General features: G+C 43.3%; 6 protein-coding genes and 1 long non-coding RNA gene across 11 annotated transcripts; 4 read left to right on the forward strand and 3 right to left on the reverse strand.

Moving 5' to 3' along the window:
* Nucleotides 1-2,477: 2,477 nt before the first annotated feature.
* On the reverse strand, nt 2,478-23,278 carry NAA50 (N-alpha-acetyltransferase 50, NatE catalytic subunit). Of its 3 annotated transcripts, none has more exons than XM_053935411.1 (5): nt 23,126-23,278; nt 10,516-10,649; nt 9,939-10,058; nt 8,913-8,979; nt 2,478-6,436 (listed from the first exon to the last, which is right to left on the reverse strand). In XM_053935411.1, exons 1-5 carry the CDS (start codon nt 23,131-23,133, stop codon nt 6,256-6,258), a joined length of 510 nt encoding a protein of 169 aa, XP_053791386.1. In that variant the 5' UTR covers nt 23,134-23,278; the 3' UTR covers nt 2,478-6,255. The 3 variants fall into 3 exon arrangements, with proteins under 3 accessions (XP_053791386.1, XP_053791385.1, XP_053791384.1); XM_053935410.1 differs by having other exon boundaries at nt 10,516-10,652; XM_053935409.1 differs by lacking the exon at nt 23,126-23,278 and having other exon boundaries at nt 10,516-10,687.
* Nucleotides 23,279-23,571: 293 nt separating this feature from the next.
* On the forward strand, nt 23,572-53,937 carry ATP6V1A (ATPase H+ transporting V1 subunit A). 2 transcript variants are annotated; one of them, XM_053934524.1, is made up of 15 exons: nt 23,572-23,718; nt 36,119-36,213; nt 37,897-38,025; nt 39,480-39,694; nt 40,409-40,546; nt 41,040-41,191; nt 42,008-42,170; nt 43,348-43,456; nt 44,274-44,396; nt 44,486-44,600; nt 45,744-45,807; nt 46,539-46,742; nt 48,646-48,740; nt 49,897-50,068; nt 51,681-53,937. In XM_053934524.1, exons 2-15 carry the CDS (start codon nt 36,132-36,134, stop codon nt 51,771-51,773), a joined length of 1,854 nt encoding a protein of 617 aa, XP_053790499.1. In that variant the 5' UTR covers nt 23,572-23,718; nt 36,119-36,131; the 3' UTR covers nt 51,774-53,937. The 2 variants fall into 2 exon arrangements, with proteins under 2 accessions (XP_053790499.1, XP_053790501.1); XM_053934526.1 differs by lacking the exon at nt 23,572-23,718 and adding an exon at nt 32,581-32,717.
* DUSP12 (dual specificity phosphatase 12) lies at nt 53,642-57,727 on the reverse strand. Its single transcript, XM_053934527.1, has 6 exons — nt 57,315-57,727; nt 57,125-57,238; nt 56,929-57,047; nt 55,916-56,012; nt 55,342-55,528; nt 53,642-54,778 (listed from the first exon to the last, which is right to left on the reverse strand). Exons 1-6 carry the CDS (start codon nt 57,581-57,583, stop codon nt 54,617-54,619), a joined length of 948 nt encoding a protein of 315 aa, XP_053790502.1. The 5' UTR covers nt 57,584-57,727; the 3' UTR covers nt 53,642-54,616.
* An 8,169-nt stretch (nt 57,728-65,896) lies between these two features.
* Nucleotides 65,897-74,149, forward strand: TENT5C (terminal nucleotidyltransferase 5C). The gene is made up of 2 exons (XM_053936335.1): nt 65,897-65,959; nt 68,215-74,149. Exons 1-2 carry the CDS (start codon nt 65,899-65,901, stop codon nt 69,414-69,416), a joined length of 1,263 nt encoding a protein of 420 aa, XP_053792310.1. The 5' UTR covers nt 65,897-65,898; the 3' UTR covers nt 69,417-74,149.
* Nucleotides 74,150-85,080: 10,931 nt separating this feature from the next.
* On the forward strand, nt 85,081-85,957 carry LOC128784544 (uncharacterized). The gene is made up of 3 exons (XR_008429523.1): nt 85,081-85,274; nt 85,384-85,589; nt 85,788-85,957. It is a non-coding gene; the product is annotated as an uncharacterized LOC128784544 (long non-coding RNA).
* Nucleotides 85,958-95,914: 9,957 nt separating this feature from the next.
* Nucleotides 95,915-119,828, reverse strand: GDAP2 (ganglioside induced differentiation associated protein 2). Of its 2 annotated transcripts, none has more exons than XM_053934462.1 (14): nt 119,674-119,828; nt 117,878-118,127; nt 116,176-116,315; nt 112,182-112,335; nt 110,549-110,637; nt 108,575-108,651; nt 107,375-107,534; nt 105,752-105,902; nt 104,757-104,833; nt 104,038-104,114; nt 103,342-103,481; nt 102,676-102,730; nt 98,058-98,201; nt 95,915-97,235 (listed from the first exon to the last, which is right to left on the reverse strand). In XM_053934462.1, exons 2-14 carry the CDS (start codon nt 118,051-118,053, stop codon nt 97,188-97,190), a joined length of 1,488 nt encoding a protein of 495 aa, XP_053790437.1. In that variant the 5' UTR covers nt 118,054-118,127; nt 119,674-119,828; the 3' UTR covers nt 95,915-97,187. The 2 variants fall into 2 exon arrangements, with proteins under 2 accessions (XP_053790437.1, XP_053790438.1); XM_053934463.1 differs by lacking the exon at nt 119,674-119,828 and adding an exon at nt 119,525-119,610.
* Nucleotides 119,829-119,920: 92 nt separating this feature from the next.
* On the forward strand, nt 119,921-138,729 carry WDR3 (WD repeat domain 3). Its single transcript, XM_053934461.1, has 26 exons — nt 119,921-120,091; nt 121,458-121,667; nt 122,066-122,184; nt 123,091-123,169; nt 123,496-123,591; nt 124,043-124,156; nt 125,113-125,214; nt 125,337-125,434; nt 126,371-126,466; nt 126,767-126,997; nt 127,732-127,825; nt 128,167-128,268; nt 128,946-129,031; nt 129,446-129,581; nt 130,285-130,341; nt 131,027-131,127; nt 131,273-131,384; nt 131,499-131,633; nt 132,940-132,990; nt 133,209-133,274; nt 134,040-134,132; nt 134,691-134,738; nt 136,104-136,147; nt 136,656-136,784; nt 137,284-137,377; nt 138,018-138,729. Exons 1-26 carry the CDS (start codon nt 119,921-119,923, stop codon nt 138,171-138,173), a joined length of 2,820 nt encoding a protein of 939 aa, XP_053790436.1. The 3' UTR covers nt 138,174-138,729.
* The last annotated feature ends 2,364 nt before the right edge of the window (nt 138,730-141,093 follow it).

A 141,093-nucleotide genomic window follows, 5' to 3' on the forward strand; every position in this document is an offset into this window, starting at 1 on the left:
TTTGGTTCTGATATGATACAACCAAACTGGAAGACAAGTGAAATCTGAAATGCCACTGCTCCATCAACTTATTCCAATATAAACTGAGGGGGGAGGTTTCTCTTCTAAAGGGTAGCATGTTTTTTTTTTTTTGGTGAAGATTTTCACTAAATAGGCACCCCCATCCAAAGAAACAAACCAAGTTTACCTTCTGACACTCTTGTTGTGATCTATAGTGTTTAAGTTTGTAAGTGGTCAATACCAGTACAAGGTTAAATATCTGAAATACTGTGGCAAAAATCCAGGATCAGGCAAAAATCCACAGGTGAAATCACATATAGCTGGAACCTACCTGTTTCTCTTGGAGAATATAAATTTACAATTATATGACAAGATGGTTAGAAAAAAAGATTAGAGCTTTTGTAGAAATACTTGCAAAGAAAGCTTTACATTGGATATATAATTTGCTATTCTTTTGACAAGTCAAGAAGTTTTGCAGCTTTATTTCAGAGAATCTTAATCAAGAACTTGAGTGCGATTTTTCTTAAGCTTTTTTTTTTTTTTTTTCAAATTTAAATTCTTGGCTGTAGTGCAGGTTTGGGTTCAATAATTCAGTGAGCAGTACTGGCCTAAGTCTGTATGATGTGATACAGCAGCTGACAGGCAATCAGAACACAGGTCAGTGCATCTTTCCCAGTGCAGGAGTTTCTTGGACTATGGGTCATGTACATTCAAGGGAGTGAAAGAAAGCTGGCAACTCAGCAGTTTAGAGAGCTTCAGCTGGTGCTGCCACAATGCCTTCAGGCAGAATGGTAGCAAAGCTGAATGCTTTTACAATGTTAAAGCACTGAGGAGGAGGGAAGAAGGCAGAATGAAAAGAGAGGGATAGAGTAACCATTCCATTATCTGTTTGAATTGATGCCTCTTTAGGGGCAAGAGAAAAGAACATAAGGCAGGTCATTTGTCCCTTACAAAGCATCTAGATTAGATGGTCTGAATATTTAGAGAATCCCTATGGAAAGGGAAGTAATACTGCCAGAAACAGATGACAATGCTCACCTGACAAGATTGGTTTGGTAGATTCTCAAAAGGACTTAATGTAAGAGCTTTTGGACAGGGATTTTTTAAAGTAATCTAAGATACTGCAGGATCAGAGGATAATGTCCTCACAGGGACAGAGAACTGATTAGAAGACAGAACAATCCCAGTGTTGCACATGAAGTGAATGACTGACCACTCACTCACTCACTCGATCCTGGTGTGGTAACTGTTTTTGAAGCAGTTGTACCAAATCAGTAACAAATCAGAGATAACAGCACATCTTGAGTGACTACAGAGGTGCCATAAATACCCAAGTTTTGAATGCAGTGAGAGGAATGAGAGTGCCTGTAGAACCAGCACAGCTTTGGGAAAGCACAACATAAATGATCAGGAATACCTGATAGTTTCCCTGTAAAGGACATCTCAGTTGTCTAGTGTTGTACAGGTTGTTCTAAGAGGCAACTGGAATGAGGAAGAAGGAAAGAAACACAAAACAATAAAAACTGAACAGTTTGGAGAACAGCTGCAGCTGTAAGTACAGCAAAGGTTTTTTCAGCCTCTACAGCTGCTGGTGAGGCTGGAGTGATGAAGGTTGCACTTGTGGTAGCAGTTCACTTCCAGCTGTGCCTTCCAAGCCCTCCAGCAGAGGTCAGGGAAGACAGCTGGAAGCAGCCACTCAAGACTACAGACAAGTTTCAGAGCCTGAGCTTTGCTTTTCCACCCTTATTCTAATCAATGCAGCAACTCCATCTGTTGATAAAGCAGTTTCCAGAGGAACTTAAATAAGTGAATAGGATACACTATAGAATATTTAGGGAAACACTTATTTTCCTCCAGAACCTGGGCCAGAGTGCAAGTTCATCACTTCATAAATGGCACTTCAAAGCAGAAGAGAAGCACAGTGAAATTAAAGACAAAAAATGGCTTTAACAGAAGAGACTGGAATTGTTAAGAAGAGAGATGAGTTTTACTTAAATACCTTTCTGAGAAAAGTCAGTATGGAAGAGTATGTGCTGTATATTAAGACCAGTCACTTTTACAAATACAGACCAAAGTTTTTCAAAGGCTGTGGTCAAGATTTGCAATAACTAGCAGCTAATTTGAATACTTTAAACTTTTTAACCTATAAATCCCAAACCAGAGTTCTTGACACCTGGTCTGTTTCCAAACTGCTCACTAATCAATCAAAAATATTCCAGAACAGTTCCTCTTCCTCTCCTCCCTCCTACCCCACAAGACAGGATTTCTGAGGAAAGGCTTCTAACTTCAGGGAAAATAAACAAAGAGACCTCACTCTGCACAGTTGTCAGACACCCTTGGCATTCATCCCAGCAGCCCAACACACAGTTCATGTTAGAAATCTTCTGAGTTACACAATTTATGAAACATCTGAGGAATAGTCTATATCTTGATTTCCAAAGGAAACAGCTGGACAGCAAAAAAATGCACATGACAAGTTGTAAATGACATAACTCAAATAGTGCACGTTTATTCTGAACGGTATTTCTAAAGAGTTTGAGAAAAACAAAAACATGCTCCTGATGAACAACAAGGGCAATGATATAGATCAAAAATGGACCATCTTATTGTGAAGAATTTGCTCCCCCTGCAACTTAACTTGTAACATTGAGAATGCATCTGTAAACTGCATACAGCATACCTTTCACTAAATCTTAACTCAAGAGACCAGAGTTGGTCTTAACCAAATTAATCAGGAAGCAGTTGCAGATTCAAAAGAAACATCCAAGTCAGCAAACACTTTACAAAACACAGACATTGTGCATAGCAGCTGACCCTGGATTACAACACGGGGGAGAATAAAACAATTTGGGGGATCAAATTTTTACTAGACACAGGGCACCATCAAGATTTAACTAAATATCACGTAAGTTTGTTTCAATTGTAACAGTATGTCATATTTAGTTGGCAGGTTTAACCATTAGCTGCATCATGTAAACTTAGCCAGTTTCTGTATACACTAAAAACATTCTCCCCCTTACCCCTCCCAAAAATGAGGGATCTCTCTTCTGGATGATTCTTCTCCTGTACCATGGTTTCCTCAAGTAGGAGTCTTTTTGTAGGTAATATCTTCATACTTCAACCGATGTGTGACAAAGTCAGTTGCAGAGATTCAGGAGTAACTTGGATATACGCAATTTACACTCTAAAGCTGTTAGTTGCATACATTTTTCTTGCTAGATCTTCATCCAGAACAGGTGCTGGTGGTTTTTTTTCCCCCACTGAAACTCTCAACTTTGAAAAAATTTAGTTGTTCACAAGCTGTTATTTTCAAGCTAGAAGGATGTCCTCCTGCAGCAACAATCAAAGTAACTGAAGTTCTCTGTGGTAAGCCCATACTTCACACAATTTCAGTGTCTCTAGGTAACAGCACTAAGATACAGCACTCTCCTCCTTCACTCAACACAACTGGTAGACTAATAAAATACAACTGTTTGTCAACCAGAACTACTGACCTTCACTTGCCCTTACCCATGTACAGGGAACACAGTTTTCTTAAGATTCATATTAAACCTTGTATTCAAGATTCAACAACTGTTTTCCAGGATTAATAGCCTGGGAAAAAGAGTCTTGGATTTATTCTCTCTTCCACCTCCTATAAAACATTTTGTTAGAAGTTACAATGAGGCAGGTCTGCTGTGGAATAGGAGCTTTTAAGAATTGTTCTCATGGATACATTCATAGAATGATGGCAGCCCAAAGCAAAAAGAGACAGAAACAAAGGTTAATCCAAGTAAGTTCAGACATCAGACTTGTACTTTTAAACCTGAAGAATAACTGTCTGTGAAACACACTGATTTGTGGAAGCCTACGACAACAGCAAATCCTAAGAGTTCATATCCCCACACCCATCTACCCAACCCAAACACTTACCACTTAGTTCTAGAAGAATGAAGAGCACTTTGCTTGGCACCAGAGGCAGCTATGGTCTGAGTTACAGCTGTGCTGCACAAACATCCTCAAATACAATACTATCTCTCTCTCCCTCCACATACTTCCCTTGGTTTGGTCTACAGATGGCATGGGAGACTCTGTTGGCATATGACAAGCTAATTGTGCTTCGATACATCCCCTTCTAGAAAGATGCTGGGCTGCCAACATAACCACCATGAGCAGGTCCTAGCTGTACTGAGAATAAGCTTTTGTCAAAACTAGGCTGCCTCTGGCCAAGGGAACCGTTTGCATCTTTCTAGCCAGAGTCTGCCACCACATGTTGCAAACACAGGTGCTTGGGCCATGCAGATGGGCTGGTGTTGGTCACCTGCCCATCTTCAAGACTCCAATAGTGCAAACTCAGCAAATTAAGCAGCCATTTTCCAGCACAGGTCTGTCAAGATGCACTCCAACAAATGCTACACACCTCTGTCAAAGAAGGAGTAACTGTGTAGCAGCTGGTATAGTCATCCCTGGGGTATCAAAGACCACCTAATGTGCAGTGAGGGGTGCCATCTCTTGCCTCACCACAATTCCTGTTTTGGAATTCTTGGTTCCCAAGTCACCCTGTAATGACTGGACAGCACCTACTAACCAGATGTATGCTGCAATGCACACTACAGGTTGGAGGCTTTCAGAGCGGAAGAATTCAAGATGCAGATCTAAACTTTAAAAAACAAACAGGAAAAGAATACAGTTCAGCATCTACATGGGGGATGGGGCAGGTTGGTGTTGTCTCAGCTCAGTGCACTTTCCCAGATGCTTGGAGAAGAGTCCAAGCTCAAGTTGGTATTTATATTGGCATACATAAAATTGCTGGCAACAGTGCCTAGAAAGGAGCACTGGTATTCACGCAAATAAAGCATGAAAGGATGCAAAGCAGAGCTTAGTACAGTTTACTGCAGCCTCAAAGTTACAGTACTAGGAAGAAGCCAGCCAGCCTATTTTCCAAACCCATAAAATGCTCTAATATACGCTGCTTTCTCCGGTGCTCCACGAACACCCTCTCACCAGAGGAGAACTGCATTATTACTACTGAACGGGGAAGGGGAAAATAATCTTCAAAGGAGCAAAACCACACAGTTCTTCACCACCTCCTCCCAAAGGAGCTCATAAACACAGCAAGTCAAGCCAATCCCAAGCAAATCCAGGAGACCCTGCAAAGCTATGTGACTAGAGTCAGATTCATGTCTGCCTTCTTAGCCTTGCTGCCTGGTTTCCTCAACCCTTACATCTGTCACCACAGATTCAGTAGCTGAAACAAAGTTATCTGGAGACAGGTGCTTGCCTTATGTCAAAGCTGGTAAGGTGGTCAGAGTCACTTTTTCCATCCCAACAACAGAGATAAAACTAACTCTCAATGAGCCCTGCAGAATTTCACCCATTTTTAAAGCAAGGGTTTTGCCTCAGGATTCATATTTATACAAGGTTATTCTTGCCAGTACCAGATCTAGCTCTTACTCTGGCAAAAGTCTACTGGGAGTTGGGTAAATGAAAATAAGAAAAAATAAAGACCACTCTAAATCCTCCTCTCAGTCATTTAAGAAGTGTAGCACCAGCTTGGGTGAGGAGTATTTTAAAAAAGCATCCAAAAAGGTCAGCCCAGGCAGAGTGAAAAGGTATGGTAAAGTAGCCCACCCTTCTCAGCAAAAGATGGAAGAAAAAGCCATACTCAAAAATATTGGGAAGAACTAAATATACTTTTTTGAGGTGGGGGAATTAGAAGGAAGAGTGGGAAGTACTGAAGTAACATTCAAAGGTTGGGGGAAGAGTAAAGTACCCTGTAGGTTATAAAAAACACAAGGAGTGAAAGGACAAGATATTGCTTTGCCTTTTCCCCCTGTATTGGGTTTACATTCTGCTTACTGAAAGAATAATTCTGAAGGAAACTTGTCATCAGGATAACCTGCTCAAGCCCTCCACACCTCAAACTTAAAAGAGATCTGCACACCTTTTCCCACCCCAACAAAAAACAAAACCAAAAAATCAGACCCCCTGCCCTCAAAAAGCAAAAAACACCAGAAAGGAGAGCTCAAAAAGAAAAAAATCCAAAACCAACCAAAACCCAACCCCAAACATGATTGGACAATCCTTGGAAGAAGCATTACATTTTGTTGGAGAGAGGTCAAGAAAAAAAAATAAGATGAAGGGGTGGAGTAAAAAAAAAAAAAACAACATAACAAAAAACCAACTAACCAATTAAAAAAAAAAAAAAAAAAGAGAGGCCTCTCTTTCCTTATTTGGCGACAAGCAAGTGCAAGAAAGTGTCCGCTGGGGTTTTGTTCAGTTGTCGGTCTTTTGCACATCTGCGTTCTGGCCAAGACAAGGGGCTTTGAGGTTTTTCTGCAGCACGTGAGCATCTGCAGGCTCTATCCTCTTGTAGTAGTTCTTCTTCGTCTCAATGATCTCAAAGCCAAACTTTCTGTAGAAGTCAATTGCAGATTCGTTGCTGATCTGGACATGCCTGGGACAGAAAAGGGCACAGAGAGACAGGGGTCAGTACTCTGCCTCCATACTCAGAATGGTCAAAGACAAGAAAAGCAGCTATCTAGATAGAGAAGGAACAACGGTGTAACTCTAAGAACTCTGGAAATGTTGGTCTTCCCAATTCAGTTCTGGGCTAACACTCAGCTCCTGGATGGCCCATGGCTGTCAATAGAAGTAAATGTTTCCCCTCAGTAAAACTCTTGCACAAAACACAAGATAACAGAAAGACTCTGAAGCATTACTACCTCAGTAATTTAAAATTTTCTCCATATTAATAAAGCAATATGGCAGATATTTAGTGGAAATATGTAACAGAGTTTCACTGCAAAGAAAACTTTAACCTCCTGTAGTAACACTTTGCAGATGAGCAGAGGAGTTGTCTCAGCGATGATCCCAACACACTGTAACATAGAACTGGCAATGCTGTTTGATATGATTTTAACACCTTGCTCTACTCCAACCACTCCTCTCTCCTCACAAAAAGCTGTAATACAAAAAAGTCTTATGGATTTACGAAGTCCTTTTCCCTCGTATTTACTTCCCCTAGAGTTTTACAGATTTTGCTAGCACATTTCAAAGTCTCCAAAACAAACAGCCATTAGTTCTTTATCCTATGTGACTAGGACATTTATGTGCACAAGTTTCGTTTATTAAAAAAAAAAAAGAAAAAATAAGAAAGAGAAAAAAGAAATAAAAATGTTTGGATCAGCAAAAGATATTAATTAAACACTCCCAAAATTCAGCAGACACTGCACAACTTCGTGAACCACTTTGTCATGACAACACACTCCATAATCACAGAACCAAAGTAACTGTGAAAGCAACAGCAGAACAAAAGATCTTAGTGTTAAGCCAAATAAGCACCAAAAAGCTAAAAGCTAAACTTTATTGTAATGACAAATTTAGGCAGTGCTATAAAATTTGGTGCTAAACTGCATAATATGTTCAAATAGAAGTTGCACAAGCAATAGACATAGTAATAAAATCAATGGGCCACTAAAAGAACTTTAGCCCAATTTTGGGGGCTATTTATTGTCATGCCAGAATCCTTGGTCTAGGAACTATAAAGAAGGATTATGAAGGATTTGGGGCAGGTTTGTATTACAATCAGCAAACAGTTCCTTCACTATGCACACAGTAACGTGCAAAAGTAAAAAGGAAAACCCCTGTCCCATTATGCAGGCATGTCAGAGAGAGTTCATTACCACTGGTCCTGAGGCAGGAGAGCAGGAAAGAATACAAGCCAAAAGTAACTTTAATCAGACACCTCTTTAAAACATGCTCCTCTTACAGAGATGGCACAAAGCAACAATAGCAGAGGAGGTGGAAGAGTCTGCACCTCCATGGCAGAAGCGGAAGAGTTTGAGGAGAAAGTCACTCCATTTACAGTGATATCAGCGTATGAAACACTTCTCACAAAGCATCTTCCACAGGCCTGGCAAGTATTCAGGGTGTAGTTCTGTGGCACTGTAAGTCCATCCAAGCTGTACCTGCTGTGGGCCTATCTCTAGCAGTGCATTGTGCTGGCACGGTGTGATGGCCAAGCAGTGACGGACAAGGAGGAGCTGGCTCAGAGAAGCGATCAAGCCAAAAACTGCCATCAGCTCATTTGGTAACCACACAGACACCAATGCACAGCAAAAAGCACAATTGTGAAACCAGCAGCAAAGGAAAAGCATAGTTCTGACATTTATGGATTTCAGACTCTCCAGAGGGACTACTGCTACTGCCCTCTACCCCAGTGCTTGTTCTCTTGCCTGCATTATGCTAAGTGCTTTCACAGACATGCAGTCGATTTTAAAAATAACCAAACAAAGCACAAGAAAACCACCCCCAAACCCCCAAAACACACTAAAATGAAAAATAACACCCAGAAACAAAACTGAAAACAGCTTCCCCAGCTGGGTCAGCACACTGATCTAGTTTATTGTGTGGCTGAACAAATAGCTGACTTGGCAATGTGCAAGAATGAGAATAGCAGTTGGGCCTTATTACTGAATGTAGTAAATTTTCAGTGCTTGCAAACACCTCTAATATTCTAACCCACAGAGTGCTGTCATAAAAGACAGAAAGCAAATGCATCAAAACTGCATCCAAGGCTTGCAGTATTTTCCATTCTGAAGATGACCTTGTATGATAAAAATAAAATCCTTTCTAAAAAGTTTTTTTTGGTCTTACAGTATAATTTTGCTCTAGAACATAATTTTGTAACTAAATTGCTTTCAAATTCAGCAAATTTGCAGAACCCTTTCTAAATCAAGCAGCTTTTGGTTTTCACAGCATCAAACAACAAGCCCAGAATATGACCCCTGTCTTTCCCGCTAGTACTTACAAGATGTTCCATGACCCCACTAAAATATATACTAAACCCACACTTGGATCTCCATCCCTTTGCTCCCATATCTACCTTTATCATTTCTCAAAAAATGCGTGAGTGTAACGCATTTACTTACAGATAGATGTTGTCAAAAGTGCCATCTTTTTCACAGATGTTTAAGACATGATTCAACATTTTAGTTCCTGCCAAAAGATAAAGAGATACTTAAGAAAACTAGGACACAATTTAGTCTGTACTTAGCTAGGTGCTTCCTTGAGGAGAGGCAGGTTAACTGTAGGTAAACTAAAATGATAGAGTGTGAAAACTAGGAAAGGCAAATAAAACATGATGTGTAAGTATTTAATTCTGTCCCTGATTGCTCATAAACCTTACTTCATTGTTTCTTTGAAGAAGAAATAAAAATCATAACAGACCAGAAGCAAACTTATAAATCAGCTGATTTTAATACTATTTTAATAGTTTCAAGGTCTCAAACTCAGCTCAAAATACAGACAAAATACTGCATAAAGCAGTGAGGGAACTGGTAAGCTTTTCTACTAAAGACCTAGTAAAATAATTTAAAATAAAATTATCTTTTCAATCCAATTTGTCAAGGCAAGCAGTTTACTATAGGTCTTGATTAATCTGTCCTATGGCTTTGCAGTGTGGAGCAAAGAACTAAATGCAATATAGTCAAAAAGCAGGTGCTACCCCTGAGCAGCAATAATCAGTAGTGATAAAGACAAAATAAATATAAAGCTCCTACATTTAGAGGAGTGAAGAGGGAAGCCAATGAAGGAGTGTTGTGTTCTACTTACGTATGACTTGCATACTGGCTACGTATCTCTGACAAATTATTTCATCTCTCTCTGCAACGATTTTCACATCCATAGAAGCAGAGTATTTATATAACACTATGATAATATGATTAAGATTAAAGTAACCTGAAATCCTGAAGTAAAAATTTCTACAAAAGGTTCATTTCTGAAAGGCAGGGAAGAATGAGCACAAGATAAATCATACTCTTTCCCCCAGGTCCCTTCCAAAGAAATCAGTAGTCTAAAGTTAAAAATCTGGTTAAAAATCCGAAAGAGCATTTAGAAAGCTGGACAGCAACCTGGTTTTTTTGATGCCTCAGACCAAAAAAAAAGACCCTCCTTACCTATTCCTAGCCTTCGGTAAGGTGCCAGGCATCCAAGTGTCATGATGTACAGTCTCTTCTGGTTCTGGGAGTGATCCACCCTACAGCACACTGCTCCCACTGCAATATCATTGAAATAGGCTACCAGGGAGAGAAACAAAGGTTTATCAGTAACAAGTCTCAAACTACACATACAGCTCTTTCATTTACACCCTGTATCTTCCTCCCTCCCCTCTCATTAATTCTCCCATCTAGATACAATAACATACATTGTGGATTCACACTTGGAATGAAGTAACTAGTGCTGCTTTGACACAGTGGTTGCTCACCACTGTTCACACCAACCAGCAATGACATCACAAGGTAAGCTCGCAATGCACAACTGTTTTCTTCTGGAACAGAAAACATGCCTATTCCCAGTGGGACATAATCTATCTAGAATGCAGACCCTCTGTGGCTTCTTTGAGGTTCTTAAACAGTTATTTTTCATTATGTAAAACAACTAAATAGAAGGAGCTACTATTCAAAACCATTATGGATAGCAATGATGACCACTTCTGCCACCACAGCCCACAATTACTGGCAAGAACATTTGTACCTAGTTTGGCAAGTTCGCCAACCTCCAGTACATCCTTGTAGAACTTGTCATTGTAGCTGACAGGAAAAATGACCTGGTTTAGCCTCTTCAGCTGCTTAATGTTGTGTGGCGTCACATCTCCCAGCTCGATCCGGCTACTGGAACAAATCAAAACATGCTTAACATCTGACATACTGCAACACTTTTAAGGACACCCAAGATCGATTATTTTGTTTATCCTTAGAGAACTGTCCCACCTAGTAGTCAGCTCAATACATATTTGAACTGCCACATCCAACCCATAGAATCAAGTCTTATGCTGGTGGCTGATTTAAGTCCCAAATCTAGTTTCAGTCAGTTCTATACAGTCAGAAGCTTCTCAGGCCACACTAAACACTAATGTGCCATAGTATATGTAGTATATATGTGGGTATATATATATGTGGGTATATATATATATGTGGGTGGGAGACAGGAGAACATGGATCTCTACAGAAATATTAGCTTTAACATTACCCCACTCATTTCCCCTCTGATCATCAAGATCACAAGAAAAAAAATTTAAAACCCCAATGAAAATATGGGAGTAACAAGAAGCTAGAACAGACCAAGGAAATTAATTCCTTATCCATGCTTCAAAGACAGCTGCAATTTTACCACCTTTCAATATAAAGCCTATGTTTAGACAAAGTCCTTACTAAACATCTGTCTCTAAAAACTAACAGTACTGCATGTAACAAATATATTAAGCCTGTTAATATGCAAGTGTGCCCTTCTCAAAGTGATATCTGCATCTACTTTGATCATCACTGAAGTCTTTCTTCCTGCAGGAGCAGAACCACAACCTTAAAATACAATGAATTATACTAAGAAGAAACAGACCAAGCTTCTCTCTTTTCTAAGACTAACTTCCTGACAGAAATACTATACACACAGAAGAAAATTTAAAAAAAAATTAAAAAGAAAGATTAGTTACCCTTGGGTGAGGGCAAGCAGTTTTAACAACTACAAGAATGAAAAATAAAAAGATCAAGATAATCAAAATCTTTTCCCAAATGATAACCAAAATATGTAGAAAGCCAGTGCACATGGAATTAGAAAAGCACACAATTCTAGGTTTATATCAGCCCTGTCTTACTGAATTTATATGGGCAACCAGATTGTTTTCTGCCCAAACATCAATAAAGACACCATTTGCTCTCAAGATTCCTTTCTTCATGTATGGCTATTTGCACAAGTCCCTTTGAGAATTATATTCCAACACAATATAAGTCCCGAGCTAATAAGGATGATGTTCTCACACAACAGAAGTACTCCCAGTGTAAATAAGCATGCAATCAAAGTCATGAGATGGTGGAGAAACTGTAGTACTTGTTTTATGCCCAGCATGGCACAACTGCTCAGCCTAGCACAGCAGGGCTTCTCCAGGCTCACAGAAGGCAAGTTCTGATCCCGGCCAGCAGTGCTGCTGCCTTCTCCTCACAAAGGGCAGGAGTAAAGCTGTGGCATGTGGGTTCCTGGGTATATTGAAAGAGTTTTGCTGGAGTAGGGCACCTCAGTAATCTCATACTAGGAGGGCTAAGATACCTGAAGAGTCCCTTTTGCTGCAGTCTGCATGAGAGTAGAAACCAAAGGGAGCAGGTCTCAACTGCCCAGCTAGGTCAGATGAGCTGCAGTGCAGGAGGTCAGTAAGGGAGGAGACAAACCTTTAGTTCATACTCAGTTACTGAAAGCCTAGACCACTTCTTCAAATAACACATATTAACCTTGGTGATACAAAAAAGTATCAGTAGTTCCAAGCTTCAGTAGATCAGCAATGCTAGCATGATGAACTCATAACAAAGTTGCTATACACCACATCTCCTTTTGAGCAAAAATCCCTGACACAGGGATCACTAGATAGTGTTTTCTAATATTATTTAAAGATTAATTAGTTACTAATCAAACAAACCAGGCCTTAGAAGACAGTCACTATGAAATATTTATGACGACAGTGCAACAGGACAAAAATATATTACCACAGGCAGCCAGGACAAGATGGCTAAGAAAGGGAACATGGCCAGAAAATGGATCTTCACCAAGAAGATTTCAGAGAGAGAACAAATAAATAAATAAATACAGAAGCAGAATCTAAGGCTGGGAGCTGCTGAGCCAAGACATCACCTCTGAGGCTGGCATCAGGCCACAGAAATGAGCTCTGTTAGTAGATGGCTAAAAGGCACTTGCACTTGCTGACACATTTCCTCAAGTCCCTGGACTTCCCCCCTCTATCTCTCACCACTGTTCACTGCTGCCTCCTGCCATCTCCTGCTGCTTGTCTCCTATACTCTGTCACTATCTGGTTTGTCAGCACATGAATTGAACCAGGGACAGTATCTTCCCCTGGAGAATAATATGAAAGAGGTTTGAGAAACACTGCAGGAAGCATAAATCAATACCCTAAACATATCTGTTTAAATAGCCTGTACTCAAACCATGAATTACTTTAATGTATAGCACTAGCTGATTAAATCAGCACCACATCTATTATGCACAAAACCATTTAATACGTAAATTAAGTAATAACATGGAAAGGAAGACCCACATTATGAAAATTCATGATTTTGCCTGAGGACAGCATGGCAAAAGTGCCACTGAGGCCTTGAGTAAAATAATGGGAAAGCTGGCACTGCTGCCAAAAGCAGCAGTCCTGCTGTCCCTGAGCCACTCATTTCCATCCTCTTGCTGGCACAAACATTTGTGCAAAAATGTGGTGAACCTACACCAATTAAAACTAACCTGGACAAAAAAGGGAAACTTTAGTTTTAATCCATATCAGTCCCCTGACTGGCTTCACCACACAAGTCCTCTGCCAGAATGAAGAAGAGAAAAGAAGTTGCCATAGGCAGAACTAATTGGTTCTTGAGCAGAAGTGCCAGCTCACCCTGGTTTAAACTGGAAGTACTGTGCAAGAGGAGCACAGGGACGTAGATTATCCAGTACATCTGTGAACACAGTCTACAGATATTGTGCTACACTTTATCATTCATAGAACAACATGAACTTTGATCCTAAGGACTGAAAAAACTACTCCAAATAGCCAAGACAAAGCACCTGTAATAAAGGACTCAAAATTATCACTCTCCTATTTTCACCAAAATAAAGCAAGCAGCTTTGTGGGGTCTTTTTTGTTGTTGTTAGTTTGTTTTTAATAGCAGTTTACAACTAGACCTGCTTCTTCAAGTGAAGTTTCAGCCTAATCAATAACTTAAGCAAGTTTACTATGACAGCTAAGGTCTGACTAGGCCAGTCCTGTGCATTCCAGCTTAGTAGAAGGTGTACCAGAAACACTTGTCCTCTGCTGTTGCAAAGAAAAAAATTAAATTATGGGCCCAAATTATCATACGAGAGAACATAAAGATGTATAAAGAACCTGAAATGCCCAGAAGGAACATACCGTCCCATAACAAATTCTTCAACTCTATGATGCCACTAATATTCCTAAGCAGATCCACACTTACTATTGGCACCCCACAGCTCAAATGGCACTCCATGGAAGATGCAATAGTCAACTGTACTCCATCTCAGATGTCAAAGCTTCTGGGACAAGCCAGTCACCCCATCCCAAGCAATTGTTTTTACCACAGAGGAATGAGGGACTCCTGGCTTATCAGGTCAGGCCTCTTACTACTACAGTGTTCTAGAAATCCATACACTCTCCTCAATGGAACACCAGCATTCTGAAGCCACTTAAACATTTTCCATTGTAAGGCTGTTCCCAAGCTACCATTATTCTCAGTAATTCCAGTGTACTCCAATGTACTTCTATGCTGCCTGGAGATGATGGGCACCATTGCACAGGCCTTTTCAGAGGGTTATCATGATCTCTTCATACCTTTCTTCTAACTAAAGCCAAGCTCCTGTCCTTTCCCTGTAAGACTGGCTCTTAATTCCCACTATTGTCATACTAGCTCTTCCTTACATTCCTTCTGATTAAAGTTGATTTTCCTTAAACATGGCTAACCAAAACCAATTATAGCAGCCCGAACACTGTTGTCTTGTCCAATGGCACTAAGTTTTTCCTGTCACTACTGGAAGCATTTTCCTGACATATCTTAGGACTACATTTTCACAAGAAACATTCAGCATTTTTCACGACTGCTATATTCCACGACTTGGTCACTGGGGAAAAAAACAATTGGAGAATTCACTAGTAAAGGGAATCAGTTGCTGGTGCATAGGCTGCTATCTGTTAAAAGTGCACAGCAACACTGCCCAGCAATGTAAGAGTGGAAGTGAAGACTGATCCACCAAATCTGAACAGAAGTGTGACTTCAGTGAGGTGACAGGCACCACTTCCTGAAACTGGATGCGTGCCCAGAACATTGGCATTAACACTCCTGCTCTTGCATGCCAGTGTCCTAAGATCCTCCAGGTACTGGCTAGAAAAAGCTTCACACGTTTCGTAGGACCAAATGCAATCTAGTTAGTCCTGCTGCAGTTGCATTGCTCTGTCTGCAGTTTACAGTGCCATGATTTGAACAGTCTATTTTTCCTACAATGCCTTACATTGATACTGGTGGAAGTAACACAGGCTACTTATGTTAAGACTGACTTTTGCTTGTCAACATATATCTAAAGAGAACTGCTATACAGAATGACAGCTCAAGAGGCAGCCAATTTCCAGCTACAGTTCAGCAGGAAACACAAATTCACTCCCTGGGAATAACAAGCGTACAACACTAGTTTAGAACCAACATCAGGGAGAAAAAGAGCGAATTTCGAGTTTCTTAATGCTGTAAGAATCTCAGTCCCATTCAACTTAAAATAGTGCAAGTCTCTCCCCAGAGGGCTGTGCCTGACTGAAACAGATCTCCCTGTAACTGATAGCTGGGCTCAGGCTTATTGAAGGCATCTGGCAGGCTAAATTTAGCAGAGCGGTATCTGAAACTTGCAAAACTTACTGAGGAGTAAGTCAGGAGAGGCAGCACTGAGAAATGGGCCCTAACAAATTAAGGGAACTTCAGAGAAGGTTTGTCACCTGCTAAGCGGCCAGCTAGCTTTATTGCTTCTATTTTGGCATTCAAGTCAAAGCAGGAGTCTAGACAGGATAATCCGCTCATAAAATAAAACCAAACCAGAACTATGAAGGCTATAGACCTGAAGAGTGTGGCTCTGCTTAGATTCTACTCCAAGGCCAAAAGAGCCTCTTCTAGCGTTTTGGGGTCGTTGGAATTCTTATGGGATTTTTTTTGTTTGGTTTGTTTGTGTTTAGGATTTTTTTTTAATGGATGAGCTGTCTTGCTACACACACACAAGTTAGTCTAGTTCTTGTGGGCAGACCAGTATGTTTTCAATTACCTCAAGATCTGTGGGCTGCATATCTACTCTGCTTCCCTTGTCAGAAAACCAGAAGGATAAGTACAAACCTAGCATGCAAAAAGTGTTAACAATTTGCTCTGAGACCCCTGATCTTCTTTAGTCCTGCTTACTACTGAAAACATGTATTGCATGAAACCTGATATCCTGCTGGATGTTACCCCCAGTTCTGGCGTGCAGAAGAGCACAATGATGTACAGAAGAAAACAAAGCAATTTTAGAATCAGAATTAACAGAAGACTTAATTCAAGACTTGCAAGACAACTGGATCTCACTGTGAAAAGGTTTCATGCATCACAATTTCCCAAGACATACATTAGACCCTAGCTGCCTTTCCCTTTAGCATTAAAAAAGGAAAAAAAATACACAGCACATTACAGCCAAATTTCTTCATTATATCTGGCTATCATATAATTTACTGTGCTTCAACCTAGAAAACCTGACCACATACAAAAGACTGGCCAGTCTTCACATGCAAGAAGCAAAGTTATACTATAATAGCCTCACAGTTTTTCCAGCTGAAACATGTCCTACCTAGGTCTCAAATCTTCAAGTGAAAAATAAACTTTCACAAGAAAATTATAAGCTATCCTATTCTGTAGATGGATACAAAGAGCATGAATCACTATGCCCAGCCAACAGAATTTTCAAACTCTAAAATAGCAAAAAAAAGTAGCTGTTCTAGAACAGAAAAGCAGACACACATGCATCGTTTAGTTGTCCATAAAATTCTGCCGCTCCAGAGCACCTGACAAGCTTAAGGCCTAAATATTTATTCAGCCTATCCCAGGTACATCAATATCAGGTGAAAGAGGAAACAACTTGCCTACAATCATACAGCAGATAAAGGGCTGCCAGAAACCCCAACTCTTCATTTCTACTCTAAAGTAAGCTCACAAGAACATTGATTTCTATCCATGATTGCTAAACAGAAGTACTTTACTATTTTGAAATGGCTTCCCTCAAAATTACTTTTGTGCCTCCACTATCTATATCCTGAGACACCTTATAGATTACTTCCCCTTTCCACACCCTAAATGTCCCCAGATCTAACAATTATAAGCCTTACTTGCTTCCCAGAAGATCAGTACCCTTTGCTAATTAATGTTAATGAAGTACCTGTTGATCATCAAGTAAGAACAGAGGCTTGCCTTCAAATTCAAAATAGAAGTGATGCTTACCAAGTACCTTATTTACATAAATACATTGTGAGGGCACTTGTATGTACACAGGTAAGAAACTACGGAATTGACATACTAGGAGAAAATAATTTTTCTGCTTCACACAAACTATTTCCGTAAGTCACTGAAAATGCATTTTTTTTTTACAAATGCCTTTGTCCATTAGAATAGTGGGGGGAAAATGTCACTTCATTACAGGTTTCCTACCTATACTTTAGATTTCAGTCCCAGAGTTGGGTTTTGCAAGGTGTTCAAATCACACATTATATTAATAACATACTATGAAAAATAACTGAATGTGCCATCAGTTGCATATGCCTATCTTAAAAACACTTCTAAGACAACAATAATTTCCCCCCTGTCCTTTTCCTAATTTTCACTAAGAATGAATTGTTCTGAAATAAAAATTTGTGCCAAAGATCTAAAAACAAGTAAATCTCCTTTAAGTGCAATTTTCAACTTAATTTGTGATCTTTGCCAACAGTTCCAAGTGCCAGGTAGAGAAAACTTTCACGAGCCTTCCTTGGCTGTCTGGGTCTCATCCCATACTCAAGAGAACATAAATACAATGCTCAGAAATCAGAATTTTTTTCTGGGTTAGAGATTCTAGTCTGCCAAGGGCCAAAAATCACATGGAGCCTAGAAAAGAGCAGGGAGAGGGAGAAGGAAGGCCAAGTAAAGCTCAGGAAGTACTTCATGCCTTAAGATCCTACTGTGAAGCACAGTATTTTCAATTAATTAAAGAAAGAAAGACTCTGCCCCCAGGAAAATTCAAATATCTTAGTCGCCTAGTGACACTGTTGTGGAAATTATTTTGGCTCTATTTTCAATAAAGCCTAATGTATAATTTCCTTCTTATAATGAATTCATTCAATACACTTTGACACAAATATGCAGTTACCCCACTTCAGTGCTGTGCTTTGCTGCTCTCAGGTCTTCAAGGCCAAGAGTCTCCAAATAACCAGGTATTCTTCTGTGCACAGACTCTCTCTTACCCTGGCTTCCCTGCCTCAAACTCCTTCCTGACAAACTTCTGCTTCACAACTAACTCCCACAGGGGTCACTTCTTCCCTTTCTCTCTTCCAGATAGGAGTAGAAAGTAATCCTGACATTGCCTGCCTCACATAGAGCAGGAGTGATGCAAGGAAGTACCGCACTTCTCTCTTATCAATTCTCAAACAAATATAAAGCTCCAACTTTTCATGTTCTTTCCTCTTCTGGATAAAAATATCTAGTGCCTTCTCAGATTATTGGTCTGAACACTTCTAATGCTTGCCAAATGGGCACACTCTTCAAGTTCTGAATGATTTCCACTTGGATTAAAGTATTTTTCTGGCTCAACCATCACCCATTATTCCCCATTTTAAAAGAGATTTAGTGTGGCAAAAAAGGATGCATCATTTCTTGTCCTCGGGAGATGGCAGCAGAGTCTGTGGCATTTGGTGATTAACTATTACTACATTTTTCACAGAAATGTCCCAAACTACCAAGCTACATCTACATGCAGAAAGAACCAAATGGTCAAACAGTACTCAAAACACAACACTAGGTTCTAAAATGCTTCAGTAAAATGGCTACAGCTCCTCTGCTACCTTCCTACCCTCCCAGTCCTTCCTTCTTTGTGGAATGTCTTAATCTGGTTATGGAATTAAACTCAAAGTGGTCAGAGTTATAAATCAGGTTAAAGTACCTATAATAAACTGCACTGAGTTTTTTATAAACTCATTTAGAAGCTGTTAAGCCATTTGTAAGCTTGCATATAGGCAAGGTCTAAATTTACCATCCATGAAAATAAATGCAGACTTTAGCTCCCACTTGGACATTTCTAGGTTCAGAAAAAGCCTAAAAATAAAGTGATTTTCAAGCTCAATTACCTTTTTTGTCCTGACTCCAGTGCATATGACCATTCAGCAGTTTTCTCATAAACTTGGAACTTCCTCCCATATATGTTAAGCTTAGCACTGTGCCGAGCAAATGGAAACAATTCAGCAGCTCTGCACAAACTCTGTCATTCTAACTCAGGAGAGAAAAAACCCTCCTTGTTCTCCTCAGAAACATGATCATCTTCAGGACCTTGAAAAGTTTACTCCTTGAATCCAGGCAAAACAAGCAGAGGTATCAGAGCTTACCATAACGACTCCCCACACTTTCAGAAACAATATAGTTATTTCTGTTATTCTGTTAGTTAGTTCTGTTCAGTACTCCCCAGCTGTGATGTCTCCCCTGCAAGGCAGCCAGAGCAGCACAAGCCTGCAAAGTCTCAGGGTTAGGAAGTTCTCTGAGGCAGCAGGTACCTGTTGTGCAGGATGTAGCCTGTAGGACTCTTCCACAGCAAGTCAGGAGGACCCTTAGGAACTATAAAACCTGAGACTTAGCTGCAAACACGACAAAGTTGAGAGGCAATCTCCTAGGAGAGTCTTACCCAAAAGTAGTTAGTGCATACTTCTTTCTAAGGCTGGTTTAACACACAGCACTCTACTTACTCCCTGTTTCAATCAGTTTTGCACCACATGGCTCAAGATGTGCTGCTGCATGACAATCTCCCAGGTGTTTCCAATCAAAACTGGAGAGGTTAATGTGACAAAATAACACATGCACAGGATTCTAGGCACTGGGCCCTGGTTGTAACATGCCCTACTGGCTCCATGTGTGTGACAATCCTGGTCACACAGCAGGTACATGCACGCAATGGAGCACGCAGGTCCTGCAATAGCCTCATGTAATGTGATTTTTAGGGAAGGCCATCAGGGAAAGGCTGGATGCCTTACTTTCATAGGTTTCATCTAAACTGAAACAAGTCAGAAATGCACCCCTACTTTAAGACATCAAATGTCATGAACAGCAATCAGCAAATGCTCAAGACCTTCAGTTTTCTCTCCTGAAAACCAGCAGCATAACAACTGGTAATGAAAACACAAAACCACTGAGCAACAAGTGAATCAACATCATGAAAACAGCAAAGTGCAGGGAGTATTATTTACATCTGCTCTATAAAAACAGCCAGATTACTACAGGACCTGAGTCTCTTCCACTGGTATTTTTCCTCATGCAAACACAGTTCTAAAAGATTTTCAAATTCAAGAGCTAACAATAACAACATATAATAAATGAAAAAATAAATTAATTTCTAGAGAATCACAAGGTTCACTAACAGAACAGTGAATTACCTCAGTTTTTCAAGTCACATTTAAGAAAAAAAGGGAAACATAATGATTCTCTATTAAAATTATTCAGAAGGTGAGACATATGAGTGAACATAAAGACAAGTCTCACAAAACCAGGTGAAAGTGAACAGCAGTTCCCAGTTGAGAAGATGGTGTTTAACTCATCAAATAAAGAGAAAAATCCACAAAATTGTAAGCAGCTGAGAAAGCACAAAAATCTTCTGCTATTTCTGAAACCAGAGGGCTAGGGTAGAAGAGGTCACCTAACCTCAAACCCCCTGATGACACAGACACTACAACCTGCTATGCATTATTAACACACATCCATGTGATATTTCAAATTCAGAGAGCTAAGAAAGAAGGCTGCAAGACACATACATTGACTACACAGTCTTTCAGATCTGAAATTTCATGCCAATGAACCGGATCGTTTCTTTTTAAATTCTTTCTCTGCCAAAGTAGACTCTTCATAATGACAGCTGATAAAACATCAGCTGCTCTAAGTGCTTCCAAAATCATCTCTGCATTTTGTGGTGTGGGTAACAATGCAGTGCATACATTCCCACAAAAAACAGTCAGATGGAATCAGTTTGTTCAGAAGGATTTGTCCACAATTTTGGATTCAAAACTGAAGACAGACCAGATCCCTTCAAGCCCATCAGTTTCTATATGCTGGGAACTGAAGCTTTAGATCTATTTTTGGACCCATCTTTTGACAGTACTTGTACTTTAGGGATCTTCACCGATCTTTGTAACTTTAAAAACTATTTGGATTTTTTCCAGAGTACCCCTGTGTAATTTATACATTTCTTTTGAACTATTCTCTAGTCCTTTGAATCTCATTGTATTTAAATGGGGTTATTTTTCAATTTGAGCTCTGTTGGCATATTTGCCTCCATCTGAATTTTTAGAGAACACCTGGATTCAATATGAGAATCTGCACAGGAATATGAATTTATTCTGCTCCAGAACTTGCTGTGTGGTGCTAACAGTGTTTTGGCAAGACAGGAATATGCTGTTCTTCAAAGAGATGAAAGAGTACCATAAGAGCAGAAATACCAAGTACAGAACCCAAAGCAGTAAGCTCTGAAGTTGAACCAGAAATAAAACTGCCTGTAAGTAAAAGTAAAGTGACAGAAATAAAGTTTGGTGCTCTGGAAGCAGAAGAGTGGTATGCAGATTTTTTCTCCATAGCCTTTATTCTAAAAAAAATGTTACAAGAAGTAAAAAAGCCCAGGAAATGAGAACTCCTCATCAGTGCAAGCAAAGCCAGGCTCAGTTCCTTGGAGAGCACTGAACACTGCAGACAGTTCCGGCCATGCCCTGCCAGGACATCCCCACAGCATCAGCCAGGCACGCCCGGGCCACTTTCCCACTCACACATGCAGGTCCCAGTAACCCCATCCCACGACTGACACACAACCAGAGCAAGGCTAAGCTGTAGCAAACAGCAGAACGGTCAACAAAGGATAAAAGGAAACCCAGTTCTGTCAGGAGCGCTGCTGAACGATCGCATCAACTGCCACCTCATCCTGGCTGATCCGTGCTGCTGTTCCTCCCACAAATTCCAGCGTCCTCATTACAAGGGGACTGAGAGTGGGGGTGTCCCATTTTATGTAGGGTGGTGCAGGTGGATAAAGGATTGTCCAATATCCCGAACACACCTGTCTTATAGGTGTGTTAGGTCAGCTGAGAGTTTATTTATTTGCAATCATCCCTGAACCTCCCTACAGACACCTGCCAGCCCCTCGGGATGCCTGAAGCTGCTTACACGCTGTAAGAACCAGCCAAGAGGCTGTTATCAAGCAGTCTTGAATGACCTCACCCCTACTGCTAATAAGCTAAACACCTTACCATTTCTTAGTAAAAGCTTAAGTGATTCAGCTTCCATTCACCCTGCCTTAAGCTGCCAAACTGGAAAAATAATACCCATCATTGCATAACACCGGTTCCAAGGGGACTGGTTCAATGCTCTTTTGAGAATCAGCTGGGGATAGCTTCCTTTGTGCCTATGAAGAAACTGAGGCACGGAACTGGAACAAGCACATTTTGTGGAGCACAGGTGATGCTGAAATTAATAAACATTAGGTGGTTTAGCCAACATTGAAAAACCTGTCCCAAAGTGACCTGGACAAGGTCAGGCAGGTCACCTGACACCAAAGCACAACTGTGAGTGTAAAGGCCTCCAGTGTCCTGTACAAAAACGGCACCTCACTGACCCCACTGAGAAGGAAATCAGTGTTTTCAGCCAAGGAGATTTGAAATCTCTCGTTTTCGGGAGACAGAGAGAAGCGATGCCAGGCCCAAAGCAGCGGGTGTGCTACAGAAACATGACACAGAACACAGCTCGTTTGTCATCCATCCACGCTCTACAGCCTCCACGTAGCAATTAAAGACTTAAAAAACCAACAAAAGTGCTAAGAGGATGTTACACACAATAGCACTGCAAAACCACACGCATCCGACGCTGGCAGCTTTTTCGCACACAGTGAGCGACGCTTCTTTGCTACTACCAGACAAGGACCAGACAGGGACGACAGCCCGGCCAGCATCCCCGCCCGCTCTGCAGATCGCCAGACCCCGCAGGGCGGGATCCCCCCGGGCACAAGGAGCCGCCGCGTCCCGCCCGCTCCAGCACGGGGCTCAGTGCGGAGAATCCTCGCTCCAGCGGCGGCACGATGGTGACGGGGAGGTCCTGCTCAGCCCAAAGGGCGCCAGCGGCGGCACCGCCGGTTTTTCTCGCCCAGAGGAACTCCGCGCCACGGGCCCTGTCCAAGAGGGCGGGAGGGACGCAGCAACACCCCCTGAGCTCAGAGGCGGCGGCACCGCTCGGCCCTCTCCGCCTCCCGCCCGCCGCGCCGCCCGGGCCCGCCCCGCTCCCAGCTCCCCACCCGGGCGGGCCCGGGCCGGGCCGAGCCCCGCACTCACCCCTTCATGGTGCGTCCGCGGCCTGCCCGGCGTCCGTACTGGCTGCGTCCAGGGCCCGGCGGTGCGGGTGTGGCTCCGACCTCCCCGTGCTCAGCGCGGGCAGCTCAGTCTCCTCCCGATCCCGATCCTGATCTCACTCCCGCTCCACATGGGCCTCCGCCCGCCCCGCCCCGCCCCGTGACCCCTCACCTCACGCCGCGCGCGCGCGCGCGCGCCCCCGCCCCGCCCGCCATGACCCGCGCGCCATGACCCGCGCGCCCCGCCCCTCCCGCGCGCCCCCGCCGCGCACGCGCCGCGCCCCGCGGGGAGGATGGGGAGGCCCCGTTCGTCTCGGGGACGGGGCGTGGGTGTCATCACGTGATGCAGAACGACCAATCGGCGCGCCCCCCCGCGCCCGGTGCACTCCTGCGCGGAAGCGGCCCGGGCTGGGCGGGCGAAGCTCCGCCCGGAGTCGGGCACGGCTCGCGCCCGCCGCTTCCGGTGTGCGGCGAGGCGCGGCGCATGCGCGCGGGGCCCGGCGTCAGCTGATCCAGAGGCTCCTTTGCCGCCGGCGGAGGGACTCGGGCGGATTCGGGCGCGCCGGGCCGGCCCAGGTGAGACGCTCGGCCCCCTCTCCCCCTGCCTTCGCCTCTCCCGAGCTGCGCCCGGTGTTGCCCTCCTCTGCGGTAAAGGAGGGGAGGGGGTCGGCTCTTGCCGCTCCCCGCCCCGCTCGGACCCTGCCCGGGAAGGACGCGGTCTCCCCGTGGAGCCGCTCGCAGAGGGAGCGCGGCCCCCGGCTCTGCGGAGCGGGTGTCGCCGGGGCCCTGGGCAGCCGACCTTCAGGGAGCCGTGTCCCGGCAGGACAGCCCGCTGGAGGCGGCCATGCGCTTCCCCGCCCCGCTTCGCAGGGAGCAGAGACCTGGAAAGCGAAGCAGCCCCCTGAATGAAAAATCTACCGAGCGCTCGTCGAAGACGCCCAATGAGATGCTTTAGGTTTAGGGTTATGCCAGAATTCCTTTCCGAAAAGAGGCAGGGTGATAGCGGCTGGGTTCCAGTGCCAGGTCATCCCACCATCTTGAGTGGGTGGATCTGAATCTTTCGGTGCCTTGACCGCAGCCCGGCAGAGAGCGAGCAGCACGGTGATGGAAGAGGAATGCTGCTGCCGGCTTCTCGCTGCAGCCCGTCCGTGGCACAAGAGCCCCCCTGTTGTTTTGCAGTTGAATATCCTGGTAGCACATTTAAATGTGTCTCCTGTTCCTGTAGCCAGTGACAAAATTCTGCCGTAGATGAGGTGTTTCAAACATCACCCTTGGCATTCACTTAAAGGCAAGAGAGAAATCTTGCACGACTGGATTCTGGATGATATTGTTCATGTTACAGGTAGCTGTGACACTGGAGTATGTGACACATATGTGTCAAGATCCATCCATTCCATGCAGCTGCCCAAAGCGATTTACTTTCTTAGGAAGAAAGTAAAGTCTTTCTTCCTGATATTTTGCTGTCTTCCCTCAGAGAATTTGCACTCCTGCTGGGCATAAAAACAATTTGGTGATCGTTTCATTCATTGTAATGCAATACTTCAGCAAAGTACATTGGCTATTTGATCTAGCATAGTATTTCAAATGCTAATTCTGCTTGCTGAAGTGGAGAGGGGGTAGAAAAGTAGGAAAACCTGGTGATAGACTGCTAGAAGTGATTTATTAGCAAGAACATGTGAAATACAAACTGGCATTTGCAAGTGGAAGTTGGAGTAACTGAGGCAGATCTTCAGTGTGTTGTAAATTGTGCTGTATTTGTGCTGACTTCTGCACTGTGCAGATCTGCAGCATTTGAATGTTTGGCTTCTCTGTGCTTTCAAGGCCTTTTCAATGACGAGCAAATATAAACATGTATATATATACCTACATTTTATTATTTTCTATAGAATATGTGAAGTAAGATCAGAATCTACAGGTCTTTGAATTACCAAAAATACTGCAGATTATTTTTGCTGTGCCTGTCAGTCTGTAATGCAAAATCCTCTGGGAAAGCTTTATTCTTGTATGCGGGGAAAAAATTAGTCTTAATTTTGTGATCAGGTGGCAAAGTCTGACATTCAGAAATACTAAATCACCATGGACATCAACTTGAGAGAACAGGGAAGGACAAATTAAGGCAACAGTGGAAAATAGCTGCTGGCATCAGCTGACTGTTCAAAGGGGGGTTGCAGTCTTGTGTTGCAATAGTAACACAAGATCTCTGTTTCCTGTAAATGCTGCCTTGTCATTTTCCAAATCAAGAATTATTTTCTACAGGTAGTGCTAATAGGGTTGAGCCATGAGTGATTAGTGTTGCTTCATTTTTATAAAGCATTAGCTTAAATTTAGCTTTTGTTTTGGTCTAAGTGTATATTAACAGTTTTATGCCTCATTGGCCCTCATTTATGAAGGCTGTGGGCCTTAAGTGTCCTTCTGTTGTCTAAATTTTTTTCCCAGGATGACTTCATGCATTTATCTTCCAGACTTGCACGCGTGCTGGTGTTACACATTGTCATCCAAAGCTGCTATAGACCAGCAGGTTACCAGATGATTCCCCTGAAGATCCTTTTAGAGGCACTGTGCATTCCCCCTTGTGATTTCATGCCATAATGGTGTGTCTTTGGGTTCTCAAGCCCTGAAAGTTCCTACTGATGGGTTTCCCTCTTGCTTTGAAATTGCATGTTTATGAACTATGGCTGCATTCCAAATTACTCTTTTAGAAAAGAGTAAAAGGATTACAGGATAACCTAGCTGGAGTCTTTGGTTACTTTGACGTTGACCATAAAATGTTGAATGCTACTGTTGACCAAGTAGTAATCCCTCTTTTTTTTTTTCTCTGTCTTTTTAAGAAAGCCCTACAAAACACAAACCATGCAGTAACTCAATGCTACATTGCCTGAAATATATTCTTTTCTCCATACTTGCTTCATAGGTTAAAAAATGGGGGATTTCAGACTTGGAAATATTGAGGCATTGTTGAACAATGGTATCCATGTGATTTTTTTTTTTTAGGCTGGAATTTTGCCAATGAAAACAGACCATGTAGTCAACAGGAATATCATGCTCATTCATTCTTACTTGACATCTTAAAATGTGTGACTTCTTTAGCCTTCCAGCTGGGCAGAGAGAAAGAGGGTCCTGCTCCAGCAGAAGAAGCAGAATGAATTTAAACTTTTCAGCCTTTTTTTTTCCTGTACAGAATAAGCCAATAATCACCTAAATGACCAACATGCGAAACCGGTTTTGACTGGATCTTCTGTTTGTCATTGTTGTATCTTCTTTTATGGTATAAAAAGCTTTTTTGCTTGTCTTTGATGTGCTCGCTCCATTCTTCCCTTTGGGAGTGGACAGCTAAGCTTATACCAAATTCTTGGCTTTGGTCATCTCTCATGGCATTAAGTTCTGCACTGATAAATATTTTTTGTTTGGTTACTTTATTTCATCCAAGCATTTATTTCTTCTGTGTTTGTCAAGCTCTCAAGTTCAACACTCCCATGTCTCAGAAACATTGACCATTTGCTGCCAGCTTTTTATATGTCCGTACATGATTTGGCTGTTCTGACAGACTTTGCCTTCCAAGGCCTGGCTTTACTGAAATGATACACTTCCTGTGAAAGCCAGTAAGATGTATATGGATAAATCCTGAAAGTCTAACAGACCTTGTTACTACCATTTAACCAAATGGCAGATAAAGACCAGTTTTAGCTGCTGAATTTATTTGCTTGTTTCATCAGCTTGACTACTCCTCTGAGCTTGTGTAATGGTAAAATTCAGTGTCGCTGCTCACTCTGTTCAGAAATAATTTGTCTGACAGTGGCCCCTCTTTTGTCATAATTTACAACGTTTTGGGGAGTCTGTTATGTTCAAATCAAAAGAAATCAGCAGGGACCAAAACTAGTATGGGAAGCTGCCCCAGTTAATTGAGACTCATTGTGCTGAAGAGATAAATGAGCTAAAAAGCCTGCTGGAAATAGACCCATTGCAGATACAAATGCTTGAGAGAAGTGGTGTTCTAGAGGGTCTCTTTAATATAAAAGCCTTATCTTTGTCCTTCCTAATCAATTGAAAAGTGCTCGCGTTGTAAGGATTCTCATAACCAAGTTGAAATTTTGGTGCTCTGGTGAGTTTCAGCTGACCAGTCTGCCCAGCTGTGTTTCTGCCAGACAGAATGTGTGCTGTGAAGATGCTGTGTCCCATCTTTTGGCTGCTGTAAGCTGTGCTTGCTTACTGAAGTGGTTTGTGGTGGTTCATTTAGAAGAGAGGTGGTTTGGATGTCTGTGATGCAGGTCTGTGTTCTGTGCCCTAAGCATGAAGAGCAGTCCTCTTGTGGTTGGGATGGTTGGGCATGAGGAGATAGATACAGAAAGGATGTGGGAAAAGCCACAGGCTTCATAGAGAGACAGCTGTGCCTTTATGGAAATAACTTATTATAGCTGGACAAAAACTTTCAGGTATTCAAGTTTTGTCTAAGAGCCTAAAGAATGACTTGACAGTTTTTTAATACCCAGGCAAAGAAACTGCATCTTCCAAGAATTTCAGTTAGTGGGGCAAATATTTGGCCCTTGTTCTTGTTACACTGTATCCTTTTTTATTTCCCACTCTGAAAGTAAGACCTTAAAAATCAGCTCTTCAGAAAAACCCTAAGATGGTATTTCAGACTAACTGCAGACTCTTGGTAAAGATGGCTAAATAAGCAATTCTATTATGTGAATTGCCTATAGATCCTTAAGTTTTTAAGGGTTTTGTTATCCTGGGATAAATTTGCATGAGCTGGTAGATATTTAGACAGCCACCACAATATGTAGTTTATACAAAATCTAATATGTTGGAAGGCCTCTTGCTGTTCTGAAGAAGCTGTAAATAGTTCAGGTATTATTTTATTTGAACATAAAATTTACAAATGTAGCTTAACTTGCTTTAAAACATAAAGATCCAGTTTTTCATTACAGGAAAAGTCAACTTCAACTTAATTTCCTTTTACTGGAATCCAGTGCCAATAGGTATGCTGTGATTCCAACCAGGTGTTTCATTATACCAAAGGTGCTATAAAAGAGTACTTCTATCTGCTAGGGATGTTGGATCTTTCTCAAAGACTTTCATGCAGACTCACTCCTGGGTTCAGCTCTTCAAACTAGCATCAAATACGTTGCATAACAAACTGAAGAATCCATAATATCCTAACTTTAAAGGTGACCTGAAGCTTTAAAGGTGTAATGATGAAATGCTTATTCCAAACTCATGCTCAGTATTTTAGCCATTGCACCTGAGGAGAAGAGGTTAGGCAGTAGTGAGGATTATAGAGGAGACACTGTTTTAATGAGCCCAAACAACTTGTGTGATTCTGTGTGTAAAACTGAGCCTGACTTAAAAATCTAGCAACAGTTGTTTTGTCAAATTGTACACCTTTTGTCTGTTGAGGTAAGATCTTCAATTCTTCAGAAGTCCCTCTGCTGAACTGTAGTAAACTTTGCTATTATAGTTGCTTACAGCTACATATTCATTTCATTTTAGTGTTTGTCATCTTAAAGGTTAGAGCAACAAAAAGTATTTCCAGTACCAGTACCAAATACACCTGAAAATTAAGTGACTTAATAAAAGCTAGGGTAGATTTTAGTTTAGCAGTAATGTTAGTGAGCTTAATGAAAACTGTTCATCTAGAGGAGATGACTGAGCATTGCACTGAGCAGATGGCTGCAGAACTTTTCAGCCCTAGCAGTTAGATGACTGGATCAGGATAAAAAAAGGTCACTGTAGAACACAGAAATGAATTTTGTATTAGTGTTCTGTAGTATGGTTTGGATTTCAGTTGTGTTAGATCTTTCTTTTGTGTGAACGTCTACCAAGCCAAAGGGCGGAATGTCAAGGGCAGGCTGAAAGGAATGTCAAATTTTTCACAGTAATAAAATTGTGAAGCAATGTAGCAAGAACTAAGGAGAGGCTCATCAATTTCCTCCTCTGGAGAAGCCTCAGCTGAGAGGAAAGAATTGGTATAGAAAAGCCTATTATGGAAAACTGTAACATATGAGTCAGTTGATGAACATTTTTTCACATGGACAATGTGGTTTTTCTCTAGTAATAGGAGTATTTTAATGGATTTGGCTAGGATCTTTATCACTTCTAGATATAGCATGGTAGCTGCATTTGATATTTGAAGGCCGCTTATCTACTGAGCTGATCAGATCTTCAGTGGGTCAAAGTAGTTATGCAATGAACACCTTGCCAGCCTTTCTATCTAGTTTTATTTTAGCTGCTGACTTTAGTCATGTTCAAACAGCTTTGTTCTAGTATTGTTCTGGGCTAACTGAAGGAATTTCCCAAGCTGCTGAATAAAAGCTTGGGTGCTTGAGTAACAACTATGTAGTGGTGGTACATCTTGCATGGACAGACTTTACACCCTTGCTGTAGGAATGTATACTTTATGTTGTATATATGTATCAAATATAAATATATTGTTACATCTTTAGCTTGTATGCAAGGCATGATGTTTATTTGAAGTATCAAACTTGTATGTATTGGCATGCCCACAGCTAAGTCGCCATCTGTTTTTAGGAAGAGGACAGTAGGAGCTTGTGGTGGACTTCATGAATTCAGTGTTGCATGGTCTCACTTTGTAGCCATCATGTGCTGCAATGACAGTGGCAGCATAATTCTCTTTCCTTGAATACACATGGATATATGTGTACATGTGCTGAGCAAAGCAAGCTTCATGTGAGAGGAGGGGGCTTATAAGACCCCAAGAAACAAGTTATGTGAAAGATAAATAGTCTTGTAGGGTTGCAGATGGGTCCACAGTATGCAGCTGAGCATCACTCATGCAGGTTCTGGATTTATCTAGAGCAGAGATGGCCTCAAATTGCCCTGTGACAACTGAAACTGTATGAATAACTAAGTGGAAAAATGTCCATATTGTTGAGTTTAAGAAATTCTTTCTGGCTTGGAGCTTGTGGCAGGAAGGTTGATGCTGTTCACTTCACAATGTCTGTGTCATGAGAAGACTGAGCCACATGGTTGTGTTGAGCACAGGATGTGACTCCTGCCTGGTTTTATTAGAGTGTAGATGACATGGTTGGAAGGTGTTTGATATAGCAGAGGGTTGTGCTGCCATACAGAGGGACCTGGACTGGAAAAATTGGCTGACAAGGAATCCCATGAATTTTGACAAAGGGACGTGCCAAGTCCTGCACCTGAGGCAAAATAACCACATATCCTGCTACAGGCTGAGAACTGACTGAGTGCTGAAAAGAACTGGGGGTCCCCAAGCTGGACATCAGCTGGCAATGTGCCCTTGTGGCAAAGACAGCCAGCACTATCCTCAGCTGTGTTTGGAAGAATCCTGCTAACAGGTTCAGGGAGGTGGTTTTTCACCTTGGTTAAACTTGATAGAAACCACATCTAGAGTGCTGTGTCTGGTTCTGTGTTCTCCAGTAGAAGAAAGGTGTGGCTTAGTGGTGTGCATCCAGAAAATGGCCACAAGGACTGTTAAGCATGTGGAGGTAGGAAAAGCAGATGAGAGAGCTGAGATTATGTAGCCTCAGGAAGAGAAGGCTCTGAGAATCTTACTGTAAAGTATATAAACACCTGATGGGAGGGAACAAAGAGGATGGAGCCGTACTCTTCTCAGTGGTACCTGCTGAAGTAACATGACACAATGGGCACAAACTAAAATACAGGGAATTCCCCTTAAACATAGGAAAACACTTTTTACTGCAGGGGTGTCTAAACACTGGAACAGGTTACCCAGAGAGTTGTGGTGGCTTCATCCTTGGAGGTAATCAAAACATTTGGATATGGCCCTGAGCAGCCAACATTAGCTTGCTTGGAGCTGGGGGTTGGAAGTAGATGATTGCCAGAAGTGCCCCCCCCAACCTCAGTAATTCAGTTGTTTGGTGACTGAGAAATCTGGAGTAATTTCTCCTGCTGTCTTATAGTAAAATTACAACTCTGCATACTGTAAAGGAGCAGGTTTCCTGAGAGTACTGTTGGGCTTCCTTTCCCAGTGACCTGTGTTAGATTTCTGGGCATGTTGCTTTTTGTAGGACAGATTCTAGATATGAAAATGCTGCCAAACTTCTGCATTTGTCTAGTAATTCAGGCACTGTATTTTTTTTTTCTTAATACTTCTTCCTAAAGATATAATCTGTTAGAAGGGGAAGTTTAAACGGTCCTAGTTACAGGAAATCTGTGACAGTGATTATCCGGTTACTTATGAGGCCCTTGCAACAGATCTTCATGCAACTGGACACTGGGATTTATGCACTGTGCCATAGTCTGTTCAGGTGAACACAGTGAATGTCAGCAGCCTTGAATCTGAAGCATCACTCCAATGTGACACTAAGCTAATTGTCCAGTGTAGGTGGTGATCTTTACTATCCTGTACTGTCTAGGTTTTTACTAAGAAGAGGAGGAGGTATTATTTTCTTTGGAAAACTCTTTGGCTACACTTTACTGTTTATGCCTGTTAAGCTTTCCTGGATATCAAATGTAAGGGCTTATATTCTGACTCTTATTTTTCTACCCTTGGAAATCAAACCACATTAGTCTGTTTCAGATATACTAAAATCTATGACCTTCAAGTTCAAAGTTATTCCAGCAGAATGATTCCTACCATTGATGACGTTACATTGATGTAACGTTGCTGCTTCCAAATAACTGATATTGTGCTCTTCACTACAGCTGTGGTTAGTGTCTAGGCTTTTGTGGCAGTTTGGAGTGTTGGTAATCCTAGAACTTGCAAAGATAGACTTGAGAAGTTGTGAAGACTGCAGGGAACTCTTCAGCTTCATGCAGGTTCTTAGGGAGGGATCACACTGCCCGTGTTCTGTTCAGCATATGGGGCAGTGCCTGTCAATCGCTGAAAACAGATTCCAGCAGCTGTCACTCAGGGTGGCACAGCTCTCTGCTTTGTTGAGGTGCTGGATGTTGTGCAATTGCCTTAGTGCTTCTGCTGGCCAGGGGAAAGGCTTCTGAGTGCAAGGAAGACCCACAAGAGTCCTGGAAGCAATCAATACTGTTCAACATACTCAAGCAATTAGTATTGCAGTGTGCTCAGCGCCTCCCTGCGCAGTCTGTTGTTAAACAGTTGTTCTGTTAAGCTCTTCCAGAGCACAGTGCACACTGACATGGCTGTATTACACTGGAGGGCTGGCAGGTGAGTGGATCCCAGCAGAAAACATGCACCTCTTTCAAGGATTTTTGTGTAGTTGTATGGACCACTCAGGATATTGGAATTCCTGGCTTTGTAGGAGGCACTTAATGCAAATGCCGAAGCCTTTTAATTTCTTCTGCTTGGTCCTGTGCGGTAGGGAGAGCACAGATGGGACTTCAGCTGGGCTCGAGGTGGCTGGAATTGCTATTGCGGCATTCCTCGGTGCTGGTGGGAGAGAGAGGGAGAGAGAGACTGATGACTCATCAAGTCAGGTGGTTGTGCCTCTGCTGTGTGTCAGAAATTTCGTTCCCCTCTGCAGCAGCTTTCTCATCCCTCTATGTAGGAGCATTAGAAGGACAATTATTTTGCAAGTGGTGATGCTTCACTGCTGAATTCTAGCTTTTGAATTGGGCCTGTGGGTTTTTGGTACTCCCTGCTTCTGCAAAATAAGGTAAGGAACTGTGTTTATGTGATACAATTGTAGTAGATTTTCTTCCTTGCTGCAAGAAAGCTCCTTCTAAAAATCTCACTGGAGTCTGAATTTTGAAAAAAATCTTTGTGTTAAGACAATTTGTCGTGTAAATTCTGCGTCTGATGAAATGTTAGGTGCAAAACCCAGGAACAGTGAAGCAAAACGGGTTTCTCCAACATTGAGAGCAGGGCAGTTACATTTTTGGGGCTAATGTGTAACCAGATTACTGTGCTGGGGAGAAACCAAGATAGAAAGCTCAGGTTATGGGCTCTTTCATGTTTAATTAGGACTTGAAAATCAGTGTAATAAATCACCTTTTAGTCAGAGAAGGTTCTGCTGCAAGCAATACTTTGATTTCTGGCACTATTAATCAGGATATGACTGCTTGAGCTTAAGAACATGTTTGAAATCAATTGATGAACTGTTTTAGATAAGGAAGATATAAATTGCAAAGGATACAAGATGCATCTTTACTCATAAGGTAATTAAAAATAAGCTAATATCCTGTGTAGGTGTGCTAGTGGACTTCTGTAGGAGGGAATTGCATATAGTGCCTAATATCTTGTGTTGGCAAGAGGCCTTTCAAAGGCCTCAGGGGCTCTGTAGATTTCTGAAATGGTCAGCTACGGTGGCTTCTGGGGTACATATATGCTTTAAGGAATTTCATTTTCTTTGAGTACTGGCAATGAAAACATCTAACAAGGTAGGAAGGTAAGGCAGCATTTTGACCCTCAAGGACTTTTCCATGTAAATTGAAAATCTGTAGTGCTAGTACACAAGCACAAGAAAATGATGCAGAGATAAATAACAGCTTTTTTTTTTTTTTTTTTTTTTTTTTTTAATCTGTATTCAGTGTTAAGAGATGTGTAGCCCCTTAAGGCTGGGTGGGCACTGGCTTTGTGTAGACTGTACTTTGGAGGAATAGGAGGTAAAACAAAGGTGAGAACAAATCCATCTTTTACACTTGAAATAGTTAATAGGTATGTGTTTAAAAGCTGTTGTTGCAGATGCTAGAGATCATGGTAAAGACAGAGATAATGATTGTGTTGCTAGGTGTTCTAGTGGAGGAATCCCCTGCTCTTTTACTTGGCTTGGCCAGTAACTTGGAAAGGTGGCTGGAGGAAGAGAGAGGGAGCAGAGCAGCCACAGGAACTAGAGAGGCAGGTGCTGGCTGTCAGGATGTTGCCATTTAACTGCAGAATGGCTGTTCTGAGGTTCTTACTTGCCTCCCTAAAAGGTAAACAGTCGCTTCAAGCAGGTTTTGATTATGAAGAAAAGCTAATTTAAATTGAAACTGGCCCGGTGTTCCTGCTTTTCCTTGCCTTTGTAATTTGACTCTTTCATATGGGACCTTGTCTAATTGCCAAGCTGTGTCACTAATTCAGTTATGAAAATGTGGTTTAACTCTCTGCTGTGCTTTTAGAGGTGTTGATAGTAGGACACTGGATGTTGTTCTGTATGGTATATTGAAGTACATGTTTAATTTGAATTTATAAGAACAGCTGCTTCTTTTGGTATGAACAGCAATTGTGATTGCTTGAGTTTTAGTTGTTAAAAGCAAAAAAGATGAGATAGTTGTGTTAGTCAGATCAGAACCAGCTCATACCAGCTGCTCTGGAACTGCAGATTGCTTTATGAGGACTTCCCCTCTGCCATTTGTCAGAGGAGGCATTTGAGAAAAAAAAACAGTAAAATTAAAATTGTCTCCTGGGTCTAAACACCTGGAAGTGTGAAGGATAACCTATGGGTATAGAGGGTAGAGGGATCTAATGGATATCTGGCTTAGCCTTTGGGCTCAAGACCCATTAGCAAGTCTGCTCCAAGCTGGTGGTGACTGAGCCATGGTCAGCTGTTGTGGTGGCTGCTGTGGAATAAATCAGTGGCAGCCATGATAGACAGTACACTGCACAGAGACATGGAACCTGAAAGAAGCCATTCTTTCAGGATGAGCAGTAGTTTGGAATTATGGGAGATCTTTTTCTTAAGGAGCAGTGTCACCAATTTGAAATTTATAGATCAGTAAAGAGGCTGAGGGGCAGAGGACTTGTATTGTTGTATTAAACAGCTGGAAAACAGTTGTAGGATTTCAAGAATAGCAGAAGTCAGCTACTGCTCCCAAAGAATAGGCAAAAATGTATCCTTTAGTTGTACTGAAAAGGGTGGCCATGGAGTTGTTGTCTTGCTTATTGTACATGGGGCAGGTTTTTGAGCCTGACTACGCCTTTGTATTTGCTGCCTTGTGGAAGAGGCTGGGTTAGATTGGGCTGCTCTCAAAGACTTGAGTGTGAGTGTCAACAGATGCCTCCCAGTTCATGTCATCAACCAGGGGCCTTACTGCTGATTAGCACAGGAGCGTTCTGTGCTGGGGCTGCCATAGCACACCTTTCACCAATGCTGTGTCCTAAGGGTGTCTGTACTCCTAGGATTGTCTTCCTAAGACGGAAGAATGTGGCCTTACAGTTCTGTAACACCCATCAGTTTCCAAGGTAACACACAGCATGATAAGGGCTCACGAAGCAAAACCATTAAATCCTTGATCCGCACTGCACCGGAAGCAGGACAGCCCAACTGTCAGCCACAGGACAAACAGGGATGGAGGAAGTCTGCTGATAAAACAGCTTTTCCAGTGCCAGTTGTTTAGATTTGCTAAACAGTTACTGGCAAGAGATGACAGCCGGTTGTTTAACTGTTGCAAGTTGAGGCTTTTGCCCATTATTCAGCACAATTCTTCTGTACTGCTCTGTGGGTTTTACTGAGAGAGCAAAGACTGTGTAGTATGTAGCTGTGAGACACACAGAAAGGATTCACATGTTTATGTGCTGGTGCTTCTGAAAATATATATTTCTTCCTCTAAATACTGTGATTCAGCACCTTAGGATAGCAAAAATTGAATTTTCACAATTAATATTTGTAGTATTGCATTTTAGAGATTGGTGGCAGTAAAGCAGACCCAGAACATTCTCTTGCTCACTCAGAATCATGGAAGACTCCATATTTTGAAGGAGGGCAATGAGATGTGGAATACAAAAGAGATTTTCTCTTATTTAAATATCCTATTACCAGGCTTAAAATCAGTGCAACAGTGTTAGGGCATTGTTGCACTGCATCTTTTTCATTCAGTAGCAATCTGTGGAGCCTGTTATGGAGTGATGTTCTACCCTGTGTTCCTCAATAAGAATCTCAGATCTTTTGTTTGTTTAAATCAGTTACTTTTTCACTTTTTACAGCTTTAAAATCAGTTAAGAGTGCTTAAGGCTAAGGTGCTTCATGCTATGAGTTCAGAGTTCTTTTTAACTGAAAATAAGAAGAGAGCAGAGGGAAGAGGAAGAACTTACTATGTGTGTGTGTTCTTCAGGACTGACTTTTTTTCTTTTGTTCAGTTGAACAGGCAAAATGGACTTCTCCAAACTCCCCAAAATTCGTGATGAAGACAGAGAGGCTTTTGTTGGCTATGTTTATGGAGTCTCAGGACCTGGTAAGTATTATTTGGTAAAGGAAGTCCATAAATTTTGTTTTATCGAGTATCTTGTTAATCTTCACTTGAAAGCAGAGAAGTGTAAAAGAGCTCTGGGTGGTATTTTTCATCTTTTTTTTTTTTTGGGTGGGGGACTTCAAGAAGGTTGAAGGTTTACTGATTTATAGTCTGACAAACTATTAAAAAAACTGCTAACAAGGTGTTACTACTAATTAATCCTTTTTAAAAATGTAATGAGTGGAAGCAGGCAGTTGAATAAAAACAACAACAATAACAAAAGGTAAGCTTTCTGTGTGAGAAAAAGCACCTTGGTTGGAAATCTGCAGGGCCCAGTGTGCTAAAGCTTCTCTAAAAGGATATGAATAAATAGTCCATTCGCACTGAAAGTTTGTCCCTGTGCTTTCTGACATCTTCAGTCCCTGTCAGTGTCAAGCTGTTCTGTTTACTGCACCATGGGCCGGGGGAGCTCAGCAAGGAGCCACAAGAGTCAGGCAAGGTGATAGAATGTGGCAATAGTGCAGGTAGGAGAAGGAGGACTCTTCCTTCATCTTTATCAGCTGAAATAGTTTAGGCTCTGATAGGAGCAGCTTTTGAATACATGCAGACTCTACTGGCTTTTCTGTTCCCTCCTGCATTCTCTTCAAGAGCAGAAGGAAAGGATGGGAATATGAGAACAGAAGATTAACAAGTATTTTTGTTAATGCAATGTGTTTGATGAATAAGAAATTCCCTACCTAAATAGGCACAAGTTTTTTGACTGCAAATTCTGTAACTGCAGAGGTGGTACTTAGAATCAATTTTAAACTGACACAGCTTTCTTTCCAAAGAAGTGGAAAATGTATTTTTCTGTAAATATGTGAATCTTATGTGCATTACTGTGATCATAATATGCAAGACATAATAAATTTTGTTCTAAAGCAGCCAGGACTCCACATATGACCTGCTGAAATCTAACTCAAAGCAGCGTGAAGTCTCAGGCCCAAAACATGCTGCACAACAATCTTCATTTGTTGAAAGTTATTTTAAGTGCCCTAAGGTAGACACTGCTTTTCTACAAAATAAAGCAAAAAATAGTGTTTTCTTTAAAGCTTTCTAGGCATCACTTTAGATGCAAGGGTATTTAGCAGGTGCCTTGGCTTGATCTATCCATGTTTATGCCAGCATCCAGATGCTACCAAGGTAAACAGAAGTTTAAGTGACTTGAAAATGCTGGCCCCCAACCACAGGTTTATGTAACTACCAGGCATTGGGTGAGTTTTGCTATTTTCTTGTGTGTTTTAATTTAGTCAGATGAGAATGTGGCCCAGCTCACTGCAAGGGAGAAGTGCCTATAGAACTTGTTTGTCAAAGTTTATAGCATCTCACACCCTCAACGTTTGCAATCTGTCAAGATAGATAAGAGAAATGATGGCCTGAATTTTCCTGTGAATTGCTACATTCTCATAGTGTCCTCTTATTCTGAGTAAAGGACAGAATGAAAACTGTAGGAAAACTTATTCTTTTAACTTTTAAACTGGAAATATCAGGAGTTGTGGCATCCTTTTGTGAAGTCAAGAATATGTCTGATATGGGTGAATAGCAGGTTTATGCTGTGCAGTTCTTACCCTTCTTACCCTTCTTACAGATGGGTAAATTTCCTGAGCTGCAGGAAAAATAACTCACCTATGTGCCCATCTTTTGCAGTGGTCACGGCCTGCAACATGGCAGGTGCTGCCATGTATGAGCTGGTACGAGTGGGACACAGTGAACTGGTGGGGGAGATCATCCGGCTGGAAGGTGATCTGGCAACTGTCCAGGTGTATGAGGAAACTTGTATCCTTTCCACTGCTCCCTCTATGCTGCCAGATACTTTGGGTTCTGGCAGGACATCTGTTCTGCATGTGTTTTGTAAGTTTTGATGGTTTGGGGGTGAATCTTACCTTGTGTGGTTGTCTAGCGAGGAGACTTTTTTTGACTGGAAATCAAAGTGTACCTAAGAATTCAAGTGCATTTTAATGCCTCTTTGTTAAGGCAGTTGAAAAGTGTCAACTATAAATGGCAAAACTAAGCAATATTTGTTGCATCTTTTTCTTTGCTTTTGATAACTGTGCTTGTATAATCCTTAAATAAGAAATGTGAAGTGGGCAGGATGCCTTTTTCTGGACAGAGTATTTTGCCAAGCATAATAGATTACACTTTTTCTTCTGCAGTAGGCTTACAGTATCTTGGTCCAGCTATGATGCAGCATATATTCTAAAAGCTAGGCAATGTAAAATGTATTTTTTATTACATATACATATATATATATGTATATGATAGAATGTCAGAAAAGAAATCATAAAACTTGAAGCCAGGCCTCTTTCCTCATCCCAAGGGGGCTGTATGTATTTGCAGAGCCTAGGAGAAAGGCTGTGCTGGCTCCCTAACCTTGGTTCTGAGGAGCTTGCTGGCAAACTGCTGACTAGGTCCTGTCTCTGCCTAATAATTTATCATTTTAGATGGCATCATTGTTGCAGTATCAAGTAGCTTTCCATCAGTACATGGAGCAAGTTTGAGTATAGTTTACTTTTAATGCCCTCTTGAGAGGAAACTTGGTCATAGGCCTCTCTGAAGTCAACTGGTATTAAATCTATTGAATTTGTCTAAGTTTTGGGGGTTTTCTTTTGTATTCTAGCAGGCCCTTCTGCCAAGGTGCTGGCCCTTTGCAGACAAAAGTCCATTGTGCATCTTTGGAGCTTAGGTAGAGCACAGACCTGACAACTTGATGCAAGACAGGAGGGCAATAGTGCTGGTCTTAGACAAAGTCCTTTTAAAATTAGGCTGCTATTGAAAAAAGCTGTGCAAGGCTCAAGATCAAAACTGTTGTGCTCTCTAAACAAATTCTGAAGTGAAAAATTCCATATTTCATAACATTATCTGACTTAAACAGCCTAATCTGTTTTCTCAGTTTGAAGATGTAAGAAATGTGTGATGTTTTGTCATCTCACTGCCTGGCACACCAGTGAACTCATCCATATTAGTTGACATTAGTTGCCAACAACAGTTGAATTGAATAAATGATCGTAAAGTAGAATATTTGTCACTACTTTGCCTCTCTAGAAGATAGTGAACTTTGCTGTTTGAGCAAAGTCAGAATTTAGTATAAAGCCTACATGCTTCTCAAATGGTGTAACATAGGAATAGTATTACCTTAAAGTCAGAAAGTTGAGAGTATGATGTGAACCTCATGACTTCTGCCTGGTTTCTTTCCCTTGTTCTGGATTAACTTTTCCTCAGCAAATCTTTAGCTGGTGTCTCTGTAGGAGATCCTGTGCTCCGTACTGGGAAGCCCCTATCAGTGGAACTGGGACCTGGCATTATGGGAGCTATTTTTGATGGTATCCAGAGACCTCTCTCAGACATCAGTACTCTGACCAAAAGTATCTATATCCCTAGAGGTGTCAACGTGTCAGCTTTGAGCCGAGATGTCAAATGGGACTTCACACCTTCCAAAAATCTGCGGGTAGGTTCTGACAATCCTGTGTTTCCCTCTTGCTCCTCTACCCCCAGGGCTTAGGCCTGGAACAGTGTGCTAAGGCTGTGACTGCTGGGACCTGTGGTTAATACTACATTTATTGAAATTTGCAAGAAGGAGTGCTAAGAGGTGGTAGTGATGTATGAGACTGGATGGGGAGCACCAAAACTTACTTGATACAACTTACAGTTGCTGCTGCGTATGAGAAATTTACAGAGTTTTGATGTATTTACCAAACCATAGAGAAACTCATGCAATTGCAGTAAGCATTAGCAGGAGCAGGTGTTACCTGAGCAAAAAGAATGACTGCAGCACACATTTTGCAAATGGTGAAGGTAGCCTTAGAGCTGGAAAATGTCATGGCTTTAGCCCTTTGCAGCATCTTTTTTCCAACCCTGCAGGTAAGCATATGCTATCCTTTCTTTTCTTATCACATTAGGTTGAGAGGTGGAAAAGAAACAAGGAAAATTTCTTTTGTCTGTTAGTAATTGCTCCTGTCTGAGCCTTGAAAGGCACTTGAGCATAGGTAGTGTTGCTAGCAATGCTGTTGGAGTAATGAGTTATGTAAATCAGCTACTGTGCTGTAACAAGGAATTTTAAAAGGGGTAATCACAGTGCTAGACTTAATAGCTGTAGTATTTTTTACAGTTTGTCAAGGTTCTTTTTTAAAAGCTATGACTAATAGACCTGTTCTGATTTTAGGTTGGCAGCCACATCACTGGTGGAGATATTTATGGTGTGGTGAATGAAAACTCCCTGATCAAACACAAAATCATGCTGCCCCCACGGAATAGGGGTACAGTTACATACATTGCTCCTCCAGGAAACTATGACACTTCAGTAAGTCTCCCAAGCAGCAGTTGCTGGTATATTTCATGTCTCTTTTATAAGTTTGATGTACTCTTTCTGTTCTGCATGAGGCCAGCTAAAGTGTTTCATGCAACAAGGTATCTGAGTTAATGATCACTTCTGCTACCCTGCCTGCAGGGGTTGCATTATTATTTTGTGCAGCTATTTTCTATGTATATGGCTTCCCAATGGCACTTCATTGTGCCATGTTTGACCTCTCTGGGGATCTACAATATCTTATGAATATGTAAAATTCACTTGCTCTTCAAAAGCGTATTTTTAATGTATGCTGTATCTTGCGCTGTTTTCCCCCAGTGGCCTTGTAAACGTGGGAAAGAGCCTTCCCTCGGGAGGTGATGATTGCATGTTGAGGTTCTAAGAGCTCTGTGGTGTTATGAAAGGCCTGTGCAGAGTAGTTAAAATGAGAATTTATGTGCTGGTCCAGCATGCAGCTGTTTGCTTACTTCACATGTCTTTCTGTTAGGATGTTGTGTTAGAGCTGGAGTTTGAAGGTGTAAAGGAGAAGTTCACCATGGTGCAGGTGTGGCCCGTACGCCAAGTCCGTCCTGTTACCGAGAAGTTACCAGCCAATCATCCTTTATTAACTGGCCAACGAGTCCTGGATGCCCTCTTCCCGTAAGTACTTCCTTTTATTTTCTACTGTGCAAGAAATCTCTCTCTTAGGGGGAAGCAGAGGCAGGAGGCCTTAGAGCATTAGGTTTTTTTAAGGGTGAGGTTTCACCATGTGTCACAGCATAATCTTAAAAAATATTTAGCTGAACTTCTCGTATTTATTTGGCAGGTGAACCCACTGGTGGAAAAAGGAAGTTTAACAAAACTGTTCTAGTGCATTAATCTAGAAAAAACTGGACATGCATAAACTTAACATAACCATGTCACATTTGCAGAAAGGCTAGAACTTTCAAGCTTGCTATCTTCATTTGAATGCATGAGTAGGATATCTTTCCATGGTCTTGAGGATGTGTAGTTTCCAATGATTTTGAGATTGCCACTTAGGAAAACTGTTGCACTTCACTGTAACACAAACTGCTCATTTAAGCAGCTAACTTCTAAGACGCTGAATTCAGTTATTTTGGTCCTGAAATATTGTGCTGCTTAGTCTATAACGCACAGCTAAGTACAGTTGTTCTTTTCTTAGCATTTCCATTCCATTGCTGCTTCCAGCTGTGAAAACTGCTATGTCTCAAGCCCAAAAGTCATGCTGTTGTATCAGCATAAGTCACATACTTCAAGGACAGGAGAAGAAAAGGATGGTTTAATCCCTCGATTTTTTGGTCTAGTGAAATACCTCTGTGTTTCTCACCCAGAACATTGACTGTGACTCCTGTCATTCTGCTTTTGATGAGGGAGTTCTAGTGGAAAATGTATTCTAAGATGGGAAAGAGCTGTTTTTTAGTTCCTTGCAAATCAGAGTCCTTTTTCTTTACTCAGGTGTGTACAAGGGGGTACAACAGCGATTCCTGGGGCATTTGGTTGTGGAAAGACTGTGATCTCGCAGTCTCTTTCAAAGTACTCCAACAGTGATGTCATCATTTATGTAGGCTGTGGAGAACGAGGAAATGAAATGTCTGAAGTACTGAGAGATTTCCCTGAGGTTAGTATGGAGATTTCATGAAAAATAAACCTTCCTGGGAAGACTTGCTATCATACCGGTACTGTAACCAAGTAAAATATCATGTTGGTAGAGTGACTTGAAAAGATCATCTTGCCTGCCACGAAGCTCTGGCAAAAATCCCTTTTGGCTTGTTGAAGAATTATTTCAGTGGCCCTTCAATAAATATCTGGACTAGTTTTTGGGTGTACCTTCTAAGTTGTTTAAAATAAAGCCAGAATGCATGTCAGAGAAGAATTTAGCACAGTTGTAAGCATCTCGCCTGTTGCTGGTCATGTCTCTTAACTGGACCATGAACAGAATATGCAACATCCATTTACAAGTTGCAGGGTGGTGATACAGTTACCAGATACTAGTTTGACATGTTAAGCTTTGGAATACCTTTTGAATGAAGTAGAAAATACCTTGTTAATAAAAAAAAAAAAACCAACCATCAACAACCAAGCAACAGATACCAATCCTTGTACCTGTTACTATGTTTTAGTGAAGTTGTTGTGCCAGGGTCAGCTAGTATGAACTGTCAGGTAGAAACTTCACTGTCAGAAATAAGGTCTAAAAGGTTTGGGTGTGTTGATTGGTGACAAAGTGGGAAAGTCAAGCTGAGGCAGTCTTGAATATGGTAAATCCCAGGGTATTCATGAATGGAATTCTACCGAAATGTCAGGGTGTGCATTCTGTTGTTCAGGTGCTTGTAAGGCTTCACTGAAGTTAAAAATGTAGTTTTATGTCCAGTTGTCAAATACTAATTTGGCTTCTTGTAGATGGAGGAAAAAAGCTCTCTAATTCCTAATGGACTTATGACAGCAGGCTAAGAATTTTTAGCTCTTTCAGCCTGAACATCTGAGAGAGGACAGTGTACTTCCTTGTGCAGTGGGTTTGTCATTACTTATTTGAATGGGATCAACAGGGATTTGGCAGTTGCAGAAAATGAGGTGAGGCTGAAGCATGTACATTAAAAAATTAAGCTGTTTGCAGTCTGAAATACAAACCAACATATCCTAAAATTTTGAATCTCGTCTCTGCTCTTGGTAGAATAGCTGTGAGGAGAGTATCCTGACACAAGGCAAGTAAAACAGTAAAAAAACCCAAGCAGCAAAAAATTAACAAAAAAACTTGCTATTCTTACAGTTTGGTTGTTTTTCCCTTTCTTACATTTTAGTTAACAATGGAAGTTGATGGCAAGGTAGAAAGCATCATGAAGAGAACAGCTCTGGTAGCAAATACTTCCAACATGCCCGTGGCTGCCAGAGAGGCCTCCATCTATACTGGTAAGATTTACAAGAGGATAGAGAAAGCTGTGTGTATAAAGCAAGCCATCGTGCTCTAGCATTTTCAGTTTCTGAGATGACCATATCAAGAAGCCTGTCTAGTTTCAGAAGTAAACCCTTTCAGACCTTGCCTGGACCAAGTCTTAGTATCTTAATTGAATCTGACTTGCTTGCATATAATTGCCATTTCTGAATATTGAGTAATTTTTTTTATAAGGTGAATTTACTGTGCCAGGACTTGTGTAGGTTTTCTGCATGTGTTAATTCTGTAAGCTTTAGGTTTTGACTAGCTTTCTGCTGACAAGTACAGCCACTTAATGGACACAAATGGTATTCTCCGAGTTGGCAGACTAACCTTTCCTTTGCAGCCTCTTAAAGGCTTTTTTAAAGTTCTTTTTTAGAAACAGTTGTCAGATAATTCAAATAAAACACGACTTTTTCTCATTCTTGTGTTCTGGTGGTTTGAAAGGGAAGGAGACATTTTACAGTAAGAGGAGTCTTTGTTCATGATTTCAGTGAGAGAGAGAGAGTAGCATCAGTGACATTGCAGTGTCTCTTCAAAGAAATATATGTGAATGTAAGATGAATCTGAGTGGTTCATAACCAAAAATGAAATGAGTAAGAAGAAGTAAACAGCAACAGCAAAAAAAAAAAAAAGAGTGGAGACATAAGCGGGAAGAAAGAGTTACTTCTGTTGTCTGTTTCCATCAAAATGTAAACTCAAATAATTTGGTTTATTTACATATTTATGATGATATATAAGCATAGAATTCCTTTCTACATTGTATCCTGCAGCACCCTGTTGTCTTTGTTACAGGAATCACCCTGTCCGAGTATTTCCGGGATATGGGCTACCATGTCAGTATGATGGCAGACTCTACTTCCCGATGGGCTGAGGCCCTCAGGGAAATCTCAGGGCGACTGGCTGAAATGCCAGCTGGTGAGTAGTCTTTCCTCAGTCTAGTTTTGTAAATGCAGCCCTTCAAACTCTGAGCCTTTGACTGAATCTCTGTGTGTTGGTGTTTGCAGACAGTGGTTATCCAGCCTACCTCGGTGCCCGTCTGGCCTCTTTCTATGAGCGAGCCGGGAGAGTGAAGTGTCTGGGAAATCCTGAGAGGGAAGGCAGTGTCAGCATTGTTGGAGCGTGAGTGCTGCACTGCTTTGCCTCTGCACCAGCTGCACTTCTTCCTCACTGTTTTGTATGGCACTTGTTTCCTTTTGTCAGGAAAAAAGGTCGCATTGCTCTGTCTGTTGCTCTGCAGAACTAAAAAATATGGGAGTGAGTAGGTAGATACTTAGTCTCTGTTCACCCAGAACTGCTGCTAAATTGTGCGTGGGGGCAGAAGGAATCAATGTGGACAGGTAGCTCTGTGGAATCCCAGGCACAGCAATTGGATCAAGTGGCTCAGGCAAGAATGTCTTTAGAGCTCTCTGAAAAGTATGTCAAACCATGCTCAGAGCAGGAAAGAAGGGGCAGTTAGAGCAGCAATGTGTGCAATTGGGGGCATAATGAATCATGACTCTCATGCTCAAATAGAGTAGAATTCCACGGAGCAGTGTGTCTAAGGTTGTGTTGTGTTGTGAGAAGCATGTCATCCACAAGCATTCTCCTAGGTGATACTGGTTTGTGTATCATACCCTGGGCAAAATGGATTCCCTGTGTTTTCAGTACATCTGCCTGTGTTTTCAGTTTCCCTGCCATCTGCAAAAACACCCAGAGCTGATTTTTTGCTCTGCTTAGTTCTACTGTTCACAACATACATACATACATAAGGGTTTTCTGCTTTTGAGATTGGAAGACTATTTTTTTATCTCTGGGAAGGCATGTATTGGAGTGTCAAGCACAAATGAAGTAGTTACTCTATAGGTGAATATCAAAAATAATTTCAAATTGGCATATTGTTTTCTGTAAAATCACCGCACTGTGTATTCATGATGTTCTATCAGCACTCTTGCTGAATCTATTCCAGTTGAGACCGGTTTGATGATTCCAATTGAGACAGGTGTGAAGCTGGAGTTACTACCTGGTGCTAATGTGACTGAAATTACACCTTAATACTGTCAGTCAGTCACTGATGTAACTATTTCATGGTATGCTTGATATTACCCCTGTGTGGGTATGCATCAAGCACTTTGTGCAAACATATTGCCATCTGTTATTTACTTGAAATCATGTTGATTTTTCTGGTTTCTCTGCACTGAGCTGTGCAGTCAGTCATATGTTCAGTACTTCAGTTTGAACTGTGAAAGCAACTCTGATAATCTTTCCCTATCTCTTCCTGCTCAGTGTCTCTCCCCCGGGTGGTGACTTCTCTGATCCTGTCACATCTGCTACCCTGGGCATTGTTCAGGTACGTCCCACAGTGTTGCAGCTCTTCTGTCCACTTTGTTTTACTCCAAATGGTTGTACTTGAGCACATTTGTGCCAATGGTTGGGGTGAGAGAGCTTTGATTTGACACAGGCAGCATTGTAGAGAGTTTTGGAAAATGTTCTAACACCATGAAAGGCGACCTTGTGAGATGGTCTCAAACTGATATGTTTGAGATCCTTTTGGAAGAGGGAGTGAAGGCAGCAATTCCTTCCAACACTGGATATCAGGGATATCTGTGTGCTTTCTAAGTGCTATTGAGCTGCCCTGCAAATGTATCTGTTCCAGCTGAGATGGAAAGCAGACCACTCTTAATATATGTGCATTGAAACCACAAAAAGTCCTCAGAGAAGCTGACTGGGAATGTCTTGCAACTGTTTGCAGTTTTGGGGAAATCAGTTACATCTATTCAGTCTCCACTTTACATAGACTCCAATATTGACATTGCTATGGCTAACTGCTCCCTCATGAGCAGTCTCAAGCGGAATAAATTGAACTCAGCTTAGAATTTGTATCATTTTTTTTGAGAAGTGTTATTTGAATGTCACTGCTACAGTTAACAGGCTCCCAGGCTTCCATTTGTGAAGCCTTTGCCATGCTGCATTAACTCCAACTTGCTCGACTTGCTCTCTCTATTTTTTTTTTAATTGCCTTCAATTGTTTTAGTTTACTTTTGATTTGGAGAGCTGATTGACCTTTCTGGCTCCTGGCAGGTTTTCTGGGGCCTGGATAAGAAGCTGGCCCAGCGCAAGCACTTCCCATCTGTGAACTGGCTGATCAGCTACAGCAAATACACACGAGCCCTGGATGAGTACTATGACAAGCATTTCACAGAATTTGTCCCTCTCAGGACAAAGGCCAAAGAGATCCTACAGGAGGAAGAGGACCTTGCAGAGATTGTGCAGCTTGTTGGGAAGGTGAGTGACCAGATGTGGTGTCATTGAGCCATCCTCCATTTCCTTATGGTTAGTGCAGGGTTTTGACCATGTCTTAGAGCAGACCTGATGGATACTGCATTGTACACAAAAGATCACTGGGAGATGTCAGATTCTCTCACCTCAAACTGTTTTATTCCAACTTTCCTATATGTTGTTTGACTTCTAATGACAAATAATTTTTCAGATTTGCTGAACCTTGGATTGGTGCTGCTTTTCTCATGTAAATGATATTGGGACATCTACTGCTTGCTTTAAAGTTCACTTGCTTCAGTGTTCTAGTATTGCTGAATTGTCCTTTGCTGTAACTTAAAGTACTTTTCCATTGTAAGCAGTCTTTGTAGAGAAATTATGTAAACCCATCTTTACTGTTGAAGTCATCTGAAGGGTTACAGTTTATTAGAAACTATGTTGCCAGCTGCAGGACAGAGGTGTTGGCATTTACAAGTTGGCCTGTAGAAACAATGTGAAGTTTGCTTTTTAAAGAACTTGTGATTATATGTTTTTTTCTTGGAAACCTGTGACATACGGCTCCATTTTGCAGGCGTTCTTTAATTTCCTTTCTTCACTTCAATGTTTTGAAGAGAAAGCTAAACTTGGACAGGAAAATTTCCATTGAAAGCTCTCAGAAAGGACCCAGTGAAAAATGTGTTTCAGCTTATCACTGTAAATATGATAATTGGCAGGTTCCTGGCACATACTTGACAGTAGCTTAATTCTGTGATGTTCAGATGAGCTATTATGATTTACAGAGCTATAGTGTGTGTAGTAACATGTGTTAAATACAGTTACATGAAGAAAGCTTGCTCATAGTGCTCTGTCTCTTCACTGATGTTCTAGTCCAACCAAGATGAGACCTTTCATCAGATCTTGCCTAGTAGAGTCTCTTCTCTTGATGTGTCTTTGAAGAAAAGGAAATGGGGTCATAGGACTTTCTGCAGTTCTCTATTTACAAAACCATCTTCTAAAAGAGTGGTTTGCAAAGCAGGGTAGGAGTGGGTCCTTGGTATGGAAGGGATATTCATAAGCCAGTACTTGTGACTAGGCATTGTTCTCATGATAGAATTACTGGAACTGGTGATTTTTTTTTTCTCAGAGATGTTATCTTTGACAGCTGCTTTCTTTCTGGGCTTGGCTAACAACTGCAACAAACCTTTAGAAAGGGAGAATTGTGAAAGTACAGTCAGTGTATTTTTTTCTTTTTAGCTCTGAATTCTGTTAGTCTCCTCATGAAAGAAGGTCCAACCTTCCTGTCTAGAAAGCAAGTTGTGCTACTTAAAGCTCAATCAGGCCCTTTTAGCAAAAGGATGATGGAGGTGAGAAGAGCAACCTGTGGTGCTAAGAGCAGCAGTGTGCAGCAGTTGTGGCTGTCCTGTGGCGTATGAGAGGCATTTTCATCAACTCCTTTTCTTTTCTTGAATGCCAGGTGGGAAAACGACATTGGTAATGATGCAGACTAGTACCAAATCCTTTAGCTTGCTTCTTGGTCTAGCATGGTGAGATCTAGTCTTTCTTCCATAAGGGTTGAGGAAGGTAATAATGAATTTCTCTTTATGTAGAAGGGTGATGTTTCAGTGTATCTCATAGCAAAGCCATGTGCATTTTCAATGTCTGGTGGCTTTTCCATTGTCTTAAACAGTGGGCAGGAAGTTCCCTTTATCATCAGATAGACCTAAAGCAGACTTACTGACTGTTTGGCCCATCTTAATCTGGCAATCAGTTAAATTGGCTGTTCTATAGTAGGGAGTGAGAAATACCCAAAAGACAGAGTTCTGCTTAATCCTGTCTTAGGAGGGTGGGAAGACAGGTACTGAAAGACAGGTCAGGACATACTGTGTCTTCATGGACTTGGGTACTAAACTAACTGTTTACCTTACTTTTCTAGGCTTCCTTGGCAGAAACAGATAAAATTACCTTGGAGGTTGCCAAGCTGATAAAAGATGACTTCTTGCAGCAGAATGGTTACACGCCTTATGACAGGTGAGATCTGACTGGCCACTGCCCTCTTAGTCCTGTCCAGTCTGGATTGATACAGTTATTTTACATGGAAGCTGACCAGTGCAGAAATTAATGTTACTGTCTGTAAAGAAGTGAAAGAACTGTGCTTAGGTAGCCCATTCAACTGTGCATTCACATTGTCTTACCCAAGGCATGCAGACCCCTCCTGAAGGCAGAACACTTCGGGGTTCCCAGGTCTTCCTGTATGGTTCTGTTAGCCAATGTTTCTGCACTAACATGTCTGAGGAGGAGGACAGGACTGCTTTATTTTCACAGACAACATCCAAAGTCTTCCTGTTTATTCCATCAATACACAGGGGACTGCAAGAATCTGCTTTCAGTTACTATTGCATAATTCTTGAGTAAGTTTGATCCATCAAAAAAACTCTTACTCTCTCTTTCTCCCTAGCGAGCTCTTCTTATCTTCTTTCCAAGCTATCCTTGTGTTTTAACAGCCTGACAAGGGGCCTTTTTGTACTTCATCTCACTCCCCAGCCCAGGTAGATCAGGAAGTCTCAAGTACTTCATCACTAGAAATGTAGACATCCATCATTTTGTAACACTGTGTGCCTTTGATCAGATTACTAGGACAGATATGTGTGTATGCTATAGGAAGCACAGGAAGTAGCACATAAATAATAATGAGGTACCTTTTATGGCACTCACCTACCCATTAAAAATGGAACTACATGAAGTGTTCTTGGCATAGAGAAACTCCTTTTCCTTTGAGCAAAGAGACTTGCAGAGCTGTCAACCCAGCCTGTTAGGAAGAAGCCTGCTCCCTTGATGGACAAAACAGGAAGGAGGACTTCTGTTGGCTACTCATTGTTTTCCTTTACTTGTTAGCATTGGCACAGATTGAAATGTGAGACTTGTAGAGCAGCAGTTCCTGTTCACTTCTGTTTTGCCTGAATGTTTGGGTACCGCTTCAGAAACCTCAACTTTAATCAGCTTCAGGATGATTGTCTTGGCCTGCAATTTGACTATTTAAAAATGTGGGACCTATTTGAGGCAGCCTCTCTGCTTTGGCAGTATACATTAAATTCCCTGGAGTAAAGCAGGCTGGCACTCCTTCTGTCAGGGGAGAATGCTGTTAACTGTTCCAAGATGCCTGACAGGTCCTCTTCTATCCCATCAGGTTCTGCCCTTTCTATAAAACAGTGGGAATGCTTTCCAACATGATTGCATTTTATGACATGGCACGCCGTGCTGTAGAAACCACAGCTCAGAGTGACAATAAGATCACGTGGTCCATCATCCGAGAGAACATGAGTGAAATCCTCTACAGACTTACCTCCATGAAGTTCAAGGTATGTTTGTAAGGAAGTGGGTTGTCCAGTTTCTTGTGAGCTTCCAGGGCCTCTGAAAGATTGACTCAATGGTGTTTACCAGAGACTTTTGATAAAGGTCTGTGAACAGAGACCTTTTGCCATCATTTTGAAGGCAGTAAAGAATTGGTTTGTGAGCACAGGAATGGTCAGTGCTGAAATCCAGTCAAGTGATGCTGACTGCACAGCCTTGGCAACCCACCTTCAGCAGTCTCTTTTGTGTTACGTATAGTCATGGTAACAGCACAAGCATCTTTTCCAGTTTGCTTTGGCGGTTTTGTGATAAAATTCTGTAAAAATATTATGACATGTTCTGAGGAGACTATTATCAGAGAGAAGCAGCCTGAAGCCAAACATGGGACATGTCATATGTTACTGCAGGAGCGTTTCTTTCCTTAAGTTACATTAACATTTCTATTATTCAGTTTCTCCTGGATTTCAGCTTCAGGCTGCTTATACCTGTCTCTAATATAAAAGAGAGTGCTGGAAGTGGGGAGAGGAAGGGAGGAATAACTTTAGCATGGGCTTAAGACAAAACAGGTGGATGTTGTGCCATGCCAATGTATTCTGTTCCTACAGCATACTGGCTTGTTTCTGCAGTAAGTGGGTTCCTGGTATATATTCTCAAAGCATCAAGAACACAACAAGATGTCCTTGGGGACATGAGCTTCTTTGAGAGCTGCTTATGTAGATAGAATAATTAAAACACTCCCTACAAACCCTGGCCCACCAGCAGGCACTGGCAGCACAGCAGAGCAGTGGACAGCATGGCTGAGAAAGGGAATCCAGAGAGTGAATATATGTTAAGTGGAGCTGTACCTGTAATAGTTATGATAGGAAAATTGTATTCCCCAGGTAACAGACTGACAGGTGTGAGGATTCAGATGTCCTGCATCCTGTGGTTTGGGTACTTTGGAGAGACAATGTAAGAAGTAGTGCATCCACACATGTGAGGCCGCAGTGTTTACCAAGAGTTGCACTGACCCAGAGGATCTTAGCACTCAGAGGAGCATGGTGAAGATGTTGAACAGATTTCATAGCCTGACAGTTAATGCTTCTTGCAGGCTGCTCCTTGCAGCCTCAGAGCAAACCTGATAGATTTTTTGCCTTTATCTTTCATGTCTTTCACTGGAGATTTTTATGATTACACAATACATTTTAATTTGAACCAAACAACCTCTAAGTAATTGCAGAGTAACTCTTCCACTTACTGGGGATGCACTGCATTTGGTGTGGGTATAGGAGTTTGTATTAATCACTGCAGGTCTTAAATCTCACAACATTAACCAAGACCCTCAGTATTTTGACTGCTTTCCAATCAGTTGCTTTACAGTGCAGTAACCACTGCTCATGAAAAAAAAATCTCTTTCCGGTACCCATTCTGCCTGCTCACTAATGTGGGAAGAGAATGAGATTTAAACCCTGTGGCTGTCAGTGAGACAGACAGGATGCAAAGACAGAGCTACAATGCCTGTTCTGCATTTGGCCAAGTGTTAATCCTGAGGTCAAGAGGTTACAGCAGTGGCAAACCAGGGCTGACTTAAATACTATGGGCTTTTCCTGATGGATCTGTTTCCTTGCTGTGTTCTTTCAGGACCCTGTCAAAGATGGTGAAACAAAAATCAAGGCGGACTATGCTCAGCTGTTTGAGGATATGCAGAATGCATTTCGCAGTCTGGAAGACTAGGCTCGACCTCTGTGACCACTCCAGTTTGTCCTCTCAGTTCCTCATCTCAGCTCCTCTGCTTCCCTACCTTACAAGAATGATGCAACAGTACTTGAGTTGATAAATAACCCTGTTTCCCCTGTTCATACTCAGAGAGTGTCTTTACAAAAAACATTCCTCTTAGTTTGTATTTGGCATTGCTTTGTGTGTCTGAAGTGGTGCGTGATGTGTGAATGGGCCTGGCTGAGTGAGGAAATGCTGTTGTACACTTCTAGGGTGGGAAAAATTTCACCTTTCCTCTCCCAGCTCTTCTGGTAACCAGTCTTTCCCCTCGGGCTGCAACCAGTTGAGCTGCACTGGCAGAGGAGGTGTAGGTCTTCATGCAGTCATGCAGTACATTGCGAGCTGGCAGTGGGAAGGGCATTTACACCTGCCTCTTTGCTAAGTGACTATCAGACATAGAACTCCCTGTTCTCAAACAGAATTTTTGACCATTTTCTGATGACATGTTGATACAACCAAAAATTCTTCACTACTCTGTAATTTCTGAGTCTCTCAGCTGAGTCTTTTGGTACTGAAATGTGGTAGTTTTGGTCCTTTTCAAGAAGGGACTAACTAGAAGATGAGCATATACAAGCGACTGGTATAATTTTGTACACTGGAGAAACGCAATTTTATCTTCCTTCTTACTGCAGATAGGACTGTTGGACTCAGCATAAGCTAAATTCAAAGCCACAGGTGCTCAGCTTCCAGTAGAATTTTACCTTCTTGGCTCCCATTCATCCTGTAAGATTTTCTGACACTCAGCTGCTTTACTTTGTGAAGCTTGTGATGCTGCCATGTACTGCAGGGCATGGTTGGCAAGGTACAGCGATGCCACACGTGCTTACCACAGTGTGATCCTTCCTTGGTGGTGCTCTGCCAGTGCAGTTGCCCCCAGTGCAATGCCCAGGTTATGCCAAGGAAAGGAAAGCACGTGCTTAGCCTTCTTCCTCCACCTGTGCTCACCTGGTCTGTTGGGTGGTGGCACAGAAGGTCCCCAGTTCTTGTGTAAGAGGAATGTATGATGCTCAGCTGGGGGCAGGGGATGAATGGGGGAAGAATGATGAGTACAAAATGTATTTACTCCTGCCTTGTTGATTACGATGCAAGAGAAACCAATGGCTCTGGTCTTCTGCTCTGTGCTCTGTCAAGCAGCAGAAACTGCTGTCTCTTGGGCTTTTTTTATTGGTAAAACTAGACTGAGATGAGGAATGAGCAGACTGCAGCCTTTCTGTCATACTCCCTGAGCCCAGCACTCATCCCATTGCTCCAGAGTGCAAGAGAGAGAGATGCTGGCATCCTCTCCAGTCTCTCCCTCTCAATTGTGTCAGGTGGCATCCTGTGCCCAGCTGGGTTCCAGCTGCCACCTACTGCTTTGTTAGTCCTGAGACAGCACCTGTTGTTGGTGACACCGTGCCTGCGTGAGTGGTTAATTCTGCACTGAAGTATTTCCAGTGGTGCCAGCTTTGAACAGTAGTGATGCAAAGGGATCTTGTGCTACGGACCAAATGCTGCCACTTCCATTATGGTATCAACCCACTGTCTGTCAGGGGAGAGCCCAGCTGAAACTTTAAAGGGATTGACTATTTTTGGTTCTCCCAAAAAGAAACTGCTCCTCCAGCTGATATTCTGGTAGTGAATGCTTAAGTTTACAGCTCACTAAACTTTTGCTGTATGCTGCTTATTTTATCAATGAGCATGTGTGAATGAGTAGTCACCATCCAAGCCCTTGCTGGGCTCATCGTTTGTACCCTTCACCACTGTACAATGTAGCATTTCATGCTAGAAACCAGATGTTCTTATCTCTTTAAATAGAGGATGTTATAAACTTTACAGAAGATGTCTAAGATAATGCAGTTCTAATATTTATTGTGCTGTACCTGGCCCTGAAGTGTGACCAGTTCAAAGTTTCATATATATTTTTGTCCTTTTTGTTTTGTGTCTGTTTTCAGTGTTGAGATTCTGATGTTCTCTGTGTCCTGCAAGTCTTCCTTCCACAGCTGTGGGAGGAATTACAACATGGGCAGAACCCCACCACCTACTTTATCTTGTATATTTCATAATGTACGTTGCTGGAAATTGTGTAAAAAAATAAATTAAAAAAAATTGTTCAAGTCAATGAAAATAAAATTGATTTAAATTAGGTTTTATCTGTCCTATTTTCTTATGTCAAACCAAACCTGTACCACAGTGGTGTACACAGCAGCCCATCACAAAAGGTGACAGCTTGCTTAGAAAAAATTACTTCATCACTTTAAGGATTTCTTCAAAACTGCAAGCAGTAATTTGGCATGGACTCTTTATTTCAGTTCTCCCATTCATTAGAGCTTGCACAATCTCCTCACACATTACATGAAAGAGTTACAAAGTAAATACTCTTGGGGCAGCTATTTTTAGGATTACTTTTAATACAATAAAAGTGTAATTATGAGTTTGCCTTTTGCTGCCACACATGCAAAACAACTGTAATTGTACCATATGAGGGCACTTGGCACTTTGGATCAGAAGCTGAGCAGCACTACTGGCCACAGCAACTCCTTCTGAATAAGGAGTTGAGACCTTCTGTGAACAGCAACACATAAGTGAAGAACACACTAAAAACACCACATTTGGCCCATTTTGTAGATTTGACTACTCTGTAACACCTCTTTGAAGAAAGTGTTTTGATATTTCATAGACTATATTAAGAGATATAGCAAGCTGAAGGTGTTCAAGTAATTCCACCACCTCACAAAGGGGTGGAAGTCAAGCTCATTTCCTGGCAACCATGGACTAGTAGTTCTTGGTAGATGTTAAGAAATCCATCAAGTGAAGCGATGAGTTCAGGTTTTGGCAGTTTGGAAGTTACCAACAGGCAGTGTCCTCACTTCATCCACTCGACTTTTGTGGATCTGGAAGGCTGGCGTCACCCAGCGGCCACAGGAACACTGGTCCCCCCTCCAGCTGAAGGAGCCCAGCTTCGACATGCATTTGGGACACAGAAGCTGCAAGAAAAACCCAGGACTCAGTCTAAGACATGTGTTGATGTGGATCTAGTTAGAAACAGGCCAAAAGGCCAAACTGGAAGGGCTCTTTAGCCCTAGGGTATAGCAGGCAGCTGTGCTGGTAGAAGGGAGGGTGTAGAGATGCAGCTACTAGGACCTGGTGGGACCCTGGGACAGTTTTACCAGGGTCCAAAAGACTCAGTCAGCCTGGGACCACAAGAGGCTTCTGAAGTCCCAAAATCTTTCTCATAATAGAAACAAACAGCAGATAAACCCTCTCCAATATCATGGCTGGTGTTGTCAGCTCAAGCAGAGCATCAGCTCATTTCCTTGTGAAAGAGTATTATTTTACATTTAGGCATCTGCCCATAAGCTGCAAAATTCACATCAGAAAGGCTGGGAGGCCTAGGACTTTGTGTGGGGGTTTTCCTTTCAGGGAAGAAACACAATTCTGCCTTTGCAAAAAAAAAAACAAAACAACACCAAACAAACAAACAAAAAAAAAAAAAAAACAACCCAAAAAACCCGCAAACAAACAGAATAAAGCGCATGTTGCAGTTCACCTGTCCTTCCATTACTCCGAGCAATGCCGGTTCCATCCACTGCACAGGCTCGATGAAGTACGAGGTGCACTTTTCCTGGCCATTCCCAGAAAGCCGTGCAGACTCTGTTATCCTCTTGTGGGCAAAAGCTGTCGGTCCCATTCCTTCCGTGTGGGACAAAATGCTGGAGCTACGGAACAGAGCGCGTCTGTCCTCCAGGACAAGGGAAAGAAGAAGTAAAACAAATAGGTTTTTTACTGTACACATCTACAGACAATAGAAAATAAGGATATGGGCCTCCTGACTCTGAATAATTAAACAGGAGTACAAATTCTACATTTTTGTGATTAGTCTAGAAGGTTCACAAACACCACTCCAGAGAACAAAAGGTTTTGTATTTTGTAGTTTTGTTTTTTTTTTCCCCCGCAAACACAGTGTGGAACCTTAGGCAACAGCTCATTCCTGACCTGACAACGACATGCCCATTGATTCACACGGTTATTCCACTCTTGAGTAGATTTCACAATGACATTTTAAGGAGAAATATAAAGTATTTTATAAATATATAAAAATACATTTTTAATATATAAAGTACCTGCATTTCCTGCATCTGTAGAGAACCTCTGTGTTCAAAGTTTGACATACAGTGGTAGGATCAACTGCAAAGACTTCTTGGGGCAAGTCTTGAGGTTCTGCAGAGGGGTCAGGACCATGTTGTAAATCAGATCAGCTCAGCCATGCTGCATTCCTGGGAATGAGACAGGACTGTGCCTCTGCCCCAGTCACAGCCCCCTGGAGCCACCTTCTTTCCTTTCATTTGTTCTCTCACCAATTCCACTAGATTAAGCTAAAAAAAAAAGGAGCCGCATCCTGCCATGCCTAAGACTGGGATTTGTTTAATGCAAGGAACTGAGAACTAGACTATGGCCTCAACCATGGTAAAATAATGATATTTTACTTTATGTTCTTACTTTAGCAGAAAGTAAAGGCAGAGGAGGTTTCTGAGCAGTTATGCCAATGTTTGAGTGCCCAAAATACAGAAAGCTTGCAAATGAGAACTGCTTAGGACAATGGTACATGACGGGCAACAGCACTGTGATGCAACACTGAGATCTTGCAAGAAAAGCTACAGATTATTAATATTATAAAATTACACCAATGTACATGTATATTTTGCAAATTAAAGTATGAAAATGTACTTTATTACCTGCATTTCAACTTTATCCCAAGTTTTGCATGTTTTTTTTTTTCATCACTTTGACATATTTTCTGAGGATGCTGTTCGCTTTGCCAGGGATGTAAAAATTACGAAAAACATCAAATTGACCTTTACCATTTTTTGCACTTTACTAAAGAGTGCAGCTCCTCACAGATCTTATTTCCCACGCATGTCCCAAAGGTACATTTTCTTCCCCCCCACTGATGAGCTGGGACTCTCGAGGGCTGGTATAACGTGAATGCTTGCCCTGGCCAAGTGCAGGCTCGGCTCCTTTGAGGGCAACACTCGAAGCCAAGCCCCTTTGACAGAATGCCTTCTGCGTTCATTCCGGGACAGCCAGTTCCCCTCCCTGGGAGACTGCTCCGCGCACCCGCGATGCTCCCACTCACCGGAGAACCTCTCGCTGAGCATCTCCAGCCGGTACCGCTTGTAGAGGACGCTGCTGGTGTCCACGGCGCACCCCATCGCCTCGTAGAGCTTCAGCTGCCCCTGGAAGCCCGGGTTCACCCTGCGGCGGGGCCGAGAGCAGAGCGGGGTGAGGGGGGCGCCGGGCCGGTGGGCGCGGGGCGCGGGCGGGGCACTCACTGCGCGTCCGGCTTGGCGGCCCTGACGGCGGCCAGCGCCTCCTCCCAGCCGAGCCCCTGCGTCTTCATCAGGTAGGCGGCGACCACGGCCACGCTGCGGCTCACCCCGGCGTGGCTGCAAGGCAAGGGCGGCCCGTCAGCGGCAGCACCGCCGCGGGCAGCGCTCGGCCCCGCCGCGGCCCCGGGCTCACCAGCGGACGAGCGCGGCGCCGCCGCCCGCCCGGGCCGCGCCCAGGAACGCGGCGCACTCGTCCAGGCGGCTCAGCAGGTCCGCGCCGGGCTCGTCCCGCGCCCGGACGTGCATGGCCCGCACCCCCGGCACGGCCGGCGGCTCCTCCGCGTCCACCGTCAGCACCGCCACCACCCCCGCCGCCGCCAGCGCCTCCGGGGACGAGCACGACTCGGCGCCGCCCACGTAGAGCCCCGCCAGCACCGGCACCATCCCGCCGGCAGCCGCCATGGCTGCGGGAGGCCGGAGGGAAGCGCCGCCCCCTCCCGGCACGGCGGGAGGGGCACGGCGCTACTTTCCGTTTCCCTTGCCAGGAGGGAGGGAGTGATTTCCGTAGTAATCGTCACGCAGCCGTGCCTGCCGGGGCGATTCTCTCCTCACCGCGCCTACGTTCTTTTTTTCCCCACCCCTCCGTCTCCTTACAAATGCTCAGAAAACAAATATGTATCAGAGGGGCGGTCAGGTTGCAAGGGACCACAGTGGGTCATTTGGTCCAACCTGTCTACTCAAGCAGGATCGTCCAAGAGCACATGGTACAGTGTGAAAAATGCATGTTAAATGATTGGCTCTTCGCAAATATTGAATACTTATATGTGTTATGTTGGAAAGTTATTTTGTTGTACTGTATTAATCCTTTTTGAGTAGTGTATTAAATATAGTTTTAGGTTATATCATAATGTTAAAATAGAAACTATGTGATGTAAGATATTTTTCTAACTAGCTCAATAAAGGGATGAGATAATCATGAAATTCTTCACACAGAGATAACAGCAACAAGACATCCAAAGAGTTACTGCCTCCTTATCGGAAAGGACAAACATTCTTCCACCTCCTCTCCGTCTTTAAGGAGCCACCAGGATTAAGGGGAAGAAGTTGACAATAACCAGAGACAATAACCCTTTGTTTGAAAAGAATTTATGCATCATGTATGAATATATGAATATGCAACAGGCTACTGCTTTTAAGGGTTAATCCTTTGTTAGTGTGTGTGCTTTCAGGGCTGAATTGCCCTAGGACTGGACTGTCCATATTTCTTTTTTTTTTAATTGTCCTTTACTGTCCTAACTCTGATTGTCCAAATTCTTATTACTCTATAACCATTTTATTACTATTAAACTTTTAAAAATTTAAAACAGGTGATTGGCGTTTTTCACATACAGGATTGTGTCCAGACGGTCTGGAGTATCTCCAGTGAAGGAGACTCCTGACAGACAACACAGAGAATAGAAATTTTCAGTTCCCGTTGAAGCTGCTAAATAGAACTTGTATACTAAATAGCAAAATAGATAAAAGAGTATGAAAGTAGACACATGGGATGCTAATTATAGCTGGAACCAGTAGATAAACAGATAATGAGGAATATAGTGGTTTTTGTGGCAAAGCCATGTAACAAGAAGCAACAGCACATGCCCTAAAAGAAGCTCAAGCCAAAGTCATCTGCATCATTGGGGGTGTCAGGAAAATCCACAAAAGCCAGAGGTTTATGTCCAAAAAGGAGACAGAGGTGTCCTGCAACTTTATTAAAATGAAGGGAGAGTTCACTGGAGCACACACCTGCAAGGTTTTCTCTCTCGGGGTTTTGGAAGGCACAGCCACCTTTTATCCTAAACTCCCAGCTGCATGTTGCCCTCTTCCCTTCCCCATTGCTGAGGTACTCAGAAGGTACGGCCTTCCTGAACTGCCTGCCACATATTCCCCCCTTGAACCTACTATTTTACCCCAAAATTCAGAAGTTCAGGCTTGTGCAGACCCTTGTCTATTTCAGGAACCAAGCTCTCTGGGCTCTGCAACAAACCTGCTGCCCAAAGTTGGCAGAGACATTAAGACCCATTTCAAAGACTTTAACACCCATACCTTCACCCATCAAATTGTTTGTAAAGACATTAGCTTTTTTTTAGGCGCACTCAGTGAGTATGACCAACAGAGACCCCTTTAGATAACCCTCTAGGACCATAAAGGACTTCTGAGGTGGATGCATGCAAATTAGTTCTAGGAAAAGTGATGTTTCTGTATAGAAAGAACACTGCAATGAATATGTATGGTCATGATGGAATTTTACTCTGGACACAGCTATATTAGAGAAGGTACATTCTGGGAATCCAGCACACTCATAATAAAGAATCCCTGCTTTCTAGTACTTTAAATTGTGTTAGAAAGTTTGTTTGCCAGCTGTTTTCTGTCTCACTCCACACCTCTCTGGACAACTTATTCCAGTGCATGATCACACACAGAGTAAAGTTCTTCCTCATAGTCAGGAGGAAAAACTGTGCATCAGTCTGGCTTCATCCACTTTTTATCATGGCAAAATGCCAGATTTTGTTATAAAGACCTGTGCTATGCTCTTTACATGGCTGGGACACAGAACCTAACCCTATCTCCACTATATGGGATAGAAGAGCCTAAAGTCCCTAATTACCGTCACTGGGGGATTGTTCTAGTGCGTCTCTGTGCGAGACAGCTGTCGGCAAAACTGTTGCAAAAACATCTGCAAGAGCTTCTGGGATCCTTGCAGGATGCTGACTAGCCATGGAGGAGGTGAGACTGGCAGTCACCTCAGACCTGATAAGGTGAGAGTGAAACTGGCTGCGAAGGGAGATTGTTATCCCTTTCCTGCAGGAGAGGCGGATGGAGCTGCGGTGCCGCGGAGCAGCTGTCGTGCTGCAGGAGGGATGGGCCACCACAGACATGCTACTGAGGATGCTACCCACGAGACTCTTCCTCACCAGAGCCAGCAGACAGCACGCACCAGTTGCCAGTCTTGCTGGGAGATGGGTAGTGGGATGGCAGCTTCCAGAGCTGTGGAGTTTCCATGTTTTGCTAGCGGCCCACTGAGCAGACTGAGACGACTCTTTGTAGTTGAGATTGGCCCTAAGGTTTCCAAGGGTGCAAGGGCACTGCTTAAAGTTTGCTGCCATCCTGCCTCACCTCCCATGCTTGCCCTAGTTCCTGTGTGATTGTGGGATTGTGCAGCAGTCCAGCTGGCAAGCTGCTTCAGGGAAAGGCAGATCCTCTCTTTGGGTTGATCAGTTCTAAATCGCATAAACATGATGCAGAGGGTGTGCCTATGTATCTGAGTGAGGGGAGTGTCTTGACAGCTCTCATTTAGATTATTTTAAGCTACATAAATGTGCAAAATGTCCTCTTCCAGTTGCCATTGCCACTAGTGAGAAACAAAAGTTTTACTGAAAAAGCTTTTAAAAATGCAGGCAACTTTCCAGTAGCCGCAGGGGAAAAAAACCATACATACTGAAAAGAAAGACAGGTGGAAATTAAAAACAGATAAAACTGTGTATGGACCTTTACTTGTAAAAGTAGATAACAATTGTAGCAAACTAGCATGGGGAAAAAACAGATTATTCATTTCTTGAGTGATCTGAAAAAAGTTGCAGACAACTGCAAGTTACTGAAGGGGCTATGAGTTTTACAGCAGGGTTATATTATCCAGGTATTATGTGAATACTAAGAGATGGTTAATAATCTCTCCTAACCTTCAAATCTGTGAATATGCAGGGGCAAACAGTACTGTCTGCAAATAAAACCAGGCAGGGTTTGATGCAGGATCCCCATAGGTTGGTCCAGTGGTAGTGATAGCACTGCAGTCTTCCATGCTGCTTTCTAAAGCCATGGATAATGAGGGAATGTGAAAAAGATGTGATTTCAAACTGAAGAGCTGTAGTGGGGGTAAGTACAAAGTCCTTGGGGCAGAACTCACAGACAGCTTGGTACCTAATGGCTTCACACGACCGAAACTGCACTCCCTAAACCTCACTGTTTCTCTGCACACTCCCTTCGCTGTGTTTGCCACCTGCAGCCTGAGGCAATGTGTCCTGAATTTGCTCATGACTCCCAAATTAGAGTAAATATTTCTTTTCAGTATGATTTGCAAACGCTTGTTCTCCCCCCACCTCCGCCTCTCCCCATCATCTTCTCCTCTACTACTGAAAATTGTGATGTTCTCCCCCAGGTTCCAGGAAACCATGTGACTAATTAAGCAGTTGGGGTGAGCTCAGGTGCAAAGAAAAAGCCAGTCAGATGATGGGCTGCTGCCCACTCACTCCAGCAAGTGCATTCCATCTCTGCGTGTGTCTGCCCTGCTGCTTCCTAAGGGAAAGGAAAATGCCAGCCTTCTCTGGGCTGCCCACTCTGGATCCTCACACCACAACAAGGATCCAGCAAAACTGATTTTCCTACTGCGGGCACAAAAGTGCCGCATCCTGGGCAGAGGCATAACACCCTCTTCCCTCCTAGAAGAATTTGTCTGCATCTTTCATCGCACAGCAGGGTGGCTCAGTTCCTTCTGGCTTTTGGGTAGTTTGGGGTCTGTACATCAGAGGATTTGTGAGAAGAGTCTGCAGCCCACAGACTGGGTTGCCAGGGGTGGCACACAGCAAAGTAGTGGGGACATCTTCAAAAAGCCATATGTGAGAGACAGCAGCTCTGGATTTCTGTGTCTTCCTGACATCTAAATGCAGCAGGAACTTACTTTGCACGGGTCCTGCTGGTGAAGGGGCCTGGTACCATTTCTTGCCTCTTGGAGAAAGGGTGTTTTGCCGAGCTCAGAACTCTGTGGGAGCTGGGAAGTCCTCCATGGCAGCATTGCATCCCTTACAGCAGGGACTTTACAGCAGTCACAATACTTCTAGCAGCAAATCGAACTTCTGATTTTTGAAAGGCTGCTGTTCCCTGCATAACTACACTCTATGTGTCTATATTCACGTGTTTGCCTTTATCCATGTATGAGGATGAAGAATTGCTTCATCTCCCAGCAGGAAACCTCAGACTTGCAGAGGCAGCTACAGAAACAACAGAGAAAGAGGCTCACTCTTGATGCTCTGCAGGAGGATTTCATCATAGCCCTACGTGGGTGGGATGTTCCTACCTGTGTCCACTCTCGGCATCTGCAGACATGCAGTTACTCCACATGTCAGACAAAAAAAGAAGAGTTTTCCAACTGCAGATCTGATGCTCAATTACAGAATGGAGCCTGACAGCTACTACTACTGGGTATTAATAACTCTGGTTCACTTTATGGCTTGAACAGCTGTAGCAACCAAGATTTATGATGACACATTACGTTCAGCAATGCATCACATAAGGAAACTAATCTGACAGTGCCAGGTCACTGAGCTCACTTACAGGCTTTTAAGTGAGTTTCTTCTGCCAGATTTGCTGCCCTATTTACTGGATAAAAATGAACAACTTGCACTGTTTTAATATAACTCCGTACTTGCCTCTGTTTTGGCAGCTCATAGACTCTTTTCCCTTTGTCACTCTGCCTTCCCAGGAGCCAGCTGATCCTTCTTCATTACCCATCCTCTGTTTAAAAATCTTTGAAACACATCCAGTGCTTTGTATCCTGAAGAAGGGTACACCCCAGGAGAGGGGAGGAGGGAGGAAGCTGGGAGGAAACACTGGAGCAACAGGCAGAGGCGAGGGATGGAGCAGCTGTGGGAGAAGGGGGAGATGACAATTGTCCAAGAGCAGAGGGGCATGGTGGCTGCCAGCACTCGCTGTCTTGTGGCAGGATTTTATCTGTATCCCAGCCACTCTTGGAGAAAGTGTCTTGCAAAGATTGGGATCACCCATTACTTCTCCCTAGACTTAGAATTAGAGCTGGCAGCGGGAAAGTCCTAAATAACTGCTAAACATTAAGATGGTACCCTGGAGCTGTGTCTGGGCCTGTGTCACCCACCTCAGCAGCCACAGCACCTGAGCAGTAGCCCACGATTTTTAATCTCTTTAATCTCAGTCTCAGCAGTGGGCTGTATATTTCCACGCTTTCTATCCTCATGTCACCATAATCCACTGCACAGACACAGGTGTATGGGTGGCAGAAGGCAGCTTCTCCACAGAGGTAAATGGGTTCATTCCTCAAAGATGCATGCCTCATTATTCCTGCAATTTACTTAGGAGCCTGCTCCATCTGGCTTTAATGGCATGTCCAATTCCCATCCCAAGGACCCTTTGTGTGGCACCTGTGAAAGGCAATTTAAAAGAACAAGTTTATTGTCAGGAGGTCTAAGTTCACTGCAGACAGTACTGTGCAGTGTACTGTTCCCCTGACAAACACTCAAGGTCTGCTAGTCAGAGGATAAAGAAAACACCCTGAAATAGAGTTGAGAAACCTCTTTGTGTTTATTTATGTTTTTGTGAAACAAGAACTTTTAAACAAATAATGTAAAGCATGAACTTTAAAGTATGGAGTTCACATTTCTTCCTTTGATTAATACTTTAACATCCATAATATCAGTATCTGCTGCAGTTTATCTTTGTCTATATTGGTATCTAATAAATATTTCCAATAGAAAATATTTCTTAATAAGTACTTTAATTGCTCCCCATGTGCCAACAGAAAATATGCTGCCCAAAGTCATCAGTTATTGTCAAAAGGCAATATAATTTGAGGCAGAAATCTTGCTGAAGAAATATGCTTAAGAGGTGAGATCATTCACTGTTTTAATCTCCAAGTGAGATATTTCCTTACAAGTGGTTGTGCTTCTCTCATTTGTGCTACTACTTCTCTTTGAGTTCCCTACTTCTCTTTCTAATTTTAGAAACATAGGGGAAAAAGTGTTGAGAGACATCTGGATCCTCATGTCCAGCTCCATACCACCACAGGCAATCATATTACATATTTTCTTTTCTAGCTGCATCTTAAACCTAGTTTTATTCCCTTCCCTCCTGCAAGGCTCTGAAATCTCATGATTTATCTCATTGGACAACAAGATAGTAACTTGCCTTAAATCTGATTCTTGTGCCAATGTTATCCTTTAATTTAAATAGGTAATTTTGTTTCCTGTTATTTATCCCAGTGAGGCAATATTGGAGCAAAATAAATAATTATCTAACCCATCCCTATTCCTGCTCAGCTTTGGCTTTGTTGGGTGAAACAAGGCAGATCTATTGTGTTTGCTAGACAAAAAGGAGCTTTCCAGTTTTCTCATTCAAGGCCAGCTCTTCTCCATATGTGTGCAGGTTTTAATTCATCTTTCTTGACTGTGTATGGCCAAACAGTATAACAGATGTAGTGGTGATTTTTATTTTCCAATGCTTTGTAAGTACTTTTTTTACTTCTACTAGGATTATGTCAGCTGGCCTGTCCTAGGTTGTGTTGATTTCCGCCCCCCCCTGCTTCTATTGAGTCCTGATTATCCTAACAAAAGGCAGATACCCCTGTATTCGATGAAACATTATGTTCTCAGCAGAAATTGTAACTTTTGCCCCTAGAACACATGATCTCTCCCCCTGCACTATTAACTACCAGCTGATTTTTATGACACTGCATCTCCAAGTTGATTCCTGTCCAGTCATTCCATCATCCTTGTTTGTGTGCGCAGAGCCTCCCACAACCCATCAGCCACAGTTTCCAGTAGCACACTGTTTCAGCATTGCCCTAACATCCTTGTGAGCCCATCCTTGCAGGTTCTGGATGAGCACCTGGTTTGGCTGTTTCCAATGGAGCACCACAGAGAACTCTTTGGCAGAACTGGACGTCTGGGATCTCTGCTGACAGCTCTTCTGTCTGGGATAAGGTGCCTTCAGGAAAGCCCTGTTGTATTTCAGTCAGCCCACAGATTCACAGAAACACAGAACCAATTATGTTGGAAAAGACCTCTGAGGTCATCAAGTTCAACCTATGACCAAACACTACCATGTCAACTAGATAATGACACTGAGTCCCACACCCAGTCTTCCTTTAAACAACTCCAGAAATCGTGACTCCATCATCTCCCTGGGCAATCCATTCCAATGTCTAATCTCCATTTCAGTGAAGAATTTCTTCCTAATGTCCAACCTGAACTTGCCACAGCTTAAGACTGTGTCATCTCCTGTCACTTGTTGCCTGGAAGAAGAGACTGATCACCACCCAACTATATCCTCCTTTTCTCCAGACTAAACAACCCCAGCTCCTCCACCAACTTCGTTGCTCTTTGTAGGCGCTCCAGCCCCACAATGTCCTTCCTGAACCGAGGGGCCCTTGAAAAGTTTGTATTTATATACAAACTTTATATATAAGTACATATTTATGTGGGACTGGGGAGCTGGCGCTGTGCGTGGAGTTCGCGAGGCGAGCCCCCGAGGTGGCGGGCGAGGACTCCAGGCCTCGAGCGGCCGCCCCCGTCCGCTCCCCGGCCCGAGCGCCGCGGGGCTCCCCGGGCGGAGCGCCCGGCGGCCGGACCGGCGGCCAGAGCCGCCCCCGCTGCGGCGGGAGGGCCGGGCCGGGGCGGGCCGGGGCGGGGCGGCGATGGAGGGCCATAAAGGGCGGTCGCGGGCAGTGGCGGGGCTGGCGTGGTTGCTCGGGGTGAGCGGCGGGGCCGAGGTGAGCGGCGGGGCCGGGGCTCCTCTCCTCTCCTCTCCCCTCGCCGGAGCGGGGCGGGCAGGCGGGCGGGCTCGCTCTCCTGGGAGCAGGAGCTCGGCAGCGCTTCTGTCGTGGCTGTGGGTGTTGGAGGCGGTGTAAGGCGGAGGGAGCCGGACCTCCTGTCCCCAGCGCCGCTGGGCTCTGCGGGACAGGCCCGTGGACTTTTTTGGGTGTTGTGTCAAATTATATGTCTTACAGGAGAAAGTTGCTGCTGCAGGGTAACGCACCTCGTCGTGACCAAGGTGAAGGTGTGTAGTCCTCACTCTTTTTTTACTTCTGCTTTGAGTGTTGTATTCAATACTCTTTACACTCGGTATTAAAGATAGTTAGTGTCTCCTGCCTCTGTAGTGGTTTTCTTCCCAAGGAGTGAGTATCTTCAGGTGTCAGATCTTGTGAAGGGAGTGGCTGGCAGTGAACCAAGAGTCATGGGAGCTGTTAGCATCCCAAATACACTGGAGTCGCTAGGAATCTGTTGTCACTAACATAAACCTTGCCGAGTAGGCAAACACTAGTGATTTGAGGGTGGGAGGCTTTGGAAGTTGATAGCCTGAGAATTAAACCCTCCACTGAACTAAAAATGAAATACTTTGTCTTCTGCCCGCCAAGGGCAGCAATGTGCATTATTCTCCTAGGTGAGGGTCACCAAGCAGAACCAAGTGTGTGTGGTGGGGTTGGAAGCACTGGTCCAAGTCCTTTCTGGTCTCGGGGTTAGTGAGATGCATGTGTTGTCTTGGCTGCAGAGAGGGCTACAAATGGGAAGAAGGAGAGGGAATAGTTTTGGAGGCAGTAGCTGAAAGCACTTGCAGCTTCAGTTAGAAGTTGTGGCAAGACTCATGTGTTCTTTAGTGATGTGAAGGATTTAATAGAAATACAGTCAGTTTACTAAGGAAATATATTTTAATATGCTTGAACTGCCTGAGAGCAACTGCTGGCAGGCTTGATGCTTTTGTGTTTATGCTGTGTTGGAGCATTAAAGATCAAGCTTGAAGAACCTCTTGATTTGTCCTAGATTAATCATCTTGCAAATCAGAGGTTTGTTTCATGCCTGCTGGTGCTGATGTGATCCATGGCAGCACAGTTTGTAATGCAGCAGCTCCTGCTCAAGGACAGAAGCTACTTCCCCAGAAGCATTTTAACCTCACTGTGTACTTGCTCTAGGATTTGACTCTCTTCATCCAAAGAGGAGGCAGGTCGAATGAGTTGCTCAAAAATGAAAAGCTAAAGAAAGGGGAGGTCTGAGGTGACAATAGCTGTTCTTTGAAACTTGCTTTAAAATGTTCCATGCACTGTGCTATTGCACGCTTGGAAACCATAGGGCTTGATTTTTCCTTCTTGGTAAGCAAGAGTTAATTTTCTTAAGTTTGACTAGTCTGACCTTGGCAGCTGCAGTCTTCAGGAGTACTTGGGGCAGAAGAAGGTGAGGCCTCAATTAGTCTGTGGCTGTCAGGAAGCACCTGGCTACACAGAAACCTGGAACACTTAAAAAAAGAAAAGGGTATTAGCACCAGTTTGAGTTGCATGACTGTAGGACATCTGTAAGTATCTCCATGCTACAAAAGGCAAGTGACTTAAGGAATCTTGTCACAGCTAATCAGATCAGTCTCTTGTGCTTAAAATGTTCAGACAAGGCTGTGACCAAATCTGGTTAGTGAGGTTCTGGATGTTAAAAGAGTAACATAAACTTGATATGCATCATCTGAATTTATCCCAAATTTTACAAGCTTGTTTGCCCTTCACAAATGAGCAGAACTTTGGGCAAGTATGAACATTTCCAGAATGGTAGTTTGGTTAGGCAGTGTCTCTGAAGAAGGGTAAAGAGTTGCTTACAAAAACTGGAGTGCCCACTGAATGCTGTTACCTGAGTTTGCACCTGAAATTCTGTCCAGGCTGTTGAAGAGCTGCAGCTTTTTGCAGGAGCAAGATGTACTTGGCCTTTATCCTCTGAGTGATAGATGCTGGATCATTTAGAAAGGAAAGTGTTCTATGTAAAGGAAGAAATCTTGTATCTCTGACATAACTTGAGAGTTATCAGTGGACTGGATGTCTAAGCCCTGAAACTAACACCTGAGAGTGTTCTACAGTTGTGTTAGTTGGAGACAGCGGTTTGAGATTTATGTGCATCATGAAACAACTTCAGAGCTTAACTCTCAGAAGTGCTTTGCAGCTCATCTCACTTCTGCTGGTGCTGCTGATGACTTTAGCCTTAGTTTGTGTCATCTTTGGTAATTTCCATTTGACACAAACTACTTTCTTGAAGTAACTCTACCTCCCCCCAAAAAAAATACCAATGGCAACTAATTTTTTATTTTTTGCCTGCACCAATAGGAAAGCTGTTTCTCATTTCAGGTAAAAGGATTGCTGAGAATCATTAATACATAGAGTTATTTCTGTCTAGTTTGTGTCTGTGTGAATGGACAGAAAAACAGATCCTGGGAGTAGACCTAGGAAGCACAAACAGAAGCTCTGACTTGTCTTTTTCTTTTTATATTCTACCTCCGTACAGTTTCTTTGGAGAAGAAAAGCCCAAAGATGGCATGCAAAGGAAGCAGCAGAGCAGACTCCATGTCCTGCAGTGTACTGAACTGGGAGCAGGTCAGCCGTCTGCACGAGGTTCTTACAGAGGTGGTTCCCATCCATGGCCGGGGGAACTTCCCGACGCTGAAGATAACTCTGAAGGACATTGTTCAGACGGTTCGGAGCCGGCTGAGTGAAGCAGGCATTGTGGTCCACGATGTCCGTCTGAATGGTTCTGCAGCTGGTCATGTCCTGGTCAAGGATAATGGGCTGGGATGCAAAGACCTGGATCTCATTTTTCAAGTTTCTCTTCCAAGTGAGGCAGAGTTTCAGTTAGTTCGAGATGTGGTCTTGCGATCCCTCTTGAATTTCCTGCCGGAAGGAGTAAGCAAGCTGAAGATCAGTCCTGTAACACTGAAGGAAGCCTACATCCAGAAGCTGGTCAAAGTGTACACAGAGACTGACCGTTGGAGCTTGATATCGCTTTCCAACAAGCATGGCAAAAATGTGGAGCTTAAGTTTGTAGACTGCATACGGCGTCAGTTTGAGTTCAGTGTGGACTCGTTCCAGATCATTCTGGACTCCCTGCTCTTTTACTATGACTACTCAGAAACCCCCATGTCGGAGCACTTCCATCCAACTGTGATTGGGGAGAGCATGTATGGAGACTTTGAAGCAGCTTTTGATCACCTCCAGAACAAGCTAATAGCTACCAAAAATCCTGAAGAGATCAGAGGTGGTGGGCTACTGAAGTATAGTAACCTCTTAGTACGAGACTTCAGGCCTATGGATAAGCAGGAGATCAAAACACTGGAGCGCTACATGTGCTCCCGGTTCTTCATAGACTTCCCAGACATCCTGGATCAACAGCGCAAGCTGGAGACCTACCTGCAGAACCACTTCTCCAAAGAAGAGAGGAGCAAGTACGACTACCTCATGATTCTGCGCAGGGTGGTGAATGAGAGCACCGTCTGCCTCATGGGTCATGAGCGAAGGCAGACTCTCAATTTGATTTCTCTGCTGGCACTCAAGGTGCTGGCAGAACAGAATGTCATCCCTAATGCCACTAATGTGACCTGTTACTACCAGCCAGCACCTTATGTCAGCGATGCAAACTTCAGCAACTACTACCTTGCAAGTGCCCCTGTCCTGTACAGCCAGTCCTACCCCACTTGGTTGCCTTGCAATTGATTGCTTCCCTCGAGTGCTCCTGGCTGGAGGCTACTGAAAGCCATGAGTGTAAATATAGACAAGTAATAAGTGTCAGTTTGATGTTCTCTAATGGAAACATGACTGTATCAGACTGTCCATTTCCTGGTGTGCAGTGGGATTATGCAGCCAGGTGACCTGCTATAAATCTTTAAGTGTATCTCTACAAATGCCAAAAAGCCTTATTACCTCTTCATCGGGAGAAGAGAACCAGCAGCCAAATGTTAAGAAGAGTGGTTAAGAAACTTTGTACTAGCTCTGGAAGTGGCTGTTAACATGGGATCTAAGTGGAGTATTCAGTAAACTGGGTTGGTTAATCGACTGTAAAATGCCTTAAGCAGAAGCTGCTCCTGGAGTAGCGGCAAAACTCTGCTTTCTATTTCCTAACCTCATTATTCTTCCTCAGTCCAAGTTCTGGCCAAATTTCTCTTGAACCTATTGTGCCAAGACTGGGTTCATGTTATGCTTGGGTCACTTTCACTGTGTCGTTGTAGAGCTGGTAACAGTATGGATACTGTCTGTCTTGTAGAGGACATAAATGTTGTTTCCTAGTGCCTATAGTGCCTATGGCTATGTGGTCCTGCCTTGAGTTCAAGATTAATTTCTTGGGCATTGAAGATAGTTTAGTAAGTCTATTCACATAGCATAAGCTGGTTAAACTTTTCTTGACTACAAAAACTTGGAAGGTGGCATTTCTAAAAAAACACCAAAACATAATCTAAAACTTGGTAATGTAAAAAGTCCTTGAAATGAGGAATTGAAACTTTAAATAGAATTGGATCCACAGTTTGAACAGTTAAGTTGGAAAAATATTCTTGAGTCCAGCATGAAGCTAAAGCTTTTCTGACCATCTTTCAAAACAATTTTGGCACAGTTGGAAAATAGCACAGCTCTTACCTTGGGGTTTGACCAGATTTCTTCCTCACAGGTCTGCAGCAAAACCTACAAAACCCCTAAACAAAAATCCCAGGTCACTATAAATTGCAGGATTATGTACACTCCTGCCACAGTACAAATTCTGAAAGTGCCTCCTAAAATTTCTTGTTGTGCAGCTTCAGGCTGGTCCTGAAGGTTTGCCTTTCTGTCACCACTGAGTTTATGGGTTATCATTATCACCTGGTCACTGTATGAGACAGCATTTTGAGTGGTCAGGGTAAAATTCTTCCTTTTTATTGCTCTTAACCCTCACTTGAAGAGGTGTACAAACCCTAAACAGAGCCCTCCACAGAAGCTGTATGTGTTGAAAGTCTGGGCCTGAGTTCAGAATAGTCTCTGGAAGAGTATGCACTCCCTTGGAGGTACAGAGGGCTGATCTTCCTGAAGGATGTGTGCTGAACTTGCTGCTTTGACACTCCTGGGCTTTATAAGGAAGGTTAAAAATTCCTCAGTTATTTATGTAGTAATGTTATTAACCGGATGATTTTCACTGAATTATAATATTAAAATACATATAGCAATGATTCTTGAGTTTCTTTTGTATAGCCAGAGATGTAGACTAGAAAGGCAAATCTTAGAGCTATTTATTATATGCTGGTGCAATATTCAAGAATGCTTATTCACTGAATCTTTTTTATTACTTCTATAACTATTTATTACTGTTTCTGCAAGCTTGTAAGACCAAAGTGCTTGATCCGGCAAATGATTAAGGCTTAGAAGGTAAAGCAGAAAGCAGGTGGAACACCAATATTTGGTTGCTATTCAAGGTGGAAAACAGCAGCAGTCCTGTGTTTAAATGATGGTGAAAATTGCCTGCTCCTCATAAGACCAAGAAGTTCTTTCTAATTTTCATAACTACTTCATAAAGACTGTCTCAACAGAGCAGAGGCTACTTCTCTGTTCAGGCTTCATTTAGCTTAGGAAAGCAGGGAGGGATGCAACCTACCAAGTGGACTGTATGTAGCCAAGCAGGCTTTAGCTTAATTTCCTGAACAGTTTTGATAGCAACTTTGGTAGCAAAAAGCCAAATAATTTGGTGGATCATATTGTGGGTTTTTTTCATTAAAGGCTTCTTGATTAGTTAACCAAAGTAGCTAAACTTGAAAGCAAACCTGGCCTTTTTCATTAACTGTGGCTTGGACTTGGTGTGGTTTACAGACAAGACATCTGTCATCCAAGACTTTGACTTTTTAAAAACTAACGTGATGCCAGTGTTGTCATATGTGTTAAACTTAGTGCAAGCTTACTGCTGGAATGCAGTCCTAGGCAAGAATAACTCCTGCATGGAAAGCAATACTTGGCCTAGTATAGAGTGTCACTATAAAGAAGACTTAAGAGTTTGTCATTGCTGTCATCTCTTGCATAGATGTTTTTGAAGCCAGCCTATGCTATAGCCATTGCAGAAGTGAACAGTTGCCTAGAGGGGCTCAGACTGAGGTACTTGCCTTCTGTGATGTCGTGGCTGATCTTTAGGAGCTGTTCTTGTGCATTGGCTCACGTAGACTAAGTGGTGAGATGCTTGGGAGGAGTCCTCACAAGCTGGAAACAGAGACTTGTTTTATTAGTCTTTAATGCCTTGGCTGCTGAACATCAGGCCAGGTGCATCTCCTGGAAAAGAAAAGGCTGGAGAAGGAAAAAAGGCTGAATTGGATTCCTAGTGAGACAGAGCTATGGAGAAGTTAAGTTTCCTGCCATAAGTATTGTGCTTTTGCTGATGTAACTTGATGCTGAGGCCTCCGAGGAAGCTCCACATTGAATTGCTGCTCTCTGAAGAACTGAGTGTGTGGGTTTGAGTTTTGCAGGATTTTTGAGTTCCCTGTCTGGTTCTTAAGATGCTCAGACGCATGGGAAATGCTGATGCTTTATAACCTGGCTCTTAGATACTAAACCCTCAAATGGTTAAATTGTATCCTGAAGCTGCACACTACCTGCTGCATTGACTCTGGAGTGCCAGGGATAGCTGGGACATTGCTTGTCCCATTGCTTTCAAAATAATCCAGGCTTGGCAGGTAAAGCTGATGTACTTGGTAGCTTTTCATTGCTGTGCTGTAAACAGCCTTTCTGTTCTGGGTTGTCCTGGCAGCTTGATGGTAGTGGCAAGTGGCAGTGGCTTAGTTTGCTGTGAGTTAGCTGGTTTGAGTTCGGGTTTATGGTGACCCCTATTGCAAGGGGTAATTTGAGAATGAGCACTAGGTAAAAATGATGACCCTAGGCCAAGTCTAGGATGCCTGCTTGGTTCAGTCACCCCTCTGCACTAATAATGCCTCTGCAAGCCTCTTGGGTGTCATGTGGAGGTTAGAGACTACTGTACTTCAGACTGTTACCTGATACATTCCCTCTGGGCAGTGGCATTAAAACAAAGCTGCAGTAACACTCAGTGCATCATTCCTCAGGATCAAGCTTCTACTAACTAGGCTGTGGTGTAAAATAGCTGTTTTCTTCATGTAGCTTATAAGCACTGCTGGGCAAAACCAGTCTGAGGTTAAGCACCTGTTGACAGCATTTATTGCCAAGTTCCTCTGGACTTGCAATTTATTGTTCTGACTTCCTCACTGTAAGATAGACTTTTTTTTATTTGATAGAGATGCTACCAAAGAGACCTGGTAGAAGACTGTTTTAGTCACTTTGGTAAAATCCCTGTGCTGATCCATGGTGACTGTGACAGGTTGTAAGCTAAAGCATAGATTGTGCTTACCTGCTAAAGATTTAATTATTGCTGTGTTTGTCCTCAGCTCAGTCAGTCAATCACTAAGTTGGGGGTTTAAGACTACTGCTTGCTTCTGAATAACCATTTTTCAAAAGATCCTCATGCTTTCACTTAATCACATCCTCTACAAAGCAGTAGGTAGTATTTAAATCTAGTCCAAATACCTAAAGCTTTTTATTGAAACTTAAAGATCCATATTTTGGACTTGAGTTCTGGGGTTAAGCATTTGGTATGTGCCTAGGCTTTGTGGGTTCCTGATTCCTAGAATAACCACTGATGTTAGTAGTGATCTCTGCTTGTCACTATATGAGTAGTTGGGAAAAGTCCTCTTAGAAGAGAGCCTGGACAAATTGCCTTAGTTCTAAACTGTCAGTGTACTGATGGTATTTGTTTCCCATTCCTCTCACTCAACTCAGTCAGGATTCTGTAATTGTTAGGCACAGGAATGAGCAGTAAGTTGACCACCAGCAGCTTGGTCTGATTTGGGAATCGGGATAGGCAAATGAATAATAAAACTTCTAGCCCTTACATCTGAGTATTACTCAATTGTTTCTTGAATACAGTTGTGTATTTCATAAGTGTTCTTTGTTTTCAAAGAAGCTAGATATAGAGTGGGACATTATAAGCTAGATATACAGTGGGTCTGTAGTAGAAACTTTGGGGGGAATGGTTGGAGCACTCTGGATTTTCTCACTTAAATGTCTGAATTGGGCTTGTCTCTCTGAATAAAACTGCACTTCCCATTGAAATTTATAAGGCCTTCATTCCTATGTTTCTTATTATTTTCTACTATTAAAAGAAGTCAGCTCTTGTAAAGCCTGTCTCTCATCTCTTTGGAAGAAGTGAGTTGTTTTAGGTTTTTTTTTCTTTCTTTCTTTCCCTCCCTCTTCTTTTAGCTGGCAAAACAGGGTACTAGAAATATTTGGATTTGTGATAAGCCCAAATGTGAGACTGGTCACAGTAACTTTGTCTACTGTTCTGCACTTTGGTGTTCACTTATCACCCTTGGAAACTGGGGGTTGGACCTTAATGATGCTGAAATTCTTGTGCAAATAAACGCATGTTGAACAACCCTTGCCTCAAGCTATTTTTGCATCTAAATAATACTGACAAAGTATCTGTAGAGCTTATTGACCAATGAGTGTGCAGGTGCACTTGTGAGGTGAGTAATAGTGTGGGGTACACAGTAATGCTTGCTTTAGATGCTATTTGAGGTACATTTTTAATATGTGCCTCAACTTATTGAAGATTCGTCAGTTAAGTGAGATGTGATCAATCTTTCACTTTCATTATAGAGACAGCTTCTAGAGAACCATTTTCACCCTGTCTGACCATCATCTGGTCTCAACTTTAAGATGTGGTGAACTAGACCTGTTAGGTAGGGTCTGGTCTGAACTAGAGCCTGACATCTGTTCTGTGACACACTCCATTTTATATGCTACTGCAAACTTCAACTCACGACCCAAGGGGGTGAGAAACAAAGTCAGCAATTGTTCTTCAGGTTATTTACAGGTTGAAAGCCTTTGCTTTCATGCTGCCCTAAACACTGATGCTACTATTAATGGTCAGTGGGAGCCGAGCAGGTCAAAGCTAAGTACAGACTAGGGTTGTGTGGCAGTCCTGCTGCTCTTGCTCTCGAATAAAGAATAAATGCTCTTAAAAAGTGTGCTTGCTTCTAATCCCCTCCAGAGCTCAGACAAACTCCAGCCTCAGTTAAGTATTGCTGGAGAAATTCCAGTCTCCAGGACCTTGTAACACCTGCAGTGGAAAGGTCTGTGGAATTTAGAGGTGGTGTGATCCCATGGAAGCAATCATGAACCTTGTGTAGTCCATTTTGCAGATCTAATTGCTTCCCTATGAACTTAAATTGAGAACTGATAATGCAGCTGGGCAACACAAACCATTTGCTGTCGCCTAAAACTCTCTTACCTTAGCTCCTGCTTGTCACACCACAAAAGCTTTGGAGTTATTTTGGGTACCACCCTTATGTTTCTGGAAAACCAAGCTCAACTTTGCAGGGTCAGATAGTGAAACAGCAAAATAGCTGTGCTTAGGCAAGTGCTGCCAGAGTACTCTGTATGTTCCATATAGAGCTTATATAATGGTAAACATTCAGAGGAACTAAAGAAAGATGTTTTTGCTCTATTGCAGTTGTATTGTTAGTGGAAATAAGTATCCTGTTCTGGTGTGTCTGCTAGAACTCTGCCTTCTCTGTGCTGTGCAAGATGAGCTCAGTCTTGTCATGGGCTGTGAGGCATTAGACACATGGTAATCTATATTATTGTCATTATTCTGTCAGGTGTACTTATTCTCTCCTTCCCTCTGTGATGGAATACTTAATATTTTTGAAATCAGAATATTCAAAATGCCCTTACAGAGACAGAATAGTTGGTCCTATGAAAGAGAGAGAAAAAATATGTGCATTCCTGCTTATTTAATATTATTATTACGTATTAGTATATTTAGTTCATCAGTACATTAAATACCTGCAGTTGCTATTTTCAACAGTAAAATGACATTTTTATTTATCCAGCACATACCACTTCAATATGGCTATAAAGCATGGAAGTTGTGTTTTGCTGCGGTAGCAATGCTATGATCTGTTCTGCTTCATCTCAACGAGTTCCACATCCTATAGGCAAAACTGCCCAGCCAAGGGAGTATTTAGCCTGCCAAACCTTAGTGATTTTCCTCTTAGGAAAGGGTTGAGTCATCATGCTCGAAAAGAAGTGAGTCTTGACAAAAACTGTGTTCAAAGCAGCTGCTAGAGCCTAAGCTGGTAGTTTGTGTATAGGATTAAGGAATCCTATACATTTGTTAGTGTTATCCCTTTGGCCCTTGGCTAAATGGTTTAATTAACAAGCAGGAATGAGTTGCCTAGGCTGTGCTGCAAAATGCTGGGCTGTTTTTGTCACTGGTAAGTAGATTAGAGGACAATCCATATCACCCCACTGCTTGGGGAATGGAGTAGTGCTAACTCTGGGACAAGTCTGGCCAAGAGAGAGGACTGGCTGGTCTAGTCTGTGTCAATAACCTTTTGTCACTGAGAAACCTCTGTAGAAACTCCTTCATACTTAAGAGACTCCCAAGGCTTGATTGCACCTCAAGCGAAGGGAAAATTGTCCCCACTTGCAAGAGTAGGGTTGAAGTGTGAGAATTCTAATTTAGTCACTGCCCCCATGCAGCAAGGAAAATCTGAGTGTGCCAGATATGTGGAATATCAATTATACCCACAGACTGGTCCCTTTGTGGGTGCCCTTCTTGCTTCAGAACTGACTGTCCACCTGCAACAATTCCCTTCCCCTCCCCCTCGCTTATCTGAAAAACTTGTTCTGAAAGCTATATCTAAATGTTCCTCCCTGAAAGTTAGTGCCCTGAGCTGGCCCTAAAGATAGTGGCAATGCATCGTGTACTGGGAGAACCTGTTCTAATATTTGATTGTGGTCATTACTGAGAATTTCAATTGCATTTTCACACTGGGCTTTGGACTTCATCTTCAGCCTGTGGAGTGCTGCATCCTTATCAATAAGGCTGAGAAGTCCCAGACAGTCTCCTGCTATCCACTAACCTCTTCAGTTCTTGGATGAGCTGCAGAAAGTGGGCACTTGAAGCTTTATGTTATATACATTTGATTCAGAAGCTGGAAATGTTTTCTTCTGTAACTTCCTTGTTCCTGTTTCGTGTGACCCAGCACCAGTTGTTAGCTCAGTGCTCTACATATTCCCAAAAAATGGTGCTCAGGTTTTGAGCATCAAGTTCTTGATGTTTGTGTCCACAAACTGCCTGCCATTGTTACCATGGCATTATGGCATGCCAAGTGCTTGTGCCGAGTCAGTTACCCACAGTGATTTCAAATTCCATCTGCTGCTTTCTGAGGCAGCCTCTACCATCTGCTATCAACAGCATCTGTGCTCCTGGTTTCCAGATGTGGTATTTTGCACTTGGGGGTATTAGAAAAACATTTTGTCTGAATTCTATGGGCAAATACAAACTGGATGGACAGAGTAACTCATCTTCATTGTTTTTCTACCATGCTGTCTTCAGTGTTGCATAGATCTCAGAGTTTTGCATTGTTCCTGCATACTGAAGGGTATGTGACTTGATTGTGGGCACTTTGAAACCTGCAGGTGGTTTAAAACCAGTGTCAGCACAAAGTCCACAGAGGTACTGGACACAGGTTATTTTGGGAGTTTTTATTTGCTCTGCAAATACAGAGCAGAGACAGCAAAGAAACATTATATTCTATCAGTGCTTAAGAGCAACTCCTCAGTCCTTTCCTCTGCACCCCCACATCTAAAACTCTGCAGTTAAAAATGTCCTTGGGGCTTACTGTCTAATTACTGGTTTTGCTTACTGTTTATAAGGAACAGATGAGTAGTCAAAGGGTCTTTCGTTTGGCACAACTGAAGCGAAGAGCTCTGTATTTCTGCTCTTGCCATCACACCTGTAACTCATCAGAGTCATCTGCCTGTCTTGCTGCTTGTGTGCGGCTCCCCAAATGTTGCACAGCCCTGCAATTGCCAGGACTGTTGTAAATCTCTAGACCTCTGTGAGTTCCCTTCCACTTTGTCCTCCTGGGCAGCTTTTCTTAAGGCTGGGACAAAGTAAGTTATTTTGGGGATGAGAGCCAGCCATAGGCACAAATTCCCTGTGAAACCAGTGGGAGTTTGGGCAGTGCTGTGAGGGATTTGCAGACAGCCTGGCAGACCTGAGTGGCATGGGTTCCTGTGTTACAGCTGTCCTGCTTCCCGGCTGTACTGGACTGTGTTTCCCCAAGCCCTGTTTGATCAGTGGGAGCAAAATGTGCAGATGGAGCTCAGCCTCTGGCATCAAATTCATGGAGTTACTCCAGAGAAATGCTGCTTGCAGGAAAAAATACCCCCAGCATCTGTTTTGGAGCAGAGGAAAATCTGAATGTGGAGTAATATTCCAGCTAAAGATGTGCATGCCTCAAATTGGTGGTTAGCCTCCCTCCTTGGAGCACTTCTCTGGTAGAAGGAGGATTCCTATTTCATACTGTTTCCCAGACCATGGGCCCTGAAGACAGGAAAAAGCACCTTTTGGTAACAGAGGGATCTGCTGGCAGGGCCAGGAGTGGATATTTTGGAAGCTCTGCCTGTTGATGGATTGGGAAGGGAAAGGGAGGCTGGATGGTATAGGGGCATTTCAGAAATCAAATAGAAGGCTTCAGGTTTAAAAAAACCCACACGGGTGAAGCAGGAAACCGACAGATAGGTGCTCCATCTTCTTACAGGCAGGTCTGACTTCAAAGTGCAGCAGCATGCCAGCAGAACTTGCAGTGGGGCTGTGTTATGCCCACGCTTAGAATGATCTACAAGTATAATTTGTAACTTTTTGCAAAAAGGTCAATTGCAATATAAACTGTGGTAAAGGTGCTCTTCTATTATGAAGTGCTACACGTGGCACTTATGGTGTGAACTGTGGCCTTCAGAATGCTCAGCCAGATTTTTGTTGACTAGTTATATAAATAAAAGATTTCTGCATGCATATAGTTGCAACTACAGTTATGAGTTTCAGTTGACCAGGACTTGAATTTTTGTTTTAATTGAAGTACTCGGTGAGAACATCTAGTTAAAAAAAAAAAAAAAAGGGAAATTTCTTTAATGAAGGAGAGTTCATTTACTAGCAATTTGATACATGACAAAATTTTCTTGCTGTAAAACTGCTTGTGAAGTTATGACTTTTAATTCCAAAACAGCAGTTTTTACTTCGAACGTGCTTGCTGCCTGATTGCTGGTTTTACTTACTGCTAATAAGGAATGAATAGCGAAAAGGTCTCTGGTTCACCTCAGGGATCATTTGACTGATTTGCAGTATTATAATACCAGATCATCATCAGAGAGTTTATGTCCACTACAGCCAAAAGGTCCAGATCCCAGACCTCATGGAAAAGTACTGTTACAGTGCACTATGATGGTCTAGACTTGAATAAGAGAAAAACTGCAGAAAAAAACCAATTTAAAACTGTTTTGGTTTGGGGTTTTTTTGTTTGTTTTTGGTTTTGTTGATTTTTTGGAAGATGACTGTTCTTCAGGCTGTTGCAGGCATTCTTGATAGATTGCAAAGTGTGCTTCATTTGTGAGAGGGACCATCCATCTCAGAGGAGGAGGTTCATTTCTATACATATTGCATTGTAATACATGACAAATAGGCTGCAGTGTAATAGCACTGGCCTGTGGCACTACTTGAAACAGTCTGACAGCCTAAGTGGCTGAATTTTACATCCATTGAAATGACACTACTTTTAAGAATTGTATCAGAGGATTGAGAAACTGCAGAGCAGTGTTTAAGGCTCATGTGGCCAGAGCTGTCTGAAAGGCAGTGGTGCCCACTCTGCCTCTTGAGGAGAGGAATTTCTGTGCATGGGTCATTTTAGAGAGGGCCTGGGGTGCTGCTGAGCACTGAGCAGCAGCACAGGGCCCTTCAGTGCCCTGCCACAGTCACTGCATAATGATGTGAGGTAAGTGTCGATTAAACCTTACCTCCAAATGACGTCAATTAAGTGGAAAGTTAAACCTTGTCTCCAAATTTAATCAGGCTCTATAGAAACCTAACATACTTTTTTAATTTTTCCAGTGGTTTAATTTCCTTTTTATTTCCGTAGCAATGGATTCTTGAGAATCCAGACATGCCAGAGTGCTGGCAGTTTACCTAGACTTTAACCAAATCTTTATTCTCACAGTATTGAGCGAGCAGAGAACACAAGCACTGAGTAAACAAGGTGTAACTGCTCTATAAATGTTGTAAACAAATATTTAAAGAGTGGGTTTTAATGTATAGAGGACCCTTATTACTTATTTTATGTTTTGTTATACACTTATTATATCTTTAAAGAGCTAAAATCTTACTTTCATTAATAGTTGCCATTTTTATTTTTCTTCAGGTAGGTGTTGGTTGTAGCCTGGCTCCCAGATATCACCTGGAGATTCCTGTCACAGGTGATAAGAACAGCAAAATGTAGGTATGACTGTTGTTCAGGCTAATGTTTCACTTCCTATGTTCCAAAGGGAAGGTAATTTTTAAAAAAAGAAAAATCTTGTGAAATATTGCACAGATTCACAGCAATATTTTTCTTTCACAAAAGAGTCTTTATATAAATTCTTTTCTTTAAAAAGATGCATTGAAGCAAGCCAAGGGGTTTATTTTGGCTGAGGGTTCCTGACATAGAGCCACCTAAAATAAGCTGCTTATGGCATTTTGCAGAGTGCTGTGTCCTGTGCCCAGGGTTACTGTGAGTTGAGGCAGCCCCTGGTGTCAGTGCCTGGCTGTAAAACCTGTCTGGGGCTTTTCTGCTCCTTGGCACTTTGGCTTCGGGTTATCTGGGACCTGAACTCGGCCTCTGGTTAACATTTACAGCATTGCTTCTTATCCCAAACTGCTAGAAATATGACAAAAATACCAGGAATTTTCTTCCAAGCCCAGTGGAAACCTGTCACCCTTTCCTGTGGCTCTGCGATAACAGAGGGGTCTGTTCTTGCAGGCTGCTCGAGCCTTCCCTGCTCCGTGTCAAGCTGGGTGTCAGCGACTCTTTCAGCCAAAGTCTGCAGAGGTCAGGGTGGAGGCGTCTCCTGCCGGGATAAGGAGTCTTTGTGTCTTCTGTCTTGCACTCTCACGTGAAGCTGAGTGACCCACTTGTCCTAGCTTTTGTTTTTTTTCCGGTGTCTGAATGTGGCAGGAAGGGCTGCTGCCACGGCAGGAGCAGAGGTTCAGGGGAAAAGTCTGATTCAGAGGCCAGAGCTTTATCACAGAACAATTTGCATCTCTAAAGCACCTCCAGTCCATGCTCTTAATAATTTTTCTCCAGTTATCTTTGGTTGGGTAAAGTTACTGTCAGCCCCACAAACTTCAAGGACTCTCCCTCATTTCCAAATGGAAATTACTCCAAACCATTTAGGAGCCAGAATTAGAAAACCAGTTAGTACTGAGTCTGTGCTGGTGACCACACACCTGAGACTGGATCAGCCAGGAGGCATTCAGGAGTCTGGAAGCTGGTTTTGGAGTGTCCAAAAGAGAACCTTTAGGATATGAAACAGAGTATTCCTGCCAGTGGTTTGGTATATTGTGATGTGTCTCTAAAACCCCTGAGCTGGTAGGGGGTGGAAAAAGACATGCATCAAATTCATTTTCCAATGTTAAATTCCAGTTCACATTTTTAGAGTGGTTTTTGTTTGTTTGTTTGTTTGTTTGTTTGTTTTCCCACTTCTTGTTGGCTGGTTAGGTTTTCTCCCTGTCAGCCAACTTTCCCCGAGCAGCGGACACGTCTCTGCATCCCGGGGGTGCTCCGCGGAGCGGCGCGGAGCGCTCAGCACCGCGGACAGCGCCCGGAGCCGCCCGGCTCCCGGCGGGGCCAGCCCGTCACCCCCGGGACACCGGCCGGGCCCCCCGAGGGCCCTGCGAGGGCTGCCGTGCTCACACAGGCGGATCTGAGAGGTGTACGCCTGTGTGTGTAGGACGTTTGGGTGTTGCACACACCCTTTAATTAAGAGGGCTAATTAACTCTTTTAAGAGCTCCCTCATTTGATGGAGAAATTTTCAAAAAATGAGGGGGAGACTCTGCGGGCGTGGTTAACCAGCAAGGAGATGGGGAGGGATGTTCCATGCGATCTCGGTGTGAATGGAAGCCTCTAGAGGGAGAGCCTGTTTTCCAGGAGCTATTCCCACCAGCCTTTCTGAAGACAGCCTCTCTCTTCAGCTCCAGATGAAGCCTCATGTCCAGTCTTCTCAGGGCTTCTCTTGTACCTGTCACCTGTCCAAATACCATGCATCCAACTACTCAATGATCCTTGTGGCTTCCTAACAACTTGGGATATTCTGTGATGCTCACAGCTATGGCACATGTGTAGCAGTTCCATAGCCACAAATTGTTAATACAATTTTATTTAATCCTTTCACTCTGACAGTCTCATAAGGACCAATTAATTTGCCTTTCAGAATGAGAGGAGAAAGTATTTTGACCCCAGTTTTATTTCACAGAGACATGAAAAGAGAAGGGAAGAGGAGAAAATGGAAATTGTCATACAGGAAAGTCCCTTTTTTTTGGTTCTTGCTATTCTATGTCCATTCAGGCTCACCTCTACACTTCCCATGTAGCAGTTTTTCTTGCAGCCTGGGCTCACAAGGGTTTCTTTGCTTCTTCCTCAAAAAACCACTGACAAGCAGTCTCCAGGCAAATCCTCTTAATAGACAGCTGCACAGAAGAGATAACTCAGGTCTAGGACTCTAATAGAACAAATGTGAGAAGAGCTTTCCCACCTCAGCTCCCACCTTACACTCAGTGGATGCTGATAAAAACCCATGAGAGACTTGTTTTCAGCCAGCTGAGAACCCTCAAAAGGCAGAGCAAACCTGGATATTGGTTTTGAACCGCAGATTCCCCCTTCTTCTTCTGTGTTGCAGTGTGGGCTCCCCACCTTGTTTCAGACTGTTTGCTCTGGGGCCTGAGACCCCATTATGAATCTTGCAGCACTGTTAGGGCAGTATTTTCACTTGGAACTTCTAAGCCCCTTGACATGTGGTAGAAAAGAAATGGCTAGGCCATGCTGTATGGGTTGCTCTATAGATGTTTGCATGGAAGAGCATGATACCAGTGTGTGAAAGAAAATATCAGGAGGAGAGGGTATAACTAAGGATAAGGGAGATCATGACTGGATCAGCCTGACCAGGGAAATGCCAGTGGAAGAAAGGAGCTGGAATACACAGATGGCTTTTCTTGGAGTGCCTGTGAAAGCTCTGACTGGGGTATGTGCCCTGCTGTGCTGGTGCCCCCAGTCACAGAAGACTCAGCTGCCTCCTTCTAGTGCAGCCCCTCTGGCTGGGGAGAAGAAGGGTGAAGAGTTTTGGAAGTTGACTTGAAAGCCTGAGTTGTTTTGAGTGGTCTTTGACTTGCAGGAGAACGAAAGGTTCCTTCAATAGTAGAAAGAGATGGAGAGGAAAAGCTGGGATGAGATTGAAGGGAAGAGGGGCAATGCTGTGGAACAGTGTGACCCAGGCTGGCAGCTCTCCTAGAAGAATCATTATCCTTACCCTCAGGATAAAAAGCTGTTGCTGATGGTGGACAACTGGGAGATCAGGACACCACCCACCCAGGATGGCCTGGGGCTTAATAACCATCCTTTATTCTCCCTCCTCTCCCACAGACCCCAGCCCTCACAAGCTCTGCTTGCTCCCCTCTCCACTCGCCCCCTGCTAGCCTTCCTTTCCCATTCCTCTGCCAGGGCTGCAGCTGTGCTGGTTTCATCCTCATCTTCTCCCTCTTTAAAGGCAGACCCCCATGTCCATGGCAGCTGTCCTGGCTTTTCCAGAGGACAAGGGCCAGTACTCGCCATCTCTGGACACCTCTTGCTATGGGGGCTCAAGTTCCAGGCTTCCACCCAGCGTGGGTTTTCAGCAGCTCCTCTCTGGTTTCCCATGTGCTCTGGGATGCTGGTGGTGCAGAAGGCCTGGGGAGAGCATTTCCATCCTCCCCAGGAGCCCGTGTCCCTGGTGTGGAGGTGGGAGGCCAAGCCAGCTGTGAGTGCTCCTTGGCAGCCGGAGGGTGGCACATTGTGTACACAAGAGTGTGTGAACTCCGTCAAACTTCACAAACAAGGATAAGAACAGAGCTAGGATGTAATCAGTGCTCAAATATAGCAACTCAAGGTCTCCTGGGAGTGACACAAGCGAAACAGCGAGGCAGAACAGGTGTCACAGCCCCTGTGGCTTTCACTTCCCTTTACCTTGGCTTCTCAGCAGGGAAGCTATGCTGGCCCCAGGGCCAAATTTAGACTTTGGACAGCAAAAGAGCCTGTCACAGGCAGCCTTGTTGCTATGCAGGGCAGGAGTCTTACTGTGCTCTGTGTGGCGACGTGTCCAGAGCCATGCAAGTCCCTCGCCTCTGGCAGGGTCCCCACCTCCTCCCCATCTCCATTGCTGCCTCTGCTGCAAAACCAGCCAAGCAGGATCCCAGCTGGCAGTTCGGAGCAGCCTTGTAGCTGGCTGAAGAACCAAGAGCTGAGGGGCTGTAGCCCTCTCTGACAGGTCTGGCCACAGCTTCCATGTGGTGGAAAGACTGGGTTGTTGAGGCAGGGTGGCTCCAGGCTCTCTCAGACCCTGGAAGATGTTGTGGGGAAGGTTGTCACTGCCCAGCAGTGTGTGTTTCTTCACCTCTCCCTGGGGAGAAGACCTACACTATGGCAAAGTGAAGAAATACATCCCCTCCCGGGTGGGGTTTGGTTTTCTGTGCTAACATGGGGCTAACGGGGAGTTATGTTTCTTTTTCCCACTGATAAATTGTTGCTTCTCTGAGCCCCAGGGACTTGCTGGAAGAGATGGGCTCGTGCTCCTGGGCTATCCCAGACATGGCTTTGCATGAGGAGAGCCACCTATAGCTCTCTGTGGGCTTGAGCATGGCTTGGGATGAGTTATCTCTGTGTCAGACATGGCCTGAGAAAATGGAAAGGGAAACCCTGAACCCAGGGCTAGGCTTAGGGGTCTCCTATGGCTGGATCTAGGCAGAAGCCGGCTTGTGCTCAGGTAGGGACCACCAGAACATCAGCAGTCCCAGAAGACCCTTTCTGTTGGAGACATTGCACATGTTTTGTTTCCTGCTGTCACAACAGCAGCATGGGTGGCAGGTTCCATGGCCATTGGGGCCATCCTGTTGCCCTGGAGGAGAGGCCAGGTTTCCTGGGGAGTTAGAGCCACAAGGGGAAACGTTCGGAAACAGGAGCCTCCTGGTCACAGTAAAGCCGGGACACTTGGGGCTCTCAGCATCCTGTGAAACACATCCCTCTCCTGACCTGCTCCATCATCTGGGCTGGCTGCTTTTGACCCCGGGGGGAGGTGCAGCAGGGCTTGTGTCTGGAAACAGCTGCTCTCTCGATAGCCTTTTGTGACAAAACAGCAGCTTTGTGAGAGGACACAGCAGCTAAAATGGGATGAGGTTGGAGGGCCAGGTGCAGCATGAAAGATTTCATATTGTCCAATGTGTGATCCTACCAAAAGGTCCCTGTGATGCCAGGAGGGTTTGTCCTCCCATGTACAAACAACTCCCAGAGCACAAGGGATGGAATGTATAACTTGTTCCTTGGCCAACACCTGTGTTTTACAACAGGAAAGGACTCTGAAGGGAAGTCAGAGCTTTTCATGGAGTTTGGCAGCTGTGGCTGGCAGACGTGGTGCATCTGATGGAGTTCAGGGTACTGGTGGAGTCTCTTGACTGCTTTGTCCCATCTTGGGTGCCAGTACCCCAGTGTTCCTGGCTGGACCAGCACTTGGGATCCCAGGAGCTGCCTCTCAACTTTGCAGGGGAGCCAGCACTGGTGCTGAGGAGCAGCTCAGTTGCTCTCTGAGAGATCTGCAGTGCAAAATTCCTGAGAGCCAGCGATCCCTGCGAGGCAGCAGCATGCTGGAGACATGACAGCGAGGTCAGACTAAATATCAGCTCTGTGCCAGGTTGCTGACATCTTGTCCTGGAGGAAAAGATCCTGAAAGGGCCTTGAGGAAGTAGCGAGGTGAGGCTCCATGCCAGGATGGGACCCTTGCCCCAGGCACAGCCCTTCTGGAGAGGCCCTGGGTAGGAGCTTCCAGCTTCTTGCAGTGCTCGCTGCTCCAACGTGCATCCCCAAGCTTGTGGGACTTGGCATTTATCCCAGAGAGGGGAAAAAATCCCTTAGGTTGTGCTGCAGCTCCAGAGTCACATCATGTTTCAGGGTGCTGCAGAAGCTGTGTCCCAAGGAAGCAGTGATGGCACTAACCCCTCTCCTGGGCGCTGGCATCCCAGGCTGTGCCTGCGCTTCTCGGGATGGGCACCTGGCTCTGCCAGCATCGTCGGGCATCGCTCCTGTGGCACAGCCTGCTGGGGCAGGTGCTGCTGACCCAGACAGTTTGGACCATCAATTAAAGTGGGCCAAAAATAATAAAGATGAGTTGCTGTTTGCTGTTCCCAGGCAGGAAGGGGTTAGTCCAGTTGTGAAAGCATGGGACACTCTGTGGTGTCAGAGAGAAACTGCATGTGGTGCTTTCACAGAAGTGTCCCTCCAGCCACACTCATTGCCAGCCTCAACCCAAATCAACCTCATCTTTAGGCTCACTAATCTCACTCACTGGCCTGGACACTTGATCAAATATTACTGTCCATTTCTACCCCTTTGCCTGGTTTCCATGGCAGAACTTCTCCCCTTTTACCACAGCAGGCAGGACTCTCTGGTCTTTGCTTCTTTTTAAACATACAGCACAGGAACCAACAAGTCCATATGGCCTGGAACTAGCAAGGAAGGTTCTAATACCTCTTTTAATAATCTTTAAGCTAAATACCACAAGGCAGAATGGATAGAAAGAAAAAAAAAAAACAAAACCTACAAGCCTATATCCATTCACTGTGTCTGCAGATTACCTTAGAAAAGACCTTGTTTAAAAAAAAAAAACACCTCCAAAAGTCCAAATCAGGTTTTTTTGGGGTTTTTTTAGTCACTTTTTGGCTGACTCAGCTGACCATTCTGTTGAGTTGGTGAGATGATGGCATTTGCTCTGCAGCAGGCGTTCCAGGCTGCAGTCAGCGGGTTTATGAATTTTCTAAATGCGTCTTTGCTTATCCTTTAGTTTTTGCCTTTGGAGATTTGCCAGGTAGGGGTTTAAGCCCTATGGTTCTATAGTTCTGTAAGTTGGTGGGCAAACTTTTGGGAATCTCAGCACAAATTAGCCCATTTCATTCTGTCTCCAACTTGAAAACTTTTTTTCTCTTGGAAAAGTGGCATTAAACCATAAAAGAGGATTGAAGTTCTAGGCCATCATGCAAGAGGAAAGAGGATGGACAGTTGCTGTGTTTGGGGGATGGTTTTGGCTGTTTGTTTCTTTAAAAGCAGATATAAATACCTGCAACTTTGGCAGACTTGAAGTTTTTTTTTTTTTTTTTTTTTTTTTTTTTAATTTTATTCTATTTAGGAAATTAGATCTTGATATCTTGATTGTTCTCTTTTTCCTGGAAGACTTTTGACACAATTCAAGCAAGGGGAAAAAAAAACACTAACAACCAAGAGGCTCAAAAATATTTTAGTCAAACAAACAATTCAAAACATCTATGCTTTATGTTGGTTCCTTTTAGTAGCTGTTTGTCTCCAGATGTCTGGCAAGTGGTCACAAGAAGCACTTTATGTGAAAATTCAGAGTGATCACTGCTTCAGCCAGCAATGGACAAGGTTTCCCTCTCTGTTTATCTTTACCTGACCATCTTCCTGTGGGAAACAGGAGTGAGACAGGAGACCTTGGGGTAAGCAGATTGTGCAAGGAGAACTCAATTCAGGATTAAAAAAAAAAAAAAAATTAAAATCTCTATTTAAAAAAATCCCAAACCCAAGCCCCTTTTCATCTGCTGTGGGGGTTTTATATTACCAGAAAGCAAAAGATCAACAACACCTGAAACTCAGCAGAGCCACAAATTGCCTGTGACCTTTTGGAAATCACAAGAGACTGTCATCCCTTGACTTCGTCTGTGCTAGCAGTATTGCAAAGGGCTGACTCTCTCCACAGGAAGAGCCCTTTTTCCACTTGGGGAGGACACTTCAGCTTAGCTGACATGGATTGTCTCTTGGGAAGGTTTGAAATTTTCTTTGGAAAACCTTGTGCCAGTTGGATCACTGGCTTTGTCCAGCTGAGGAGCTTTTGCAAAACACGAATGGAGCCTTAGTTGTTAAAACGTTGGGGGGAAAAGAGAGACAGCTGCATTGCTGCTCTTGGTCTTGGAAAAAAGAGGCAATTGCAATTGCATGTAGTTGCATTTGTGTGCAGCTGGGCTTAGGGCTGCCCCTATAATTGTATTTATAAATTTATTTTCCAGAATAAAAATTTAATTACTCCTTATGTAGCTTGGAAAGTAGTAAGAGTAGGATGCATGGAAGTTTAAATGGATGTGACCTTTCAAAAAATTGTCTGCCATCAGGAAAGCAAATGCTCAAGGAAAAATAATAAGGTTTAAGAAAGTGAAATATTTAAAAAAAAAAAAAAAAAAAAAAAAGGAAATCCCCATTAGTAACACAGTTTGGGCCATCAAATAATATCCTCAAAGTTTATTCTTTGGTTGAAGACAACCCTATTCTTTCTAACACTTTTTCTGGGCAGTCACAAGATGCCCAGGACCTGTGATGTGCCTGGCCATGCTGTGTATCTGTCCTGGGGCACTCGGCCTGCATGAACCAGAACTGAGCCCAGGTTAAAAACCAACAGCTTTTTTGGTCTTGAGAAACAGAGCACCCCATTCCCCTGACCCTCTCCTGCATCTTGCCAGGGGACTGAGAGACTTTTGTGGGCTGTGCAGGCTCCCTGTTGCATTGCCTGATTCTTCACTGCCCCCATCCTCCCTGCCGGTCCTCCCCATGTGAGGCTACTCCACTGTGCATATGAAAATAACTTGTATGTCCCAGTTTATTATTTCTCCTGAGCAGATGAGAGGGTTGGAGGCCGATCAGAGCAGAGGAGTCTCCTGGTGAGTTCATTCTTCAAAAGCTCGTGACGGCTGCTTCTCGTTAGGGCTTGCTATAGTGCCAGGAGAAAAGAATAATTCTCTCTGGATTCATGTGCATGTCCCTTTACTGCTGTCCTGTAGTGGCTGCAGCTGCTCTGCTCTTGGGATTTTTCAGACACAGCAAACTCTGTGCTGTTTAGACTGCACGGGATGCTGGCAGCTGGAGATGGAGGACTTGGAGCAACACAAGCTCCCAGCTGTGCAGAGCAGCCACGGGCATGGCATTGACCTCCCCAGCAGTGCCCAGTGCAGGCACACGCTGCAGTCACGGATGCCGTGATGCACCAAAGAACAACTGGAGCACCCAGGGGGCTCCTAGGCAGCTTTGCTCTTCCTCATCCCAAAAACCTCAGCTGAAAGCCCCTCAAGAAATGTCTGGAGTCAGCATGTTTGATTCAACATTGATGGTTTAAAACTGCAGTGAGCTGTGCTGTGGGGTGGGGGCACACAGGAACTGCTCGCTGCCCCTGCCATCCTTGCTGGCTGCTCCAGGGTTGTGGTGAATTCCCTCAGGCTGGCTGAGGAGCATGGCAAGACCAGCCTAAGGAAGCAGCCTTGCATCAGAAAACCTTGCTGCTGGCTGCAGTGTGCTTTCCACAGATGTAAGGACTGTTTCTAGTTGTATGACTTGCTGCCACTCTGAATCAATAAAATAACTTACATCCATCAGCAAACAGTGACAGGCCTTTCCAAACCAGGTGCTGAAAAAGTGTTGCATTTTGAGCTCCTTGGAAATGGGCCACTGGAAGATGGGGTAGGAGGGAGCAATGGGTTTTGCAGGGGGGCAGCCCCAACATCTATTTTTAGTAACTCACTTTGAAAGTTCATTGCTGATTGTGAATTATTTCTGTGCTGTGGCTTCTGTAATGACTGTGTAACCACTTTTGCTGGCTAATGGTAACAGCGATGATCACAATGCACAGGGTGAGACATTTAAATGTGATGAAGCAGAAGAGAATTTGCCTAACTGCACCAGTGGCTCTAAAAATGTCTAAAAGGGCATCTTTATTTATGGCCACTCCATTTGCAAAAACTCCACCTGCTCCACTACTTTCTTTGGGTTTCAGTATGCTCTGATGGACAAAGCATTCATCCCACACTCCTGGGTTCTACTGTCCTGAGCTGGCACAACAACAGGTCCCACTGATGGCTACTACTGCACCAGCCAGGCTGCAGAACATTTCTGCATCTTCTTCTTCATGGTTGTCAGTTCTTGGGTTTTAACATTTTATTATTATTATTTTCTTGGATCAGCCCCTCAAAAATGTTTTGGTGTATGGCTGTAACAGAGTCCAGTTCAAAGAGATGCTCAAGTGCAAACAAAGGCACCACAACAGGAAATGAAGCATTTCCTTTCCCTTCAATGTAACTACTTCACTGGGATCTGCCAAAAGAAGCTATCCTACCATTACCATAAAATATGTTTGCATTTTTCAGATGCTCTTGTTTGGTCTCATAAAGAGCAGCTCATCTGCTTAGTGCTCTCTCTTTGATGGCTCTGGCCTTAGAAAGATTCTTGTTCTAATGTTACCATTCAGACCATGATGTTGACCATTAGCTGGTCTCTGCTCCACTGAGCCTCTTACCAAGTTCAAATTTCCCACTGACAGTGTGTGCAAGCTCCTGCATGTGTTTTCATAACAAATCAGAGAGGCTCACGTTACTGAAACATACTGTTCAGCACCTTTGGAAGAATCCTCTGAAGTCCACTGGGACCAGAAGAGGGGAATTGCTCCTGACCTGCAATGCAGAGCGCTGTCAGGGAGAATTTCAGCTATGCCCAGCAGTTTTCTCTCAGTTTCCCCCTCGCTGGCAAACTCCAAGGGTTGGATGGGCTGGATTGATGAGGATTTACCTACTGACAGTGACAGGTTCAATGACCTCAGATCTGCTCTTTCTTTCTTCACTCTTCTGTGTTCAGGTGAGCACTTGCCAGGCTGGGTCATCGACTCTCTTTTGGGATCTCCCATTACTAGTTCACCTCTGGGGCCTTGCAGCTGGCAGAGGAAGTGGCCTAAAAGCTTTTAGGAGCTCCTGAATCCACACAGGATGTATACTCCTCTGAGGGCAGTTGCATTATGCTTCACTCATTATTGCTGCTGGCTGCTACTGAAGAGAACAGGTTCCAAGTGCTGCAGATTCACCTGACCCAAACTGCACACTTTGCATCCCATGAAGAGGGTGCCAATGGATCAATGAGCCAGAGAACCAGCAGAGATAATGAACCCCAGCCAGGCCTTTCCCTTACTACCACTATTAATTCAGTCAAGGGGCCATTTTTCACCTTCCCTGTTCTTGTGGAGATGTTCATTAGTGTTAGTCTTCAATATGCAAAACCACCTTTGAAATGTCCTTTCTGGGCAGACAGGGTAACATCTTGTTGCAAATAAGTAAACCTGTTCAGATGATGTAAAAACAGCTTTTCCATCCAAATAATTCGCAGTGCCTAAGTGTGTCCAAACTGTGATGGCAGCCAGATGCTGCTATTAAACCTTTAAACCACAGCGAACTCCTTGCTGCACAAATGTTCTGCTGAGAATGAGAATCAGGGTTTGCAAACATCTCTTTCATTGAAACAAGCATGATGAATTGATGGAAGACACTGGGCCTGTTCTGTGGGATGAACACCTACTCCCAGGGCAGGACACTTACGTACCAGTATTTCTGTCTGCTCCTGTGCAGCATTGCTTTATGGTAGGCGTCAGTTTGCTAAGAGTGTCATGCTAGAAACCAAACCTACAAACAAGACTCAATTGTGAATGCTCCTGTTGCTAAAGTAGCTCTATGGCTACATTTGAAACTTGATCTGCAGCCCTTTCTTCAAGCAGAAGGCCAGATTACAGCCCAGTTGCACTGTGCACGCAGTGTTCATGTGCCAGGCCAGGACAGCAGCTTGGACAGCAGCTCGGGTTTGTAGTAATCATGAAGACCCTCTCACCCAACGCATTCCTCAGTCATACCCAGAATCCTCTTTCCTGAAGGTACCAGGTATGCGGGAGATTTTTGGGAAAAGATGCACAACGCAGGACCTCTATTGCTCTGTGACAGGCCACACCGTTGGTCCCAGCAAGAGGTGTTGAGTACACCACTCCAAAGCTTCATTAAAACATTAACAATTAAATAATTTTTCTTATCAACTACTTAAAAATTGCTTTTGCTTTCTGAAAAATAACAACATGCAACAAAAACAAATCATCAGGCTCAGCCTTTCCTCTGTAAACCATTCATGTCAGTTCCCAGTGAGTTACAGGACCTTCCCAGTGGACTGAGATTAAGCCCACCACATTCGCCCACAGATTCCTTAGTGGATGGATCTGAAAATCACATGTGCAGGCAGCAAATGAGCTGCAGGTATCAGGCAGAGATGTGTCAGGACCACACTGACTGAAACAGTGCAGAACTGGTTCTAGTCCAGGAACAGTCTATCCTGAGCATTTCTGCAGGACCTGGCTCAGGGTACTCCTGCCATTACTGGCTACCTGGATACAAAGCCAGATCCTGTTCCCAAAATCAGTTCCACTCAAAAGCATCAGTACTAATACTCTAAAGGACACTGAACTACTTTTGACATCTTCCACAGAACAAGGGTAGGAATTTAACAACCTTCCTTGCTACCCTCTTCAAAAATAGGAGAGGAATAAACTGTGGTGGATGGGAGGAATGAAGGAGAAGAGGCTCTGGTACCTACATCTTCCCTGGAACAAGGACTTCTCATAACAGCTTGGTGAAAGTATTGAGCACGCAGTAACATTTTGAGTTTTGCTGCTCTTGTGCTAACCACACTGTAATGGCAAGCAGTCCTGCCACATCTGGATGAAGAATCTGGTTTTCAAGGGAAGCACAGCTGAGAAAGGCTTCAAACAGAATCTGATTGACCAATTAAAACCAGATGCTGTGCTGGCAGACAAGCTGCTGTGGATCATCTGATACAATCCCCTTCCCCTCGTTTCTGTACATAATGTCCTTCCAAACAAAGCCACCTCCTCCATAGCTATCTAAATTGCATTAGGAATCTTGGCATTTTTTCAGTTATGCATATTGAGAATGGTTTTGCCATTTAAAATATTTCAGGGGGATTGTAGAATCAAGAAATCAGAAATCCACCTGGTACTCAAGGAGGCAGAGACCATGCTGCAGAGGGCTCAGGGCTAATCCCTGCAGTCCTTAACCTTTACACAGCACTCTCCCCCCTTCTCCTGGAGGAGAGAGTTGTATCAGCTCTGGAACCAGAGAGGAACATCCTCCCCACCACCTCACACACTGCTTTAATTTTAAGCATATGAGCAGAGAAGGCTCTGTATTGCAATGCTGAGGCATCTTTCTCTCAGTTCACTTTGGAAGGAAACAGCACCTTGCAGCAGGTTTGCTTGCCTCTACCTGCTCCAGTATGTCCAGTATGGCTCAGGGCTGCATTAGCTCACCCACATCCTCACCTTGGCCTAGCACAGAGACTGGACACTGCACATTGCTAGTCTCTGTACTCAGTTGTTCATCCCTCTAATTTGGGGATTATTACTTTCCTGTGGAGACTGAAGACAATCCAGTAGGCCAGTTGCTGTAGGAGTACTGGCTATATTGGTGTAGTCCTCGCTGGCACTGAAGGATCACAAACTGAATTGTTCCAGGTAGTTTTCTTTTTTCTCTCTTCCCCAAATACAGCTGAAACAATTCCCTTACTCTCCCAAGCCTCCACTTGCTAACAGAAGTCACTGGGATCAGTTCCTATTTAGCCAGAATCAACATAGTCAGGAATTCCTGTATTACACTTAGAGGTGCAAACAAGTTTCAGACCAGGACTAGCTGGTTGCTTGGTCACAAATGTAACAGGAGATTCATCCCGGAGAGGCCAAGGAAAGGGGATAACTCCTTTTGCTCTTGTTTTTCAGTTTGACAGGGGAGAAGGGCTGGTATCAGCTTGCTGAATAGCAGAACCATCTAAATTGATTTCACATGGAGTGTCTGTTCTCAGCAGCAGGATGCTAATCCTGTGCAGCACTGCAGCCACAGGAGGGCTCAGGGGCAGACTGGGGAGAAGGCCTCCTTCACTGCAGAGGCATCTGCAGTAGGAAAAACGGGTTCAGGCAACCACTGGGGAAGAGATGTCCATGAAACTCAGCAGCTCTGTTTTCATCCTCAAATTTTGTGAGCAGGAGAGCACAGGAAAAAAGAACAGCTCAGGTTCAAGTGTACATGGCAAACAAGGCACAAGAACAGGTTGTCCAGAGAATCTGTGGATGTCCCATCCCCAACTGTTCAAGGCCAGGTTGGATGGGGCTTTGAACAACATGGTCTAGTAAAAGGTGTCCTTGCCCATGGCAGGGGAGATGGAGTTAGATGATCTTTTAGGTCCCTTCCAGCCCAAACCATTCTGTGACTCTAAATTTACCCTGGCTCAAAGGTCTGTAGACATTCTGACTTCACCCACAACTTCTTGCCACTTCCCAATAGCATCCAGCTGAGAAATCAGCACCAACACTCAGCAAGAGCAGCAGCCACCAGGTAATTTCTCTGTCACTGCCTTGGCAATTGCTACAAACTCAGCCTGGGCAAATGAGAAACAGGTAAGCCCAGACACTGAGTCACCTGTGCATGGTCAGACTTAAGACATCTAATGGCAGTGCCACTGAGAGAACACAGGATCTGTCAGAACAGGGTGGCCAAGGAGTGCCTGAGCACCACAGCTCAGTTTTACTGACAACAGTGCTGCCACTCCACACTCTAACACCCTGGGCCATACTGAGGTGAATAATGAGCCTCATAATTACACTAATACACTTCTGTAAGGAGACTCCCCTTTTTGAGCTTGCAGATGCTGTAAGATGGCTTTAAGCAAGACAATAAACCCTTCATCAGGACCTTTAATGCTGCAGTGGGTAGGGATGATAAAATGCAGTTATGACATACACAGAGTGCCTCCCTGGCTACCTTCCAGAGGAAAGCATTGTGTCCACCCTTAACTAGGGCAGGCCAGTGTTTATCACTGCCTAAAACAAATGCAGCTCAGCTGGTTTAATGCATTTTTTTTGCATCTTAGAATTGAGCAATGAAACATTTTAATAGCAGTGAATAACCTGAGCATTTCAATGATTAGGGTTTCTTCACTCTCACATTACTTTTTCAAATATCTCCATTAAAAACATAAAACTGGTAAATTGTCGTAACTCCAGACTCACTGGAAAATGCAGGATCTTTACAGCACAATGCAGGGTATGTCTTGCCACTAAGATTTGCAACACTTGGGTAAAAAAATAAGATTTAAAGCAAAGTCTTTCAAGGGAAAAATATACACAATAAGGTGCACAGTGGCAAAATCTCCTTTCTGCTCTGCAAGTGCTCTGGAGGCACATTCACACTTCACTGAGCCAAATAATTTCTTAAAATGACTGCACGTTTGGAAAACGTGCAGACTGAGTCCTAACAAGAACTTTTTCGGTTTTATGACTCTGAGCCATCTGTGAGCTAAAGGGACAGAAACCATCTAAAAACTGTCAAGCTGAGAGTTTGGTTTCCACAATAAGCTCTGAATCACCTTTAATCTGCCCATTAAGTGCACGCCGGCGGTTCTGCAACAGCCCCACTGGAAATGCCATGGGTGTGAAAAACAGCAGATGGTTAATGGGGGTGGAAAGCTGCACAAATCGTTAGAGAAGCATGGAAAATTCAGTGCTGGCTATAAAAGTCACTAGGCAAGGGCAGCTGTAAACAGCCAGGTGAAAAGAGGCGGGAGGGACATGCTCTGTACAAACTGCTGCTGTTTCCTTCTCAAAAGCCACCAGAAAAGTGCTGAATCAATCACATGTGAACAGACCATAAGGTGCAGTGCTCCCCAGTATCAGCACTAAGGGAGTTTTCCATTGCACTGGAGCTTCCAGGTTTTAGCAGTACCTTGGATGTGATTATGGAATCACTCAAGGACCCTGAGGGACACTTGGAAAGCAAACCCACTTGCTTTTTATATGTTGCATATAGATGACTGTTACAGCCCAGGCAAATGATTACTGCAATTTGTGACTGACATAGCAACAGATATCCCAATAAGCTGAGGATACATGACACTAAGCCAGGAGGCAAAGGTAGGAAAGAAAGGGAACTCAGTATGGCCAGTCTTACACCACACTCCAAACTCTGACTGCAAACAGAAATCACGACATGCTGACCAAGAGAGATTTCTGGACCTGAAATCATAACCAAGAGAGATTTTTTTTCCCTGCTTATCCCACCAGTTTACAGTATCTTTAAACAAGAGAGGGGTATAAAATTTCCAACCAGCTCAACAGGCATGAACAGCCACCTTCTAGGATATCCCACAATGACTTCTGCTAATGCTTAAATAAGGTATTTATTGCAGAAACGGAAAACGAGGAAAACAGAATTTTGGTAAAGAGAGAGTAGCAGATACAAGTTGGGGCAGGAAACTAGCTAGAATTAAATAATGAAAAACAGACCATCATTTTCATATTCAGTAGCGTTGTGACATTCTTCCTACCAAGGATTTAATTCTTCTGCACTTGGGTCTGTCATCCCTGATTATGTTTTACAAGGGAGCCTTCTCCCTCCTCTTTTAGCTTTCCATGGGCAGCCCTGAAACACTTCTCACCTCCAGTTCCTCAAGTAACCTGTGGCTAAGCTCTCTTGCATATATCAGGTCTGTCAAAAATCAGTGAGTGTCAGTGTAACAAGAAATCAGAGGGACACTGATATCTCCAAGAAACAATCTCTGCCACCAGAGGCTGGGGTTGGAGCCACCATTTCCCCCTCCCCTCCATACAGAGTTTAGGCAGATGGCATCCACTTATACAAACATATCTGGCCACGGCAAAGGAGAACATAAATGTGTGCAGTTAGAGAAAAGAAACCACAAATGCTTTTCAGTTTTATTCTTACTGGGAGAGTAGTGGCATCCTCACATGGTCCTTCACATCATCCAATGAAAACTGACAGGGACTTTTTTTTCAAGGCTCCTAGCAGTTTATGGGCCTAAATCCTGGAGTAATGTTGGCTTGGCTGTAGTGCTCTGTCAGCCTGCAGACATGGCATTCCCAATTCCAGATAGTTTTGCTGGGTCAAGACTAAAGTAATCAGTACTAACAGAAAGGGAAAGTAATCAGATGTGAAACACAGACCACATGATGAGTGATGTGTCAGGCTGGTACTACACAATACTTGTACAGACCAGTCAGAAATGGGTATTACAAACAGAGCTGGAAAATAGTAATAGTTAAAAATATGATCAAGTGCTTTTGATGGATTTCCCAGAAAAGAGAAAGTCTCTTCAGAAAAATAATGTAACAGCTTCAAAAAACAACAATAACAGCAGCAATAACAACAAAACAAACAAACAAACAAATGCATCTAGTGATCTTTAAATCAGCTTTTCCATTTGATAAATATATTTGAAATAGTTGTACAGTTCACAGTGGCATAAAGTTCTCTGATTGCTTGAGTGCTTGAAAATATCTCATCAGTAAAAAAATACCAGAGCTGGGGGAGGAAAACCCTCTCTCTGAATTCTGTACATGGGTAAATGCACAGGTTTTGGCAGGCATCAGGTCATTGGATCCATGGGAAACTGGCAGCATCACAGGACTGCAGATCACAAGTCAGGGGATGGAGGATAAGAAGAATAGTAAGGCCCATTTTCCTGCAATGAGAACAGAATAAACAGTTGAACAGAAGTCTTCTCCAGTACACCTTGGTGCAGTGACAGTGCTGCAGAGGCAGAAATAATTAGGTATTAGGTTTTGTTTTCCATGGGTACAGTGAGTGCCACAACTCACCCAGGAGAGGACTATGCTGGTAAACAAGCAAACACAGGCCTTGGTTTTGCCTGTGCTTTAAGCATAAGCAGAAAGGGCATGTTAAACTTTTGCCATTAAGCCAAAGCAGTGACACCAGGAAGCTATGGATGTTGGCACAGCCAGTGACCCAGACAAAGTTACTAATGCAGACACACAGCTCTGGCTACTACTTTGGAGTTACATCACATAGTCTTTGGAAGGATTTTGCCAATGCAAGCCATATTCATGCCACCATTTGGTTAGAGACCTGAGGTGCAGAAGGGAAAAGGGTCCTATACAAAGGCAGGGCACCTTCTTTTCCAGCATGCTTGTTAGTATGTGGGGCAAGGAAGATGAAACACAGCTACTATTTTTTTTCCTGTCCGTATAAGGTGTACAGCAGCTAACACAAATTTTATCTTGTCCACAGGCTGTTAGTGTGTTATGTTACAGTTCTTGCCTGAAGAAGGGTAGGCTGCCTCTGCTTGGGCTGATGTGGACAAAAAATTCAGAGACTCATTACTCATAGAACAACACAGACTCCCCAGGAACCTTCCCTCTTCCTTCTCATTCTTAACAAGTGGAAGTCAGTCCCCTTGAAGTACTTGCAGAGCAGAGCAGAATGGGAGCAGCACAAGAACTGCTCTTAGGGCAGAGACTCATGGTGGCCACAGGCAATCACTTACCCTGGCGTCGTACTCGAGGACGAAAGGGGGAAGATCAATCTGTTCTGGGGGTATGGCTGTGAACAACTGCTGAAGGCTTTCCACATAGTGGATTTTGTCCTTTAGCCCTGAGACTGTAAAGGTTGTGAAAAACCATGCTGAGACCTGAAAATAAAACCCCACAAAAATCAATTAACAAGGTGCTGCTTCAAAACCTTCAAGTTCAATGTAATACTCCACAGTGAAACAAGCTCAAGTTGAACTTGAAACATTAAAATCATTGCCATAACATAACAAAGTCAGGAAGTATGCACCACTAATTGCTAGCAAGCAGTATCTTGAAAGCTTCAAGCTAATGTATTCTGACTCTACACTCACTCCTCCCCAAATGCCAGCTTAAGGTGCCTTTCTACAGTCCAAGAGTGACAGCTATTCTGTCACTCAGAATTTTTCCTCAAAACCCCATCAGTATAGTGGCATGTTTTCACTCCAAGTTTAGCCAGTTCAGAAAATTACCTATTTGACTGTCAGAAGCATTTTCAACCATTTACATTCAAGTTTTCACTTGAAAGAAAGGCCAATTAGAGTGAGAGAAAGGGAGACTTTTGGCCTGTTGAAGATTGTACTGAAATCTCCCTCCTGCCTTGGGTTGTCTGAGTGAGCTTTTGTTTTATTACGTTTTTTATCAAAGCTTTATTAATTTAAGTCTACAAGAATAAGCCTATCAACTTATTCTACAAGATTTTATTTTAAATATTCACACCTCTGTCTGGTTTGGGTACAAACAGGATAAGGAATTTTTGTTTCTGAAGACCAGTAAGACAGCAATCTAATCCTGCTTAGACTGACTGCACAAGCTTTACCTTTTCAATCCACCTTTTCCAAAATTAAGTACTGCATTACTTATTGTTTATCTCTTTTCTATTCTTTCCCTGGCAGGTTGAAGGTAAAGAAAAAACCTGTTCTACAGGTCACAAATGCTCAGAGTAGTGATCAATCACATGGTCCTGTGCAACCAGCTCTTTCTGACTTCGTCAGACAGGTCAGAGCAGATGACCTCCAGAGTCCTTTACAACCTTGACCATTCTGTCATTCTGTTTGATAATTTTGCTTTGACTGCAGGAAGTTAACAAAAAAAGAAGCAACACTGCAAGAAAAGCCTTGAGGTAAGCAAGAGTTTAAAATAAACTCTAAGATTAAGTCAATAAAAATTATCTGCCTGAATACAACATTAAAGAGAAACTCAGTTCCTGAAAACTGTCCTGGAATAACTGCACTGCCTCCTCAGAACAGCTTATTTTAATGAGAAAGAAACAATGAAAAAGAGAACAGGAGGTAAAGAACACAACAGAACTTTTGAAATCAGTTCATTATTTTGAGGGCAAAATTAGAGACTTATGTTAGCAGAAAGCAGGGAGTCAGATTTTACTGGCATCCATTATTCATTATATTGTTCTAACAAGACCTCTTATGAGTGACATTAAGTGACAGTTTAATGAGTGAAAAATACCTTCTCAATCTTGCACCAAAGTAGCATAGATTTCAAAGTGTGTTATGAATGACACTCATGAAACATAATTTCTATGGATGTTTAATGTATAAAAGCCTAATAGGGGATATTTTTGCAGCCATCACAAAAACTGCTGTTGGGAAAAGTGTTTTTTCTTTTTCCCCTCCTTCCTCTCACTATTCAAGCCACTGCAGCTTGGCATTACACAGGAACACAGCAACACAGATTAGCTGTGTCTGTAATCTCATAATTTGGGCATACCTCATAGAGGAATTTACTAAAATCTGGGAAATTTTATTCCAATTGGAAGGATCTTGTGTAGAAAATAAACCTAAGTGATTTGCAACAACCTTTCCACTGGCATCTGATCTCAATAAACTGCTTTTAGGACCATTACAGAAAAACAAACCAAAAATTGTTCATGATAAATACAAAGAGTGTGATGATTATGAATATCTAATTTGAGTCTTTGGGTATGTCTCAGCTGTGAAACATTCTTGATTCACAGCCAATTAATGAAAACAGAATTACTCTGGGTGAGACTGTTTCAGATCCAGCCATTTATAGTTCAGTTCAGAATACAAGCTCTGAAAAAGTTTGTTTGGAGAGCTCTCAGAAGAGCTGAGAGGATTCACATAAAAATGCTTCCAAAAGCCCTTTATTTATTTATCAGCAGCTTTATCAAAACCAAGCAGGAGGAACTTTGCATGCAAGAATACAAAGGAACTTGTGATGGCACTTCATGGGTACCTGGATCTGAGGCTTGGTAGCAAAGTGCTCATGCAGCAAGAGCCACTCCAACCTACAAAACTGTTGACATCTATACTACGATTTCATGGCAAGCACAGCTCCATTTCACAGATCACAAGAACATGCAAAGCATGAGGAAAGGCAGGAGCACTGTACAAAAATGTGTGCACAGTGGCTCACTCTGCTTCATTTACTCTGTGCTTTAGGATAACTGCTCAACCTTCCCCCCAGCACACCAAACTCCATGTATTCTAGACAGGCAATTACCCTCAGAAAGCACATAGTTTATAACAGTTTCATACCTAGAAACCGAACAAAGAATCATTGTTGGCACCATAAAGTACATGGAGAACTATGTTGGTTTTCTAGGGACACATGGTTTTCCAAAAGACATGATGAAAAGCCTCTTGATCCCTTTTAGCCCATAAATCAGCAGAAGTGACTCTAACAGATGGCAGTCATCCACTGTGCTAGGATTCAACCCTGCTGTGAAAGGGACAATTGATACCAGACATTTAAGATCTGTGTACGAGGGTGATGTGTTTGGGAAGTCACATGAATGTACAGACCTTCCTCCTGAATTTGAGGCATGGGATATTTCCTACTACTTCTAGGGATGTAAGTAAGTAAGTAAGTAATCCAAATAGGAAGATGAATATGCCAAACATTTTTGAAGAAATTTGAAGCTTTTGGGCTAGCAATCTTCCATGGGGACAAGAGTCTGGAAAGAGCCAAAAAAAAAAAAGGAGAAAAATCATTCCCTCTTAGCAGCCATCTTCTTCACCATGCTTTCTGCTGCATATTCCCCATCATGTTTCATAAGCTGATTGTCCATGCAACAGTCAGAAGCAATCCTGCTTGCCTTCCAGTTATAGAAAAGATTGGCAGAAAGACATGGATACACATTCTCTTTTGCCTCCAGCTGTGCTGCCAGAATAGGATACAAACCAATACTATTTCCAGCAAGTTAGAGAACTGTGTCTCTCACCCTCCCTGCTTCCCACCAACCATCTGCTTTGCCTACAGATCTGTTGAGTCCCACTGCAGTTTCCAAAAGGACAGACAAGATGGCAATAGACACCAGTGAGGATGAGTTTTCATCCTCCAACAACAAAAAAAATATTTCTCAACTAAATAGAAATGTATAGGAAGAGAGAAGGGGGGTGAAGTGCTGCTGAGAATCTAAAACACTAGTACTTCAGTACTTCCTAGCTTCAGCTTTTCTACTCAACTTTGTGACCTCAGTAATGTTCTATGCCAGCTCCTACATTTTTATGAGCATAAGAGCTGGAAGCTCTAATTCTAGGACACAGACCTCTGATCTGTATCCTGTGGGAGTAACTAATAACCTAATAGAAACTAGAACCTACACTGCTGGGAAGCCTCAGTTTTATCTCCATAAAAACAAGGAAGCTCCAAGCCTCATGGTGTCCCAGCTGTGCGCAGGCAAAGAAAGTACTCTTTGGAAATTTAGCAGTCAAAGAATTCTTGCTGAATGTGTGCAAACAGATGTGTTTTTCCGGCCATATAATTTTCTCAAATTTGATTGATGTCAGCAAAAAGCAGAATAAACACAGAGGTTAATCTGATGTGAACATGGAGTATCAGATTTCTGTTTTAATTGGATAAACAAAAATTCTAGGAAAGGCTGCTGCTGCCACTTAGTTAATCTGAAGTACTCATACTGCTGCAGTAGGAGTAGTGGATGTGAGGTCCAGAAGGGAACCAGCTCCATCTTCTGTTGCCCCACACAGATCCCAGCCAAGGGTAATAACTTTATGCATGAGAAGTTCAGGTTTTTTGTCTCCTGATGGATTAACAGGATTTTTTCTGCACTCCATCAAAGGCATTCTTCCCATCTTTCTTTGCTGCTCTCCACTCTAATCCTGACTAATCTCACTACTGCCTGAGACTGCTCTCTGCCCTTCCCAGGGCAGCTCTGAAGTGACACACAGGACACATGTGATACCTCTTGTGGTGAAAGAAAAGGTGAAACATCAAGGAGATGAACTACACAAAAAAGAATTCCCTGAGTGTTTGGTCATGGTTCATGACCCTGCCAGCCAGACAGCAGGAAAAATGACAAGTTGTTTCCCTTTGAAAGAAATATGATTCAAAGTTTCCACCTCTCTCTGGTAAGAGCACACAAAAACCTGAGCACAGACAGCATGCATGGCATTGGGGTTCAGCTTATCACAAAGGTTGGAAGATTGCAGCTAGATCAAAGGTGGGATGAATTTCAAGTTCTGACAATGGATCCAGAAGATTCTGCCTAATTTTGGGAATCTTCTGTACGTCTCCATGTTCTTTGTGCTACAGGCTTATGTGCTACTCCACCAAGATTCAAGATACACTTTTCTTTTGGAAGATTTACCTTACCTTTGAACGAAATGTTGGGTGGACAAAATACAATGCCTTCAAGTTCCTCTTGTACCTGGTTTAGAGAAAGAAAAAAATATTTAAAAGTGAATTCTAGCTAAGGTCACCTACACAAGCCAACTGTCAAAAGAGACCATTTTTCTTAAGTGCCTGTGATATAATTTTATAAAGTTAGATCTAACGTAAGGGCAGACACCAAAAAGAAAATGTAAAGGGAAAAGAAAAAATGGAAAAAAAAGCAGAATGGTTATTTTTCAATTAAAGACATCACAGCCTTCAGTCTTTCAAGTAGGAAGTCAAAGAAAGTTAAGGACAAATTATGACTGCCACTGTTACCCAAACCTCTCCTCTCACAACCAGCAACACACTATAACAAAGCCAGGCTCCAAAAGCTCCAGCTCTGGATTGTGACAGACAAGACAACCAGAGTGCCTACCTAACAACTCCAGAGGGAGACTGCAGAGGACTGCAGAGAACTTCTGGTTAAAAAGATGGACTTGAGAAGGAAAGAAAACACCTCTTCCTTCTTCTTGCCTTTGTTAGTTATTTAGGTTTTTGTCCTAGCCAAACTTTCAAAAATAAATGGGAAACCAGACACAGGGAATAACAAATATTTGCATAGCACAGAGGAAGACCGGAACACGTTCTTTTCCTATTGACACTCACTTGGCATCAACAACATCATAGAGTTTCTTCAGGAAGTTAGAGTCTAGTTGATTGTAATCATTTGTGAGTGTATGGAAGTACACCAGGACATATTCCTTCACTGCAATATGATCCATGACATGGATGAAATACAGAAGAGCCTGAGGCAGAAAGAAACAAAATTTATATATGCGAAGAACTCTTTCACAGTTGCACTACATCTTAATATACTTCTCTTGTTTCATCTAAAAATCAGGAATCATGAGGCTGGATGGCATTACATTTCAGCTACAAAAGCAGGGCCAACATTCCAAGTCTTCAACCTGACTGTAATAACTTGGAAGTCTTTTATCTATCTCACCTCACAGATGGAGATACATTCTTGCTGTTTCCCTGAAAAACTACATTTAACTCATTATGTTTCACTTTTCACATCTTGGCACTTACAGAAGCATGGTAACTCTCCTTCTTGAGAAGAAAAAGGAGTCCATACTAACCCTGTTTTTTCTAAAAATAGCCTCCTTGAAAAGTGTCAGCCCAATGCACACATAGCTCTGTAAGGGTATACTTTTTCATGCACCTATAAAAATACTTTCTAGTTAACATCTTAAGTCCTAGAAATTATGTTTCTAGTATTAAAACTGAATTATCCTTATAATCAGACCATCCAAAACATTCATATGTAACCTACACAACTCTAGTTTTACAGAGCCTTACCTTTTCCATGTCTATCAATGTTACTGGGATATTCCTTCCAACCACCACCATCACAGTGCGGCCACAGTTATCTACACCTACAAAAGAAAGAAAGATGTCTCAACTTCTCTCAGCTACGCCAGATTTTGTAGCTGAGCCCTTTCAAACCAGGAAGAGCCTCAGCTCAGAACTTTTGCAATGCATCTGGTTTCCAACAGAGGAAATATGCTTAATTACTGCTCTCACTGTACCAGCACCTATTCTGATCAAAAACCGATGTATCTGAAAAACTTAAGGACTGCAATTTTATGTTGGCTGTGTACTCCGTATTTACCTAAATATCAAATAATAACATGGTCTTTATTTTAAAAAGCCCCTTCACTTGCAATTCTACCACCAAAGTAAAATTCTTCCTAGAAACCGGGCTCTGAACTCCAATGCGCAGATTCCCAAAGCACACCTCATGGAACTCCTGCAGCCCACAGAACCTTGTCTAAGGCAAACAAAAGAATTGAAATTTGCAGCTACTGAGCAGAAGGTATCACACAACCTTGGTATTTACACAAAGATAGAGGTACGCTCTGCATTTTCATGAGACCTAAGAGACCAGCCAAAGTGCTGAACAGATTTTCTCCAGAAACACAGCTATGCTTTCAGCATGACCTATTGTATATGCAAGTCCAAAGAAAATATTTTTAATTTAAGACAACCCAGATCAGTCATCAGTACCCCAAACGTACCTGTCTGGTATAAAGCTTTAAGAGAAGCAATGTCAGAAAGGTCTTCAGCTCTTGCCTGACACAGCCAGCGATTATAACTAGAAAGTCAAAAACATCTGGTCAGATCTAATCCCCCTTTGGATTAGCAGTACAAGCCTGAAGAGGTATATGGGAAGGGAAGGACAAAACAAGCTTTTTCTGACTGAGCCCTCTCTGATGTTGCTGTTTTCTGACCTATGGAGCAACTACCAGGTTTTATAAAAAAGAAGTGTTAAAAAATAAAATTTAGTGTCTTAGTTACACACCTAATGACTTTCACTCAGGCAATTAATACATATTAATATATATCAACTAGTAACTGTAGTGGCATTGCATTTGGGCTGAAAAGATCTCGGAGGTTTTTCCATTTAAACATGTCAGTGTTTAAAAGACAGAAAAAAAAAAGAAAATTTAAAAAATTTAAATTAAATTTAAAAGCCTAGATGTTGAACACAACGATGCAGCAACCAGTTTCATGAACAACTTAGTGCCTCATCTGACAAAACAAGTCAACACTGAGCCTTGAGATGTGCCCAGCATGCAATTACTGTCTAAAGAAGTGATCAAGCACATTAGGGTTACCAGGGCAGGGAGGAGGAGAAAGCCTGAGCCTTCTTTTATTTATCAAATGGAAGAAAAGTGTTTTGCTATCTGCACAGAGCCTCAGGAACAAGTGGGCAGGGGAATCCCACAAATAAAAATGATGACAAAACAGTGACATCTTGTGGCAAACAGGTAAGGCAGCTGGCTGGATGCATTGAGTGTGCTAAAGAGTTCATCACAAGCTTCCCTTTTTCTCCTACTGCCCCATCCCTTCTCCTTTCAGGCCAAAGAGGCTACTACATCAATCCAGGGTGACACCAGGCTTTACCTGTATTTGCTTGCTGTAAGATGAGGCTTTGCAGATAAAAAAATCATAATTCATAATGGTTGGTCCTAACTAACACAAATATTCATATGAACAAGCAAATTCTCACTTCCTCTGGTGTTGTTTCTGCAGTGCTGCCTCTGACAACTGTCCCTGAAGGATGAGGCGCCTCTGTTTATCAACATCTCCCTCCATGCGGGCAAAAGCATGGGACCCAATGAAAGACAAATCTGCCTCCAGACCCTCTTCATCTGAAGCATCTGCAGTGGAAACAAAGATGGTATAAAATGTTTGGGCTGTGTTCAAAACAGCAATGTTGCTGCTGAATTGGTACATGTCCCAGTGAAACAACACAGTCACTGTGCTACAGACTAACTGGTGGACTAACAAAACCCTGGAGGTACCATGATGTGGATCTGATACCTCACCAGTACCACTGGCAGATCACAGCATGTGATTGAGAACCACTCCCTTAAAATGTTGGTTTGCCTGGAAACTAACTGGGAAGTCCTAGTCATCAGTGCATAACAAAGGATTTACTCTCCCAAAAAACAAGTTCTGGAGAGAGTGTCTTCAGCTTTACAGTTATCCTGCTTGTCAAAAGGGGAAAAATTAACATGCAGAGGCACAGATGCTGCAGCTTTATTCAATTTAGAAGCTGTACTGTGGAAAGGGCCCATTGCTTGTATCACGGACAATGCTGTAGTGATCTGAATGTAGCTATTTTTATAGTATTGCTTACAATGTGACTGGGTGATGAAATAGAAGAGCAGAGGCTCAACTCCTGGGGACAATACCAGAATGCTCCACTGAATTGATGTCACCCAGGCACGTTGCTAAGACTTCTAGCACTGTCTCTCTGGGCAATCTGGACAAGAACTGAGTTTGCCCTTTTCACATGATATGCTATAGTAGCAATGGAACAAGAGTGCAGGATTCCACTATACAAATTCACTCCTACCTATACAAATCCAGTAATTTCACAAATTATTAGCTAGTGGTTGAATATCTCACACTGATCAGCCACAGCAGCAAATATCAAATATTCAGCCTTATCCCAACTGGCTATGCAAAAGCAGAAAATTGAAATTAATTACTGGTTATCTGCTTTGGCTGGTTTAAGGTTGTAAAACTTGCACATCACTGTTTAACAAGTAAGGCAGAATGTGTCTGCTCCGTTATTTAATATATTAAATTGCTTTGCTACATGTATCTCACCTCCACCCTGACATCTAGGCAACCTTTTCACAAACAGACTTTCACTGAACTTTGATAGACACCTCCAAACACTGATCTCTGGGTTCCTCTAGTTATTTTATATCTTTCAGGGAGTTTCTGCTAGTTTTCATTGCCCATTTACTAGTTGGATGCACTGTATCACGGCTGTATTGATACAATCCAAGACAGACCATTAACCATAATACTTTTTTCAATTAGGGGCTGCACAAGATTCTGCAAGAACACCTTCAAAGTTCCTAATCATTTTGGGAAAAAAAAAATTTACAAAGGGAACAAACTACCCACCTCTTCCATCAAGAAAGGAAAAGACAGAACAGCTCTACTGCAGATACTGCTGGGGAACACAAGAAGCCAATGAGGCAGCTTGAGAACTGTAATAATTGTAACCTGACTGAGGTGAACTGAGGTAGGAAAACATTTGTCTTCTTCCTTTTCTGCTTTTCCCACTGACTTTCACAGAGATACTTATTCCAAAGTCCAGTTCCAAACTCACCATCCGGAACGCCTGGCTTTTCAGTAATCCTGATCTGCCGCTCTGGTACTACTGGCTCCCCTTCTGCATTGCCAATATCTGCAGGGAGGTAAGGCAGGGATTGGGCCTCTTCTTCCAATGATCTCGGAAAGTACAAAGGCAGCAACTTCTGGTAAGTGGCCTACAAATAAGAAAAATGTGTGAAGGGTCTATCACACATCTGTGCTCTTTGCTTAAACAGCATCTGCCTTGTAGCAGGGAACTTGTCAGCAGTTTAGAGGCATTGCCTCCCCCAGTGGTTACTTTGGGTTGTGAGCTGAGAATACTTTATCAAGTAACCCTGATAAAGATTAACTCTTTGGTTTTTTTTTGCCACACTGGCAAATGAATTTGAGAGGACTTTGCTAAAACCTGCATGAACTCAGGTAGATTGCAGATACTTTAGCTTTGTAATGAAGTTAAAATATGCATGGACAACAGATTTGAGCAAATGTTAAAATGTACCACTACACAGATCATCTTTAGTGATATGCCTGGGAAAAAAGAAAAAGCACCAACCAAACAAGAAAATCCCTCCCCACATGAAGGAAAATAGGGAAAATCTCTAGAGAATGTATTACTTCATGGGTTCTCTCCAACTGATTAGCAGTTTTATGACCCCCAACAAATTAGTTATTTTCCTTATCCATATGCCCTAGAACTTGAACACAGTGTGGGTGTTCTGCACAGGAACAAGTTCGATGTACATGGAAAGTCAATATTCAGACTGTCTGCATCTCTCAGAACACAGATCATTAAATGTCAAGTTTGCTATTCCAACAAGCCAGCAAGCAGTGTTTCAGATCTTTGTAGGTGATCTGTAGGGATGCTGAACTGGCCCTCTTCTTCTCCTTGTGTAAGGAGGAAATTTTGTGTGAGAAATTTCCTTTCTGGCTAACAGATAACATCCAGCACAACTGCATGCTTATCACCTGACCTACTGCTCCCTGTCCACAGCTCAGCAACACAGAAGCCAGAAGCAGAAAGATTCTCAAAGTGTCCATAGTGACTGCTAAGAGCGTGAACAGTTCTGGAAAAGAGGCTATGCTAAGAAGGAAGCAGAAGGATGCTGCAAGACCAAAAGTCTATGTGTGATCTGAAGGGGAAATCCAAATCCAGCTTTACTACTGCAGAGAAGATCAATCATGCCCAGGAATTTTGGTGGAATGAATGCCAAAATACCTCTTCAAGCTCAGAGACAGCAAACACCACTTTCTCTAGAGTCTCTCCATGAACCTCCAGAAACCTCCTAACTGTGCCTGCAAGGAAGCAGATTACATGCAGTTAGCAAAACAGGAGAAATTTACACACACAGCTACAAGTGAGGAACTAAGAGTGCAGAAGAGAGATACATCTCTCCTCATACTAAATAGCTCCATAGGCTCTAGGCAAGTGTGGATTAAGTGGTGGTTTAACACACCAAATGAGTTGCTGGGCATATTGGAAGTTCCATCTCCACTCTCTCCTGCTGCTGACTTTAGAGAGACACAAATAGAGAATAAATCTGATTTTAGCTTACTAGGCATTCCTTAGACTGTAAAATGTGATTCAATGGCCCTGAAATATCAAGCCAAATCCTTCCTTTAGAGAGTCCTGTACAAATTGCTAAAACCAGACATTCTGAGAACAAGTTACTGTGCCCTAAGTTATCAGCAAAACAATATAAGCAAGCTACAGCAGAAGCTGATTCAAGACAGGCTCAGCAACACAAAATTTCTGGGGTCAGCTGTGCCAAAAATATATAACATTTCTATTTATAAATCATGAGAGAAAGTGTCCAAACAATTTTGTTGGTATGGGAGTATTTTATCAAGTATCATACAGACCTACAGAGACAACAGAAGACAGCAATAAAAGAAGTTATTTACCGAGAATACTTTTTTTGGAGTTCAATAAACAGCAGAGGGAAAAAATGAGCTATTTTCAAATATTTCCTGTGTACTACTGTACACAAATTCCTGTGTAATCATCTTGACCTGCAACATTACTTTACACAGCAAATGCAGTTGTGCAGTTTCACAGCAAACAGTTCTGCATACATGTGAACATGTTAAAAAGCCAAAAGAGATGGGGGAAAGTAGGAACCAGTATATACAAGAGGATATAATCTTGTTTGAGTATTTTTCTATACTTTATTTTCAGCATAGGATGTTTTCTGACTTTCTTTCAGTGATCTTAATTTTTTCTTTAATATAATTTCCTCTCAAGAACAAGGAAATTTGAAAAGTTTTAGCAATGCTTCTTAGTAAGAATTTTCATAAAACAAATAACAAATAAGCATAAGAATAATTTCCCCTTGTTTGTTCTGAACTGGCATGGTTTGATGGTTCTTATTCTGGGACACAGTGAACAGCTGATTTCACCATTCCCATGCCACTCTTGAGTTTACAGACATCTATCACACTCCCTTCAAGTCAGGTATATTCCAGTCTAAAAAAGTCTTGAGCTCATTTCACCATTTCTTGCCTTTTTCTATTCTTGTTGACCTCCTCAACTTCTCTACTATATTCTTTTTGAATGTGCAGCTTTAAAGGGTGAACAAAGCACTGATTGATTGCAAAACATTCTTAATTTTGTTGTGTCTTACTCAGCTTGCTGTTTTGAGCTCCTCTGAGCTGTTGTTTTCATGGAAGTTATTATCATCTCAATGTTTTGCTGCCTATAATCAGCCCATCATTTTGCATGTGAAGGCAGAAGCCTGTAGGAGTGGGTCAGTGGGGGAAGAATATCACTTTACATTTGGATGCGCTGATGACACTAAAACAGCAGACGAAATCCACTGTTGCTCAAGTCTGCCTACAAATATTCAACAGTAAGGCCTCATCTTGGCTCTTCTGAACAAACTTTAATTACCAGCACACTCTCTCTCCTCACTTTTAGCATCTTTTCTAGGTTATAAATTAATACACTGAAAAATGCAAGTTCCTGAACAGATTCCCATGGATCTTTACTGATGAGATCCCAGGAATCTTTACTGAGAGAAAGGATAATTTGTTTTTATCTTCCATCTTCTGATCAACCATGGAATGCCTTGCCTTTTTACAGGCTCTAATGAACCACAGACCCCTAAAAAAAGGTTTCCCCATTTCAAGAGCAATCTGTCAGAGGTAAGTGGCCTACTGCCATCCAGTTTATGCTGTTTTCCAACACACTTACGCAGTGCTATGTGGGTTGCATCCTCCAAGGGGTAGCATCTTTTCAGAGTGTTAATGACACAAAATCCTATGGAGCACATTGCCTGTTCCCTGGAATCCAGAAAAAGAGAAACAAGAAACAAATGAATAGACAGCCAGGTGCAGAGAAGATGTCTGTCAGGGCAGTAGGGAGCACCATTAACTTCTTCCCTGACTGATTACTGCAGCAGTAATCCTCTTTCAGGTTTTTGCAGGAGGATTCTTCCCTGGCAAGATGCACACACCCTCATTAAGTGGAGAAGGAGAGAACCATTAATTACTCCTCACTGGTTCATCTGGTGCTTGTTTTCAGATTTCTCCTTCTACCTCAACTATGTTGCTCCTACAGTTCTTCAGATCCTGAATGAAGTTCTTCTCTCAAACTCCCTGCAATCCTTGCTCAAAATACTTTTGTTCCTATTTAGAACTGACAGTAAGGAGAAGGAGGGAAAAAGAAGGTGCTCTTCATTGCACACACACTCCTGTTTCTTCATCTGACCAAATATTTTGTTTTGTTAGAGGTCTGGACACAGGCCAAGGTGGCTTACTCCATCTTAGGTATGATTAGACAACCATCAGAATGGAGTGACATGTACTTTAAGATCAGTAAGATGCCTTCAGCACTGAGCCATATTTTCAGAAGAATAAAGCACAGCTGTTGCCAACAGTAATCAAAGGAGTTTGAGCAAGCTCAGAGATGGTAGACAATTTCACAAACATCAAAAGTTACTCTAGAAAACAAATTGACTGAGAGACGTTCAGTGTGCAGAAGTATAACAATTTTAAAATAGTTTTTAACATGTTTCAATCCAGGCCTGAAGTTGCTTGTAACTTCTGAGCTAGACCAAAGCTGGCACATGCTAAAAACCATAGCTGTAATCTTGTGCTTGAAACAGTTACTAATGCGTGGTAACACAAAGTCCAGCATTGGAGGAATTGATCTCCCAAACTCTAAAAAATTGTTAGGTACGCTTTCTGGCATTACTCTTGCTCAGGTGTATTTTGTGACTGCTACCACTACAACACTGTCACAGGAGAAGACCAGAACACAGAAAAATAGGAAGAAAACCCCTGTTAGTTAAGAGGAAGTAGAAAAAACTGCAGACGAAAGGGGAAAAAACTACAAACCTGGCTGCTGCAACTGTAGATTTAGAAGTAACCTTATAGCCTGACCCAGAATTTTAGCTGTCTGTTGTACAAGGGCAGAGAAGCCAAACACACGAACCGACACAGTCAGATCTGCTGGTGGGTGTGTCCCCATGGCTGCAGACACACATGCAGTTGCTGCTGGAGCAAGCTCATTTAACACTTGTTGCAGAACAGAACCCAAAGCAATTATTAATGTTTCTCCTTTGAAGAACTGAATGCTGCACAGCTCTAGCTACCCTGTTTCACAACGTGAACCAGCTCAGGTATCTCTGCACATTTTATCTACACCACAGCAGCGATAACCTAAGGCATGAAGCACTCCGTGAAGCCACTGCTGTTTTCGTGTCCTTAACCAGACACAGCCTACACGAGAAGACGTTCTCAGAGGTGAGATCTTTGTGCAGAGCCGAGTTTCCAGGACAGCTGTGCCCCAGATGGCAGCCCCGTGTGAGCTGTGCAGTGCTTACTTGGCGAGCTGCAGGACGTTGCGGTAGCAGCTGTACAGGGAGCTCTCGGCTGCTGTGCGGTACCGGCTCTTGTACTTGGGCCCCACCGTGTGAATGATGAAACGCGCAGCCAGGTTAAATCCTTTCGTCAGCTTGGCCTCGCCTGTCCTGCAGCCTGCCATAAATTAAACATCAGGGTGAGTGTACATGTCATGGTAAGAAAGGCAGAAGTGTTCAAGCCCTTGTCTTCCTCCAGTCAGACAACTCCACTTCATACATAATGTTTCAGACATCAAATATTAAGGGTAGCATCCGATCTCATACCAGCTGCTTAGCACCTAGTCAGGCTGAGGAGGTGAGAACTGGGCTTGTTCCTCTCAATTTTAAATCTATGCATATAAATACTAACTAGATATTGCTAGAAATTCTGTCTTAATTGCAGTGCTTACTACACTACTTACAGAGTAAAGGAAGAAATGATTTAATAATGTTCAGAGAATGAATGCACAAGTACACCATACATCTAGCAATAAAAAGAAAAGTCTTTCTGAATTTACAACTTGGTTTGGGGAGACTGATTTTTGGATAAAAAGACTACAAGTCTCCTTAATCAAACAAACCAGTAGTTGGCAAAGCTATTAAAACTGAATAGATAACACACTTGTTTAATTTATGCTCCCAGAATGAGGTAGCTTGCTTTGTTTTGCAAGCTTCTTCATGTCCACAAGGCAGACATATGACCCTCATGCAGTTCATACTCTCTGGACAGATTAGTTGTCTAGTCTCAAGGAAAGGAAGTCCAAGCAACAGTTTTAATTGTCCATTCACAGCACCCTCCAGTTACACACTCTAGGAACAGATTCTGTGTTTGAAGTCTGGTTTTCCTTCAGCACACGGAAGAAAAGTCTACTAAACTTCCCCTTCTTCACCTAAATCTAGTCCACTCCAGGTCTGAACAGCTGAAGAAGTACTTCTAGTCTCTCTCTTTCCCTACCCTCAAAGACATGTATTTTCCAAACTTCTTTCTTCTGCTTGTACCACTGCACTTCAGCTTTCTGATCTGACTGAAAACCAGTATTTTCATTGGATTAGCTTTCAACCTGATCATCTTATAGGTTGCTGGTGGCTACAACAAGGAATGAGACAGGAAGAAGCAGCTGCAGCCAGTGTTCAGGCAGCAGTGCTGCAGCAGCTTGGTTTAAGCTGCCCACTGAACAGGGATGTTCATCTCTCCCACTCCACTCTTTCCTCATAGTGCTCAGGCAAGCTAGCAGCATGCATGAAAGCATAATTTATGGGAAGAGACACTCCAGGTTGAGAATCTTCCTGACCCAAAACTTCAAGCATATCTTTTTAATGGCAACCACACACTGCCTTGAAGCCAGCATCTTGTAATGTTTTTGATCCAAAAAATCACATCATTAGCTCCTATAGACCTCTAGCGTGTTTTATCTGGGTTAATCAGAAGGAAGAAAACACCATACTAAAACTAAGCATACTCTTCTGAATTCCTGCACAGCCTCTAAGACAGCTCAAGAGAGTGATTAAATAAGCACGATATGGAAAAAGGAAAGCCAAACTGAAAACAATGTATCAGACATCAAGTTACTTTTCTTCCTCTGCGGACACTCACAACCAGTGAGGAACAAGCAAAGGTCTGTAGGAAAAACTTGTGAAAAAAAGAATGAAGCAAGTTTGATTGAGGTATGGTTGTGAATTCAGTAGGGAAACCAAAAAATTCACGGAAGCAGATGTAGCATTGGTAATCCTTAATTATACACAGATCACACTTCAAACTTCCCAATGCATTCTGCCTGGAGATGTCTATACAACTTTTAAAACTAAAATGAGCAGTAGGTGTTACTCTTATTTTAAGACACAAGGTGAGGAGAGCTGCACAAGTCAAGGCCTGTGGCAAAACTGGGAACAAAGTCAAGGTCCTATTTTTTATCTGATAAGATTTCAGCTATTAGAATAGCTTTCTCCAAGTTTAAAATGGAAACTCTGAATCGTCTACATTATGTGTATGGCACAGAAAAAGCGTCACCAGAGCTATAAGACTTCTGCCACAAAAGGTCTTTATTAGACTGCAACATGTATTTGTTGATAAGCAAGCTTCTATCAATAGCACTTCATCTTCAAGCCTGCCCCTGGCGGTAGTACTTCTGCATGAATCAAAACTGATGCTGCCCCCAGGAACATACAAGTTAGCTGAGCCTTAAAGAAGGCACAGGCCTTTGAAGAGTCAGCATGTCACATGCTTTCAGATCATGATTTTTCTTAGAATCTATGAAATGTGAATGTATACCGAGCAGCAGGAACAAAGCAGGAGAGACCTAACTGAAAATGCATTTTACAGCTTTAGAACATAGGCCACGCATTTTCACCTTTTCAGCACATTCTCCAATGAAGAAATGTCAAGGCTGAGTGGGAAAGAGGGCAGAGGTGACAAATGAATCCTAAACGGATTTTTTAACTAAGCTCTCCATCCACTTCTCATACTGTGACAAATATACTATGGGTGCTCAAATGCCAAATCTGAAACCCAGCCTCTCTTTCCTCCCCCACACAACATGTCAGTAGGGTGTCACAGAGAACTGATTTCCATAAAGCTCTTGGCACAAGATTAAAAGAGAAGTGTCTTCATAGGGAGTTGTGAACCTGCAGAATGCATTACAGGGAGAAGACATAGTGTTTTCACTGTGGTAGAAGATGCAAAACTATGCATAACTCAGCAGGGTAAAAGGGAATTTAAGAAGCTGAGCACAACAACTCCCTACAGAGCTGACAGATCTCAGACTTTAAGACTCCCTGAAATGCAGTCCCTCTCTTTCCACCTCTCAGTCCACACAGTAAGTGTGTTTTAGAAGAGTTCTGGCATATAAAGCAGGGTCCTAACTATTCTAGAGCACCTATGGTATTTTAATTTTCACCCACAGCACAGACTGAATTTTCGCTCTGTTATAAAATGGTTACTCTTCCTCCTGTTTAATTTCTAGGTTACTCAAAAAAAAGCTGAATCAGCAAAGGATGAGTTTATAGAAACAGGATTTCTATTCAATTGTAATTTAAGCTACTGAGAGTTTATATTAGAAATATGGCTCTTCTATATCCATTTTGTTACTATGAAAGGAGATGAAGCTGTTATCCTGAGTGAGCAGTACCACACAGAGACCTCAAAATTCAGTTCAGTACCATAGTTCTCAGAGATGAGAATTTTTATCTGTAAACCATATTGGACTTCTGTATGACCTTGGATAACTATAAACTCTTGTTCGTCACACACAAAATAAGGAAACTCTTATTCCCAGTGCCTGTTAGATGAAAAAAAAAAAAAAAGGCTGAGTATTCATCTCCCATTATCAGCAATAAACTCTGTTAATGAAGACTCTAGGCAAACCTCATCCATTTCTAGACTAGCCTTGTATTAGGGCTTCTCTTGTAGTTTTCCAATAAAGCCATTTATTGTACACAACAGACAAACAAACCAACCAACTTAAGAAGTCACAAAGACTTTATTTAGACATACAATGTTTTATCAATCCATCTATTAATATCGTATCTTTCTGAAAGACTGTGTGTATATTAATATCCTGAAAGAGGATACACAAAAGTGCATGACAGAATCCACTTAATTTCTTCAGTGGTAAACTTCAGTTTCTGTCTTTCATAATGTATACACACTGAACAGGATAAAATCTCAAGATGTACAAGATTGATCCCTTGAGCACAAGCACTGATTAGCTAACTGCTCAAAGTGGCTTCAGACAGCAATGGGAATTACTGTATCACAAAGTAAGGGTTCATCAACTCAAATATCTGCCACAGACTTTCAATTATCTGTAATGTTAACAGCAAAAAGAGACTAGACTGGCAGGTGTTTCCCCCATTTTTTTCATGTTAATACCAGCTGCTGGGGAAGCTCTGCCTTTTTCGTTTGTGCCCTTATCCTGCTGCTTTGTACTGTGCAAGGACAGGAAATTTCAATAAGATAAAAATGTCTCTGGCCACTTACCTTTGAGCTTCTGGAGCTCATCCTTCAGGTCAGGCCCAGCATGCATGAAAATACTTTCAGACACCGGGTTCTTATCCGTGAGAGTCTCATTGCTGGTGTTTACGATGGCTGTGCAGTTCAGTAACGCCACATCTCCTTTCCTGAGGAAACAGTTTATTGTAGCCTGAATGTACAACTGAGTAGGATATTCTCAAATCAGTACTGACAAGCAAGGAAATGCCAAGTTACAGGAAAAGCATTAACAGGACTCCAGTGCCCACACAGATTAGTGTACCCTGACATGCTCACCAAGCTGAATCACCCTTCACCTCTCCCTGATGAAGACAAGACTGCATGCAAAATGTCAGTTCCTTAAAGAGTCCCATCCTCAGCAGTAACTTAGGGATGTTTGTAGAAAAGGGAGTGTTGTAGTTGTATGTAGGACAGCTCAGGCAGCAAACATGCAAAGCAGCTTGTTAAACTGATGGAGTGTAACAGTTCCAAAAACCCACATATTTTCTCTTGGGGATAAGAGGACAGATCTTGTGTTATATTACTTTCAAAACTTAAACAATTTTTTCAATATACTTTTTTTTTTTTTTTTTGCAGACAGACTATCCAGGGCACCTTACAGCTGCTGTTCCTCAGACCACTGTGGGTCTAGAGTGATGCTGCAGCTGGACAAGTTTTCTTCTCTTTTGCTCCCAAATTGTGAACCGTCAAGTTGATCATGTTTATTCTGCTCTCCAAAGATCAGACATGCAGAAGATAAACAAGTCACAGATGCATAAGAGACAATGGACTAGCAGAACTTTGAACTGCTTTTTGTCACAGCAGCAGCCATCAGGGATTTTGGGATCAAAGAGCATAGGAAGGGAAATAAAGATTCCCATGCACAAGGAGAAACTAAACAAACAGTTGAAATTGCACACATTTGCCCAAGCCGTAAGAGATGTTTAACCTTTTACTCCTCTCTTTCTTTACTCTTTGTTTCACTCCTCTCTTTCTTTACTTAATTGAGTTCAGGAAACCCATGAACAGTCCCATTTCTTGCATATATTAACCAGAAAAAGGTACAGGCTGATCCCTGAATCTGCATCCCTGAGTAGTCCTTCTCCCTTCACGCTGATTAAGTTAAGAGTTATTCATCTAAAGAGCAGGCTCAAGTATCTGAGTTACAGGAAAGAAACACTGGTGGAGTAAGTACAGCACACTATAGTTTATCAATAGATTTTGGAAGAAAGTCATGGAGACAAAACATAGACTGGAGGAAGGAGGGGCAGGAAGAGCCAAAAGCAAGCCGCAAGAATCACAGAAAAGAAAGAAATACTGATTTAAAACAGAAATATGAAAGCAGAATAACACCAGCAAATACAGAAAAAAAGCTAATTGACAGCAAGCATATTTTTTCAAAAATAAAAACCTCATATCCAAGTGCCCAACTAGGTTTTGATACAAAGCATACAGTATCACAGTAGGATGTACGGTTCCACTCTGCTGCATCAAGGACTGCCTATAAGCACAACCTATGGTGGAGCAAAATCCCAGACTTTCAAAGATACAGTGAACAAAAAGATTATTTAATTCCCAGATCTGAAACATTTGATTCAAGAAAAGAGGATTTATAAGTTTTATTCTACAGCAGTGATCATTACATGAAAATATGCATCCTGCACTAAATGGAGAAGTGATGACTGACACACGAGAGCCATATTGAACTTACCACAAGATTACTTTTTCATTGATGTCTTTCCTGTATGGAAAAGGTGATCTAACATCAACTTGAGCTTTTTCAACAGGACTTTGGTGACAATCCAGCTGCTTGGCCTCATAGGCATCAGTCCAGCCTGGCAGACTATCAACATCCACAAACTGGGAAGGAGCACCCAAGGGATCCATGGAATGGAAACAGCAACTCCCTTCCTCTGCTAACTTGTCACACTCCAATTTTCAGGAGTGGAGTCTTCCAGGTGCTTTAAAGAAAAAAAAAAAATCAAACCAGGTCACCAGCTGTTCACTAAAAGTAATTGTCCTATAGAAACCTTTCACAAGACTGCAACGCAATAACAGCTAGCAGACAACAGGAAAACAGATTTCCCACTCAAACACTCCCTCTTTTGTTACCTGTATGCAATAAGGCCATGCAGATACTCTCAGTGAGACAAACCTCTCCCAACAATTCAAGGTGAAAACACCATCTCTACTAAACTGATCCAACTGACTTGTGATCTTGCATTTTGGAAAAAATAGCAAGAACGAATTTCCAAGTGCAAAGAGGAACTCAGTCTTTATGAAAAGTGTTATTTCTTTATCTAGACAAAAGCAAATTTGTAGCAGGGAATGCATAATCTATTCTTTCAGAGATACTGGTAAATACTTATATAAAAAAGAAAAAAGATAGAGCTTCCCAAACCACAATGCCCCTAACCCCCCAAAACCCCAAACCTTACAAAGAAACCAACAAAATCTCTCCCTCTCCCCGAACAATACAGCCCTTGCAGTTCAGTGAACTCTGAACTGCTGCACACAAGACTTACTGCACATAGCTCTTACAGCCATGCACTCAGGCACAAAACCCCTTCACCCAAATCAGTTCTGCAAGAAAGAGTAAAGGTGTAAATTTGAACGCTGGCCCAGTGAATTTTAAGACTGAACTCTGCCACATGACTGATTTTTGAGATGACACTGGTTGCCAGATGAAGGCTCAAACGTGCCAATACTTACTTTTCAGCTGCCAGCAGGTAACAATTTGGCTCCTACATTTCCATAGAGACTACTGAACTGCACTAGTGAATCAAACTAGCGCAAACATACCCACGTAAGTAATTTCAGTTTGCCACATACACACCCACTACTTAACTCCTTTTACAGGTTCATAATTGATAATAATTTAAAAACGATCGCGCCCACAAGGAGTAATTGTGAACCGCGACTTACTAAGTACACTCATTAGCCCGGGGAAAACAGCACAACAAAACAAAACAACCAAGTATCCAAGCTCACATTGAGGGCTAATAAAGGCTGACACTAGGACAAAGATAGCCGTAAGAGCGTCTAAGTAAGATTTTCGCTGGGATAAAAGGCAATGAGGGAGAATGGCAAGGTAAGCGTGGCTACACTGGCCGCAGCCAGGAGCATCTACAACAGCATCTTCCTCCTGCTGAACAGCCAAACCCAGGGGTCTGGCCAGGGCAGCAAGAGGCAGGCGAAGCGGGGCGCGCAGCTCTCCGGGCTCTCTCCCCCGCGATCGCTGTCGGGCCCTCCCGCGACGGAGGCGGCCCCGAGGAGTTGTCAGGCTCGGAACGGGCCACAGAGCGCTGCGAGCGGGGGTCGAGGCCCCAGTACCCGGAACGCAGTGCTGTGCCCGTACCGGGAGAAGAACCTGCCTCTCCCGCCCCACGGCTTGCAGCCGGGATTCCGGCACCGCGCTCCGCCCGGCATCTAGCGGCCCCCGCCCGGCTCCATCCGCGCCCGCCCAGCGCAGGCCGGGCTGTGCCCCCGGCACCGCACCGCACTCACGGGCACAGCTGCAGAGCCGCCGTCAGCCCCGCCCGGACAGAGGGTCCCGGTCGGCGCCGGTCTGGCGACATCACCCAGGGCAGCTCCGCGTCTGCCGCGCTTCCGCTTCCCTTCCCGGGCGGGGCCTCGGGCGGTGCTCGCAGCCGGGCCCGCTCTGACGCACTTCCAGCGCGGCGGGCCCGGAGCGCGGCACGTGTGGCGGTCGCGGCTCCTCCGCGCCGTCCTTCTCCCGCATTCCCGCGCCGCCATGGGCCTGACGCGGCAGTACCTGCGCTACGAGCCCGCCGCGCTCTTCGGGCTGGTGGCCAGCGCCAGGGCCGGCGTAGCCTTCGTGGCGCTGCGCGGCGAGCGGGGCCGCTACGTGGCCGTGCCGGCTTGCGAGCACGTGTTCGTGTGGGACACCAGGAAAGGAGAGAAGGTGGGACCCGGGATGCGGTGCTGGAGGGTGGTCGGTGGCGGGGCAGGGCTGGGGTGCAAGCGTGAGGGGCTTTTAGGCCGCCTGAAGCGAAGCGATTTGTGTTACTGGGTGGTGTTTGGAAGGAAGCGACACATGCACAGCATCCCCGCCTCTTGGGAAGGGTGAGCACAGCGTGAGGCTAGGTTATGCAGTGAGTCTGCAGCTCTGGCTGCCTCCTGGCCCAAAGTGCTGGTGTCTTCCAGTTCTCCAAGCTGGTCACGGGACAAAAAGGATTCTGCATCGTGTTACCTTTTGAGTAGTCCAAAATATACTGCAGTGTTGGATGCTTACAAGAAAGTCTTGCTAGTTACAAGAAAGTATTTGGTTATTTCTGTTTAAGGGATTTATAAGGGTTGCATTTGTTGAAATCCAACAGATATCACCAGCACACACAGAACTGGAGGAGGCTGTGGATGATTTGGATAATGGATATCTGAAATGCAGCAACTCTCACCTTTGTTTTCTTTTGGTAGTAACTTGTAGCCATCAGTTGTTACAGGGAGTGGTGGTCCTGCTGCTCTGCTCTTACTGTGAGAGTAATTTATTTTATCTCGACTTGGTCTTAAATAAATGTCACTGTAGATCCCTGTGAGATTTGCCTCAGGACCTCAGTTGTGGAAGAGTAATTGCTATCACAGTAACTGGAAAGCTGCTCCCAGTTTAGCTGGTCGTTTGAATGTTCTTGGACAATTCAGGGATGTCATAGAGTTTATGTTTTGGCTATGGAACTGGGCATCCCATGTAAAAGTTGTATCCCATGGGGAGGTTGTGAACTGTAACTTTGAGGACTTTGTCACACACTGTCTCCTGTGAGATTCAGAAATCACTGTAAGTACTACTGTCCACTACAGACTGAAATCTGGTATTGTTTCACAGCCTCTGGAGTGCTGACTGCTGGTATGTTGTTTTGGAGATGTTTTCATCATTCTCAAGTTCCTGTGCAGTCTGTGGAAGAGCTGCTCTGTCCTATACCTGAGAAAGGCCAGGCAAGAGAGGATGGAGTTGGGAAGACACTTTCCAGCTTTTACTCTCTTGCTCTCTGGTTCAGAATATGTGGGGGCAGAAATTTCAGGTTCTGAGTTCCAGGACTTGTTCTCCACTGGTTTCCTGAGAAATTGCTTCCCTTCTAGCTGCTGTTTGCCTTGGAAAATGGGGTTGTAATGATACTGTATTTGGTGGAGGAAGTTGAAAAATCAACTTAAGTGGCAGAAGTGCTCAGTTGGAAATTAAGGCGAAGAGTAGACTATATTCTCTTTGCTGTGCAAATATCTGACACTGACATGTTATTTATCAACATTATGCACGTTTTGTCTTCTAAAAATTGCAGGTTCTTATCCTTAAGGGTCTCAAGCAGCAAGTCAGTTGCCTCTGCCCCTCTCCAGATGGGTTGCACCTGGCTGTTGGGTATGAAGATGGAGCAATCCATGTCTTCAGCCTCCTAAGTGGAGAATCAACTATCACTTTCAATGGGCACAGGGCTGCAGTTACAGCCCTGCAGTATGACCACCTGGGTGGCAGGCTGGTGTCTGGCTCAAAGGTGAGGCTTTGTCATCTGGAGCATGACCCTTTCACAAAGATTCCCCATGGGGAAGGCTGACCTGCACTGAAATGTTCAGTATTTTAAGTGTGGCCTCTGCCCATAGCCAGAGGATGGCAGGGCTGGGGGAGCAGCAGGCACTGCAGGCAAGAGTAGGGCTCTGGTAGAGCTGTTAAAGTGAAGCATCTTGTGAGATCAGGAATAGCAAAAGTTTCTCAGGCTGGGACAATGGTACATTTATCAGTCTGACTGCACCTCTGGGGAAGCAGTGTCACTTGCATTAATCATCCTTGTGATTCAGAGTGAGAAAGTGTGCTCTCAGGTAATCTTTTCAGTCTCATGGCAGAAGTTTTGCAGAGACAAGGGCCAGTACCATGGAGACACTCTCTCTGTTCCAGGATACAGAAGTCATTGTGTGGGATGTCATCAATGAGAGTGGCCTGTACCGGCTGAGGGGACACAAGGATGTCATCACTCAAGTCCTTTTCTTGAAGGAGAAGAACTTGTTGGTCACTTGGTGAGTTAGACTAAGAGAAATTGTTGATCAGGAAAGCAGGCATGGTTGTACTTGCAATTTAGACATCCTGTGTGCTACAGCCATTTTTATTTTTCCTCTTGTCTTGTGGTACCTCAGACCCACCAGCATCTTTGAATATAATTTTGTCACATCCACGTATTTAAGTCTGGTAAATCCAAGTCTTAGAGCAATACTGAAAAAGCTTTTTTGGGAAAGAGTTTAACTTGTTGGTAAATCCATCAACTTAAAATTACTGTAACAAAGAATTGTGATAACATGCTCATTATGTATGTAACAGTTTTTGGGGTTTATTTTGTTTATCTTGAAGAATTAAGCAGACTTACCTTCTGTATTCACACAGCAGTGATAGAAAAATTGCTTTCTTGTAAGCTGTAAATACACCAATTAATTAAAAGATTATAGGGTTTTTTTTAGCTGATTTTAAGTTATTCAACTAAATTAACTGCAAGTTGTCTGAATCCCTTTAATAATAAATAGTTAACAGGAGATACTCTTGCTGAAATATCAGTCACTAATTTTTTTACTTTTTAATGTGCCATTTACTAGCTTAATAGAAAAGTGCATGCAGTCAGTTCAGTTTAAAAGTAAAACAACTTCTTTCGCTTTTTTTCAGATGGAAAAAGTAGTTGTTTTTTTTTTTTTTGGTAGATGATACCCATTTCTTAATGCAATTTCAAATATTTGCAGGTCAGTTTCAGTGACTTGAGAAATATCTTTTTGCAGCATGGCTGTGCCTTTTTTGTTTGGCTTGCAAAATTCAGTGTTTGAGCAGCTGCTCTGTGATACATTCTGACATGTTTTAGATTTTTTTGTATTTCTACCACTTAGAAAAATGTTAAGCTCTGGAGTCTTTTCTCATGTCCGAGTTTTTCTTCTTTGTTCCAGTGCCAAGGACACACTGGTGAAATGGTGGGATCTGGACACCCAGCACTGCTTCAAAACTCTGGTTGGACACCGAGCTGAGGTAAAAAGAGGATGTGTGTAAGTGTTGGGCTGGAGAAACTTGGAATGTCATGGCTCACTCTAGGCTTTCCTTGCTTTCAGGAGTTGTAAGCTGGCACCATCATGCATTTTACTTTCATCAGGCTTTAGGAGTGAGCAAATGAGAAGCTTCAAACATTCCAAGAGCTGTCATCACATGCATTGGCTGACAATTCCCATGCACATGTCCCCAGAGGAGGTCCCAGCTAGATCCATTCTCTATTTGGTTGCTGTTTTAATAGGTCATTTAAAGATGCTTTTTTAATGATAGTTAAGGGAGTAAATTCCTCACATTGTGCCTCTGGACAGGTCTGGGGGATGGCTTTGCTGTCCAAAGAGAAGCGTCTGATCACTGGGAGCGCTGACAGTGAGCTGAGAGTGTGGGATCTCACGTACATCCAGGAGGTAAGACATTCCCTCTGTAACCCCTCAGCCCCCCTGCCCAGCTGCTTGTCTTTGAACTGAGAAGGAACTGGAACATGTTCAAATCTGATGGATGTTCTGGGAAACAGTCAAAGCAATGTCTTTGCTATCTGAGGGGTCCACAAGTTGCTCATGGGATGGGCTTTGCTGTTTCCTGTGTTTTGCGCTTTCAAGTGAAGCTGCGAGCACTTCCAGAATGAGATTTCCACAGTGTGTCACATCTTCCTGCCTTCTGACTTACAGCTGAGGAAGACAGCCTTGTGTGTGGATGACAGTCATGGGGGCACATGGAGTGCTTGGTGCCTACAGGAATTCTGTAGGACACTCCAGTGTATGCTAATCAGTTATCTCCAGGGAAATTAAGTGTGAGCCAGAAACCACATTACTATAGCTCTTGAGGTTTAAGGTACTTCTTTTTTTTTCCTGTGAGCAGGTAAAAGATCCTGATGAACCAGAATCCAAGAAAAGCAAAGGGTCTTCTTCACCTGGAACAGAAGAAAACAATGAAGAAGATGAGACCTTAGAGGTGGATGAGCATCCTGAGGAAGTAAGATCAGTTTTCCATGCTGTCTCTGAGCTGGTGTATCTAGCCCCATTTGCATGGTTTATATTCTTAGTGTAATATTTAGCCTGTTTGGGAAAATGTGATAATTCTTGTCTTGTTCCATAACAACTTCCTCAGCAGCAGTTGCTGTGTCATCTACCTGCAAAACATCAGCAGAAGTATGTATGCCAAAGCACCCACAGATTTATTCTCCACTGACAGTTTTTCTTTCCTTTCTATTTGAGATGGACTAGCAAATGTATAAATTTAAAAAGTGCTAATAGAGCTCTTTCATCAAACATCACAGAAATAAAATAGTTCCTTGTTGGTTTGCAGCTGCTGAGTTCAGTACTGATGCTCAGCTTTGCAGAAACTGAGAGGTTGGAGTTGCACTGTGATGAAATATGGTGTGAGATTGGATTGCAGAAAGCCATTCCCACTTGTGCTGCTGCTGGAGACTTTACTGAATCTGTCTTTCTGGTAGAACTTTCTGGGCTACTGCTCAGATCTCAGGCTGCTTGTAGTTGTGGTAGATACCTGACTTTGTTAATTAATTTTCCAGCTTCCTCTCCAGAGGATTTCTCTCCCTTCAATGCCCTGTTTAAGAGTCTCTGTTCTCAGTTTCTCTGCCTCTTTTGACTGAGCTCTGCTGCCTCTGTAGTATAAAAAATCAGTTCTGTGTCTTAAATGGCTATGGTTTGCCAATAAAATTAAGTTATTCTTTCACTGAGACTGCCAATGATTATTTTCAGCTGAAATGCAACAAAACACTAGGATTTAAGCTTGTAGCACACACAGATGCTTGTTTTGTCCCTTTATTATCCTTACTAGCTGTTCTGCCAGGACCCTTTAGGTTCATTTTCCCCTCTCCTTGACTTTTCTTGTCAGCAGGTTTCTTGAGTTTGCTTGAAAAGATCATTTGACCTTTCAGACCCAAGTTTGTTCCTCTTTCCCTGTAGCGCATTGTTAAGTGCAGTAAAGTTGGATCCATCATGCGGGAAGGGAGAGACCGAGTGGTGACTCTTGGCACAGACCGGATGGGCAAGTTTTTGGCCTGCCACGTGAGTAATGGGGGGCTCTGCTACTGTAGAGCTGTAGAGGAGGCTGGTAGAGACCTTGGGTACTTTCTGTAAGGGCCAGCCAGGGCTTTGCAAACCTTTGAATTTGTCTACTCTGACTCTAGGGAACAGACGCTGTTCTGGAAGTGTTCTCTGTCCTTTCTGAAGAGGAAATCCAAAAGAAATTGGAAAAGAAATTGAAGAAAGCAAGGAAAAAAGCTAAGTAAGTAATTTCTTGGATGCTGAAGGCTCCAGGAGGCTCTAGAAAAGCTCTTCAGTAGCATTACACAGTGGTTGAACTCCAAGCTTCTGGCCATTCTCTTTGTGCTAGCTGTTTTATTTTGGGGTTGATTTTTCTGTGAATCCTTGATGCTTGTCTGAGCAGCACTGCTCCCAGAGACTAAGGAAATACCCTTCTTTCTGAGTCTTCCCTCTGAAAAAAGAAAGCTAAAGTGTGCAAAGAAATGGATATAAAATGGGTTTTTCAGAGCTCTGCAGCTCTACCTGAGATTGGTATTTATACTGCTTGGTGCATCAAAATAAAGTCTTGGTTGGCAATGCCGGAATGAGAGTTTCATCTGAGAAGTCACAGAGAATCTGGTACTTCATTTCCTGTTTTACAGCAGGCAGAGATACAGGTGAGAGTTCTCTTAATGGTTATTCTGTGTTAAGTGTCTCTGTGTATCCTGGCACTTAACCGGTGCCTCAGAACAGCCCTTAGGGAGAGGTCTGGCTCCAGGGTAGAAACTAAAGCACAGGGCATCTGTGCAAATCTGGGCATCTGCAAATCTGGAAATGCATTTTGGCAATGGCTGAGAGCTTTTGGTGAGTGATAGGAGATGAGCAGAAGCTGGTCTTGCTCTCAAATACAGCTTCTGCTCCCTGTTCTGTATCCATCTTTGTAATGTGCCTTGTGTTTTGGCTCCAGAGGAGGAGGATTTTTTAGGACTGTTTGTGTCTTTAGTAGTCTGCATACTGGCATGAACTTCACTGTCCACCCTTCACTGTCCCTATTCTTAAATGTGGTTAGCACTGCTGGATAAGAGGGAAGTTGTTTTCAGCAGGCTAAGTGGTTTCCTTACGTTTTCAGTGTTGCTATGTTAGTTTGTGTTGGCTCTGCTGGGTCATTTGACTCTCTTCCGTTACCTGACATTTCCAGACAGAACTCTGAAGAGGAGCCTGAAAGGAGTGTGGAGCTGAGCCTGCAGGAAGAGATTCAGCGGGTCACTAATCTCAAAGCTTCTTCTAAAATCAAGTGAGTGGAAAGCCTTTTGTAGAGTCTGATGAGTGGTTATGCAGCTACCTGGGGAGAGCTCTGCCTGGCTCAGTGCAGGCAGAGGTGGAAGAAGTTTCCCCCTCAACATATGTTTAGCTTAGAGCTGGGGAGAGGCCTGCCATGATTTCCAGTCCATGCACCTCTGTGGCTCTGTGTGGACTTGCTTGTTGGATGTGCTCTGTCTATATTCCTCTGTCTCAGTTGTTCTTGATAATTGATCCCTCCAACACTTTGTCTTATTACCCCTGTGTACAGCTCTGGTTTTATCTAATCAAACAGGTCATTTGACTTGATTCTCTCTCCAAAAGGAGAGCTGAAGATGGTACTGTTGCTCCAGAACAATATAATTGAATTGTACAACCTGGACCTGTCAGCACAAGTGCCCCAGGCTGTCCGTGTGTCCAGGATAACCATTGGAGGCCACCGCAGTGATGTCAGGACGTTGGCTTTTAGCTCTGACAACATTGCCATTCTCTCAGCAGCTGCAGAGTCTGTGAAGATTTGGAATAGGTATGCAGTCTGGTTGTGTCAATCTCCCAGAATTGAGGGATGCTGTGTTAAGAAAGGCAGTGATAAGAAAGAGGGGACAGTGGAAAGAGATAAAGCAGCAAATGAAGTAAAGGAAGGAAATAGAAAAATTATTTTTCTTTTTTCCTTATTAGGGAAACTGAGAAACTATAGATCTAAAATTTCAACAGAAGGTCTAAACACAAAGGTCATACATAACAGTTGGGTATAGACTATTTTGCTATGGGTTTTTTTATGTTTTTCATTTTTAATAAGAGGTATTGACTGTTATCATATCTTTAGGGAACATGTGGGTTTCTTGACATTTTATCTGAAGGATCTAGTATTAGACTGAGCAGGCTACTGCATTGATCTAGAGTGTTGTGTGTTGATGTAGAGTGCTGTTCCAGTGTTTCTTGAGTGGTGTTGATTTCAAGCTCAGTTTCCTCTGAGTACACTATCTTACACTCCGTCCTTTCCCAAAATGCTGTTTAAAATTAGGAGCTTTGTTCTTGTTCACAACAGCAATAGGTCATGATGGTGGACATATGGTATGTTTTTATGGGAAACTTTGTTAGCAGTAGTGCTGGGTGGTGTTTGTGTCAATAGGATGGTGGTGGCTTATCTTCTGACCCCAGCTGAAAGACAGCTGTGGTTGGAGACCACACTGGAGCATGTCTCACTGAGCAGGCCAGATTGTGTGTGATAAGAGGTTTTGTGCTCTGCTTTGTCCACAGGTCGACCTTGCAGTGCATCCGGACAATGGAGTGTGAGTACGCACTCTGTTCGCTGTTTGTCCCTGGAGATCGGCAGGTCATCATTGGGACCAAGGTAAGGAGTGGCCCTCTGACTCCAGACTGCCCAGGTCTGGGAATGTATTAGGAAAATGTCACTAAGGCAGCCTCACAGAAAATGCATTGCCTCTCCTGATCTGGAGCACTGCTGTGTTCCCAGAGTCGTTACAGAACTCTTGTGGCTTGAGGTAGAAAGCAGAGTAGAGCTTCGGGAAGGCCCTGAGGGAGTTCAGGATCAAGAGTTTGGCCATCTGTGTGTAACAGCCACCTAATGAAGCTGGCTGCTGGGGGCATGGGTGGCAGGGAGCTCTTCTGCCAGGAGCTGTCATGAGTTGTGAGCAGAGGCTGATTCTTCCTCTGTGATGTCTTTCTCCTCAGACAGGGAAGCTGCAGCTGTATGACCTGGCTTCTGGCAGTCTGATAGAGACACTTGATGCTCACGACGGGGCAGTGTGGTCTATTGCTCTTTCACCAGACCAGGTAACTCAGCCACCCTTAAAAGTATCATCTGCACATCTTTTCATGTAATTCCTTCCTAAAGTGCTGTGTTTGCACCATGGAATTTGTTTTGCACTGCATGCTTTGTTCCATGGAAGCATGGAGCCCCTCATCCTCAGAGGTGAAGGATGCAGCCGATAGTGTCTAATAACTTTCTAGTGGAATCAAAACTGTAGCAAGAAATAATCTGCCTGAAATTCATTCACCTGACAGATGAAAATATATGGGATAGATTTTACCCTCCTTCTTAATGTAAAATGTTGAACTGCTGTTCCTTTAGAAGGCTCTGTTGCAGGGTGGTGGTCAGTTGTGTGTTATCCAGTAACAGGGAGAGTCTCAAGCTGCTCACAAATCAAAAGCATATTGTTAGCTGCAGCTGAGATGACTGCTTTCTATACCAAAGTTTCAGTCCAGGTTTTGTTTTACATTTGGGATCTTCATCTTAGACCTCCAAAATAAGCTAGAGCTTTTGAAATCGTTGCTCAGACAGTGTGTGCTCTAACCAGAGCAAGTGTTCCTGGTGGTATCCACTTAATCATTAATGGTGTAGGAACATGGGACATTTCAAAAACCTCCTCTGTGTTGGCAATTCCTTGCTGTAGACTTTCTCTGGGTGATAGGAACTAGTTTCACAGCAACTTTCTTGTTTTCCCCTACAGCATGGCTTTGTGACAGGAGGTGCTGATAAATGTGTCAAGTTCTGGGAGTTTGAGCTTGTGAAGGATGAGAGCAGTGTTCAGAAAAGGTGAGAAGATAAACCTTGTGTTATTGGCATTGATGGGTGCTTTGGCCTTTGCCGTGCACAGCAAGAACTGCCCATGACATCTGTATGGAACATATGGAAGAGAGCGTGAGCTCAGTGCAGTTTTGTGGAGACCTGAGCTTAGCTGGAGGAGGGCACTTGCCTCATTCTGATCCCTTTTTGTGTGTGTGAGTTTAGTGTCTATTAGGCTGGGCCTGCAGATTATTACCGTAAATGTAGCAGTGAAGTTCATCAGCCATCAGACCCTGCTTATTTCCAGTCCTGTCATAGTGAGGAATGAGGTGCTGCATGTTAGAATTCACTTGCTTTCCCAGGGTGCAATGTGGGACTTGTATCCATTTCTCTTCCTAGTTTGTTTGCTTGGGCTAACATTTGTTTTTATTCTCTTGTTGCCAGGCTTTCCATGAAGCACGTGCGCATTTTACAGCTGGATGAAGACGTGCTCTGTGTGCGGTACAGCCCCAACCAGAAGCTGCTGGCTGTGTCCTTACTGGATTGCACTGTGAAGGTTTTCTACGTTGACACACTCAAGGTGCGTGACCAAACGGGCTGTGAGGCTGTGCAGGAAGGGATGTAACTGTAGCCTGCAAGATCAGGAATAAAAAGAAAAAGTTTCTGCTTTATGTGGAACATGCATCCTCCTTCAGGGGCCTGTTTGCTGGCAAACCTGACAGAACCATGGTTGTTAAACACTGGGAACTGGAAGATCCATTTTTCATTAAAAAAGTGTTCTGAGCCTGCAGGTGGCAAGGTTCATTCTAAACCCTGCAGATGTGGTGGTACTCCAGATCTGCCAGGCACTGTGAAGGTGGGGATGAATGTGTCTCACGTGGTGTTAAATAGGGCATGGCAGAGGCAAAACCTGTGGGAGGAGAACCTTCCTTGTGAGCAGTGTGTGCTGGATTTGTGAGCATGTGAATGTTATGGAGTGACGCAGGACAGATTGGTGCTAACAGTTATGTGGAGAGAAACAGAAATGAACTCCAATGACACTGGTGATTGGCACCAGAGTTAGCTAGAAAGCAAACACAGCTAGTTCAGCTTGCTTGGCTACTTCCACCTTCTTCTCAGTTCTGCCTTCATGACCCTGCTGCTAGCAGTGTTCAGGGCAAGAATGAAAGTGGGGCAGTGCTAGAAAAACAGTTCCTGAGGCAGAGCAGAAGTAGCCTGGAGCTTGAGATTTGCACACCTCTCTACCCAGCATGCCTAACTGAGTCATCTTTCTTCTGCTTCAGTTTTTCCTTTCTCTCTATGGACACAAGCTGCCAGTGCTGTGTATGGACATCTGCTATGTAAGTATCATTAGGTCTGTGTACCTTGGGACTGTGGTGATATGGATGAGTGTGAGAGCCTCTGCTGGCATCAAGGCCTCTAGGATAATGCTTGCTTGGTCACCTCCTTGCTCCTGACTTAGCAGTTTCTGGGTGGGACACAGCAAGCCCCTTCTTATTCTGCAGTCCTGTTCTCATTGGAAGGGGTATCAGAGCTGGGGTCATGACAGAACTGACCCTGGGGCATTTTGTGAGTGAGTGGAAATCAAAATGCTGTGAATGGTCCCTTACACTCATTGTAACAGGTACAGCCTGCTTTCTGCTTAAGTTACTGTGTGAGAGGAGCCTGAATTGTTAGTGGGAGCAGAGGGCAGGTGCTGAGAGGAAGCAGCCTCTTCATGCCTGTTCATTCTGGGGCTGCATCTTGCTCTGAGGTATCTTTGGAATGAGGCTCTGAAAACCAAGAAAAATGTCAGGATATAACCAAATACCTGCAGAGGGTCAGAGGAGGGCCAGAGTGCTGTCAGTGGGCTGTGCCAGTACCAGAGCATGGGCCACTGGGGAGGAGGTGGAGGGATCAGGAGGCCACATTTCAGGATCCAGGTGTCTGCTTACTCAGCAGTGCAGAATCTCTGGGGCAATAGGAGTTCCTCATGGGGTTGCCAGCCTGCTCCCCATACTCTTCTCTCTCTTTGTTGCTCTCTAGGATGGGACTCTAATTGCAACCGGCTCTGCTGACAGGAATGTGAAGATCTGGGGCTTGGATTTTGGCGACTGTCACCGTTCTCTCTTTGCCCATGATGACAGGTTAGTCAAATCCTACAGCATCTTTGGACTGTGGACTTGTCTCCAAGGAGTTGTGATCCAGCAATAATCCTTTTATCCAGCATAGAGCAGGGGGAGTTCTGCAGTGTTCCCCAAGTGAGTAAATTTGAGCCTTTTTCTCTTCCAGTGTGATGTATCTGCAGTTTGTGCCCAAATCCCATCTCTTCTTCACGGCTGGGAAGGACAGCAAGATTAAGCAGTGGGATGCAGATAAATTTGAACATATCCAGACACTGGAGGTAGGAAGTTTTGGAGTCTGTTGAAAGGAAGCATTATCCCTGCATGAGTAGGATTTTCCTCAGGGGTGGAAGTTGGGTGATGTTAATGTCATAGCTCTTCTGTCATCTATGCAGGGGCATCACCAGGAGGTTTGGTGTTTGGCTCTCAGTCCCAATGGAGACTATCTGGTGTCAGCGTCCCATGACAAATCCCTGCGCCTCTGGGAAAGGACGAGGGAGCCACTGATTTTGGAGGAGGAGAGGGAGATGGTGAGAGTTGCATCTTTACTACCAAAAACAACTTCCAGACCTTTTTTTTGTTGTTGTTGGTTTTTAGTGTCTTTCTACAGGTCTGTTGCTTACAGTCTTTGACATTCTCTTGTGTGCCTTTCAGCACAAGTGTGTTTGGGAGGCAGTTCAGCAGGTGGCTGATGTGGAGGGGTGGAGAGCACTGCTCCTGTTGAATGCAGTTTGTCCCTTTTCCAACTCTGAGAGGTCCATTCTGTCTCAGTAGCAGGCCCCAGAGCTCAGGGATGCTGGAAGAAGCCCCTTCTATTCCATTTGAGTGTGTATTGGGAGCAATCATAGATTCAGAATGACTTCAATAGGAAGGAAAGTCTGGAGGTCTCTAGTCCAACCCCTTGCTCACTGCAGGATGATCTTAAAGCTATATCAGACTGCTTAGAGACTTGCCTTCATACACTGACATCTCCAAGGAAATAGATTTTCCAGTCTGTCTAAGCACCTGTTCCAGTATTGAGCCACCATTGGGGTTGGCCCATGTGTTTGTTTCATGTATCCAATCAGAGGTTTCCTTGGAACAATTTGTAACCCTTTATCTTTTAGCTGGACCTCTCAGAGAAACCTGTTTCTGTCACCCCTTGCTAAGGCAGTTCTCAAACCACGGTGAGGGGAGGGCGAGGAGGCAGAAATGCAGAAGCAGGAGTGGATGAGAAACCTGCAATACATGTTTGGGGTTTTTTTATGCCAGCCTGTTTGCAAGAGCCGACCCAAACACTGTACCTCGATGCCCTGTGTTTGGTAAAAGGAGAGACAGAGATAGCTCTTTTCCAGATTCCAGAAAAGTTTGTTTTGGGTCAAGTTTGAATAGCAAGGTGGGCATGAATACATGAGTAGTGAACTACACATAACATAATCGGTGCCCTTTCATGTGAGAGATGGCAGACCAGAGACTTTCCTTTTGCAGCCCAGGACGACCTTGGGGCTTTTCTAGATTTGTTCCCTCTGTGTTATGTGGCTAGTGAAAGGTGTGGTGAAAGGTGTGCTGAACTGTGGTGTCTGTCTCAGCTTGATGGAATCCTGAAGGGCTGTTCCTGCACCCAGAGCAGGGACCTGAATTTCTTTCTCTGTGGGAGATTCTAGAGTTCATTGTGAGGTTGGGACCAGGGACAAATGGGCATTTTGCCACTGCCATTGTTGGACTCTGCTGATTGGTCCTGGTTTTGCAATGGGCTGCATGAAGCCCTCCAGGTTGTCTTGCTCAAATAGTCTGGAAGGGACTTGCACCCTTGCCTTACTCACCGCTGTTAATATGTTGTGCTCTCATCCTCTGTAGCAACGAGAAGCTGAATATGAAGAGAGTGTGGCAAAGGAAGAACAGCCTGTGGTAAGTTGCACCATCTGAATGCGTGTCAGTCTGTACAAACTCTGGAAAAACTATTTCTGTAAGAGGCATGGAAGAGGTATCAGGGAGAAAGGAACATTTTCTTGCTTTGAGGTGGTGCAGGAGAGAAGGGGGTGCTGAAGCTATGGCTGCTCCATGGTGCAGTTGGCTGTGGTGCTGTGGAAGGATGGAACTGCAGCTCTGTATTTTGTATTTTGTAGGTGGCTGGAGAGAGGCAAGGAGAGACAGGGCTGGCAGGAAAGAAGACCATTGAAACCATCAAAGCGGTAAGGTGCTGTGGCTCTGCCAGCATGGCTTTGTGCCTTACCAGTCTCTCAGGGGGATTCTCATGGGGTCATAGCATCAGTTTGAAGAGTAACCTGTGCTGTCACATAAGGGCAGATTGCTTTTGCATGCAGAGGCAGTCTGTCCTGCTCAGAAGCCAACAGGTAGGGTTTTGACCTTGAAGAGTCACACATTCATTCCTCTTGAGAGGAATGAGGTGTGAGGTTCCTGTAGCTGCAGCTGCCTGCCACATGTGGGACAGACAGAGCTGCTCTTACCCTCTGGGGTTTGCATCCCAGAGGAGCAAAAGGCAGCTGGGATGTTCTCAAGGCATTAGGCCTCTCCCTGAAGGGCTGTGCAGTCCAGTGGGCATCTGTGGAAGGTGGAAATCTATTGTGGTGCTTGACATGGGAGATGTGCTAGGAAGGTGTGGGGGTGGTTAATTCCATGGCTGCAAATTTCAATGGTTTGGTAATTTTCAGAGGAAATCCTTAATCTGAATAGTCAAAATGGCCTGACCCTGGCTCTGCTTGGGGATGGTGGTCAAAGCAACAACTGAAGCTGCAGCAGAGAGCACCCAGGGCAGTGGGGAAATGTGGATGGTCTGTGACATCTTCAGGACATGACTTGTGTGTTCAGGCTAATGGAGTAGAGGTTATCAAGGGAGATGCCATGTGTCAGCACCTCTGCTTCTACCTCCATTTGTCCAGCTGAGCTTTGTCCTGGCTTGTCTGGTGTCACTGATGTGCTGTTCTTGTGCTGCACAGGCTGAGAGGATCATGGAAGCTATTGAGCTGTACCGAGAAGAGACTGCAAAACTAAAGGAACACAATGCCATATGCAAAGCTGCAGGAAAAGAGGTAAAAGACTGAGTAATGTAAAAATCCCAAGGTGTGTTGGGCATATCCTTCCAGCTTTGGTGGAAAGGCTTAGCATGAAGATAAAGTTAGGACAGCTGAAAACAGCAGACATTTGCTCAAATTGTTTGGAGAACTAAATGGCACTGTGCTCTAGGGCATAATTAAGAGTGTGTTCTTTCCCATGATCTTTATGCTTAAAGTCATAGCAGGATGTAAGTTTTGTCCATAGAAGAGTGTGCTGCTGCAGGTTCATCCTCAAGCCTCATCTTTGCCTTCATCTCAACACTCCCTGCTAAATAAGGGGCTGTCATAGAAGTGGAAAAAGTGACAAGAAATGGAAGAAAATTCATCCATATTTGAGTTAGTCATATGTCTGAGAATGAGATTGTCTGATGGCTTCAAATGAGGCCTTCAGCAACATTCTGGGGAGGGTGGAGGTGTGGGAATTGCAGGAAGACACTCAATAAAAACTCTCTTCTCTGTGGGTAAAAGTTTGCTCTGAATATGCATTTATACACACACACACCTGCCTCATTCTAACCCATTCTGTGTCTCCAGGTTCCCTTCCCTGTCAATCCCATTCTCCGTGCCTATGGAAATATTACAGTAAGTGGAATGCCTGGGCCACAAAGTCCATTCTTAGCTGGAGTGGGGCTGGTTGATTTGCTGGCTGAGCAACATTCTGGGTTGCTGTGGGGAAGGACTGCTTAGTTCAACTTTTTTGGTTTGTGCAAAGTGAACATAATTTAGGGTTTTCATGTTGATGGGTTTTTGTTTGTTTGTTGGTTATTTTTTAGTATCATACATGTGTGTTAAACAACCCTGATAGGAGCCATGACCTTATGATGATCTTTATCATGAGCTAGAGGTTTACAGTCTTCTCCAAGATACAGAAAAGCTAGTTCAAGCCTTTCCCAGGTTTATTTATGTGGTGTTGCTACAATTACTGTTTCTGTTCCTATTCCTGCAGAGTTTACACTGAGAAAATTTTGAATGGTAGTTCAACGCCTAGGTATTGCAGGCTAGAGCTGGTGCCCTTATTCATTTATGTCATACTACTGCACAACAGTTTTCACTAAATTCTGTGGATTTTTGATATATTACAAAATACACAGACAAGGATGCATGGATTTCAGTGATAAATAAAAATCCACTACTCTGAGTAGATTAGTTTTTGTTTTCCTGGTTTATTCCAATGTGCACCCCCAGACTGTTTTTTAAGTACCCTTAGGAAGATCCTTGTTTTTTCACTCTCCCCTTTTCATGCAATCATTCAATGGTTTGGGTTGGATGCAACCTTAAAGATCATCTGGTTCCAACCCCTCTGCTCTGGGCAGGGACACCTCCCACTAGACCAGTTTGCTCAAAGGTGAATGGCAGAGCCAGATGGAACAGCCTTTGTCTTTCTTCTAATTACCTGTAACCACCTTGCAAGAGCCCTTCTGACCCTTCCTCCATGATTATAGGTCTATTTAATTATAAGTTAGATAGACTTAACAGAAGTGAATGAAATCTTATGACTTAGTAGTTAGAGGCACTTTTCTTTCCCACTTCCCAGCTCTACTCTGGGGATCTTTTCCCATCTGCCAAATGCTTCCAGCAGATAAACAGGAGTAGTAGAAATTATGTCTGGGAGATGATTTTGTGTAAGGTTTTTTATATATAATTTGTTCTACCAAGCTTTTTGTCTAATTTGTAAAAGATTCATTGACATGAATTGAGATGATCTAGTTGGTTAAATATAAATTAGATTTTTCAGAATATTCTTTACCAGTGTAGAGTATCCTGAGAAAGCTGAGGGAGTGCTTCTGAGAGTAGTAGCTGATTGAAGCTGAAAGGGTTTCCTCTTTGTTATATTCAGCTTGATGTGTCTGTCTCATAGGATGCAATGGTGTGAAATGGACCTTAGGGCATGTTGTGGTCCTGGAATATTTTTTGTTAAGCAGGGCTGGTGTCTTTCCTCTGTTGCAGCCTTCTGCCTACGTGCTGGAAGTTTTCAAGAAGGTCAAGTCGAGGTGAGTCCCAAGAGCTTCATTGCTGAACAGATTTGTGACTGAGTGTTGGGTTTCTAGGCTCAGTACTGGCTGGGGTCTTTGAGTGGTCTCTCATGCAAGGTATGGGCAGTGCTAGAGAGTCTGGAGTCACTGTTCCCAGCAGCCTCTTTTGGAATATGCATGGAACTGGGGAATGGGAAGTGTTCCTTCCATGGGGAGTGTAGACTGAAGATTGTGGGTGTGGGTTGGCTGCTTGGAGATGTGCACGTATGTGGAGAGCAGCTTGGGGACGCTGAGGAGGGAATGCTGTGTGCCTGCTCCCTGTGCCACAAGATGTCTGGGCTGTGCAGATGCGGGACATCCGGTGCAAATGTGGGCAGTCATGGACCAGCTTAGCACAGCTGAGTACCAGAAATGCTTAGCACAACTGAGTACCAGAACCCACCTATGTGGATGTGTTTCCTGCTCATCTGTAGCAGTGTAGTGGCTGAGACTAATGCTTCTTGTATCCCTTTGCTTTTTCCCTCAGTGAGCTGGAAGAGTCTCTCCTGGTGCTGCCTTTCTCCTATGTCCCTGACCTGCTCAGACTTTTCAATGAATATATTCAGCAGGGCTCAGATGTTGAACTTCTGTGCCGAGCTCTCCTCTTCCTGCTCAAGTGAGTCCTTTATCTGCCCAGACATATCTGGACTTTCTTCTGAGTCTCTGGGCCTGAAACTCTTGGGAAGCATCCTTGGGAATAAATGTTTGGTCTCTGTAGGAGATGAGGAATCTCTGTAGCTCACAGTGAATGGTGTGTGGGAACGAACTGCTTGGATGCAGAGTGCTGACATGCCGAGATGGGGTTGCTGGTCCTGGTGGCCCAAGTCTCACTGGAATGAAAAGATCCTTCATAAAGTCTGATGAGGCACTGTTGGTGGTGGCACAGAGTCACTGTAGAGCCTGTGTCCTTAGAAAGACCTTCCCCTTGAATCACTGTTAAACTTAAGAAAACAGCTTTTCCAGATAAATTTGTCCATGCCTGTCCATGTGCAGTGCTGGTCTGGGGAAGACTAATTAAAAAAAACTCGTATGTCCAGAACATACAGAGGCTCAGGAGAGGGCCTTTGTATGTTTCTAATAACAGTGCTGCAATACACTGCCTGCTTTGTTCCCAGGATACATTTTGGGCAGATCACAAGCAACCAGATGCTGGTGACAGTGATAGAAAATCTGAAGAAAACCACCATCTCCAGAGTCAGTGAGGCCCGGGTGAGTGTTGCACCCTCGCGTTTTCCAGCATGTAGAATAATGGGATTAGACAATGTTTGTGAGCATGAGTTGTCTGTGGTGTCCAGTGGGGAAGTTGGCTGGGGGTCTGAGCTCATTTAAACCATCCTCTTTTGCAAATAGGCTCCCCTGTCCTTATGGTCCTCCTCACGTGAGAATACCCCAGTGGTCACACTTATACTTGTGCTCCCTGCGTCATTTGCACTTGGTTTTCTGATACATGTGCTTGGATCTTGGCTTGCTAGTTTCTAAATATGTAGGAGGTAGGTAAAGTAACTCCCTGCTTCTCTTGGGCTTTTCTTTGGGCTGCTACCTCAATGCACACTGTGCATTTTCCCAGAGGAAGCTTCAGGTGCCTGCCAGCAGCTTGAGTTTTAGAAAATATGGTGGATTATAGCTGCTCTTACGAGAGGACTTTGGGGAACTGAGTGCAGGACTGGCTGTTCTCCTGGTCAGATGAAGTTTACATTTAGTTTACATTTAAACTAACATTGCTTTCTTTAAATCCGTGGATTGTCTTGTTTTCATCATCTCTTATTAGAAGGGTGGCCAGTGCAGGACTCTCTTCACCCTAACTAGCTTGGGATATGCCTCACAGTGTGGTGCTGGTCTGTCTCTGCAGGATGTGCTGGGATTCAACATGGCAGGGCTCCAGTTCCTGAAGAGGGAGATTGAGGCCAAGGAGGAGGTGACATTTTTTGCTGATGCTACTGAACGTTTTGAGGAGAAGAAGAGAAAAAGGAAGAAGAAAGAAAAGATGGTTCTTGCAGTGCTCTAGCATTTGTTGCCCAAGACCCAGAGCATCTGGATGGACTCATGTAGCCTCACTGCTGATCATAGAAGTGTTCTGGTGGCTGAACATCTGTGATGATATTCCGTGGCTGGGACAAAGTCTGTCCCCTCCACATATGGTATAACCCAGCATGTAAACCCAACTCAGAATGGTTGTCTCTGAGATGGACTCTCTCTAGTCTGCTGCAGATGGATACCTTTGGACACTTTCTGAGGTGGCTGTCAAAGGCATGTGCTCTTCCTCTAGCAGAATGCCTGTTAAAAATGGACTTGATTTATCCTGAGAGCAGCTCATTCTGGCAGCATTGATTCGATGGAATTCAGCACACAGACTGCTGGTGAGACCATGCCTTTGTACAGGATTAAAATCCTGGCAGGATTTTTCACTGACACCTGCTGGTGGCTTGTGGCCTGTGGAAAAAGCTCTGTGATTTCTGCTGAAGTGTGAGGACTTGAGCTACAGCCACTCACTCTTTAGTGGAACAGGGAGAAACATGGCTGCACTCTATTAAAGGCATATTTATATTTCCTTTGTGAGACAATTTTGTTTATAGTGTTTTGTCCTGGTATTTCCTTTGTAAATGCTCAGTTGCCTTGGCCTGTGTGTTTGTTTTGAAAGGATTTTTTACAGAGAAAATCAGTGGGAGCAAATGAAAGGCCTGCCATCCCAGATTCTATTTTTCTGGAGAGCTGGCAGACTAAGTGTGAGAAGCCTGGATTGTTTGCCTCTTACTTGCTCCAGGCTTTAGAAATTGCACTGATTTGTTGCAATGTTGTACTTGTCCTGTGTCAGATAAAATTATTTATTTTCACAGTGGGGGCATTGGGGCAGAATGAAGTGAACAAGTCTCTGCTGCTGTTACTAATTTATAGCACATGCTGTGTTTTTTCACTAGTGCTCAAGTCACTGGTTTGGGGGATGTGGTGGGGGCTGCTTCTGGATACTTTGCTGACTCTTGGGCTCACATGTCTGACTTAGGTACTCAAAGCTGAACTTCCAAGTTGAATTTCATATGGATTTTTAGTTGCATCCCAGTTGTGGCTGACTGCTGTCTTTGACTCAGGTTGTCTATTACTAGCAATTATGCAAAAAGCCAGCACTTCAGTTGGTCATTCTCTAGGCAGCACTTCAGGTGTAACAACCATACTTCAGTTGTTCGTAAGTAACTTTGTCAGGGGATGATTGTTCACTTGCATGGGTAATTCATGGGAGCACATTGTGCTCCATTTCCAGGTGGCTTTCAGACTCTTCATAGAAATGGCAACCTTCATACAGCTCTGCCAATTGTTTCACTTGAATCACAAGTTTCATCCATATCTGGAGAAATATAAAATTATAGGGGCACCCAGAAACAGCTGCATTCAAACATGTCTCTATCCTGACTTAGCTGTTCTGTTTCATTTTATTCTGTTCTTTTCCTTTACTACTCCCAAAATAGACCCTCATAAGAGGGATTACTAGGAGAAAGAGGAGGCACTGTAGGATGATACATTTTGTTGGTAAAGTCAGTTGACATCTGTTATCCACATTATCTGCTGTTGAAATGGACCAGCCCACTGGAAAAACAAGTGTTACATATGGAGAGCCGGCTTGTGACACCACAGTGCACCCTCAGCTGAGGTGACTGAGGAGAGAGATGCCAAAACCAGGTACCAAAAGGGGAAGGCTGGCTGCCTCTGCTTACCTTAATGACAGGGAAATAGATGTTATGGATGTTGTATAATGAATTGCTGTTTGATGATCCTCTACGAGGCCTGGAAGAAAAAAACATGGCCATGTGCACATGAACTCAGGGACTGATGAGAAGGGTGTAAATGGTGATACAGGAGAGTAGCTTGGGATGCAGAGTCATCTTATAATGACAGATATCCTCTGATCTAAATTGGGAGAGATGGAATTCCTTCAGTTTTGTCTCTGTTTTCTGTCACTAGTATTAGGGAAGAATCCTTGGAGAAAAGGACTTTTCACCACCTCGCCTGGGGAGGCAAGTTTTGTTTCACAGGGAAAAGGGCCGGCATTTCTGTTCAGGGGCCTGTGGCCCTGAGTGGGCGGCTGCAGCCAAAAAATCTGAACAGCGAAGGATGTGTCCCAGGAAATGTTGTTATCTCTCCCTAGCTGCTGACACAGGCTGTCCTCTTGAAGTTTCCCTCTGGTTCTCTGATTTGTATCACTTGTGACAGGTCTGTGCTAGTGCAGTACTTGGGCGGCTACTGACAGAGCCCAGCTTGTGCTTTAAATGGAAGAGGTCTGTCCTGTGCCAACAGTCCTCTGATAGGAAGTTTAATATCCTTGGGACATGAATCCCTGGATTTACAAACCTGAACAGGAAAACACTTTCAAGTACAGGGCTTGAAAGTACAAGCTTAAATCTGTATTGTTAGAATATGTATCTCACCTAAGAGTGTGGATGTGGCGATTCAGAACTGGCATTCATATTTCACACTTAAGAAAGCTGCTGTTAATGCCTAATCATGGGATTCTCGGTCACTGTGAAGTGTTGAGAGAACAAGTCATCTACATGTATCAAGGAAAATTCCCCATCTCTCTCTCAACATGTCACATGTTGGAAAAAAGATGAAGCATGGGAAAGGACCTTGTGAGAAATGAATTCATAGACTGGAAGCAGAGCTGTGCTTGGTCACACAAATGTGGTGGCTCAAAAGAGCCTGTGGTCTTTTAGCCATTGCTGTGTAGGTGGGAGCAAGGAGGGGCAAAAGACCATGTCTAAGTGGCTCAGTCTTCCACTATGAAGAAAGATGAGCAGGTGAACATTTGAAGATGCTCATGTGTGACTGTGAATAAGAGGGTATAAGAATCCCTCTCTTGTCAACTTTGTGTACTTGCAACCCCCATCTGGTATGTGCAGCTTATTAAAGGTAGGTGAGCACACAGAACGTTAAGCCTA

Source organism: Vidua chalybeata, chromosome 2 (genome assembly GCF_026979565.1).
Source record: "Vidua chalybeata isolate OUT-0048 chromosome 2, bVidCha1 merged haplotype, whole genome shotgun sequence".
NCBI classification, from domain to species: domain Eukaryota; kingdom Metazoa; phylum Chordata; class Aves; order Passeriformes; family Viduidae; genus Vidua; species Vidua chalybeata.

Coding starts and splice junctions, on each gene's coding strand:
- ATP6V1A (XM_053934524.1), top strand. CDS start 36,132: ATGGACTTCTCCAAACTCCCCAAAATTCGTGATGAAGACAGAGAGGCT. Junction 40,547..41,039: donor CAGGAAACTATGACACTTCA/GTAAGTCTCCCA, acceptor TCTTTCTGTTAG/GATGTTGTGTTAGAGCTGGA. Junction 42,171..43,347: donor TACTGAGAGATTTCCCTGAG/GTTAGTATGGAG, acceptor CTTACATTTTAG/TTAACAATGGAAGTTGATGG.
- DUSP12 (XM_053934527.1), bottom strand. CDS start 57,583: ATGGCGGCTGCCGGCGGGATGGTGCCGGTGCTGGCGGGGCTCTACGTG. Junction 57,239..57,314: donor GGCGCCGCGCTCGTCCGCTG/GTGAGCCCGGGG, acceptor CTTGCCTTGCAG/CCACGCCGGGGTGAGCCGCA. Junction 57,048..57,124: donor GCCGCCAAGCCGGACGCGCA/GTGAGTGCCCCG, acceptor GCCCCGCCGCAG/GGTGAACCCGGGCTTCCAGG.
- GDAP2 (XM_053934462.1), bottom strand. CDS start 118,053: ATGGATCCCTTGGGTGCTCCTTCCCAGTTTGTGGATGTTGATAGTCTG. Junction 107,535..108,574: donor CTGTCTCTGAGCTTGAAGAG/GTATTTTGGCAT, acceptor TCTTATTTGTAG/GCCACTTACCAGAAGTTGCT. Junction 102,731..103,341: donor TATGATGTTGTTGATGCCAA/GTGAGTGTCAAT, acceptor TCTCTAAACCAG/GTACAAGAGGAACTTGAAGG.
- WDR3 (XM_053934461.1), top strand. CDS start 119,921: ATGGGCCTGACGCGGCAGTACCTGCGCTACGAGCCCGCCGCGCTCTTC. Junction 126,998..127,731: donor TCTGTGAAGATTTGGAATAG/GTATGCAGTCTG, acceptor CTTTGTCCACAG/GTCGACCTTGCAGTGCATCC. Junction 129,032..129,445: donor GAGAGCAGTGTTCAGAAAAG/GTGAGAAGATAA, acceptor TCTTGTTGCCAG/GCTTTCCATGAAGCACGTGC.
- NAA50 (XM_053935409.1), bottom strand. CDS start 10,687: ATGTCAGATGTTAAGCATGTTTTGATTTGTTCCAGTAGCCGGATCGAG. Junction 10,059..10,515: donor TGGCGAACTTGCCAAACTAG/GTACAAATGTTC, acceptor TCTCCCTGGTAG/CCTATTTCAATGATATTGCA. Junction 8,980..9,938: donor TTACCGAAGGCTAGGAATAG/GTAAGGAGGGTC, acceptor ATCTTTTGGCAG/GAACTAAAATGTTGAATCAT.
- TENT5C (XM_053936335.1), top strand. CDS start 65,899: ATGTCTTACAGGAGAAAGTTGCTGCTGCAGGGTAACGCACCTCGTCGT. Junction 65,960..68,214: donor TCGTCGTGACCAAGGTGAAG/GTGTGTAGTCCT, acceptor ACCTCCGTACAG/TTTCTTTGGAGAAGAAAAGC.